The sequence below is a fragment of the Aulonocara sp. 'chitande type north' Nkhata Bay genome, linkage group LG17, assembly GCF_057382095.1.
Source record: "Aulonocara sp. 'chitande type north' Nkhata Bay isolate Kocher_YH1m ecotype deep benthic linkage group LG17, A_spYH_male_GT1.1, whole genome shotgun sequence".
NCBI classification, from domain to species: domain Eukaryota; kingdom Metazoa; phylum Chordata; class Actinopteri; order Cichliformes; family Cichlidae; genus Aulonocara; species Aulonocara sp. 'chitande type north' Nkhata Bay.
The window spans coordinates 28,982,301-29,126,479 of record NC_141360.1 but is presented as its reverse complement, the minus strand read 5'-3'; the positions used below and the strand labels follow the sequence as shown (position 1 = coordinate 29,126,479).

The 144,179-nt window shown below is 39.5% G+C and overlaps 6 protein-coding genes across 13 annotated transcripts; 4 read left to right on the top strand and 2 right to left on the bottom strand.

Annotated features, from left to right (window-relative positions):
- Window positions 1–24,361: 24,361 nt before the first annotated feature.
- lepb (leptin b) lies at window positions 24,362–27,444 on the top strand. Its single transcript, XM_086269923.1, has 2 exons — window positions 24,362–26,374; window positions 26,520–27,444. The coding sequence occupies exons 1-2, from the start codon at window positions 26,150–26,152 to the stop codon at window positions 26,829–26,831; spliced, it is 537 nt and encodes a 178-aa protein (XP_086126049.1). The 5' UTR covers window positions 24,362–26,149; the 3' UTR covers window positions 26,832–27,444.
- A 3,341-nt stretch (window positions 27,445–30,785) lies between these two features.
- LOC147310316 (transmembrane protein 53-like) lies at window positions 30,786–36,876 on the bottom strand. The gene is made up of 3 exons (XM_086269344.1): window positions 36,469–36,876; window positions 34,410–35,041; window positions 30,786–33,616 (listed from the first exon to the last, which is right to left on the bottom strand). The coding sequence occupies exons 1-3, from the start codon at window positions 36,492–36,494 to the stop codon at window positions 33,255–33,257; spliced, it is 1,020 nt and encodes a 339-aa protein (XP_086125470.1). The 5' UTR covers window positions 36,495–36,876; the 3' UTR covers window positions 30,786–33,254.
- Window positions 36,877–48,875: 11,999 nt separating this feature from the next.
- Window positions 48,876–70,987, top strand: prrt4b (proline rich transmembrane protein 4b). The gene is made up of 4 exons (XM_086270304.1): window positions 48,876–48,961; window positions 54,941–56,081; window positions 61,645–61,767; window positions 67,618–70,987. The coding sequence occupies exons 2-4, from the start codon at window positions 55,034–55,036 to the stop codon at window positions 69,648–69,650; spliced, it is 3,204 nt and encodes a 1,067-aa protein (XP_086126430.1). The 5' UTR covers window positions 48,876–48,961; window positions 54,941–55,033; the 3' UTR covers window positions 69,651–70,987.
- On the bottom strand, window positions 70,349–89,192 carry impdh1b (IMP (inosine 5'-monophosphate) dehydrogenase 1b). 7 transcript variants are annotated; one of them, XM_086270305.1, is made up of 16 exons: window positions 88,623–89,192; window positions 82,711–82,809; window positions 82,453–82,530; window positions 79,701–79,749; window positions 78,418–78,519; window positions 78,221–78,295; window positions 76,499–76,705; window positions 76,320–76,407; window positions 76,031–76,230; window positions 74,151–74,241; window positions 73,917–74,012; window positions 73,458–73,601; window positions 73,192–73,336; window positions 72,961–73,104; window positions 72,800–72,883; window positions 70,349–72,459 (listed from the first exon to the last, which is right to left on the bottom strand). In XM_086270305.1, exons 1-16 carry the CDS (start codon window positions 88,832–88,834, stop codon window positions 72,438–72,440), a joined length of 1,836 nt encoding a protein of 611 aa, XP_086126431.1. In that variant the 5' UTR covers window positions 88,835–89,192; the 3' UTR covers window positions 70,349–72,437. The 7 variants fall into 7 exon arrangements, with proteins under 7 accessions (XP_086126431.1, XP_086126434.1, XP_086126435.1 ...); XM_086270308.1 differs by lacking the exon at window positions 88,623–89,192 and adding an exon at window positions 84,767–85,029; XM_086270309.1 differs by lacking the exon at window positions 88,623–89,192 and adding an exon at window positions 84,862–85,029.
- Window positions 89,193–99,643: 10,451 nt separating this feature from the next.
- LOC147310313 (sortilin) lies at window positions 99,644–119,980 on the top strand. Its single transcript, XM_086268367.1, has 22 exons — window positions 99,644–99,899; window positions 100,800–104,793; window positions 105,091–105,153; window positions 105,700–105,776; window positions 105,850–105,946; window positions 106,362–106,529; window positions 106,685–106,758; window positions 107,004–107,050; window positions 107,843–107,979; window positions 108,068–108,151; window positions 110,353–110,413; window positions 111,375–111,527; window positions 112,234–112,331; window positions 112,413–112,512; window positions 112,610–112,784; window positions 112,879–113,072; window positions 113,619–113,811; window positions 117,019–117,135; window positions 117,218–117,359; window positions 117,453–117,559; window positions 119,324–119,441; window positions 119,663–119,980. Exons 2-22 carry the CDS (start codon window positions 104,533–104,535, stop codon window positions 119,675–119,677), a joined length of 2,481 nt encoding a protein of 826 aa, XP_086124493.1. The 5' UTR covers window positions 99,644–99,899; window positions 100,800–104,532; the 3' UTR covers window positions 119,678–119,980.
- A 1,127-nt stretch (window positions 119,981–121,107) lies between these two features.
- fam3c (FAM3 metabolism regulating signaling molecule C) lies at window positions 121,108–129,480 on the top strand. 2 transcript variants are annotated; one of them, XM_086268369.1, is made up of 11 exons: window positions 121,108–121,243; window positions 121,646–121,701; window positions 121,823–121,927; window positions 123,306–123,332; window positions 123,690–123,813; window positions 124,014–124,072; window positions 124,167–124,217; window positions 124,320–124,404; window positions 124,499–124,625; window positions 128,642–128,739; window positions 128,896–129,480. In XM_086268369.1, the coding sequence occupies exons 2-10, from the start codon at window positions 121,686–121,688 to the stop codon at window positions 128,729–128,731; spliced, it is 684 nt and encodes a 227-aa protein (XP_086124495.1). In that variant the 5' UTR covers window positions 121,108–121,243; window positions 121,646–121,685; the 3' UTR covers window positions 128,732–128,739; window positions 128,896–129,480. The 2 variants fall into 2 exon arrangements, with proteins under 2 accessions (XP_086124495.1, XP_086124494.1); XM_086268368.1 differs by having other exon boundaries at window positions 128,642–129,480.
- The last annotated feature ends 14,699 nt before the right edge of the window (window positions 129,481–144,179 follow it).

Here is a 144,179-nt window from a genome sequence, read left to right as displayed (position 1 = left end):
GCCTCTTTGATATCTGCCCACCCTCTCTCACTCAATTTTATACTCTCTCTGCATCTAATACACTCTTTTCTTGTTTGCTTGATTGTGCTGGCATAAAACCCCAACCCTACGCACCCATGATTTCACTCTCCCTCTCAACAACAAGGTTGCAGTATGCCTGCTAAGTGTCCATTTGAAAATATTGCAAAGGTTACACCAGACATCTGCTGCTCCACCCAGATAAGACTTTGTTTGATCGCCTCCCTGTGAAATTAATAAGAACAGCCATTAACAATCTGGTAGAAATGGGAAGTTGTTACACGTGCGGCTGTGAAGAGATGGGTGATGTAGCTGAACCTTGATAATGCAGCGCAGCAACGGAGCCATCAGTAGGGGGAGAACTGGGGAGGTCGTGACCTTGTGAAGTCACTTTAGAGCTACATTCAAGCGTAATGTGGATTTGTGATCAGAGTAAAACTGCACGCACATGCATATGCATGCGCAGTCTGAAGAGACTGAAGAGAGAGTGATTAGGAAAAACATTCCTGAGCACTTCTGCCCCCTGGTGGCAGTTTGCAGTAGCATCTTGCTGTACTATGTAAAGAAGGCTGTAAGAGAGTTACAGTAGAAGGGGGACTTCTGCGAAAATAGTCTAGGGGTTTCTGCTTATTGCACCACCTCTGCCTCCCGAAGGGTGGCTTTGATCTTTGCATACATTTAAATTCCAAAGAGGCAAAAAATACCGAGGCATGATAGAGCTCATTCATTCATAAATGCAGCTACTGGGATCTGGAATTACAGAAAGAGCAGACATCATTTCATAATACTCTTCAAGCGAATTGCATTTCATTTACTGGATATTTTAAACACTCATTTTAGACTTTGAATACAGCCTTCACTGCGGTGGTTTTATTTGCCACTAGCACAGATAATTAAGTACAATTCTGAACTACACAGACGCACCAGGTCTTATTAGCATCATGTTAGACAAATCTGTTTGTTTAATCCTGCAGAAACGGCTGTGCACTTTAAGTTGTGAGCACATAAATTTGATTGATGATTCTTGAGCTCCAAAAAGCAGAGTTAACAAGGAACGGATTATAATTGCACAGAAAAGCTAGACAAGCCTGCAGACAGGCGTTTGATCTGATGAATGTGACTGAACCCTGCATCTGTAGTTTATCTCTTTGGCCAGCAGATGGCATCAGCAGTTAGTGCAGTGTGCTGTGGCGCAGTAGAACCACCCCCGTTTTCTGTCCTTTTGGGCAGCGGCTGCAGTGAAGCAACTACAATTTGGCAATCTGGTTGCAGCAAATAGCTTGCTTCCTTATTTTGATCAGATACCCGGGGGTCTAGATTTGTAGAATACGCTACAATTTCTAGCACTTTTGCACTGCTGGCCTCACTCCTCTCACGTTTTCACAAAATTCTGCTCGATATTTAAGCCCCTTTGAACTGTACACCCTCCCACACGCTGGCATACACACACGAATACTTACCCCTTTCAAAGTGCCTTTGACCCAGCAGCACGGCAGATGTTTTCATGTGAAACAGACAAAGAAAGAAAGCAGTAGATCATTAATACACATGCTAAGGAGTATGGTAAAACTTGTCTGGAGAATCAATAGAAACATCAGGAGGAGGAAGAGGATGATTAGATATTGACTGAGGTAATGGGGTGAGGTGAGAAAAAAAATTGCAGTTAGCCAACTGGTGTTTTCATCTTGCAGCTCTAATATGGCCTGTCTAAATGGGTGAGAAACTTTTATCTGTTAATATCCATTTAATGTACATAGAGTGTCACTGTGGGAATTAGGAGACTAGGAAATATTACGTGTGACAGAATTACAAGTACCGTATAAAATGGGTTTATAGAGGTTTAACATTATAAGCATAAATCTGGTGGTTTAACACCTAATTCACCACGTTGGTTAAACACAATCTGTTGGGGTTTCTTCAGAGCACTAAGGACAAGCTCTCATTTCTTTGATTAATTATAGGCTTTGGGATTTACATGTAAATGTTTATATTTAATAAGCTCAATCTATGATTCTGGGTTCAGTTATGAAGGGAATTCACGAGTAACACCAGTGAATCGAAAACACTATTAAGTCACAGGAACACAATTTCTGAGCCAAAACTGTTGTTTACAGTAACAATACCAATGTGTCGTTTATTCCACAAAGAAAATCATAAAAACAACTGAACCATTTTAAAGTTGTAAAGCTCATCACATTAACTTCGAGTGCAAAATTGATGTGACCCTGCTATCAATAAACGGCCGTATAATATGCCAAACACAGTCAACTAGGTTGATATCAACCCATATCAGTGTTCTGCTGATGTAATATTGTTTCGTCCTTTCATGAAAGGAAAATTACCAGGACTTTGATATTTTTAGGTTGTTTTTTTTCTAATTTGGCTTTTAATTTACCCAGGCTTTAATTCAGTTTTGTTTAGCAAATGGCCAAAAATTAAAAATAAATAAAACAGTGTTAGTTAAAGTAACACTGAGTGTTTGTCTTAACTACATGCAAACCAATTGTGCTTACATGGGTAGTCACTCCCCAAAGGCTCATTCTGAGCTAGGAAAACACCTGCTTAACACATGTACCACCAACTGGTTATCCTGTTCACATACAGGAAACTCAAGAAATTCGAAAGACAAAACAGTTCAAGAGGAAAAAGCTATGCATTTCATAATGATTATATGAAAACTGCAAATATATTCATTGTGTTGTTTCAATATGAACATCAGAATTGAGGTTTTCAATTGCCATGTACTACAGAGGCCAGCCTAGGGTAGAAAAACATACCTGCAAACCAATTTTAGGCATGTTGAAAGTCCACATACCATAGTTCTAAAAACAAACAAAAAAAGTATAATACTAGTCATTGAGTAATGCAAAGCTTTACAATATCACAAAGGTAGCACGTATGGCTAGAGTAAATAGTACATTTCCTTTATGTTTTCCATAATGCTGACCCTTTACTGCCAAGCCTGTTAACATACCTGAAATTTACATATCCTGACTAGGAAGGAAACGTTTGCAAGGTGGCAAACATTCGTGACAATCGCTTACATAATACTGAACTGACCTCTGTTCTGCGAAAACGTACAAAACATTTCTAACTTGCAGTGAATGATTGTTCCATGACACAACATGCAGCTACAGCAAGCTTTTATTTTGGTAGGAGTGACGTTAGCTTATAGCTAGTGCATTGACATCAGCCAATGCGAGCTAAAAAAAAAAAAAAAAAAACCCTGACAAGTACGCTATTTAAAAAGCATTTAAAGTTAGGTTAAGCTATTGTAAGTTAACGTTTCATGACGACCTATTCGCGAATTAATTCGTAGCATTTTTACCATTTACTCCTTGTTTGCAATCTTTCTCAGTAGCTCACTACGTAGACTTTATGATAATGGAACTGGAGAAACAACAGGTGTAGTACATCACACAATTAAGCAATTAAATTAGAATCCAGTCAGGTTGTGGACAATGCTTATTTACATTTTCTGAAGCAAGATTATTTAATGGTTATGTATAAAACTTAAATATATTGTGAAGGCTTAAAAATCAGAGTGAAATGTATCGTCATTCTGCCTGTTTGGCAGGAGCCTGTTTTTCAGTCGCATACAACAAATTTCATTTGAAACGTACACATCCGGGTCACGTTAAAAACGTAAGCTACAAGACTACATACTCCCAGCGCACTTTTAGTTAAAAAAAAAAATGAAATTCAAACTTAATGCGAATTATCATATTAAAACATTATTTTATTATTTCTCTTTTCTCTGTACTTAAAAGGTTAGTATTTAGTTAGTTTAAATAAAGGACTGTGCCACCATCACTGTGATGACTACCTTAATTATTTTAATTGCATCCCAATAGAGTTTGTTTTAACAGCCTATGAGTCTTATAAAAATCACAATTTTAACTACAATGCAATGCCCATGGTTAAGGTGAACCATGCAGGATGGATACTCAGGGGTAAAAATAAATAAATAAAAACAAAAAGTCTCTCACTTGCCGATCCACTTATCTATTTACTAACATATTTCTCAGGTGTAGTTTCCAGTGTTGAAAGGCATGCACCACACCTGCATCACTCTTCATCAAGTCATTTGGGCACATCTTGTGTTACTCACGCTGGCGCATCCTCAGTCAGGGACAAATTCATTAAAAATGACCACACAGTAGAGAACATCATGCATCAGTCTATTAGGGTTTTTTCAACAGTCTAGCTAATCACATCTCTTTTAGAAACAGTCAAGAGAAAACTGTAGCACTGCTGAGAGGAAAGAGCTTCAGTTCATGTGAATCCCATCAAGTGTAGGATTGACACTAAGGAGGTCACCTTGAGAAAGGAAGGATTTATAGGAGGAAACCGGATCAAAGGAATACCACAACAAACTTTGAGAAACTGTTTGGCAAACTAATCAAAGAAAGAAAGAGGTACGCTACATCTGAAGCCAGTCAAAGTTAGAAGTGACTTTAAAGTGTAGACTGGTGGAATAATCACAGTCTTCTTGGTGGAATAACTAACTCATAAAATTGGTTAAATGTTTCAGAAGCCTATTGCTGTGATGTCCATCACAAAATGGTCTGAGGGAAGTACAGAGGAGGCGCTTTAACAACAGCTAAAACAGGGTGGTTGAAACATGGAGACATTGAGAAACGCAGATTAGCTTGAACACTGTCTTAGCAATGTATTTGACCAAAGCAAGAAACAAATGTGTGTCCACGTCCGTTAAGGAAAATAATCCAAGACAAAAATGGTGACTTGCTAGAGATTGGATACGGATATGCTGTTCAAAGCATCAATTTATCTGTAAGTGGTAATGAGTATTAACTTTGTAGAAATCACTTGTATTAGATAAAAAAAAAATAAAGAGGTGCCCTAGGGGAGTAGTACCTACCTTGAAAACACAAAAGTAAATGTATCTGAAAACGAACACAAGCTTTCATAAAAAACACAATACAGGAAGGGTTTGGGCTTGTTAAAGCTTTATTTATAAGCAATGAAATTCAGTCATCCATGACTAAGGAGCTTGGAAAGAAAAGCGTCTGGACTTCTTTGAGTTGCTTGAAGACGTTTCACCTCTCATCCGAGAAGCTTCTTCAGTTCTAAGGTCAAATGGTGGGGAGTCCCAGATTTAAACCAAGTGGGAGTTTCCACCCAAAGAGGGACAAAGGACCCCCTGATGATCCTCTACCTAATCACATGAGCCAAGGTGTCATCCATCCTCTTTTGCTTATCTAATTCACTGGTGCAGGGCGTTGGAGACTATCTTAGCTGCTGTAGGGGAAGTACATCCTGGACAGAGAGACAGACAACCATTCACACTCGCATTCACACCTACAGCCAATTTAGAGTCGTCAGTTAACCTAACCTCATTATCTATATGTCTTTGTACTGCAGGATGAAGCTAGAGTGCCCAGAGAAAACCCAGTAAACATGAAGAGAATGTGCAAACTCTACACAGAAAGAGTCTGGCCACATGGTAGATATAGACCCAGGACTTGAAAGGCTATATGACTAATTTGAAGGAAAAGTCAAGCTGAAATCTTATGAAAAAAAGCTGACCACCAATGTTCCCTCTAAGCTGCGCGCGTGCGCAATTGCGCACTGCTGGCACTGTCTCTGCGCACAGAAAATCTGTGTTGCGCACAAAAAAAAATCCAACCTGAATTGGGCTGCTCCCGTATGGGATTAGAACGATGCCACCTTATCCTGTAGTCCAGCCAATAATGCGATTCACATTCGTATATACGCAGCTAATCAAAGTCGTTGACAGGCTATGACAGCGTCCTTATGTGCTGACACCGGTGTTTTAGCTAGCAAAGCGGAGTGGCTGATGTGGAGTGAAGCCATGTTAATGGCAACGTGCACAACCATTGGAGATGTGAGCAGGACAGACGGAACAATTAACGGAAAAACTGTGGACTTTATACCAGTTTTTAAATTGTGTTGATAGGCCACGTAAAACCAGAGTTATGATAAAAATATATGCAATGTTTGGTTTTCTTCCTGAGTGCTATCGTTGTTTATATTTACTGCGGGAAGAAACGGTAAAAACGACGTTTTATAAGGAAAATGCTCGAATGCTCTCCACCTGTGAGCAAAACCAAAAACCCCCACCCTTTCCTATTCTTCGAAAAATGTACCATGTCGACCAATCAAAAAATGATATGGCGACATGGTATTTAGTTGTTTAGGAAGGGGGGAAGTTTTAGGAGTGATGGCAGTGTTTTGAGATGTGAGAGATTTGCGGCGTTCTTGTGTAGTTAGTGTGTAGTGTAGTCAATAATTTTGTTGTGTGTGTCAGAACAATGAGGCGACTGCTGAATGTTACAGGTGTTACAGCAGTGATACATCTCCTGTTGTCAGGCCTGTCAGGCTGTTGTTCTCCTTCATCTCATAGTGGACAGAAATTATTTTTGGAGTGGCACAAATAATTTGTGTGGCATCAAATTTGATGCGGAACAGCTGATTGTTCTGTAAATAGTTTGAAATGTTTATTTAAAAAAACACCTTGGCTTCATTTTTAGATAAACAGCTGCAAAAAACTTTGTCGCTTGCATAACTCAGTTACTTTTTTGAAGAAGTAACTATATAATTAATTGCCCAGCATTGGTCATTATATACTGTATTTTGCAGACAGAGAGTTACAGGACTCTCTCCCAGACCACAGACTGATAATACAAGTCAGAGCTTTATAAAAAAAAAGAAAAAGAAAAAGAAAAAGAAAGAAAGTTGTGTTTTCAAAATTGAAGTTCAAATTATTTTTTACTTCTAATAGTGTTAACATACTACACAGGTCATGAACAGTTAATTAAAAGTAGTCTAACATAAATGTAAATGCTGTAATTTGATTATTTTAATAAACCATGTAACCTGGATGGGTTCGATGCTGGTGTGACCACAGTGCACACGTCTGCTGTTGCTCACAGTAGACCAAGGGGTCGCTCAGGGAGTTTGTGTGTTCGCTCAGACACATGAAAAATTAGAGGGAACATTGCTGACCACATATGAGATCAGGCAGTGCTAAATAGTAAAGGTTTGATCATTAGGTCTTCTGTCTAATTTTGTGACAAGTTATGTAATCACATGACAAACACATCTCAAACAATGACAGTTTTGCATTGGGAATGACAAAACTGGACAAATGAGCTTAAATAACAGCAGCCAAATTGTTCTGAGGGAAATTTGTCATTTTAGGGTTACGATGATGACTTGCCGGGTTTGTGTACACCCCTTCAAGTGTGAATAAAGTTTAATTTGGGATCCCAGAAAGTAGATTTTGTTTGTCTGTGGGTGCAGCGTTTCCAGTGGGAAAATATATTTCATCACTCATCCAAGTGATTTCTTTATAAGGCCGGGAAAACCTGCAGTCAGCTGAGACTCAAGAAGTCACTTGGATGTGTGATGACACAGTGAAAACACTGCATCCATATGAACAAAATCAACATTTCTGGGATTGCTTTACTTGGATTATTTAGCACGCATCAAGACATTTAATTTGACATGGTAAAATAAGAAGATTAGCTAGAGCATCACAGCAGTAACTAACACAGCATTGTCTTCTTTTCCAGGGGGTGTTGCATTGAGTTTGGCAATAATGGCTGTAACTGCTTTGGATTTTGGCCAAAGTACAAACATTTAGCACTGTTTGTAGTCTTAGAGTGTATGTTTTAACAAATTTGTTTTGTGCATTCAATTATTTCTTTGTGATTTTTTTTTTCTTTCATTAAAGCTATAACATGAATGCAGCATCACCACCCATGTGCCAGTGTGCATGGGAGCAGCCAGATCTCATGAGGTTGGAGAGTGCACGTGAACACGTGCCTGTATGTGAGCGGTGGTGCACGGTGGGTCCGCATTGAAAAGGGGGGATGGGTGCACGCAGCGCTGCATGTCACTTGATCTCGAACATCAGAGCAGATAGATATAGCTAAAGCGATTAAATGAGAGGAGCGCCTTGCGTCACTGGCAAGGTGGCTGCCCTGGATATGTGAATGGATTAAGAAGGGAACTTGAGTGCATGAATGGACAATGAATGAATATCACAAAATTTTATTCCCTTTTTAATAAATCTAAATCTTCCAGTACGCACAGAGTACCCTCAAACTGATATGAAGATATTCAATGTTCTTTTTGCAGTCCCCCAGACTCCCTGACATTAAAAGTAAAATCCTGATTATAAAGTTTAAATTAAAAGCAGCAGCGCTCTGGGCTCAGAGTACAAGATGTCAAAGAAATGATCTACTGTATGGATCATTCATACAGAGGGAGTCGCCAAAATTTTGATGACTAACCAAAACCCAGATCCCTGCAGACCTCAAGGTTTACAGCCTGACTTGAGATTAGTGAGTTTGTGTCGTACTGTTAAAGCATTTCTGGTTTTGGGGCTTTAACCATTTCTTTCTTATGGTGGGAGAAGTGATGGTTAATGGGACCAGTATTTGTTCATTCACATTTCTTTCTGACTGTGTTTTTTTTATGTCTTTCTTTTTTTAAAAATAGAGGTCGTTTGGAGTCCAGTTCATGCACTGAATCAAGTCATTTTTGCTCCTCCAATATTTAAGTTGAGTTATTATGATTTTCCTAATTTTTTGTCACACCTACTGTACATCTACAGTCACCAGCTACTTTGTTAGATATGTGAGCACGTGCTCATCAGCTGCCCATTACGGTAAATATCTAAAGCCAATCACGTGGCAAAAGCTCAAAGCATTTAGGCATGTAGATGTGGTGAAGTTCAAACTGAGAATCAGAATGTGGAAGAAAGGTGATGTTGAACATGAAATCATTGTTAGTGCCATACGGGCTGGCCTGAATATTTCAGAAAGTACTGATCCACTGATTTCCCCACACAGCTGCTGGGGGTGTAATGGTGTGGAGGATATTTTCTTTGGACCCCTTATTATAAATTAAGCATCATTTAAATACCATAGCCTACCTGAGGATTGTTGCTAAATAGAGTGTCTGCTGATGAAAGCTTCCAACTGATTAATATGGCATGTCACAAAGCTCAGATGATCTCATACTAGTTTCTTGAATATAGTAATGAACTCACTGCACTCAAATGGCCTCTACAGTCACCTGATTCCAGTCTAATAGAGCACCTTTGGGATGTGGTGCAACAAGCGCTTCTTGTCATGGATGTGCAGCCGCAAATCTGCAGCAACTGTGTGATGCTATCATGTCAGTATGGACAAAGATATTTCCAGTACATTGTTGAATATATGTTATTAAGAATGAAGGCGGGTTCATTCAGCAAGCTGTACTTAATAAAGTGGCCAGTGAATGTATGGTTTGCATATACTGTACATTTAGGTCTCCCTTTTCTGGTGTTGGCTCTCACCAAAACATAAGGTTGGGGTTATGTCAGTGGGTCTTACAAGCAACCCCTGCAAACCAAAGTTCAGCTCAATTTCAGAGGAGGTTTTTTTTTCTGTCTTTTGCTCTTTATGATCCCATAAAGAGCCAAGGGATGGGAGGGGGTGTTTTTAATATAATCATTTCAGCTGACTTTGAGTACACAAGCCCCACCTGCCTTCTATTTGTGAGGCTCATTGAATTAGAACAACACTGGTTTGGAGATAAAATGAATTGTTTCATAAAGCGGATAAACTGATAAACTGTTCACAGCTACTCTAGTACAACCTAAGAATAAAAAGACAGAGCTGGAAATCAGCATAAAAAGCCCCCTTTAAGGCCACCCTCCCTTTAGGCCCTCTTTCTTCTGCCCCTTATGGGTGGGGCCGCTGTGCTCACAGCTAGAGCTATGTGTCCGAAATGGTCATTTATGGGATATTCCCTCTCAATGACATCATACAGAGCCAAGAGCAGAATAAACCATATAAAGCGAACGTTTAGAGGGATCTGACACCAGAGCTTTAGATTAAATTTTGACCATTTTTGCTGTGATATGGGCATCCACCCATGTGATGTAAATGTGACTGAAACACAAACATACAATCTTTATGTTCATAATAATTGTTATTGTCACTCAAGCAATATTTGTGGAATCTCTCATTGAAATACCAGTTGGAAAAAACAGACAAATTAAAACAAATGTAGCATATGAATATATTTAAACCGGTAGAATACAAAAACAGAAATATGAAAAATATTAATTTCAATTACACACACATATATATATATAAGGAACACGAGAAGCTGGAGAAATACCAAGGGCTCAGAGAAGAGCTCGAGAGGATGTGGAAGGTGAAGGTAACGGTGGTCCCCGTGGTAATCGGAGCACTAGGTGCGGTGACTCCCAAGCTAGGCGAGTGGCTCCAGCAGATCCCGGGAATAACATCGGAGATCTCTGTCCAAAAGAGCGCAGTCCTGAGAACAGCTAAGATACTGCGCTGGACCCTCAAGCTCCCAGGCCTCTGGTAGAGGACCCGAGCTTGAAGGATAAACCGCCCGCAGGGGCGTGCTGGGTGTTTATATATATATATATATATATATATATATATATATATAGGGAGAGAGAGAGAGAGAGAGAGAGAGAGAGAATTTAAGTAAATAAATAATCCTCAAATATATAAAACAAACACGATTTTTAACGTTATGTAGATGTAAAGACCTCTTTTATTTACTTATTGTAGCTTCTCAGGTTCACTGCAGAAGATTATACAGAAAAAACAGAGGTTGTATCAAAAAGGAAAATAACCCCAGTGTATCGCATTGTGTCCTGGAAATGCGACAAAAGCTGCAAACAGTGCGTTGCTTCCAAAAGGTGGGCATTGACCAAATACATTTAAAAAAAAAATTCTTAATTTCTTATCTTGGGACTCCACAAGAAAGCCAAGAGAAGGGTGTGTGTGTGTGTGTGTGTGTGTGTGTGTGTGTGTGTGTGTGTGTGTGTGTGTGTGTGTGTGTGTGTGTGTCCAGCGAGGGTCAGAATATGGATTATTTGAACGAAATAGTCGTCGAAAACAGCCCCTTCCAACTACCCCTTACCCCAACCTCCTCCCTCCCCCAGCTTGGGGTCTGAATTAATGTGCTTCTATTTTTGGTTCTCCCGTGTTTCCAGGGGAAACCTAATGACGCAATGACGTCAATGCAGGTCACCAGCAAGAAGCAGACTGGAGGAATTGAGTGGCTTCCATTAGAGGTTTTGCAGCATTTTCCGGAGAGGAGGGAGGAGGACCAAAATGGATTAAGATTAAGAAAAGCACAGAAATAAAAATAAATGTAGAGCGAAAATGAATGGGAGGCAATGCGACTGACGTCTGGCGAGAGAAATGACGGAGGGAGGGCGAGAGGGGGGTGGAGGGAGGAGGAGAAGGAGGAAGGATGGAGGGAGGGGGGGGGGCTACTGCTGCATATCAATGGGTGCCGTTCAAATTCCCAGGGATTATTGGAGGGAAAAAAGAAGGGGGGCGGGAGGGCGAGAGAAAAATGATGCACGCTTCCTCGGATCGGTGATGACTGGGTGAGCCCATTCTATTTTTATTATATTTTATTATATCCTCTTTGCTTATTGTTGAAGTAAGTAAAACAACAACCTGCCGTTCTGTTTTCGTGGTTATCGACTGTGTTGCTGTGTACAGAGCCATTGAGAAATTTACACCACCACCACCCCCTCCCTAGAGTTTGATGGTGAAGCGTGAGTGGCCGGTGCTTCCTCCGGAGGGGAGACGTGTTGATGTGTGATGATAGGAGCGAGAGGTGGGGGGTTGGCTTGGGGGGTGGTGGAAAAGATATTAAACTAAAAGTGTCTTCGTGTTGACTTCCACCGAGTTGATTGCAATTCTTTATCATTAACCGCAACGGTGGACGTGCTCTGTCTACAGTCCTGCTATTCCGATGCAACAGCAATTCTGCACATATTCACCGCTGACAGAGAGCGTGCACCGCGAGGAAATACATTTTACTATCTATAATTACAATTCCGACGACTGGCCGTAATCTTTCAAACACTGGAAACACCATTAAAAGGATCAATGCGATACTTGCAAGCGGTCTAATTGCAATGCCAGTCACCCAACATCTTGCATCAGTTTTGGAGAGTGAATGTAAACGATTCCGGCGAATTTCATTAAGATCGAGCTATCTATAGAAATTGAGCTGGCTGATCGTCGTTTACCAAGAGGCTACTTTTCATAGCCGCGCGCGTGTGTGTGTAGGTGGGGGGAAGGGGGGCAGTCGTGCGCGTGGAACCTAGAATAAGTAACGTTACTTCTTTTTTTGGCTCGGAATAGCAAAGATTCCCTTTCCGCCGATGCACGCGCTCGCGCACGCATACAAATATTGCCCACTTTGCCGGCTTTCAAATGCGTTATGGCAACAAGTGCCAGTTCATGCACGATCAGTTCGTCCCGCAGATTACAAATCGACATGTTGGCTCTTGTTTGCCTGCCTTTTTAAATTTCTTTTTCTTTTCTTCTTTCTTTCTTTTTTCTTTCTTTCTCTCTTTCTCTTTTTCTTTTTCTTTTTCTTTTTTTAGTTTTGATCCTTGGTGTGTGGGGGTTTTTTCAGCCTCGTTTTTAACCAACTCCACTTTCCAGTCTTTCCACAAATTGAGCTCCGGTGCAGGGCGTTCACCACGCGGGGAAGAGCTGGTTTCAGCACCATGGATAGATCACTTGTACATTTCAGGACCATGGAGAGCGCTCTTCTTTCACCCATCGTTTTTAGGCGCTGTGGGGTTTTGTTGTTGTTTCTGTGAACACTGGACTAGTCATTCTTTGCTGTAAAGGTCGGCTTGCCTCTGCAACTTTTGTTAAGAAGGCGATCCTAAAGTGGCTGAGGGCCTGCGCAACCGACACTACGAAAATGAGATGAATGGAGCCCAGTGAAGCCATCATCGTTGCATTCATTAAGTAAGTAAACGATCAGAACCCCCTATCTTCCATCGCTTTCAATCGTATATGAGATTAGTTGGGAGAAAGTAAGATATATTTAGAGAAGAGCAGAAACTGTGAAACTTCCCTCCCCCCCTCACATATGACGCATGTGGTGAGGTAAGTGTGGCAGATGCCTACGTGTGCAGATGGTCCAGTGTGCTGGTCCCTATCCGCCCTGGGCTTGATGTAACACCCATAGGCAAAGGCCCTGTCGTCCAGATGTGGTCGTGTGCCTTCTCAGTACACACCACAAAAGCCGTTTTTAAAGCACCCCCACCCCCTTTTTATGAACTTGTTCTTTACTGGAGCGTGAAATTTTATGGTCTATGGAGTTAGACTCATAGTTTAGCTTGTGTGGACTGTCTCACTAGACTTTCTCTTTGTTTTTTCTAGATTTGAGGTGGATCTTTATTTCAGATCATTTTTTCATGCTGCACATCCAAGAATATTTCCTGTACCGATCATTGCATGCACATCTTCAAAATATTTCCCATAGTCTTTGATGAATATGCATTATTATGACTATTATTATTACTACTACTATTATCATCATCATCATCATCGTCATCATCATCATTATTATTATTATTATTATTATTATTATATTATTATTATTATTATTATTATTATTATTAGTCTTATTATTGTTGCTACATTCATGAAACTGGCAATGCTGTCTGCATGATTTGAGCTGTGTGAATTGTTCGTATTGTGTTTATATTATTTCTTACTTTTTTAAACTAAAGTCTCACTGTGTTTATAGGTAATGAAATTGACTACAGCATGAAGCTTTTTTTTCAAGACTAGTGTTAAACAAAAACGGTGTGAAACAGCATTTCATTGTATTTTGTTGTTAGTAAATGTTGAAAACCAGAGGATCAAACCAAACGTTGACCACGAGACTGTATATAAAAAGTTTATGCGATTAGCCCTGTTGCACCACGTTATCTGTAGCCTTCAGCAGGAGCAGTTATGAGTTTCAGCAGGTGGTGGCTATGCAGGTAGTTGTTTAGTTTCAAAAAGGGTGTGGCATATTTAAATCAGCTACCTGTGTACCTGAATACCACTGTACAAAAAAATGCAGCTAAATTATTACTTTTACCACTGTCGCCTTCACATAGTAAGGCATACTGATATAATATGGTGGCTGCTGTATTATATTTCATATAGGTTTTTTATATCTCTGAGGTTTATTTGTCTAATTTAGCCTTTTAGAGCTTTTTGATAGTTTGTTAAGGTAGTTTGGTCTGAGAGGTTTGACACATTTGCAGCTGATTGAAGCTGAATCAGAGATTTATTAGTGATGGTCATTTTTCTGTGAGTCACATGGGATAGAAAAGAGCTATTATTGTTTCTGCGTGTGACAGAAATGTAATGTTAAACAATAAACTTTTCTCAAAACTAGACTGTAGTCGTTATGATCAGGCTACATAACAATGTTCACTTCAGACATTCTCTCAGTGGGCGGCTATATAAACGCTGACGTTCGTTTTGAGAAACCAAACTCAAAAGAAAGCGATGTTCACTGAACTTTTTGCTCTAAATATAAGGAAAACGTGAATGTTTTCATTTTCTGGAAAGGCATGTGCAGGATTATCGAAAGCTGAAGATCTTGAATGTGGAGATAGTGGGATTAGTTTGAGGAAAAAGAGATCCCATTGTTCCCTGAAGGACGGGACTATGTAAGCTCACTAGTGTCCAGCTGAGGTTAGTCAAAAGTTATGTGGCGCTGAAGGCCAACAATGAAGACTTGACTTATCAGGTGAAAGAACCAAGCAAATATGCCGACCCGTGTCCTTTTTGGCCAGAGGGCTAAAGAATTAGTGGAGTACAAGATGGTTGCACACCAGTTTCATCATCACTAAGCGGTGACAATGTTGCTCTTTGAAAATGCACCAAGAACATCAAAGACCACGCCAGGTCCACAATTACAGTTCCTGTCCCTTGCGACATCTGTGTGAATGACAACCTAATTTTCAGCCACTGGGGTGCCACGTTGGCCTGCTTGCACTGAAGTGAAGGGGTGGTGTCAAAAGCTCATTTAATTTTTCGTCTCTTGCAGTGCCATCAGGAATTCTCAACTTAAAGTTTGCATAATATTGAACCTTTCTCCATCTGTCATCTCCATCTGAGGAAAAATTACAGCTACTTCTTTTTGATCTTTTGCTGATAGAATAAGGGAGAGACTGTGTGTTAGTAGAAGAAGATCTTGTGATCAACCCTTTTGTTTCATTCCTAAAGCCATATAAAGCTTCTGGTTGTACATAAATACATACATATAGTTTTAACGTATGTGTGTGTGTGTATCTATCTATCTATCTATCTATCTATCTATCTATCTATCTATTGAGGAGGATATATATAGAACTAGGGATGCAACGATACCAATTTTTTCAAACCGATACGATACCGATACTTGGATCTGAGTACTTGCCGATACAGAGTACGAAAACCGATACTTCTACCACCCACACACACACACACACACACACGCAATGAATTGGAAGACAGGTTTTATTTTATTCTCTGCCGATAATAAATAATATCTTAATAAAAATGACCACAAAAAGATTTCAAGTGAAAAATAAGCACTTCTGTTAAATTATTGCAGTCTCCACATTGTAATTTAACAAAATATCACTGAACTATTGGCACTGTCTCGAGCTTTCGGAATAATAAATAAACACTTCTGTTTGGAATAAACTAAATACAAATTAGGTTTGAGAATAAAATAAACGTTTAAATTGTTGCAGAGTGTCCATATTGTAAACAAACAAAAAAAATAACGAAAGTATTTGGCATTGACGAACGAACTCCCCATCTGTCCGTGGATCATCAGTCCACTGTGCCGTTAAACCAAAGACTGACGCACACACTGCTTGTCTTTACCTCTTTAGAAAGTTTTGGCACCATTATCTCCCTGATGTGTGGGCGGCTGGGAATTTCATATCGCAGCTCGAGTATGCTGAGAAGAATCCTATGTTTTCCACGACTGGCATTGGCTGGTCATCCAGAGTGATAAAATGAGTCAGAGCCTCTGTTATTTTAACTGCCCGTGGATTTTCTCTTGACATTTTTCATCGCTTTTCCAAAACCTGAGTTAAAGTTGGCTGTTCCGGTCCACACTGCTGACATTTTGTTTAGCCTAGCTACAGCAGCCTCCAGTTTCTCTTTTTTTATCTGGAGCTGCCAGTCTGACTCGTCTAACCCTGTGCCTGTTTAGCGCGGGATGTCCCCCTAGTGGCCAATCTAAAAAACTACAACAAAAATGACAAGTCACCCTCTGATTAATGAAATAAGTTAGTATCGGTTCATGGTATTGGTTAACTTTTACAAGTATGAGTACACACACATTTTACAGTATTGGCCCCAATACCCGATACCAGTATCGGTATCGGTGCATCCCTATATAGAACTTGTATTTTTTTTACCAGAGCGCCTTGGCCCCCTGGTTTATGTTAAAATTAAAAAAAAGATAGCTACTTAATTTTCTTTAAATTAAACTCTATTAAACTCTAAACCTGGCAGTATAAAATTTCCACAGTGGAAATCCATAACCTTTGCATGCTTAGGATTCTGCATCTATCAAGATCTCCAGCTACCTATTTAAAAAGAAATCATACATTAAATGTCCAGTTATACACTGAATCTTACCCTCTTAAATGTAGTCATGTTAGTGTTGGTTGTACACTGTGTTGCTACCAAAGCAGAAGAGATTAGATTAAGAACTGACCAATAGGCAAATTCAGCTAGTAGTTTAACATTTGATCAAGCTGATACAGAAATGTAGAGCTAGACTAGAATGGCTTATTTCAGCTCTATCTCCCTGTATGCTTTACTAATGTGGAAGACATCGACTCTACATTTTGTCATATTCTTTGTCATTTTCCATCATTCAGGGCTTTTTACTTCAACCACCTTTAAAAACACGAACACATGTTTTATAAATTCACGACATCCAAACCATTTCTTCGTCAGTCTGCATTTTGACCAAGGCTTGTTAAACAGAGAGCGTGCGAGCAGTGGTCTTCCCGACCATGATGACTGAAACTGCTAACTGCTGTTTGCTTATCCACACCGTGGAGTGTTAAAGTCATTTCTGAAATGCAAGTCTAAAATCAACAATTCACAGTTTATTGTTAGTGGACACAAACCCACAGTTGTTCTGCTTTCTGCACAATATTCCAAGACAATTAAAAGAACAATTAGAAAGATTTTTTGGTTACTATGCAGAAACTGCACTTTTTGAGGGAGATGTGTCTTCTCTCATATTTGGGTTTTTATGTCTTTCTCTAGGTGCTGTGGACATTCTCATAGGGAACAAAGGATCAAAACTGTCCTTTGTGGGTCTTTTTGCGGTCTGGGCTTGCTGTTCCTAAGGCAGTAGCCAGGAAGCCCTTACCCCAAAAAGTATCTGCACTGGATTCTGGCATCTGAAGCAGAAATCGCCCTTTTTTCTTTCTGATAAATTATTGCATATCTTCCCTGTGAGTTTTGAAATGAGGACACTGTATATTGATTGCATTGAGTTGCTTTAAGAACCTAAGCAAGGTGTGGCTTTTGATTGGTTCGAAACAGAAGAACTTACCTTTTTAAATTGGAAGAATTTTAGAAGCTTAATGCAGGATGTGGCACAACACATGTCTGCAACCTGAGAAAAATCAGATCGGAAAGAATCTTATTACAGTAAGAAACAGCAAGAAAGAGACACCAGCTTTATTCATCAGTCTGGTAAAGCTCCACTTTCCAAAGTGAGCTTTAATATCAAATTTCTTTCTGGGAAAAATCTTATAGTGTGCCAGTTTAGACACACCAGGCAGTGTAATCCACGTAGCAACTTGTCTTACTTTGTCAGATTTGACAAAAAAACCCAAAAAATTCTCACTTAGATCTGTCATATCTCATTAATGTGGAACACTTTTGCTTTTTCTTTGTCATGCAATCCAAAAATGCATTATTTCTTTTACATATGTTGGCACTTATATATGTTACTAGAAGAATCTTACAACAGATGCTGTCTTCATACATTCCTTGTAGACTGTGTTGTACACGTTCAATGATTTTTTATCGTCTCTGCCCAGTCAGTTGTTTATGAAAGTGCATAGAGAAATACAACATGATTGGGTAAGGCATTTATGACTGTCTGATCCTTTGTACACTTTCAGTGTATTCCAAGTGCATCTATGCCTTCCTCATATTTTCATGCTACCGTACAGTGGTGTACTATTGTAGAAGGAACTAATAGGATGGCATTTTCTCATTGAGACATACATTTTAAAATGTAACCCCAGAAACTGCATTAACAGGATGTAAATAGTGACTAAATAAGCTAAGAGGAAATTGTTGTGTAGCTCCAAGGCTTTGACGTTCTATGTGTTACATAAACATGATTATTTATCCTGCCAATGCCACAAGCCTTCACAATGTACTTTTTATACATCAAAACCCGAGGCACTTTCTGTGCACTTCACTGGCCATGTGACTTCATCGCTTGGGGAGCGTTTTTATGCCTGCATATAGCACACGAGGGTGCACGAGGCATTCTTTACGGTATCATGAGCAATTACAATTAGGAGCACATGTTAAGTGATGTTATGCTGATGAGCTTGTCCCTTATGGTTATGGCAGTGATCAACTTTTTGCACCCTTCTACTCCTTTGACACTTTTCTATTTCTTTTCCTTTCAAAACCTCTAGAAGCTTCCTTGTAGTAACGTGAATGTTCCCTGTTAAATGTTGTGCCTTGTTAAATATAGCTGAAATAAAATTTTGATGGAGTATTGTGTTGTGTTTTTGTCAATCCAGTGTCCAAACTGTAAGCATTGCGTAGTTTTGATTAGTTATTTCAGCAACATATTCATATGTGCAGGATATTAAACTACACTTGTTTCTCTGTTGGTGATTGATGAATGAATGGGTTGTGATTTCTAACTCTTGTTTCACAAGGTGTATCAGTGGCGTTTAAGAATCCAGCTCCTAAAAATATCAAGAATTTAATTTTATTTCTATTTTTAAGCCTGAAAGAACAATGCCAGCAAATTCCAGATGAAGTCATCCACTCGTCCTGCCTTGTGGGTTGTTACAGTATCAAAAAGACTAATAGGAGTGATGTGCTTTTGCACAAGGGCCTCTGCAACTACTAAATGACCAAACAAGTCTCTGACTGACCTTCTGATTGGAGCTAGAGATTCACAGTTAAATTTGTGTGTCACGCATAGCCTTGGGAAATAGAGCAGTGCCTCATCCATGATAGGGATGTAGGTTGGTGGATGCACTTTGGCTCCTTTCAGTTGTAATGGAGTAAATTGAATTGGTAACCACAGGCAAGAGATGGTAGATAGGGATTTATTTATTTATTTATTTATTGTCTGGTATTACACATTTTTCTTTATATCAGTAGCTTTGGATAATCATATACAGAAGAAAATGCCTGGAAAGTAAATGTGTGGCATTATTCTTGTCTTTACAATAGTGAACCATAAAGTCATTTTACTCTTGCCTTCAATAAAGACTAAAAGTCACATGTAAAGATTTAAATTTCAATACATTAGACACTGAAATTAGTTCCTAAACTTGCACAATTACAAAAAGATGTTAACACAGATGTTTAGAAAAAGAAACGAGTGCCATAGAAAAGTTAACCTGGTGACACATGAACTCTGGTTTGGGATAAAATGTATCCTATGTAGCTGGGATTAGTTGGACCTGATAAGTATAAAAAGTGAGATTTATCTAGGAATAGTAAATTGCTAGGTTGTTACATAGTTGCTATGTTTTTTTGTTTAAAATGTATATCCTCTTGCAGAGATAATTGATTTATTTTATAGCATAACATAAGAATAGTGTGCATAAAAGGTAAAAAATCCCAATAGCAGGTTAAAGTGAAATACATTCAAACTAACTACAGTAAATACCTGGAAAACACCACACAGTTGTTTGAAATGTAGTTTATTGTAATTCACAAATAAGACCCTTTAAAAATTCAAGGACTTAAATGCTGCGATGTTATGTTTCATAGAAGATTTAAAGCTCGAAAGAAAATTCATAACAGGGGAAGAATTTTACACTGTGCCGAGAGTCAAAACAAACGGGGAAACCGCTCATCTCTGGGTGAGTATAGCCATCCAGAGGATGGATTGAGAACTGCAAGACATGGATCTCTGTTACAAAGACTAACGGAAGAATTTTAAAAAGCACAGAATAATTCTTAACAGTAAAGTTTCTTCCTGAAATGTTTTCACAAGGATTAAGGGTTGATAGAAACCTTACTCAGTATGTCCAAATGCATACTGGCAGTCTCCTCCCTATGAGGTATTCAACACAAGATTACGGTAAAAGGCTGTAAATGTGAACACTTTCATGCCTTGTTTAATTTACCAAAACATACTTTCAAAGATCATGTCTGTGTTTTTATTCTCAATCTTGCCAAGTACTATTCATTTATTGTGAGTTGGCTCAGCAGAAAAGAAATCCATGTATTTGTGCTGCTGGCAGGAGTGGAAAAATTATTGTTATTCCAACCTCTGGAAATGACGCAAAAGAAAGAATCATGCACATCTGTTAGTTGTCTTTAGCAGTTTAATCATTATCTTTCTGTAGTTTAGGATTTCTGAAATCAGAACACACAAATGTAGTTACATGAAATGTAATTAAAATGTGCATACTGTCACGGTGATGGGCGGACTCAGGCACAGACTTTATTAATCACTCCGGTGCGCTATGTACACGTGAAGGGGGGGGGGGGGGGGGACACCAGGGTCCCGGGGATCAATAGGCCGGGGAAACACACTTTTTCACACTTGCTCCGCTCCTTGTCCAAACACTCCTCACACGAGCAACCCACTCACACTCACGGGGTCCAGGAGTCGAAACGGGCGGGTCCAGATAAATCTATAAACATAGACGAGGGTAAGTCGGCGGCAAGCACGGGAACAACTGATTCACAATGAAGCCAGGCAATACTGACGAGGGTTACTCAATATTCCAGCGACGAATAGCTCAGAGCCCCAGCCATAAGAAGAGCCAGAGATCAACTGCAATTCACTCGAGATCAGCTGCAGGTGCGTGGGTCAAGGGCGGGAGCCCAATCAGAGCTCCACCCAGGCAGACAGGTAGGAGAGAGAGAAAAACAACAAACACTTGTGGCCACACTGGGCTGGCCGGGGAGGCACAGGGACCATCACACATACCACAGGTCGAGTTAGGAAGAAATGTATGCATAGAGTACACAGGTGTGATCTTATTTTCAGACAAGAAAATTACACGCCAGTGGATCACAACTTTGTAACTTTGGTATACTATCTGAAACTGAGAGCTACATATTATCAAGGTACGAAAATACGAGATATTTCTTTTGTTCTAAATGGGAGAACAAAATTAAAAAATATTTACATATACAGTTTTCTTTCAGGTCTTAAAAGTAGGTAAATACAACCTCAGATGAACAACATCACATCATGTATTACTCTGTCATAATGTAGTCAACAAAAACGTATCTAAGAATGAAGAATGCAGAAATGTGTGAAAAACTAAAGGGATTGCATGATACAATAGGAAGTAGAGGCACCCTGAACAACAATAACTTGAAGTAATGACTTCATCAGTAGCTCACATCATTGTGGAGCAATTTTGTCCCACTCTTCTTTACTATGTTGCTTCCATTCATTGAGGTTTGCAGTCATTCATTTATTCTTTCATTCAATCTGGTTAAGATTTGGACTTTGACTGGGCCATTGAGACATCTTAAATATTGTCTTTTTCACTTATTCTTTTGTATGATTTGCTGTTTTGAAATCAGTGTCCTTATGATGACCCGTGCTGTGTTCGATTTTCTGCAAATGTGGTGTGGTGTGTTCTGGCCAAATATCTCCACTTTGGTCTCATCAGTCCAAAGGACATTGCTCCATAAGTCCTGTGGTTTGGTCGAAGGCAGCTTTGCAAACTTAACCTGTGCTGCCATATTCTTTTTAAAGGAGAGGGTTCTCTTCTGGCAACGCTTCCAAACCTTCTAATGTTATTGTCATGAACTTTAACATTAACATGCTAACAGAGGCCTGTAGGGTCTATGATTTAGCTCTTGGGTTTTTTGCAGTTTTTCTGAGCATTGGACAAGCTGACCTTGAGTCAAGGCCGAATTTTCAGGGATTTCTACTCCTGGGCAGATTGCCAACTGTCTTGAATGTGTTCCACTCATGAATATTCTTTCTTACTGTAGCAACAATTGCTTCTCTAAGATCTTTACTGGTGTCTTTCCTCATTGGCATTGTGCTACCATACACCTGAATGCTACTGACCAAGCTAGCAAAACTTGTGCTTTTATAGAGCACAATCTGAGATTGTATTTCACTAATTACATGACCTTCTAAGGACTAGGTTATCTTTATTATGTCCTAACACATAAAACATTACAATTGAAAGTGGGGGTACTTTCTCATGTCTCTATACTTCAGAGAAATATTCAAATTTAAATGACAAGGCCAATTTTTCCTACTGATCTTTGATCATTTATTTTTATCTATTAATAGAGGTAAAGTTAAGTGAAGCTTTAGCTTTTTAAAACAAATTGAAGTTAATTTTAGTATGTTGCAGGAACTCATACTAAAGGAGGCTTTAGTAACCACAGCAGTTGCACTGCACTCATGTGATGATGTTTAGTATGCTAATATGCTAACATGTGATGATGTTTAGCATGCTAACATTGACTACTACATGGTGTTGGAACCAACACAAAGCATAGCTGAGGCTGATGGAACTAACATTTGCTTTCCAACTGCAAGACTTGGAAGTCGAGGCGTAAAACTCAAAAACAGCTTTACTGTAAGCCCTAACAAAACACAAAACAATAATACTTGATTAAAAACACAAAACACGGAGAGACACAAGTAAGAGGGACAACACAGCAAAGAACAAATGGAGAGTAAGACTATATGTAAACACCAGGTAATTAGGGAGATGGGAAACAGCGGGGAACATAGATGAACGGAATCTGACTAACACCACGAGGGAAGCAAAACTAAGAATTCATACAAGACAAGAGCCTATCAAAATAAAACAGGAAGTAACAAACACTGAGACAAGGACTAAGAAACCAAATAGGGACACGACTGGTTAGACAGAGAGGTAATGTTCCATAGCAGACGCAGAGGACAAGACACAGAGACAAAGCTGAGACACAAAACTAACATTATAACACAAGAAACTATGATAAAGGAATCTAGATAACAAACTCAGAGACACTTATGAAGAACTAACTAAAGAGTACAAAGTATAAACTTGAATCATCTTTTAATGCAGAAGAAATAATCACAAGATCGCAACAAAACTCAAAACATCCCAAAACTCAAAACGCTGGGTCAAAGACCCAGGACCATGATATTAAATGTATATAAAACTGTGGGGAAAGTGATTTACAAAGAGCAGGTTGAAAGTGAGCTAAGTGAGGTAAGTGATATCACATATAAATCTGTCAAAAGGAGGCCAGAACATTTCATTTTAATAGCTGATTTCTTTTTAAAGGTCAGTCCTGTGAATCCTGTCTGCGATGACTAATCTTTTGGGAGGTTTAAATCCTCTGCAATCATGCAATAATGCTTTAGTCATGTGTGTTAAACCACAACTATTTCCTTTGTAGACGAGTCACTTGGTTTCAAAAAGCCAAGTATGGGTGGTAAAGGTCAAATTCACTTGGTGCTCCGTCATGTTAACTTACTGGAAGTGACCTGAATACACTTTCCAGTTTTCTCCTCCCACTTGCCCATTTTTGCCTCAATGTATCATCTACTTTAAAAACAAAGTATTTCCATCTGCACTATGTTATTTCTGTAATACAAAGGAGTAACGTGGAGTACATATTATGATACGTACCATCTCAATATATTACCAACAACGATTAAAATTATGGGCATCAGCAACTATAGGATCGGCTTGGTATGACCTCTGAGTTTAAGGGGAGATTGATGCATGATGACAAATCCAGCCAAGCTGTGCTTGTGAAAAGAAAAGAAAAGTGAACAAAGCAAAAAAGAAGAATCTGTTTAGTGGAATATGTCATATAATTATCCACTTTTCTATCAGGAAAAGATGGGGAAAATTGCCTTTATATACCACAAGTTTGTTAGATAGTAAGACAGAAAGTTGCATAAATACAGCTTAATTATGGAGCATTGTGTTTTCTTTTTATTTTCAACTTTCATTATCTGTGACTGTCATCTTTCCAAAGAACTCAGTCTCTTTAATTTGAAGACCAGCTCAGATTAATTGTGGTTGTTATTATTATAATAAACATAATTACTATAGTATAATTATTATTATAAGCTGTCAACATGATCAGCTTAAGGACTGATTACCTTCTTCACAAACATATTCCATATAAATATACACACGTATGTATGTATATATATATATATATACACATTTAATTTGAAGATATATATATATATATATATATATATATATATATATATATATATATATATATATATATATATATATATATATATAAGAAGTCCAGTGAAAAAAGTCCCTTTTTGTTATTTTCTTTGTAATTTTCTTCAATGTAATATTTTTCTTCTTGTTGACAGAGAAAGTTTCTACCAACAAAGGATGATTTAAGGATGTTTTAAGAAGTAAGCTAAAGTGAATGTGCAGGTTTAGCAGGGTTTTATTAGGACAGGGGTGAATAAAGATATTGTTATTACCCACATTTTCCTAAACCTGCAAACCCGGGAAGTTCAACTCGCAACTTAAATATTTAGACTAAAGCAGATATCAAATGCTTTTTAAAAAAATATCTGAAACACTCTATTGCTCAGTTCTTTTTTTATACCCCCGTACACAAATTTACTGGTCAGCCAGAGAAGTTTTCAGTGCATTAGGAATAAGTCATATGTATGTTATGAAGATTGTTTACAGGTACAGAGAAAATGATTCATTGTGAATTAAATTAGTTACAGACATGCTATCCCTGCAATGACGCATCTGACTTACAAAAAGTGTGTTCTCTTGCATTTTCTTGCTTTTTCGGTTTTAAGCTTCTGTTGTGTGGTACATAAAAAGAAGTATAGGTATATTTACATGTATAGAGAACACGATTCATAGTGAATTAAATTAGTTACAGACATGCTATCCCTGCCTTACAAAAAGACGTTCTGCCATGACCTGAGAACTTAACTGAGAACCTAAACAGACAACCCAGAAAATATTTTAGTATTTTAGTATTTATTTATTTATTGTCATTGTCAAGAACAATGAAATTGCGTTTGGGGCTTCCATACAACCCAAAAAAAAAAAAAAAAAATAGCTTGTCAACATGTAAACTAGCTATCAAAAAAGAAAACAAACACGGAAGCAATCAGATAAAACGGTCTATTTACCTCGACGGTACCCTGTAAAGGTTTGAAGTCCAAGATTTTAGTGGTTTTCCAGTCATCGGCAGATTCAAAGGTTTCAGTGTTCAAGGATCTTCCACACTGTTCCACTTAACTCTCATGCCGTCACTGGTTTTATTACTGATTCCATTCCTGATCACGGCTAGTGAACTCTCAATGAAGTGAAGCTCTGACTGAAGACAAATAATGGTAAAATGAAAAGAATGAACAGAATATACTCCCTTTCACACACGCAGATGAGTCACAGTAACACCAAGACAACATTCAAAATTCAAAATCATACCGATATAACGTTATTTGTTTCCATACTGCATCAAATTTTTTTCCAGCAGACATTTTGCAACTCACAACTGTTTATCAGAAATATTAGAACAAGAGCTGATAGGATGACTCACTTATACTAAACAAGAAGAGTTCAAATAGCACTACATACACATTTTCTTTTAAACAGCTGTACTGCATGCACTCTGCACTGTGTCAGTCTGCCTACACATTTTCCAGTAACTCAAAGTTAAGATTAAAGTGTTACATTAACAACTGGCTTATACTAACATTGTTAATGATCATCTTAGGGGGGAAAAAAAATAAGAACATGTGTGTCTGAGTCAGAGTGATCTGTTTTCTTATTGATATTTAATGGGAATTTCCTTTTTAATCAGTGCATGTTAAGAAGTTGACCTACAAGGGTCAGGCTTACGTTTAAGATGTATCGTGGGGGGGATAGAGGAGGAGAACAGACCGAGGCAAGACTGAAGTGCAGGGCAGACTATTTAAATGTTGGAAACCTGCAAAGAAGCCAGTTAGAGGAGCACATTTCAAGAAATCCAGGTAAGAGATTAGATTTTTTTTTCCCCACAGTAAATGCAAAAAATATCCAGAGGAAGACGTTATTAAGGTTATACTTTTTTTTTTCTGCATGTTTTTATTATGTCTTTGTTTATATGGCTTTTTTCTTTTTGTCTATTTAATGAATTCGTTTTTCCTTTTTAGGATGCGTAACATTCTGGCCCTTCTCTGCGTCTTTCTTATGGCAGCTCATCAGAGCACTAGTCTTCTCACAAAGGGAGAATCCATCAGAAACACCATACACAACATTGTAAACATTGCTCAGATAACCCTTGTCCACATTAAGAAACTAAAGGTACCAATATATTGATTATTTTTATGTTAATGCGATTTGCTGTTTATTTTCATTGCGTATACTGTTTTCTGCCTAAATTTTCTCATTGAGGAATGTTTTTATTCAATATTAAACTAAGCTTATGTATTATTTTTTTTATTCTTAGTTGCTGGCTTCACCGATAGGTGTTCCCCCTCCTTCCATTGTAGGACTAAGTAATATAAGCCATGAGCTTGGAGTTTTGGATATTGAACTGCAGCAGCACCCTTTCCTCATCCAGATTCAGGCTGATGTCTCCAGCTTGGAAGGAAGGGTGCGCTCCCTCGCCTTCTCAATGGAGTGTCCCCTTAAGCCCAAACCAGCAGTACAGATGAATGAGAGTGTGTTCCCAGAAAGCCACCTTTACATGACAGTGACAAAGGTGCAGCACTACCTAGAGGAACTTCTTCTCAACAAGGGCAAACTCAAGCTCTGCTAACAAATTTAAGCTTGATGCATATATAGTAAGCCAGGACTTGACCCAGTGTAGGCAAAGGTTAATTTGTCTTTGTGATGCATATTTTCTATACATATAATTACTACGTGGACAACTGTCAGTCGTTAAAAGCATGCAATTAATTCCAATAATTCAGCGATTTGTAATATAATGAAAAAAACTATAAAGGGCATCTTTTATTTCATACAACAAATGTTTTATAGGGTTTTACAGATAGATTAAAATACTCATATATTTTTTAACAAAATACATTTTTTAATACTTTATGGCAAACTGTTTTACACACATTTGACATGGTGTGTGTTTTGAGGGTCAGGATGGGAAAAATGAGACACTACATAGTACTTGGAGGTTGTGTGAATAAGCATGATTGTGGTCATTTCTGCCAGTAAATAAAACTAATGCAAAGAATTGCATGGTGCTATGAAACTATTGCCAGAGAAAGCATATAAGACCTTTTGATGACTGTGCAATCTTAACTGTTTTTTAGTGGATGCTTGTCTCAGTGGTCTATTGAGCAGAACCATTAAGCGAAAGGTTATTAGGTTGTGTTTAAAAATGAAATGTGTTATTTTTTTGTAATAAAGTTTGCAATAACAAATTCTGTCATGACTGATGCTTTATTTAAAATTTAAAAGATTTAAGTCATGCATTTAAGACTTTTTTCACTTGTGTTACTTTGATAAAAAATCTTTATTAAAATATTATGTATGACATAAAATACAGCTAAACTTAATGGTACAATGATACAGTTTTATAAAATAAAACAAGCCAATAGATATAATAAATTTAAATTTCATATATAATAATCTACAATAATGGCATTAATGTATATCATATGCTGGGAGCAGCATTTTAACCAGCATAAAGAATTAAGTTTGTTTTTTATTATAAAATGTAGTTTTCAGCTATCATGGCTTTATTTTATTTTATTTTATCACATCAAGCTGACTACTCAGATGATAATAATATATTTACAAAAAAACAACAACAACAACAACAATCCTTTGCTTAAACTTTAAAGAAAAAATTATTATTCTTATATAAGAATTTCTACTAAATTGAATTTAAAAAACAAAACAGATATCATTAGGCAATAATTAGTTCACAATTACCCATATTTCAATCTAATGATTCACTTTCTTCATGAGACACATTCCAATCTAAACACCAAACGGCACAAAAACAGAAACTAACTTACTCATTACTGATTACCCGTGAACTACAAAAGAGCAAGAAGACACTTTAATAACATGCAGCTGTTCAGCAATGAGGAACTACAGAGCAGCCTCTTAGTACGACTGTCTGAAGTGTGTGAGTTGAAGTCAGCAGGACTTCTTTTAGGCTTTTGAAGATTTTTTACTTCTCATCCAAAAGCCACTTTCGAAGAAACAAACAGAAAAACAAAATCTAACCCTCTAATTTTACGGCCATTAAACAACACTAAGCAGAGTATGCTACACGTTTTGAAAATGTTAAAAACTCTGTACCTTATAAGGGAAATGTAACACAAGTCACCACAAATCGATGATGAATAATCACAGCACGAGTGTATGTGTGTGTGAAACGCTAACATAAAAAAGTAAACAGAATTGAAATTCAAGAACCTTGATAAGGTTTTACAAGGTAAATCAACAGTAAATTCTTACAGATCCACTCTTTTACATTCTAAGAATAAGAATAAGAAGACCTTTATTTATCCCGAGGGAAATTCTTTTGTCACGTACATGCTCAAAGCAGCAGGAGAGACAGAGGAACAGATGAATAAGATATACAATATATACAATAAGAATAGTAGTATACAGTAATATACAGTAGGGAGTCAGTTCTTCATACTACTCAGACATGCAATAAAAAATTACTACATACCTAAAGGGACTAAACACACAAGAGGTGGTGCTTGTAAGCACTTTATGGTAAGTCTGCTTTTTGTGTATTCCAGCTGAGTTCCATGAGATTCCAAAGAAAGTCTAACGATAACACTATAGGATTAAGTTTTTTTTTTAAATATAGACTTATTGGTGTTCCTTGCCTTTACAGTTATCTACACTTGGCCTTCCTCTGAAAGACGAATGACTGCCAGAAATATCTGTGTGATATGGAGCTGTTTGAGAGCAGTTTGAAAGCATGTTTATTCTATTAACTTATTTATTAAATTTCCATTGATTACTTAGTAAAATTCTCTTTTTTGAATCATACATTAGCCTGTGCTAACAGAGCGTTTAATTGTTATTTCCTGGCGTGAGAGAAGCTTCTGTAATTAGAGAGGAAATGCAGGGTTATTTTTGTGTTAGATAACAGTGGCAGGGAGGAAACAGTGGGTTACTACTAACAGCTGTACTGAAAAGACGTATATACTTCTGTGGACCTGTTTTTTAGTGCTTAGAATTATTAGGCATTCTTAACATTACATTGAAGTTTCTTAGTTATCTGGTCTAATGTGCCTTTGCTACACAACAATGGCAACAACTGTAAGCTGTTAAGATCATACTACAATAAGAGTGAATAACAGTATGGCTTTTTATCACAGAACATCTGGGATGATGTAGAACATAGTTTTATGAACAATGCCAGGAAATAATCAATAATCAAGCACTTCTGGTTCACTTCTTGTGAGAGTGGTCCTAATATATATGAACAACTCTGAGTAACTGCAGTACATATCATTCCTCAAATGTAACTCACACAGAAGTGGATGAAGAGACCTCAAAACACCATCATAAGCTCCTTTTCACACAGAGAGGGTTGCAGACTGAAATTTTTAAAAAGAAATTCAACTAAAAATATTAAAGTTTTCAAAATGTTTATCTTTGTGTTTTCCTAAAATAAACAGCAAGGGTTGAAAACAGACATACGGACTTCAAAGATGGTTGGAAAGAAGTTAAATGACATAGGTTTTATGGAGTTTATGTTTTACTTACCAAGAGTGATTGTGCTTTCATAACATGAGTTCATGTGAATGTTTGAATTACACTGAAAATAAAACAGAAAAGACTAGAAAACAGGTCTAATTCTAAGCAAACGTTATTGTAAGTCCAAATTGCTAAAATAGATTAAAAGATATGGTTGGAATAAACATGTGTAGATAAGCTAAACTAGCTAAGATGATATGCTTGGGGTAAGAAAAATATTTTTGCTTTAGCACATATATTTTCAGCATTTCTTTAGTATTAGATTTAACTTTGCTACCCTCCTTTAGTTAAAGACTAACAGTAAGCCTTTGGTTGCACTTATACACACATTATAAACCCATTTATATATTGTATTTTTTTCAACTTGGAATAAATTTCCCACTAACTTCCAGGTCCACCCATTCACATTCAAAGAAAACTATCCTTTTTCCACATTATGAAGTACCCGATTTCATCATTAAAAGGAAAAATTTGGAAAAGAAATATCAGATAGACTAAATATCATAATAATAATAATAAAATAAACAAATATATATGTGTATAAAAGTAATTAAAATGACTTAAATGATAAACCAGTTACAAGACTTCCAAGTAATTATTTTTTTGGCCTTTTTTAAGTTTATTAGATGGACACAGTATAGACAACAGGGAGGTGGGGGCAGAGAGAGAGGAGAAGGCATGCGGCAAAGGGCCGCGGGTGCTACTCAAACCCAGGCCGGCCGTTCTCAGCCGTATGGCGTGTGGTCGCTCGCTCAACGCACTGAGCTAAACCAGCGCCGACTTTCAAGAAGTTCTTAGTAGAAGTGAGACCATGTTGGCAATTTTTTATATGGAAAAAACTCACAAGTAAAAGTCCTGTTCCAAGCAGCGCAATTGAAATATTTTATTTCACTCAATGTGCAGCAACCACATCTCTGGTAAGAGTACCAACAGTTTATCAAAGCTTTTGAATTGTTTAAAGTGCAAAATAATCCATAACATAAGCACACAGGTAAATAACATCAGTTTTTTAAAAATAACTTAAAATACAACTTTACTTAACAGCAAGCAACAAAAATTCAAACAATGAATATGCAAAAGAGTGTTACGGCCCTGGGCCTTGGAGGAAGTGAGACTGCCCTTTTGTTTATGCAAATCTAAGTGTGCCAGGACTCGTGGATGACTGGCTGCTGGGAGTCCTGTGCCAGCCTTCTTTTATGCAGATCAAAGTGTGCCAGACTGCGTGGACGATTGGCTGCCTGGAGATCCAATGACACTCCAAGACCAACTGACTGGCTGATTGTCTGCACCTGGGAGTATAAAAACGCTGAAGATTCACACTGAGGGGAACTGCTGTGCTGACGTGAACATGCAGTGTCCTCCTCGTCTGCCTAGCATTTGAACTCCGTTTGTAAACTCTGAGATACAGCTGACCTTAGTTTTGTTAGAGTCTTGTGTTTGCTGGCTCAGCTTAGTTAACCCTTAGTTTTTATTCTTGCCTGTTCTTTTCTTTGTGTATTAATTATTTGCAGAGGTGTGGACTCGAGTCACATGACTTGGACTCGAGTCACATGACTTGGACTCGAGTCAGACTCGAGTCATTAATTTTATGACTTTAGACTTGACTTGAAAAAATGTTCTAAGACTTGTGACTTGACTTGGACTTTTACACCAATGACTTGGGACTTGAATTGGACTTGAACCGGTTTACTTGAAAAGACTTGATATTTTACCCCAAATATAAAATTTAACATGCATATTATATAGAGATTGAAAATGTGACGTCATTCACGGGTAGAACCGCAAAGGATTCTGGGAACTCGTGGCAAGTGGTACTAGCGCACGCAGGCTTTCAATTAAAATCAGTCACACAGCGATAAAAAGAAACACAAAAATGTCAAGAAGCTGTTGTATTATTAACTGCAATAGCCGGTCGCATGACAGCCACGGGAAGCCGACGGGTAAAGAGATCGGTTGTTATCGGATTACGTCGTTGAAGAGAAATTGTTCGAGCCATGTTTCCGAAGTAACAAAGACGCGACGGATGGCCTGGATTGCAGCCATTCAAAGACCAAATATAACGTCCCAGAACACTCCAGCTCACAGGTTAGTCTGCTCCAAGCATTTACACGAAGGTCAGTGTTTTTTAGTAGTTAATACGTCATTTTCATAACATAATTAGTGATATAGGTTACAAGCAAGTCTGGCGCTGAACAGAAATTGTCGCGCTATGCTCCTGTGTTTATTGTGCATAAATAGTGAATTGTCCTGACACAATACTGCGTTTCGCTTCTGTTATTATGGTACATTGACAAAAACATATACTTTTATTCACAGGATAAAACAATTGTTTTGTATCACTAATTGTCCAGTACAATTACAGCATACAGTATTATTGTCACTGCTACATTTCTGTGATGGGTACCAGAAATTATTTCCACTACTAATTAATTACCGTTGAGCTCAAAGGTCCTATTAATAAACTGTTAACGAATGTGTATTTATGACGACAATTTGTGAGACTGGTAAATTTATGATACGTACGATGGTCTTTCGTTCTACACGGTGCATTTCAAGGTCCTGCACCCATCCGTCGGTAAACTGTACCTGGGCTTGTTGCAGTGACCTGAAGTTACTAAACTTCATGAGTGTATGCACTCACTCCAAGAACCGTATGATTATAAATATGCATATAAATATGCTAAGATGAGATAGCTGACTTCATCTAACTAGCAAATGTTGTCCAGGCTACGTTGGTGATACAGTTTTTTTTTAATGTGTATGATATTTTTGTCATGCGATTTTAAAACTGGTCCTACAACCGCATCCAAGAATAACATGCAGCTTATCTCAGAACTGTCGGTGAAAATTATTCTTGGAGCTAGGTTTAATTGAGCTGCATTTTAAAGAGGTGCAATTTCACAATTTGTGTATATTTTCTAAGTTCACTATTTTGTCATGTGTTGAGAAAAACACAGATTTTAAAATTACATGGTCTAATATTTACATTTAGCATAACTGCAACATTCTTTTTTCTTTTTTTTCTTTTTTTTTAAAGACTCGAAAGGACTTGAAATTCAAAGTTTCAGACTTGTGACTTGACTCGGACTTTTACACCAGTGACTTGAGACTCGACTCTGACTTGCCTGACATTACTTGAGACTTGACTTGAGACTTGAGGATAAAGACTTGAGACTTACTTGAGACTTGCAAAACAATGACTTGGTCCCACCTCTGATTATTTGCCCGGTGGTCTGTTGAACAGCCCCGTCGGTTTTTAGTTTAATGTTTGCAATAAAACCCCTTATTTACTCTGACTTCGTGAGTGGGCTTGTGTATGTTTCTCCCCACCTGTCGCCTAGCAGAGGGGGTCGTAACAAAGAGAGAAAAAATACTTCTCATTTTAATTAATAACAAAGCTAAAGGAAAAAAAAATCAAAGTGCATTCTTTTTTAAATCATAAAACTTATTTTGTTTTTTAATATTTGGTGGTGGTGTATTTTTACCTCCCCTCTTAGATTGTTTTTTTACAGGAGGAAATGGGCAGCGAGTTCAAAAAGTGTTGCAGGGTGGAGAGGTAATCATCTGGGTGGCAGCGCAAGTGGGCCGCATGTATCGACTTCTTCCACTTTCTGCTGTGCACGTCCACTCCTCTCTGTCTCCAGACGTCAATCAGCTTTTCCATCACTGCAGTGTTGCACATTGCATCGTTTTCACTGAAGAAGAAGAGAGCGGGAGCGGTAACTGGGCTGTTGTGGAACACTTGGATGCTGGTCTCATAGAAGTCTGCCGTGTGGGTTTTGAAAAGCCAGAAGTAAAGCATGGCAGTGTTTTTGACAAAGCTCTCAAAACGTGGCACCAGAGTTCTACCAATGCCTGAATAAAAAATGTAAAAAAACACAAGAGAGTAAATAGTTTAGAGTTTTAAAGCTTTACTCTTATGTAGGCCGTGTATCAAAAATAACCTAGACCTATATAGCTAAGTCCTAAAATGGCCAGCTGTAGGGCAAAATCAAATATTATTACCTCCTTTTTAGTGCTTTTGTTGTGTTGATGATCCAATCCAATACCTGACAAGTAATGTCATGGCTTACCCTGTAGTCAAACACACCAACAAGTCTGTGCTCCAGTTCTTCTGATTGCAATTCTAGCCTTTTTCTTTGTAACCTAACGTAACTCTAATTACCAGGTGCTTTGCGTCCATGTTGTCAGAAGTTTACATGCATCATGGGCATGAATTTGATGGAAATTTTGCACTTCTAACAGACTTTTGATTTCTTCAAAATGTTCTTTTTCCTCTTTGGAATCTTTAAGGACTTCAAAAAACAAAAGAAAAGAATTGGGTGCACATGTTTGAATTTATTTTAATTTAAATAAATGAGGTTTTAGATGGTAGTACAGTAACTACACAGTGTGAATGCCAGTTAATTTTTTTTAGAAAACTAGACAGAACTAGCGGCTTAGATAGAACCTGATAAAAATCCCAAATGTTAAATGGATAAACTGCTTGCAGACACAGCCCTAAAGCCGATTAAAACAAGCAGCTAGAGAGAACTCCTGACAAACTGGAGCAGTGGGTCGATCGGCTAATAAATTATGTAAAGATCTGACACACGTATCCAACACAAAAGTGAACTGCAACCGAATATACTAGATCACTCTCACTCACCTATCGCCATGTGGTCCAGTGTGCCGACCACTAAGCTGTCATAGATGTGTCCCATCATCCTCTGTGCCAGGCCTCCATGTTTTTTTGGTTCTTGGACAATGTGGGTGAGGATTTGAGTGAAAGTGTAGCCACCGATGGAAGAAGCATGAACCAGCATCACCCTCCCTGCGAAGGGAGGGTTCTCCAGAATTTTCAGAACCTCCAATCCATACTCAAGCCCCCATCGAGGCCACAGGAAATGCATCACACTGCTCTGAACCAGGAGGACATCCATGCCACGGTCCAGATAAAGGTCCCGGTACTTAGCCATTCCCCCTGGTTGGGCTCCAAGCCAGGAGAAGAAAACCAGAAGTGGACGAGAAGTGGACGAAGAATATGATTGTTTTTGGTAGGAGACAGATGTGTTTGACGGTGAATCTGAGAGGAGTGTAGAGGAGGCTTCTGCAGATGGTGAAACAGGGAACGTGGGGCAAAGAGCTGCAGAATCTTGAAAATTTTTGGCAAGACATTCTGTTTCGCAACCTGTACCAGTGAGTGGAGTGTAATAATAGGTTATGCCATTGCAGATCGTTTTGGCTATTAAATGTCGTCTGTTAACTTTATCCGACTTGGTTGCATCAGTCCTTATGAGGCTGAAAAAGAGGCCAGAGTGAAACATGAATACTTTCCACAGTTCACCAGAGAAACATCACAGAACAACAGACTATAACATTCACTTGGCTAAGGATTTGCAAACATATCCTCAGAGGACCCAGAGAACTCAAAGACTGATTATTGTCATTATCTGTTGTGACTGTCACCACAAACAGTAATTCATGGAGAATTCTTTGAGGTTAAATTAACTTTAATTCCCATCGTAGGACTGAAATTATGGACAAACAAAATGACTATAATAAAGTCATCAGTATGGTTTTAAAGGAAGGAAGTTTATTTATTGTGCCAGATGGCCATTTGTTTAACTTCAATGTAAAATCATTTTACCTTATTTAATGCCATCATTTCCATTTTAATGACATTATTTTTACATAGCCTGTGAGTGCAGTGGTTCACATGATCAATTTTCCATGCATTAGACTCAACAGACTGTTTATTTACATGCGTTTTTAAAAGACTTAATTTATATTGGAAACATGTTTACTGTGTTAAGTTTTATTTCTAGATGATGATGTTGAAGCCATGTAATCATCATTAGTGGACTACATGCAACTGAGATGCATAGCAGGCCAAGGTTTTTGCATGTCAGTGTGCACTTCCTATTTGAGTCTGGCCCATTTTATGTGTAAAATTATGTCGTTTTAAAGGAAATAATACAAGAAATCAAATAACTAATTGGAGGTTGTTCGCTACTATGGATGACGGAAAGGAAAAGTCAGCTGTAAACCATCTTCTTGCCTCACCTGAATGAGTGTAACTTTACCAGGTTGTTAATTTGACCTACACAGAAAACACCTGATTAAAGTGACACATTCACCCCTTCATTTCATCGATGGATCCATTTCCGTGATCACAAAAACTTCACGCATGGCATTTAGCTATATATTTGGCTTTATTGTGTCACCTCCTTGTAATTGTACTTTTTTAACACCTTAGACTTTTATAAACCGTAGTTTAAGTCAATTTTGCACCATCTTTCTTGGCTCTTTACTGGTGGTGCTCTATAGCGACACGCTGGCAAAACGAATGCGTGACCTTGGTTGTTAATATTTTTTACTGCGTTCTTGACGCACACCTAAAGCTCCACGCCGATCCACTGATTACCGTATTGTTTGAACATGTGATTAACAGACTTTAGGAAAATGATCCACACATAGCATTACAGCTTGCTTTATACCTCTGCTGCTTTTACCAACGCGTGCACTGAGTGAAGTGAATCCTGGGGGATAATTTCAGAGCATTACTGGGTCACGCGAGGACACGTCACATCTTTTGTCTACCTTTGTTTCAGTGGATATTCGTGCAAAGAGCAGTAAGCAGGGCATGCACAAGTAATGCCAAAACAACATGATGTATCTGTCTACATATATATAGATAAACACATATGTATATATTTATATTTTACCCTGTGGAGAACAGCAGGTTTCCCATTCTGAGAGACTTAGGTGTGTCCGTCTCCTCCTGGTATTCTGAAAAAAATTACTTCTGAGAGTCGTTTAGATCTGCTAAGGCTTTATAACGTAGCAACGGATAACCCCGGATGTTTGACTGACAGTCAAGGGTCCGCCTCTCTTCCACCGGCTCTTGCCGCCCCTTTAACTCCCGCAGTCCTCCGTGAGCGGTTTCTTGTCCGCGTGCTGCAGTACGTCTGCTCGGTCCCATCAAACGAGCGGAAACAAAGCGCATAAAAGATCGCCTAAGACACAATGTGAAAGCAACAACTATTAGTGATGAATAATATAAGACGAGGTGTTCAATAAAAATTCTTGTTTGACCCTTTAACATCGGAACACGAAGGTATTTATAGCGTCAAGGGCTCGCATGCCCTGGTCACACTGACCCGACAGGCTTCATGTGGCTAAATAGGGAAGCACAGAAATCCAATCCATGTTCTGACATACCAACCAGTTAACTCCAAAACGTCTGATGGGCCACGAGATGGAGCCAGAGAGCCACATAGATTTCAGAGAAACAACTTTGTGCTGATGCAGTGGGTGGCACTGACACGGCAAAAAGGTTGTATTATAGTATATTAAATATTCCCGGTAGCTTCATGTTGTGCACAGTTAGTTGTATGTGTGTGTCATGGTGTTAGTTTCCTGTTCGGGATTTCCTTGTTTAATTTTGCAATTCTTAGTCCGTTTACACGCTTGCCAGTTTTGCTTCCTGTATTTGTTGTTCTTTCCCCCTTTTCTGATCGTTTGTCCTCAATACCTGTCACCTGAGTTTAGTCTCCCTCACCTGTTCCCTATCAGCTGATTGCTCACTTGGGAATAAATGTACTCCCAGTTTTAATTTGTTTACTGTGGAAAGTCCCCTCCCGTGTGTTAATTTGTGTTTGAGTGTGAACTCTGGACTATGTCAGGGACTTTAGCTTTTGCCTGCTCATCATTTTGATTGTTTGCTACATTATATGATTCCCCATGTATAACCTTTGCCTGCTTTTTGTTTTTTTAATTATAATTATTTCGACGTTAAACTTTAACTCTGTTCTCTGTGTGCCCTGCATTTCCATCCTCTTCCTCCATGTCTCTCAGAATAACCTGCTATATATGTTTATTATGTGTTGTCGTCTTTGCCTTTCTTTACGACAAATTGTTCTTACAGCAAAATCTAATTTTGTAGAGTTATTTTAGACAGTGGGGAATTCCAGAATCTAGAAAGCTATGCCAGCAACATGTTGATGTAATTCATCCTTTAAGAAGCTTCCAGATTAAAATTGTTACATCCTGCACAGTAAGACAGTATTAAATATGTTTTATCTACACAAAATATAACAGATATACCAAACTCAGGCATAAATACCTGAATTCAAAATTATGTAGAGTTCAAGAATCTGAGTCTATGTTCTTAACTTTAAGTTTACATTTGAGATCGTCTCAATGGGGATTCCAGAGAAAGTGAGCCATGGCTGTCCTCTGACAGTGCTTTATATGTAGGTAATTTTAAAATGTCACATGTATGATCAAATATTTCCAATCTGTTAGGCAGCAGAGTGAGTTTTAGGTAATTTCCTACAGTTATTACCCCATTAACACACACACACACACACACACACACACACACACACACACACACACACACACACACACACACACACACACACCGCTACAACACCTTAAAATTTTCCAGGATATCTGCTTATGTTTGAAACCCTGGTTTGGGTGTGTTTACTTGTGGATTACTCCAATATTCCGATCATTATTGTCCCTTTGAGCTAACTGGCTATGAATGGCATGTAACAAACAATGTGAGAAAATGTTGCCTTAACATAACTAACATTTTTGTTCACTTTTACAGACTGCTCTCTTGTTTTTGGCAAACAAGTAAGCAAACAGTTGTCTGCTTATACAGAAGGCAAACATGGAGCAACATTAGTTTCATTTTGCTAAATATATGCCTGTGATCAGAAGCTAGTCCCTAATTTTCCCAATAGACTCTTTATTCCTGCAGCACGTGGTTTCATTAGAGTTTGTTTGTTGAAACGAAAGCTGCCTGCTGTAACTGGAGTTGAAACCAAAACAGTGAAGCTGTAGGCCCCAAAGGTCAATGAGCTGAAATATATATTTAAATTCCAGTATATAAGAAAGAAATTACCTTCAGGAGTCGTCAGGAACAACAGATTGGACTTATAATTCTCTACTCAATTAACTGCACTGACTTCAAATGACTCGCACTCAATAGTTAATATAAAAATATTGATTAATGCAGTTTTAATTTCTGCTCTGTTTGTGAAAACTTGTGTGCAGCAGAAAAAGGCTGCATTGCTTTTCCTGCCTCAGCACGATCACTTTCAGGCTCAGTCAGGCAGAAAAATGTTTGAGTCCCACAAAAACATAACCCTCACCCCCCAGGCCATGTGTCTGTGGTATTCTCATCACTAGCTGGCCTCCATCTACCCTACACCTCTCATTCCCATCTAATGACATCCTCTTAGGACACCCCCCCCCCTCCCCAAAACTCTCCCTACACATAAAAAGAGGTTTGCAAGGACCACCCCCTATTGCAGCCATACAGATTCCTGGCCTTCCCTTTCTGAATTGTTTCACCATGGGCTCTATTGTCCGAGCAAAGACAGAAAGTTGGGAGGAAGAAAGAGAGTGAAGAGAGGGGAAAATGTGCCCTCTCTATTCTTTGGGTTGGAGGCGTCCACCCACATCAGGGTGTGGAAATTCCGTTTCAGCTTCCTGCTTTCTCTCCAAGCCCTTTCCTTTTAGTCCCCTCACTCAGTCATCGCTGTCATGGGTTGTTTTTGGCTTTGTGGAACGTCCAGATTTTAATGCAAAGCGTTATCTGAGGATAACCCAGGAGCACTTTTACTCGTAGTAGGTATGAACATGTGGCAACATCATTCAAAGCTAAACAATCATAATAGAAAAACAACGCAGAGTTAAGCAAACTGAATACTTATAGGGAAACCTGTATTTTTCACACACGCACACACACACACGCGCTGCAGGTAATGAGTCAATGAGTAATAAGGGTGAAACAAACATTAAAGTTATGGTCAACAGAACCAATGAGCTGAAAGATGCTAAAATTTTCTATCCGGTTGTTCAGTCTGACGTCACTAGCCGTGTCTGGGTCTAAACTCCGCTGCAGGTCCATATATCAAACGATCACTATGGCATTATTGAGAGTTGAAAAACTGTCTAAAGTCTTTCATCTTTAATAAAATGATCAGCGTTCTGCTCTACCAGGTGTAACAATTGAGTTTAACATCCAGGCATCCATGAAAACGGAATTTATGACATTTAACGGAGTTAGAAGTTAGCAGGGAGTTAGCTCGCTAGCTTCTATCTAAATACAATATAGCATGTCCTGACTGCAGGGTTTTGAAAACAAATTAAAACGTACATCTCTGTTATCACTTCCAGCATAAATGAAGACAGAAAACTAAACAGCAGTGACGTTTGTAGGGTTACTGAAGTTGGGCTAGCTGATATATAATGATGTGCTACGTGACCGCTAGCGACACAGCTGTGTTAGCATAATATAAACAAGCTAACTTTTTTTCCACTCGATAAAAGTTAACGTGAGTGTTCTCAGTGGTCAGAAACAAATGTAATCGCATGGCAGGATGCTGTAAAAGGACCAAACTTCAGCCAGGAGAACAACTGAGATAATCCATCCACAATACGAGGTTAGTCATTCATATACTGCTGCATGGGCTGGGCTGTAGTTACATCCTAAGGTTTTAAAAACTGAGCTTAAATAAATGATTAGCGGTAATAAAAGCCGAGGGAGGTCAGTGATCACTGACTTTTTTAGGAGCTTTTTGAGATCAAACAGAAGAAAATACATAACATTAAACATGTTAACAACACAAAAGCCTTATTAAACGCAGACTACTTTAGACCCGGAAGTAGGAGTCGTCGCGTCATCACTGAACAACCGGATAGGCCTGAGGGGACTGGTGTAATGATCATATTTGTTGCTACTTTTGTGGTGCAAGTTGTGTTACTTAATCCATGATTAATTATGCCAAGAAAGCCGTGTTAAACAATATGAACCTTTATTTCCCATTCCTTAATTTCCATCAGTCTCACTCTCCCACCCAGGCCTTTCCAGCTTTCAAGATTCTTGAAGACTGTGATTTGCATTCACGCCATGCCCAAAGGATGTTATGGTTACTGTTACGATGTAAGACACCTGTCCTTATTAACCAATTACATACCAAGAACCAAGGACATTTGATGGGATCAGTCTTCCTCACTGGTATGGAAACCATGTGAAATCTCCAACCATACAGTCACTGATTACAGATACCCAGCAAACACTGAGTACAGCAAAAAAAAAAAAAAATTATCCATTTAAAGGTTTTTGCTTGTGTGTGTGTGTGTGTGTGTGTTTTCTTTTTTAAATCTGTAGACTATATTGTTAATTTATCTGCTGAAAAACTATAAAGTCAAAACCTTAACAGGAAATCTTCCAAATACTTGATACTACCTAATACCTAGTGTGAGGCAGTTGCTAATGATAGTGAGTTACATGAAGCTAAACTTGACCCCTATCAGCAGCCGTTACCTTTGAAAAGTAATCTCTCACTTTCCCCTCCTGTCCTGTCTTTCAGCCATTGTACGTTTGCCTAGCAGGCATACTGTGAGACAAGCTGCACCGAAACAGTTTGTGTTTGCTTATACTTTATATTACTTCACCACTTTAAAAACATACTCTGTTTATCTTCAGACAAGTTGTTAAGTGTTTGCTAACATTTGCTTTGTTGCAGTGCCTTCAAGTGTCCATAAAATCAGTTGTCATTAAATGTAAATTGAATTCTGGAATGGGTGCAACTGCATATGAATTCCAAAAGATTAAAAGTTGTGAACAGATGGCGCATGGAGCTATATGGCTCCAGGAGGAAAAGTAGTCTGGTTGATAATGACACTAAAATGGGAGAATTAAAAGTTCTGGAAACAGCCTGAATACAGACTGTATATAAAGAACTATGATAACAGCGACTACTGTTTTCAAGTATACAGTAAGCATCTTTGGTTGCTTCCATCTTGCACTTTTGAAACCAGATGGTGCATGAAAGAGTAGACCTGATTAGCTAATGCTAACACAAGCTAGATAGCTTAGCTAGCTGTCGCGTTAGTAGGGATTCAAGTTTTGGCTGGTAAAAATGAAACATACCCTGCTTAATGGGAAAACTGTAACCATGCAGAGAGCAAGCAAGGCTGAATCTGACTGACAAATCAGTAACACATAGCCTGCATTATTATCTATTTTACTTGTTACAAACTAAACATTTATCAACCCTTTAAGACCTACCATAGAACCAAGTCCGCCAGAGCTTATATTATATTTTTACATGTTGTTGTGCCATTTTTGGGAGCATTTCAAGTTGATATACATCAATACAACCATTATAGTCCAAATTCTAATAATATGTATGCATTAAGTGCATAATAATTACATAAATTGCAAAAAAGTGCAATAAACTACAAAACAATTGAAAATAGTTTTTGTTTTTTTAAACATATATTTCTAGTTAGAGGAATTTAAGAGGCTTAACCCTCAAAACTGTAAATACAAAAAAGTTGCACAAAATAGTTTCCCACCACAGGAAATTTATTTTAAGTGTCTTCATAGTTTTATTTTTGAAATACACCAATTTTTATATACTGCAGGAAAAACGAAAAATAAATATTATAATGCAAATTTGCAAAGAAAACAGCATATGCATCAAAATAAACTATTTCCAGCAGTGCAATATGAGTCCTAAGCATCCCAGAAACGACACAGAAAGTCATAAAGTCAAACATAACTTAAAAACTCAAAAGGCCATCAGGGCTCAAAAGGCCCTGATGGTAAAAAACTACATTTCCGCAAATTGACGTCACTTCCGGTTTCGGGCAGGTCATGGCGGACATGCGATAGTTCGTGCTGATGGACGTAGGAAGTGTTACAAACAGCTGCTCAGATCGGTAAAGCGTGTTTCTGGAATATTATTTTTTTTGTTGCTTCAAGTGCATTTTATGCAGTTTTTGCAAAGCTATATGTGGAAAGAAACCGTGACCTAGGACAAACTGATGGCATAAGATGTAAGTACAACTCCTCCGGTTTCATATGCAAAACAAATTATTGCGCTAGCTTATGTGGTTGCAGTGCTACCGGGATTTAAAAATAGTAACGCAAAATGGAGCGTGCCCGCTGCCACCGGCTTTAATAAAAAGAAAGAAAATAATGATTTTAGCAATATATGCAATGAGCACTTGGGGTATTTTCAAACTTCTATCCAGTCAACCTGATTACACTGGTTTCACCTCCAATCCTTCGACTACATTAGTCTTTTGCAGATATCTATGTGATTGAGGTATCACACTGGCACAAATTGATTGCTAACTAGTCTGTCCCAACCAATTTGTTTACAATAATTACGTTTTTCATTTGCTTCACTTTAAGCGATCTTTAAATTGTTGATGTTCTTCTGATTGTCCCAAATGCTTTGCCAAGGGCATACATTATAACTCTGTGAGCGCTCCATTGAATGTGAAGATAACACATTATTTACCCCACAGGCTTGTAGCAAAGAGTGTTGATTTGTCCGCCAAGGTCATCTCCGATGCTCATCTAACAGCTCTAATCAGCCATATCAAATCTGGAGCAAAAACTGTGAACATCATAAGAACACACATGAGGATTGTACACACACCCACACCCACACAGAGAGCTTGATTATAGGTTGTATTGCATATTGGGCATCTTTATATTGGACTTTTCCCTCAGTCAGATTGTCTTTATGGATTATTTCAAAAGTTGTACTTCATCAAGACTCCCGCTGTTCCCCACATTGTCTCTTTTTTTTTCAGCGAATTGCAGATCACAGTAAGAAAAATGTGAAGCATTATTATCAAAGACGGGGTAAAAACAAGCTAACAAAATACACATAAAACATTCTTTTAGCAAAATAAGCACAAGTTCAAAAATCTAAATGTGACTAAAAGTTTAGGGAGCTTTAAGATCTTGATCTTGGCGTGTAAACACACCGAGGAACCTGGGCTGGGTCCGTGCAGATGGCAGAGCCTCTAAACTACTCAGAGTGTCAATTGTTTTCTTTTTTTACGAGACAAAGAAACTTTCTTTGACTCTCACAAATAGCTATTGTCCGGCACTTTCCGTCTGCTGGAGCCAGCAGACTGGTCAAGGAGAGGACCTCGGTTTGCGGTTACATGCATAACACGCTGAATTATAGGGTGTTTTTAAGACACAAGCTAGGCTTGGAAAGAGACAAACCAGTCCCTTTAACACACTAAAGGTCACTATCATTAGCACAGGAATATGTGTAAAAGTACATGATGCTGAGAGGTTATCTTAAATTGGAAAAGGAAGAGTATTTCGGTATCACAACAGGATACTGACAGACGCTTAAAGATGTAACAACAATGGACAAAGTAGGAATAAATAATCTGAGCTTACACAATTTTTATTGTTATTAATTTCTTTTAACAACAAATTTTCTGATTACAGTTAACTAGAAGCAAAATTGTAGAGTATGGTTAAGAATTCCTCTTAAAATTTCCAGGCAGCCAGAGAAACATCTTCACGTCTTATACAAAATATGGTTTACGGTCATATTAATTTTGTGTTGGACCTCCTTTTGCCTTTGCTTGCTATAATTCTTTGTCATATATACAGGGAGTGCAGAATTATTAGGCAAATGAGTATTTTGTCCACATCATCCTCTTCATGCATGTTGTCTTACTCCAAGCTGTATAGGCTCGAAAGCCTACTACCAATTAAGCATATTAGGTGATGTGCATCTCTGTAATGAGAAGGGGTGTGGTCTAATGACATCAACACCCTATATCAGGTGTGCATAATTATTAGGCAACGTCCTTTCCTTTGGCAAAATGGGTCAAAAGAAGGACTTGACAGGCTCAGAAAAGTCAAAAATAGTGAAATATCTTGCAGGGGGATGCAGCAGTCTTAAAATTGCAAAGCTTCTGAAGCGTGATCATCGAACAATCAAGCGTTTCATTCAAAATAGTCAACAGGGTCACAAGAAGCGTGTGGAAAAACCAAGGCGCAAAATAACTGCCCATGAACTGAGAAAAGTCAAGCGTGCAGCTGCCAAGATGCAACTTGCCACCAGTTTGGCCATATTTCAGAGCTGCAACATCACTGGAGTCCCCAAAAGCACAAGGTGTGCAATACTCAGAGACATGGCCAAGGTAAGAAAGGCTGAAAGACGACCACCACTGAACAAGACGCACAAGCTGAAACGTCAAGACTGGGCCAAGAAATATCTCAAGACTGATTTTTCTAAGGTTTTATGGAGTGATGAAATGAGAGTGAGTCTTGATGGGCCAGATGGATGGGCCCGTGGCTGGATTGGTAAAGGGCAGAGAGCTCCAGTCCGACTCAGACGCCAGCAAGGTGGAGGTGGAGTACTGGTTTGGGCTGGTATCATCAAAGATGAGCTTGTGGGGCCTTTTCGGGTTGAGGATGGAGTCAAGCTCAACTCCCAGTCCTACTGCCAGTTTCTGGAAGACACCTTCTTCAAGCAGTGGTACAGGAAGAAGTCTGCATCCTTCAAGAAAAACATGATTTTCATGCAGGACAATGCTCCATCACACGCGTCCAAGTACTCCACAGCGTGGCTGGCAAGAAAGGGTATAAAAGAAGAAAAACTAATGACATGGCCACCTTGTTCACCTGATTTGAACCTCATTGAGAACCTGTGGTCCATCATCAAATGTGAGATTTACAAGGAGGGAAAACAGTACACCTCTCTGAACAGTGTCTGGGAGGCTGTGGCAGACTGTGTCATTTAAATAATGCTCGGTTGTTTCTAAGGGGCCCAAAGTGAGCCAAGAAAATATTCTCCCTGCCCTTACATTACCACAACCAATTTAAACCATTGCTACACAACTTACTGTTCTTCGCTGACAGGACTGGTGCAGGTGTGGTCTTCTGCTGATGTAATTCATCTGCTTCGAGGTTTAATGTGATCCTACCTCACAAACCAATCCTACCAGTTGTTTCTGCACATGTGCTGTGTATGCGCACAACACAAAATTAGGTGGCAAACCGTCCTATCTTTGTGAGTATGAGCTCCAAGTATACTTTGAGGGGTAAAACTAAGTGGAAAACCATCCTGCCTTCATTAATATGAGCTAGAAGTATACTCTGATGGGTAAAGTTAAGTGGCAAACCGTCCTGCATACTTAAATTTATGTTGGAATTATTGTGTGACAGCAGAAATGTGCATAAACTGTTGGACAGTTTGCCAAAATAGGATGGTTTCTGCAAACCTTGATTGCAATGAGTTTCTTTTTTTTTGTTTGTTTGTTTTTTGTTATTATTGTCTTGCTTTGAGCTCAAAGCTGTTTATTTGCATGATGTAAGAGAATTTAAAGGAGATAACACAACAACACAAAAATGTGAATGAATAAAGGCTGAAAAAAGAAAAACTATGTGTTAGAATGCACATACAAGCTTTTTTAAAGTTGCCCCAGACGGAGTATAAAAATCAACTTAAAGGAGAGATCGGACTTATGCATTCAACATTTTGGCTTCTTATTCACTTCAAACGTGCTGACCTCAACTTTTAAAGGTCCAACAGAAATGTCAGACAATTTCTGTGAAGCAAAACCTTAAACTGCACACTACATAGCACTAGCATCTACAGTGTTTACAAAATGATTAGATTGTATGACATGAACCCTTCTCAAAAGTGTGTATTAGTACTCAGTATACAGTGTGCTTCTTCTTCTTCAGTCCGGTTTAGCATGGAAGATGCATTTGCTTTGTCAGTTCATTATACACACAGTACAGTAGGCTAAAAGTATATGGTCAGGAGGTCAGAACAACAGAGTACAGAAAAAGATATTTGATATAAAAATAGAACAATGCAATTCTAAGTAGAGTAAGTACTTGTAAGGAAACTGGTCTTTGATCAAACCAGGGTAAAGTGAAGGTGGTTAAAAATAGCAAGGAGAGCCAAGGTCAGATATGCTATTAAGGCTTTCTTGCCAATGCTGGTGGGTGACACTGGGGATGGGGCTTCATCTCAGGCAGGTCTACTCAGAAACCGTTCAGGAAATTATGTTTCCTAGCTCTGGGACTGGGCAGATTGTTCCTATTTTTAGGTACTTCCTGGGGATCACTGAGGCAAAGATCTGGGGAATGCTGTACCAAAGGTAATGCACAAGAGTAGCATCCTCTCTTTGGACACCATAGATGTCAATGGAGATTAAAAAAAAAGTGGAACCATTTCACAAAATGATGTGCTAAACTGGCTTAAAGGTCAAATCTAGTCAAGTCGTCAAGTCAAGTGCCTTTATTGTCATTTCAACCATATGTAGTGGTACAGTACACAATGAAGCGAGACAACATTCCTCCAAGACCATGGTGCTACATATAACATGTAACAGACAATTAGCAGAGGACTAAATAAAGTGCAAGCATGCAAAAATTGAAAAAACAAAACAAAATAAAGGGCTGCTGTCCCTTACCTTATGTAAGTGATGGTTATTGATAGAAATTATATATAAAAACTTAGATTTTAATGCAGAATTGCTGATATAATTTAGATTTAGTGATTCAGAGTTTTTGGGACCACCCTACTCTTTTCCAGCCTACCACACTCATACATAGAGCATAAATTTGCACTTATTATTTACTTTAAAGAAGTTGTAGATGGATAAAGACACACAAAACCACAAAAAGAAATTTACTGCAATGCCTGCAATTAATTAGCTGTTTTATAGGTTTCAAGTAGCCAGGTTTGCCGTGTTAGTTATTCTCAATCGATATGTTAGTTCTTGCTCAGAGTATGAATGGGAATTTTTTAAAGTTTAAAGAGCTGCTCTGTCGGTATTCTTGCCCGGCTTGTAAGGTGGTAAGCTTTAATTTTTGGACCAGGTAGGCAGAGCTTGAGACACTTTTGTAAGGATGCATGAACCAAGACTGAGCTACGAGGGAGCTACTGCACACACTTAAGCTTTTTATAAAAGCTTCATCAGTTGAATGTCAAATCACCTGAGGGTGCTGAAGCCCTACACTGATTAAAATGGACACAGCATAAAACACAGGTTAGTGCTCTCTAGGCAGGTAGCTTGCAAAGGGGCTTGTAGAGCTAGCACCAATTGTAGGTATGCTAAAGCTAACTAAAATAGCAGACCCTATCTGAGATTTTTGAAAGGATGTGTAGAATCTGACTGAGAGCTAAGCTTGACTTATATCACTAACACTACACATCTGTTTTTGGCAGTCTACAAATTGTGGGCGTTGCATCAATATGAGACAATGATGTACTTTAGGACTGATGTCCAATGACAGCATGCACTCCCAAAAAGACCTGCAACAAAATTTAATTAAAACAGTAAACATCTGTTTTACTCTTTTAGTTAACACAAACAGAATCTTTCAAAGTGCATATATTAAAAGAGTCTTTGGACCTAAACATGTGATTACAAGCCAAATCAATTGCTGAGGTATGTGGCTGGAAATGTGGCAATGCTGGGGGAGAAAAAAGGCAGGGAAACGAACAGATGTGAGAGTTCTGCTGGCATTTACAGCTCACAAATGTCGGGTAGAAAATAGTGGCAACTTCAAAAACGTTTGAGGAAAATGTGGTAAACTGTTCGACTTGTTTACAATTTGTATCCGCCTTTCTCGTGTTTCTGCACAAGTTGTATTTTGTTAAAGCAGTGTGATTGTGTAACCAGTTAGTTTATCCTGCCAAGAAATGATATAATACTAAAATATCATTAAATACACACGTTGACATTAAAGTGTCAATAGAGAGCAAAAGAGGAGGAGGAGGAGGTCAAAGTGGATGAATGGGTCAAGCTGTTACAAAGGAGACTGCTGTAATCCCGCTCACACCTTAAACCTCCTCACACCTTAGTTACAAGGACGTCAGATCACATTTGGGTTTTACTGGAGGACAGCTTGAGGACACTAAGAACTTAACATAATCTGAACACGTGCTTTGAGTCTGTGTGCTTGTGATTGTGAAAAAAACATCCTCATCAGCACCATCAGTGATATTAGTTCTGGCCTTAAAAACTGCTGCAACTGGATACCAGCAGCTTTTTGCCCGTGTGTGCGCATTCATGTTAAAGGCTGTGTCTGTCATTTTTAAGCATGTGTGTTTGTCCGTGGCTGCGGGTCATCTCCGCTGAACAATTTGCCCAGTGAGGTGTGACCACAGGCATTGTGATGGTGGCCACACAGTGGACTACAGATGCAAAGAGTGAGAGAGATAGAAAAATACAGAGAGGGAGAGAGGGAGAGAGAGGGAGCGAGAGCAAGTGGGAGGGAGGGTGGGAGACTGGAACTCTGTTCCACACAGGCAAACCTACATAGGCTCAGAAACACGATCTCGCCTGCAGCACTCACACTCGAACACCGCTGGCTGTGGATCTTATTTCATACATCTGCGGGTAAGCACCTGACATGTTTTCACCGTCCTTTTCCTCCCTCTGTCTCTCTCTGTATGTGTATTTTAATCAGGTGGTCTTGACCAATAATAAGGTGTGTGTGGATATGACTCCTATAATGCAGGCAGTTGCATGCTGGCATACACACTCTAGCTGCAGTTTTACACACTGATACACACAAACATACTGGATTTCATCAAACATATATAAGATGAAGGGTTGTGGTTGATGCTGGTGTGCAGATTTTTACTAACATCTGGATTTCAAAGCTGAGTAATGGCTAAATATATGTGTATGTGTGTTCTTGTCAGTGAGGCGTCTGGATAAATCTGACATATAAAGATGTTGGCATCTGCAATTTTCACTCTTGTGATTTCGTTTAGCAGTTGTATCTATTTTCACTCACTTTGTTTTAGAAGGGTGTGCAAATGTATGTATGTGCGCTTTGGAGTTAGCAAACCAGCAAATGCTCTTGCAAGAATCGATTGGGGTTTTTTTTTTTGAGTGTGTGTGTTTGTGTGTCAGACTGCCCATTTACATGTGAGAGCAACACGCTCCAAGAAGCCAAACAGCGTAATCCAGAAGGTGTTCAAATTCCTGGGATTAACAAGACGTCTTTGGCTTCAGCTGTCACCATGGCAAAGGCAGCCTGTGGAAAGCCTGTGTTTGAAAGCGTCCTCTATAATAAGCGGGTTCACTGCATTCATCAGCTCTAGAGCTAACACAAGCATTAACCCACTACAATGTCATTCTCAATCAAGAGATTGATGAGATCTATCTCAGGGCTGGTCAAACTGGGATTTTTTTTTAAAGAGGTGGTATTTAGAATACATTAGAAAAATACATTAGAAAAATACATTAGAAAAATACATTAGAAAAAGAATGCCAGAACCAAAAGATAATGCCCTGGAGTGGAAGCCCTGCAGGTGAAAATAGCAAGGAATTAATCTTGTTTGTAAATACAGTGACTCAGGATGTTGTTTGGTTGTCAAGCCAACGGGACTCGGTTGGGAGTCCAGCTTATGATGCTGCCTATTTGGACACATGTGGATGGGTTTAGCTATTCTTAGACATGAGAACAGCTCTCATTATGGTCAATAATGTCCAGGCACTATTGACTGGTTGCACAATTCCATTTGTGCACATGTTGCTGCGAACACATTAGTTACAGTCTAGGACAACAGATGGAGAAATTATTTTTAAAATGATGACAAATGTGCAGCACGGTGGCACGGTGGTTAGCACTGTTGCCGCACAGCAAGAAGGTCCTGAGTTCAATTCCACCATCAGGCCGGGGTCTTTCTGTGTGGAGTTTGCATGTTCTCCCCGTGTTTGCGTGGGTTCTCTCCGGGTACTCCGGCTTCCTCCCACCGTCCAAAGACATGCAGCTTGTGGGGATAGGTTAATTGGATAATCCAAATTGCCACTAGGTGTGAATGTGAGTGTGAATGGTTGTCTGTCCCTATGTGTTAGCCCTGCGACAGACTGGTGACCTGTCCAGGGTGTACCCCGCCTTTCGCCCTATGACAGCTGGGATAGGCTCCAGCGCCCCCCGCGACCCTGAAAAGGATAAGCGGAAGTGAATGGAAATGGATGATGACAAATGAAGAAAGCTTCAAATTAAACAGGGGCAACTGTAGCTCAGGAGATTTGATGGTTTGATCCCTAACTCCTGTAGTCTGTATGTCCTTGAGGAAGATACTGAAGCTCACATAAGCGCTTGCTTATAGATTTATCACTTCTCTCCCTGTGTTGTTGCAAATACTGAATGATTGTTTATAATATTAGGTTTATCACAAGGAAATTTGTCTTACTTCCCGATCTAATAGAAATAATGCAGATTTAATGCTGCTTCCCACTGTGTCTGACTTCTTTGTCTCCTCCAACAACAGTTCCTCTGGTTGCCGGAGCCTAGAGGCAACTAGTCACAACACGGGTGTTTTGTCACTATTCTATAGGCTCTGTGCAATCAGAAAATAGCAATTTAAGGCAAAAGGGTTGTGCAGTTAACGACAGTTCTTTTAAAAATTGTCTGGGAATCTTAATAAAATTCTCGCTTGTGCTCTTTTGTAAACATGACTACAGTCAGCAGGTGGTTGACCTAGGCTACTGTGAAGACAGAAACTTTGCTTTGCCTAAAAGGTTACTATTTCCTGGCCACAGTTATTAGCCAATCACTGCTAATTTGAATAAAAACACTGTATGGCATCATGGCGACGTAACCACACACAAGCTGTTGAAACGCTACTATGGAAGCAGAATTGCAAGTTGAGTTAACTGAGTGATTTCCTTTTTTTTTAGTTTGCAGTATTGTTATGGCATTTAATGCCACAGAATTCTTATTACACACCATGAGCAAAGACAATATAGTAGTTGTGAAAGATAATAAAGAATAAAGGAGGGTAAAGTATCTGAATATTTGCATATGAGGCTCTAAAGCACAATAACACAAATTTTTGATAGTCACACATTCAAATCATCTTGGTTGTTCAGTGCCTGCTTGATATGGAAAGCCTTCTAATTCCCAAGATTTAAAAAAAAGAATCCTTTCAAATTTAATACTTAAGTTTGCTCTTTAGATGGGAGATGGAGTTACATTTGAAAAACAGAGGGCCCAAAGGCACGTGGGAGGACGCACGTGCACTTGTATGCTATTGCACCTACACATAACCATGGAAATAATACTAGAGTGAAAACTAGTGCTTGTGAATATGTACACCCACACAGCAGACTCAGAAAACAACAACGATCACACACAACAGTAGCCATTTGCAGGGAGGTAAATTACTCCATTATCCTGGACTATGTCATTGATCCTCAGACCTTCCCGCGCTCATAGAGGGTTTGTTAAATAGTAATGACGCTGGCTGCAGTCAATTCATCTCTATTCGCGACTGCCCTCGCCATTTCAATCACTCTAGAAAGACCCAAGCCTCCACTTCAGTTACAAGGTTTATATTTCTTGTTTGATTAACTTAAACAAAATTTTGAGTGCACTGATAACAGAAGGGGTTGTCCTGCGATAGTTCCAATTAATTTTGAAACAGCATATGTTTCATGGAGAAACGTGCTGCACCACATTGAAAGCTGACTGCGTGTCAGGTAGCTAATGGTCCCAGAGAAAATATGAGGTATGTGCTTTCTTGTAAACACAGACACGCTGAGACTAAAATGAAAGCCAGGAGTCTGTTGACAGAGTTAATAAAAGAGGTTCTGGGCAGCAAACTAAAATGAGCATCAAGGAGACTGCCGCAGAGTTCGCTCTCTTGGACTAACAATGTCACAATCGAATGTCAACACGGTGTTGTTCTTCTCCTCGCCTGCCCTTGTCTCTTGTTCTCGGTCCATCTTTCTCTATCTCTGCTCCGTTGAGCACACTACAGTGCCAGGCTCCCCACCATCTTTGTCAGGAGCAGTGAGACAAAACGCCAGCAAAATAAGAGAAGGGACTTGCATATTCCCCACAGCCACTTTTTTATAGCTCCTTTCCACTTGCTCGACTGCCTGTCAAACAAGACAATGCCTACAGCAGGCGTGTATTTGATGTGGGGAAGAATGGTAACAGGAATGTTAAAGGCAGTGGCATTAAAGCTCAAGCTGAGTAGGATTTTGGAATAATTGGTGGTTTGTAGTAAGATTATAAGATTGTTTAAATTTGACTCTGACAATTTGTGGTTGAACATTACTTGTAGGCTGCTTTGTTTACATTTTAAAGCTTCAGTTTGGCTTCGGTTTTTATAAGGTCATGTGAGAACATGCACATGAAATGTGTCACCCGCAAAGAAATACTACATGACTGAAGTTACCCTCACTGTAAACTGCTTTATGCTGTTAATTATCACCGCTCTCATCTTTTTTTCTTTTCTTTTTTTGGCTCTGACAAACCTATTTTCTCACCACAAACCAAATTTCCGATGAATGGAGCAGCCCATCTGCCTCATTGGTCCTTTAAACTTTAAGGCACTTTAAAACTTTGTTGGAAAGAAAATGTTTATTTTGAAATATAGTTAAAAATGAGGAAACACAGTTGCTAGAAACACACATTCAAACGCATGCAACCTTTGCTGTGTATCTCCTGGACATCCTCTGATATTATGACTTGAAAGGTAATTTTAAAATTTTTCGTATGTTAGATGCAAGAATAATCCTGATGTTGACGAATATGCATGAAAAATGTCTTAGTTGTTTAATCCAAGATCTAGCAAAGTATGCTTTGAATTGCTTAACTGCTTCCGGTGAATGGCCTGAAAAAACGATATCATAGTAAATATCATGATTATTCGAGAACTGTGCAATCGCTACGCTAAGGAAAGCGATCATTTTACCCTCGACATGAGCCTACATGAGTTTCCCATTTACCACACTGCAGGATACTAAATGAAAGTGATACTGAAGTGAAATATGAGAATGTTAACCAAAATAAATTATATATACTAACCCGCTGTGTAAATAATTGATGATTTATACATCAAATCAACAAAAGGGCAACTAGGGATGAAAGATAATTTGCCCCATGCTTCAACTAGATGTTTTTCCCTTTCTCTAAGCCTTTAAAAACTGCTGTCAGAATGTCTTGAAGAATTCAGGAGAGTGCAAGCGTGGGTGTGTGGATCTACTACAGAACAGTACATGTAGGTGAACAAGTTGTACTAACATGCAGAGTCAGATCCATATTCATCTACAATCGTATCACTCATATCACTGCATGCATGAAATGCGACTGTCTGCAGGTTGGCTGGGGCAAGCTCGAACACACAGCCATCTAAAAACATTCTCACCTCCTTGGAATTGGATTTTCCTGCTGTTCAGTCAAAATGCTAAAAGTGGGGAGTGTGTGGGAAGCTTCATGTTTGCCCCCCCCCCCTTCCAGTTCTCAGTCTTCATATCTAAGCATCTGACTGTGTGCTCTGGCTGATTTCATTCCTTCAGGCAGGGAAGAGAAGGGTTGATGGCTGGACAAAGCCCTGCTTTCCTGATCAGTGGAAGTAATCCAGAGACATCGGGATAAGCAGTGGCTTATTGATCTAAATTGTATGCGTGCTAAAGAAAATGGCAACACTTGAGAGATCAAAGTTAACAGGCAATGCTTTGAAAAAAAAGAGGGATTTAAATAAACTTGTCATAGCGGAAAAGAAAAGCTGACAATGAAGAGGAAGTGTGACATGCCTGATAAAAACAACGAGAGCACGGTAGAGAAGCTTGACTGTGATAGCAGTTTTCTGTGAATATTGATGCTTTTTTTTAAACTCCCACACAAAAAGACCTTTCTCCACTGCTTTAAAGAACAAATAAATCTGAGATTGAAAGAGAGCAAGACCAAAGCTGGGAGTTATTGAGGAGGGAGTTAAGTAAGGCTATGCATACAGGTTGTTGTTCTCACAGGGGAAATTCCTTGGGTGCTCCAGTCTTTTCACTGAGGCAACAGGCTAGTGACTTTGAACTATTCAATGCTCCACAAAAGAATAAGTGGTCTTTCTATTCTTCTCAGAGTCTAACCTCCCCCCAACCCAACTCTTATACATTATTTCTCAACCACTCCTTATAGAGGAGGATGTATATGAAAGGAAGTTCCTTCTCGAATTCATCAGTCCATGTAACAGCCCAACTGCTGCGACACAGTGAGCATGCGAGCAACAGCATGACATAAATACTGACCACGGCATCTGACAGAATACCGCTAATTGTGGGGTGTCCATAATACTTAAGCTCTTGTTGTGATTTGTGGCGGCTGACGTATTTTTTAAGCCTGCTAACTTCAGCAGTCGTTTGTAATGAGTGGCATCGTTTCTATACTTTTTTTTTTCAAGAATTTGCTTTACAGTCTGGAAAAACAGATCAAAAGCAGGTCATGCTCTAAGAAAACTCAGCCTTTCAAAAAGTGAACACATGCAAATTCTATCAAGTTTTCATCAACTCAAATTTAGCCGCCAAAGAGTGGATGAAAAGTGTGTCACTGATGTCCTCTGTGTTCTTGTCTTCTAGGCCATATTTGCTGGCAAGCCAGCCGGACCCATCTCAGGGAGCAGGAGAATGGAGAACAACATGTGACGGATCTGCACACCACTTGTCGAAAGCATGCTTCGCCTCCACTGGACCTTGGCATTCTTCTTTTGGTATTTTTTGTTACTTCACAGAGAGGCTGCGGCTGACGAAGAGGCCCCCTGGGGATCGACGGCATCAAGTGAAAAGCCACCTGAAGATAAAGTCAGCTCGTATTGGTGGGCCCCGGCTCTGTCGAAGCTCCCTTCCCTTCCCAAACTGCAGTTCGGTATTCCCTTTTATGGGAGTTCAGATAGTAAAGAAGAGGTAGCTGCAGTGACCACACCTGCCAAAGGGCTGACAGAATCAAATGATCAAGCCCAAGAAGGCTCAGGATCTGGAGACGAAAGCATTTTTGAAGCATCTCAGTCACCCACCACTTTGACTCAGGGGCTCCTAACCAGCGTGACTAAGATAAGAAGCGAATCACCTCCCACAGGAACATCAGATTCTCCACACAGCAGCATAGTTCTGAGCGACAATGATACTCTTGTTTCCAACTCCTACTCTCCCACAAGCGTCTCTATCAGAAACACTCTGTTCACCAACAGTCCCACCAGCACTAACGCTCCTGAACAGAATGCAACACATACCCACCCACCATGGGACACAACATGGGTAGCTGAGCCCAGCGCGAATGCCACCGCACAACACCTTCAAGAGAAACACAGTGTTCCTCTGGCAAATGAAGATTTTTCTCCAGAGATCCCTTCAACAATAGCACCAGAAACCACAGTTCCCACTGCCTTGACATGGGCAGTAGCTCAAACCACGACAACAAACCCAGGACTCGTGGAGACCGCACTGACCATGGGACACAATCTGGGGCCGGCTGCTCACACTGCTACCCCAGAAACAATATTTAGCAGAGAACCACAAGATGCATCTGTTAGCATTACCCTCCAAGCTGGAGACTTCACTACATCAGAAGTCCACACAACTCAAAGCAGAACTGAGGCCTGGTCGTGGGCCATGGCAGAGGAGCCAGGGGTAATGTCTAGTGCCCCGGGGATCGATCATAAACCAGTCCTGGAATCCACAACAAGCACAACTCAGATCCAAAAGGTTAACTTACCAATTGGAGGTAAGCAAAGTTAAATCAATAGTAGCTGGATTGACTTGAAAGATGTGATCAATCATGTGTTGACAGGTCTTTAGTGTTCAATAAATGGCTGTCAAAAAGGCTGCAGACAGATTGGCTTGATCGATGACATGTTTGACATGGCAAGAAGTCAAAGGTCAGAAATTTGCATAAAACCCAGATCCAGATGAATCCTTGTAAACAGTCACTGAATACGAGATGGGAATCAGCATTAAAATTATTACACGATATTCAGCATTTGATAAATGGATTGCATCTAACTGCCAGCGTGATGATGGTTTTGAGACGTGAGAGTTGCTTAATAAGTAAAGCAATCAAAAACACGTTGAAACCATTGACAGAATGACACGTCTTCATTATATTTCCAAAGCATCAAGGGAGAAGAAATGATCAGAATGTGTTGAGTAAAGTGTTGTGGGTGGTTAAAATGAGATTTCAAGTGTTGTGTTGTTGTTTACTGGTTAAATCTATACCCCAAGTTAATTTCACATTGCACAATTGCTTCCAGTGAGTAATTTGGGCCACCCTACTAAAAGAAACTATCTCTTTAACCACCTATAATGTGTTTTCATCAGCAGATCAACTCCAACATTGTCTATGCTAAAACCAGAAAAGGGAGGTTATTTTGTCTAAATGTTGTGGGGGTTGCTGTGTGAGGAAGGGGGAAGAGGAGTTGCTCTCCTCGTGCGTATAAAGCGAAAGATGTTAATCTGAAATAGCTTCTGGTAGCCTTTATGTCGCAGGAGACCCTGACACGACACCGAGGCAATACTTTCTTATCCCTGGCCCATCCCCCAACCACTGGTGGCAGTCTGGGGTGTGAATACTTAACGAGCCCTCAGAGGGAGATCCTCCTCCAAGTACAGACACATTCATCATGTGGGGTCAAAGGTCGGCCCTGAAAATGATGAGTCGATTATTCTCAGCAGTTGTTTGGTGGATGGGTACACACAGCAGTGTCCTAGCTTGTGTAGGACACAACTATTTTCTGTTTCTGCAAATAGACCAGATATATGTTAATGTTGGAATTTACTTCAAATATAATTTTTAAGTTGTTTATAAAGTACAATTCGGCAAAAAACTTAATCGGGATGAAATTATGTTACTTGATGTTCTTATAGATTCACTGTCCTAATGTCATTTTTTGGATTTAGTTAATTTAAATCACTAACTGAATACATTTTAAATTTAACTTTAGATACTCACCAATTACAAATATATTTAAATGCTGCGGTGTTTATACTTACCTATTAAAAAAACATCAGACTTGCCATTTGAGTAGTTTTCCTCCAGTTTTTGTATTTTGTGTGTTTATCACAAAATTGTAAATGTCTTCATTTGTAATTTTCTGCGCACTTTGGTTCTTCAAGCTCAAAAGCTCAAGATCAGCCTTTGACCTTGAAATGCATTTGTTTTGCCTTGTGCTGTTTACAGATTTGAGAATAGATTTTTGAGCTTCATCAAGATGCTTGCAGTTTATAGTGTTGTTATGTTGAAATCTTGAGATTACAGTTCTTCCATGAATTTTTTTTTCCACAACAGCAGTGTTGGAATGCAACCATTCCCAATCCCATATCACCCAGTCTGCTTTGGCTGACAGTTATTATGTTTTGTCTGCTGTGATCAGTATTGTCTGCACTTGTTTTTCAGCTGTGCGTGGTGTGGTGGGATACAGCACAGAAGGTGGGTGGGGAGGGCTGCTGTGTTCATGTATCAGTATTCTAAGCGCACGCTCAGCGAAACCACCGCCTCTCCTGTGGGACCATCCGCTCGCCGTCGCTGTTCATGGATGCTGAACATGCTTCTTGCCATTTAGTCTCCTCCCTCCTCTCTTGTGGCCATGTATATTCTCTCTGTACAGACGCAAACCCCTGTCACCTCGTTTCATGGATAAAAATGTCGGCTGTTGCTTTAAAGGTTGAAAATGCCCTGACGAGAAGCTGAGAAGCTTCTGATCATTCACAAAGAAACGTAAACCAGTAACATAAGACTAATTGATGTGCTAGTGGACTGGAGTCATGCAGTGTTTAAATTATTACACGTTACCAAAGGACACAAGTGGAGATTAATAGGAAACTAACAGCATAGCAGCTCTGTGTTATCATACTTTATCCTGATGTGAGCATGCTATCTGTGTACTGTCATTTATTTGAAAGCTGCATGGGGTGAATTGTTTCAGGTGTTGGACACCTTCGCCACAAAAGGAAAAAAAACAGGGGGGGGAGTTACATTGATCGAGGGAGCGTTGCCCTTGAGGAGGCTGTCAGGTGTAAAAATAAAACAGCAATGAAAACAGCCATAGCAAGGTCAATTATGAGAAGAGAAAGTGGGGGAAAGAGAACTGAGGGGTGAAAGTGTTGGTTTTCTCAAACCACTGCTGCTAATTTTCATCCAAAAATCTGTCTTTTACCCTGCTGTCTTTCCCTTCATCCCTGTTTCCATTACCGCACTAACAGTCATTGGTGAGTCTAGACCCTTAGCACACTCCATTAATACCTGCAAGGATATATTGTCTCTGTGATCCAAGCACTGTACCCAACTACTAAAGCGTGGCCAGTGACAGAGTAATTGATTATGGAAATGGATACAGAGCATGTGACATGAATATCTGATGGCCTTTTATAGATTTTACATGGAAAATGGGCTTTAGTGCAAATAGAGAACACTGCTGGGGCTTACATATTATGCTAATCTTCTCAGGCTTTACCAGCCTGGTTTGTTTTTAGGATTTGACTCGCAACTCTTAGGCTGAATAAACTCCATGAAAAGAACTGGCTGAGGAACACATATTAAGCAATGGGGGTGATTTATTACTCTAGCCCAGACTGATTTTAAAGTAAGAGATGCTCTGGGTTCCTGTGTAGCTGCCTTAAAGATGAACCAAATTAGCAACAACGTGATGCAATTTTGTGCAAGTAAGTCACATTAGAAGCAAAATTCAAGATGAGAAACTTTATTGCGCCACTGTTATGAAACTAATTATTAGTACATTTCTTACAAACCATTGCATTCATTCGTTTCATCAAGTCACACAAGGCTTTTATAGCTAAGGAGAGAGTAATGGAGTGCAACATCATCTCCTGTTTATCATTTCTGGTAGCTAAAGATAAAGGGAAGCTCCATCATCACTATACACTGTGTTATTGTGGTACACTTAGACTCGCCACGGCCGCTAATTATGTTTATTTTTATTTTGGGTGGCCATAAATGAATTGAATTATATGAAGCTATAGCCTGTGGTGAGGAAGGCACTGAGACATTCCTTTTCTGCTGTGACTGAAAAGCAACTGAATGAGACTTTAAGGTCACGGAGACCAAAGAAAATTATGGATGTACTAATTAGGTAGAGGCATACATGATAAGTCAGCAGAGGTGTGGAAAGTTGAGCTGTTCAATAAGAAAAGTGGAAAGTTAGCACATCCATAGTTAGCTCATACATCCCTGTCAACTGTCTACTGTTTTATTTTGCAATTTCAGCAGTCGCTTTAAAAAGCTGGTCATCAGTTTGTGATGAGCTACAGATATGAGTGAACTCTCTCGTCACTCTCTCTTCCTCGTTTTTAGCAGATCTTGTTTGACATTGTTATTTACTCGCTGCCTGCACTGCAGATCTGTAGTGATTTAGATGTGGCGTACACACACATAGTATTAGCTCCCTAAAAAAATCAAAATTATGAGTTGAACTTAACTGTGAATATTTTTACAACAATCAGAATAATAACAAAATTGCAGTGAGAATATATTGCTTACATTTCTGGCAACACAAAGTAATTGCCCGCTAAACCTAATAACTGGTTGCATCACCTTTGGCAGAAAAAAACTGCAATCAAGCATTTGTGACAACTGGCAATGACTCTTTCACATCGCTGTGGAGGAATTTTGGCCCACTCGTCTCTGCAGAATTTTTTAATTCAGCCACATTGGAAGGTTGTTGAACCTCATGCCAAATCACCTCAGTCGGATATCAGCCTGGACTTTGAGTAAGCCACTCCAAAACCTTTATTTTGTTTATATGAGGCATTCAGAGGTGGACTTGTTAGTGTGTAGGAAAATGAGGAAAAGTGAGGCCTGCAGTTCTTTAGATGTTTGTGACCTCCTAGATGAGTCACTGATGCAGTCCCTGAGCCTGGTTGTGCCTGGTTTCTTCCTGTTAAAAGACAGTTTTTCCTTTCCACTGTTGCCAAAGTACTTGCTCATAGGGGTTCATCTAATTGATGGAGTTTTCTCTGTTTTCTCTGGATCACTGCAGTGTCTTCACCTTAAAATCTAAAGCATCTTGAGGAAACTGTTGCAATGATTTTGCACCATATAAATAAAACTTAACTGAATTGATTTGCTGTCCCTTGCCTGGCTTCCACAAACAGAGCTAGACCAGAGAAAAAGCCCAGGACATACACAGAGTTTTATACTATTATTTTAAAACCTCATAATGTTAAACATTAACAAGCATAGCAAGCGTATGTAATGAAATAAAAAGGTAATGTGTAACATGTCCTCATCAAATACAATATTTTTTCCTACTAATCATTTGTTCAGATAGACCGCAATATAATAACATAAGCAAAGAAGACACTTAAAACTTAAAATACAAACTTGTAGTGTGAGATACTGCTGGGCGTACATGAGCTATATTGTCTCTCTTTTTTTTTCTTACTCTTTTTGGCTGAACTGTAGCTCTCGCTGTGTGAAACCGATCTATTGTAGGACTTTTTAAACTAACAGATGACTCGGGTACTATCTGCTTGACCTAGATTAGTCTCTAAGATAGAAGGCATTGCCTTGTAGCTGTTCTGATTTTTTTCACAACTCATTATCTTCCACTTTATTTGGTATTTATTTTTTCATTAATATTAATTCTGAACTTATAGCCTAAAACTGTACCTGGTATCCCTGGCTTCATTACATAGTCAGCTCATCCGGTTTTCCCAACAGGTTTATTCAGCGCTCTAAATCTTTTCTTCTGTCTTTGTGACTGTTGTAACACACAATTCCTGCGTGGGTGGCTAACTATGAAAATATTTTGTGATTCAACCATACTGAGCTAAAGGGTTGAATAATGCCATGTGTAGTAATAACTACACATGGCATTTTGTGTAGTTATTAACATTAGCACTCTCTCGCCGTCTTTCTTGCATCATTTTTCCTCTTTGTCTCCTTTATGGAACGCAGCAGCTCTAGACACAGTCTGGATTTGCAGTGGACCAGGATGTACACACCCATGCACATACACATAAGGATGTCAATGTAATTAGACCACACAGGCCTATTCCACTGTGCTATGCTATGGATGACTGAATACAACTAAGTGGGTGATAGGCCGATCCCTGACAGAACTGGGTTAAGAAATATAGTTCTTCCATTTGCTACAGTGTTAAACCTCAGATGTGCTTTGAGCAGAGAACAGAGAGGGTTAAGTTTTCTTTTGGGTATGCTAATCTCTTTAACTCAGACTACTTTAAAGATGCCAGTGCTATTTAAAATGCTATTTTAATTAAATTGATCACTTTGAGATCTCGCCTAGGTTAAACTGCACGTGTCTCCCCAGATCTGCCAGGCAAAGAGGATAAGGAGGATGAGAAAGGTGTGGTTCAGTCGACTGCAGACAATGATGGTGACATAAGTTTGGCAGGCATTTCCACGCCGTCCAATGAGCTGCAACAACAGACAGGTGAGCAAACACATCCCTCGAGATGTAAACAAACACTGTCTTCCTTCAAAAATCGAATCCATTTTAGAAGCATGTGTTTGCACTGTCATACTGTTAGGAGGACAAGCAAAAGTCTGCATGCTGTTACTTTCAGAAGCCATCCTCTAAATGTTTGCGTATGTGTAAATCTGTCAGAAGACTGGGAGAAACAATTACCTGCATCCATTGCCTGAGGCTACTAATTGCTTCCAATGGGAGGGGGGGAAAGTGCTCATCCAACAGATAGGGAGCAATGCCCAACCACTGAACAGACTTCTAGGTACTACTTCTAAAATACACAATTATTGATCCAATGATAACAGTTTCTATTACAAAAATAAAACACACAGTAGTGCAAATCTTGCTGGCCAATGATTATCATCATTAGTCATCTTTTTGCATTATAACAAAGCAATATCCACTTTTGAATTAAATAAAGAGAATGAAAAAAATAGAAATAAATGCATTAATTCTACTTGGTCGATGTGGATTTTTTTTTTTATGCTACAGTTGTCTGGAACCATGCTGTCAACAGTTTTTTAAAAAAGTAATTTAGAAGCATTTGCATCTACTTCAAACATTTCCACATGTCACTGGTTTTTATTAATAGCACGAATCTTTACAGCTCAAACAGGCAAAGTGTGATGGAAGCATTTTGGCAAGCGAGTACACATAGAATAGTACTCACTAGGAAATCCAACATTGTAGGTCACTGTGGTGCTAATAAATAATAATAATAGCAGCAATAACAATAAGAATGCCTAGGCTATACAAAGAACACGCTACAACTGGATCAAACCTCTTTTCATCGCCTCACTTCACATTAAAAAGAAAAAAATCAGATCAATTGTAAGAATGTGTTACAGTATAAATGTGAAATTCACATATTAGTCTAATTATTTGTGAATCATATACAGCTGATTTCTGATCAGATATCTGTTGAAGAGATTCACTTTCAGCCCACTTCACAGAAGCAGCTGTAACCCACATTACCTCACCCAGAATAGCCAATACTGTCAAGTGGTTTTCAAAAATAGACTTCAAATGTGCCACCTGCTGAATATGGCTCGCAAGTAAGTAAATGAAACAATAATATTACTAGTGTGCGTATCTGTTATTTAATAGTGTTCTCCCTAAAGCAAAACAAAAAAAAACAAGGAAGAAAAATAAAATAAAATAAATGTGCTGATGAGAATGTCTGCTCCGCATAAAGTTATCGTAAAATCAGGCCCGCTGCATTGTGTAGAACTGTTTAAGTGAGAGATAAAACCTCAGTCGTACAGGTCCCAGCACAACTGGCCCCTCCTTAGTATGCATCGGATTTCTCCATGAGCTCCCACGAAATTACTTTTTCTGAAGTGAGCCAAATTGAAGATGAAGGCGATCAGAAGAAAACTACATGGTTCCCTTAGTTTAGTGATACAGAATCAACATGCTGTGAGTTAAAGATGGGCGTGGGGTAGCTGGAGTCCACGTATCATCAGAAGAACCCTTCTACTTCATTATCTTAGCTGGTAGACATGTGAGGCACCTCAGGTGAGACCTTTGAAAAAATATTGCCGTAAACAGTTTATTTTGGGACACCACGAAACAAACGATAGCGTAAAATGAAACAATAGACGTTTTTATATCGTCATCTGATATATATCGTTATATCGAACAGCCCTAGCTACGGGAATGCCAGTTGGTGGATTGGTCGACTCCTGAATGAAATGCTACTAGTCTAAAAGGTAGAAATCTTCTAAACATTTGTGACTTTCCCCTACTTTTTTCCCAAGCCCCACCTAGAAGTTCACATCTGTGGATTTGGAACTCGACTGGATGATTTAAATCCTGAGTGTAAACCTCCCTCACTAGAGTTCTGGTTAGAGAATGGCAAATAAATCGGAAATCTCTTCTCCCTTGCGGCACTGTCTTGTGACAACCATAAGTAACCTGCACTGTTGCCAATTAACTATAACGACAAGCAGCTTGCTGCTGTCACATTTTCGAAATCTGTTGTTGCTACTGCAATGAAGGCAAATAATTATTGTTACATAAGCTGTCACATAAACGGGAGAAGATGCGAAAATTATCCATTCATTCAGATTCGATGCCTTGTCTTTGTGCGGAGGTTTTGTCTGAGCTCCAGAGGTGACACAGCTTTATTACTGAACGTTGCCATGCTAACACAAAAATGCTGAACATTGTGAAGTATGGGAGCACTGCCACTGTAAGCATTTTACAGTAGTGTGCTACCATTAACGGCGAGCTCAAAGCACCATCGTATGTCTCACAGAGCTGCTCATTTTACATCTGTGATCCCAACAAGCAGAACAATTCTCAAGTAATTAAAAGATTATACTTTGTTTTTTAATAGTTCTAACCCCTCAGAGTCCACAAAAGACCTCTTGAAGTCTTTCTGTGTAAAAGGTTCCCAGCATAAGAGGCGAGAGTGTGTCAGAGGCAAGAGTGAGCAGCCGCCGGCACATACCAAACCCTCCTGAGGCCGCTCAGTCGGCCAGCAGCTCAGATGGGACTCTTATTGACATGAGGAAACAAAACAGGGCGATCATTCAATACCCATCACGTTTTCCACTCGGCCTGCCTCAGTGGAATCCAAGTCATTGCCCTGGAAAGCAGACAAGTGGGCACACAGGTCATTGACATAATGCATATACTAAAACACACCTACTTTATCAGTGGCTGCCACATTCAGAATGTCTGCAGCCATGGGTTTGTTTAATACTCGAACCACATTTCCCACACAGCGACTGTGTTCTGTGATAAGATGACATAGTTGGAGTCAGTGCGAGTACATAGACTGTTTCTATGCTGCTAGTGCGATAACTTTTACAAGATTAAACATAATTTTATCTTATTTTTATTTGATAATAATGAGTGTGTAAGATTTGTTTGCTTGTTTTTTGCATTTTGCACTGATGCAACATGGAATTTGAATTAACCAGTTAACCAATTATCATTTCACTACACTGGAGAAAGGGTTACTGCTGACCTTGATTAATCTTTAGATATTTATTTATGCTTGCTGCATTGCACCAGTGCTTGTCAGCCCACCACATTTGTCCGGACTTGAATATCGTGTTACAGACATTACACATTCCCAGACAATGACTTCTAATGACACTAGTGAGCGCTGACTTTTCCTATAATGGCATCATGAGGTTGACTTTTGCAGCACTGAGTGCTGCACAACTAATATTGCATGTCTTTAGCATTCCCGTTTTGTCAGACTAGCAGTCCAAAAGTCAAGGGTACTGTAAATATAATGAGACAAAACAGGGACTGTTATGAAAGTAATAAATGTTTGACCACTTCGTGTTATATGTCAAAAAGGTGGTTTTATTTCTGTCCTTTTTCTAGGCAGATAATCAAGATTTCCTTGGAGCGCTTTCAAATTTAAAGCATGTCGCTGTTCCACACCCATCGGGGCTTGTGTTTATAATTCAGCCATTCTGAATTATGGCAAATTAAATGTCAGCATGGAACAGGATGTTTAGTTCTATTTTGCTTAGCAGACTTAATGGTTGCACAGCTTGTACTTAGCAGAGCAGAATGTGGTGTGAAAGTGCTGACTGCAGACTTGCACATCTAAATCTCTTTCCTGCTCTTAATAATCCAGCATCATCATGAGAGAGAGAGAGGGAGAGAGAGAGAGAGAGATGTGTAACAGAGCCACGTTGAATGCATCTTGCTATTAAAGCTTCATTAAGACTTAAGTGAAAAAAACAAAACAAAACAAAGCCACTCACAAAAATCGATCCTTGCGTTTCCGCCCGCTGCTCTGGATCAGCTCAGGGTGTGAAATAAAACTGCTGCATCACATTTAGAGATGCAGAAGTGAGCCTGCGGTGGGCTCGTATTTCCTCAGGCTCAATGTTTTCATCAGTACCTGGGGCTGTGACTCAGCACTGAGGTCAGGAGATAAATGTGAATAATGACAAAACAAACACAGGCAAACAGCAGAGAGGTGCTTTTGCTAAAGCGCTTGTGAAAGTCCTTTTCTGCTCATAGGGATCTGATGATGGCTTTGTTCACAAGTAGCTTACAAATCCATGTAAATGCAAGGATTCACACCCCAAAATGAACGCATATACAGACACAGGTTTTATGGAAAGCACAAAATAAAGGAGTTTTCACGTTGGAGCAAAAAAAAAAAACCCAAAAACTGCTATTTCCATCTGGAGCTGCTGACATATTAAACGTAATAGAAACTGCAGCTGCCATACATTGAATCTATATACTTGGAAAAACACCAGGAAAAGCACAAAAATAAAGCATGGGAAGAGACTTGTAAAACTCAGGGCTGTCAAAGAGAAAAGTGGATTTGGTAAAGAAAACTGTCCCTGTTCAGAAATAACAAGCCCACCTATGGGAGTTTCCCTGTTTGCAGGCGGGAGTCGAAGGAAAATCAAAAACAAAAGAATGAATTAGGTGACCAGGACAGGGTGGGATGGGAAACGCAAGAATATAACCCATAAAAGACATGTGAGAAAGAGTTCAGAAAACCACATGAATTCCGCTTTTATTTTTACTCAGGAAACAAATTAGACATCTTCGGCCTATAGGCAAAGATTTGGGGGGGTTGCGGTTCTGAAGTCTACACATTCATGTTCTTAAACAGGCATTTAACATTACCACCGGATATAATGGATTCTCCAGTTAACGCTAGATGGGTTTCAATTACTGTTGCAGACAAAAGTAGTGGGAGTGCCTTTTATCTGCACTTGGGCAATATTTGAATCAATAAAAACATCACTTTCTGACACGTAAATGATTCCAAAATATATCTATGAGTGTGCACTACATTAAATCTGCCTGCTGTGTGATTTAATAGGCTGTCAGTTTATCCTGCCCATTTGTCCCTGTCTCTGTGGTCTCTTTTAGCACCTGAATTTTTATGGTGGAGTTATTGTCTCTGATAAGCCTGCAGCAGAATGACTAATGATCCTGTGTGTGTGTGTGCAAATCCCTGATATGCAGTTAGAAGCTGTTTCTCTTCAGCTGCATTTGAATACATATTCTTTATAAGCTTCCATTGTTAGCATGGGTCCTTCTTTTTTGTTGTTGTTTTGCTTTTTTTCATGGTGAACGCAGTATCGGTTGTGCTTTATGAAAAAGAACAAGCACCAGTTTGTGGAGCTCAGTGATGCAGAGACTAGAAGGCCGAAAAAATGTTTGTCTGATTGCCCATCTGTGAGGCATTATGCTGTGTGAAGTGCCTTATGTACATCCTTTTCGAGTAATTGAAGTGCATAAACATGTACAGGGTAGATGAGCTTTGCAGACGTCTCTGCAAATTTTGTACAAACACACATATGCATGGCTACTCCTTAATTTACAAAGCCAAGCCACTTCCTTTGCAGTGCTAAAACATGTCTAACAAAATCACAATTAACTATAGCTGCATGGAAACTCCAGATGGCTTACGTAACGCAAGAACTAGCTCTTGTGGTTCGGAGTGGGCTGATCTCACTCACACACACTCACATCACACACCCACACTCAGCCACACATGCATACCTCTGCTTTTGGGCCTCGCTCGGTTTGAACAGCTTACAAGATTTTACACAGGATTAGCACATTAGGAGAACGTTCCCCATCCTGGGCCCGAGCCCATTTGTGTTCTGACTCTGATAGTTTTACTATTAAATGCTTCTGTGTATTCTCATTAGAACTCCATTAGTGCATTTTCAAGTGATATAAAAGTGTCCGTACATGTTTACAGCTACTGTCAATTCAAAGTTTATGCATTTTCTTTTTCTCTGTTTTTATGAAAACTCATTCAGTTATTAATGTTCCAGAATCATCTCTACTTTTTTCTTTTTATAGACCTTCCCCCTGAAACTCCCCATATACTTCTGTATACTGAAGACTGGATGTCCACCTCAACCAACGTCGCTAAAGAAGGCTGTAATCGCTCCACCACCACGTGGGATTCCACAACCTACATGGACATTAAGCCCACAGAAAACGCCACTGTCATCAACCAGTCAAGTAGCCCCTTTCTGATCCCAGCTCCACCGATGTTGGTGCCCTTGTACACGGACTGGAACAGCGCTATGGCCACGTGGGGCCTGGCCTGGGAGGCCCACATTTACGGCGCTGGTTGCGTCTTTGCGATGCTGACGATTGCCTCAGCACTGAATCTGCTCTGCTTACCACTGCGATGCCCAACTGGTTGTGGCTACTTTGCTCTGGTTAGCCTGTTCCTATTAGCTGCTGGTTGTACCAGGTCCTTCTCACTCCTGTATGATGCCTATGGCCACGAGGACCGCCTACCCTCCACAGAGGCCTCACTGATGCTCTACGAAGCACCGTTTCCCTGCCTCACTGCAGCTTTTGGTCTGGTTTTCCTTCTCCTGTCCATGCGCTCACGGATGCAGCTTTCCTACTCGGCCTTTCAGAGACCCTGTTTCCTGGCCTGCCTGGTTGTCCTGCATTTTGCAGCTGCGTTCGGTCCAGTTACATTTCTGAAGTTCTACCAGCAAAAGCCTCCTCTGTGCCTCTTTCTGTCACTCATCTCCCGGGGAACCTTTGTGGCACTGGCAACTTTTCTATCAGCTGCCTATTTTGTGTTCTATATCTACGTGCGGGCAGACTCGAAGCACATCTATCACCTGAATAACACATCTCCAACGCCTGCTGAGCGCTACAACCGCTGCCCTTTTGCTGAAAGCAGGGAGTGGGATCGTGCTGCTGCAACGGTGTGTCTTTCAGCATTGTTTTCATTGGCGTGTGCAGGACTTCAGTTATACGCAATGCTCAATGCAATGGGTGTTGTGGGTGGAGCGGAGGTCTTCCATCCTTGGCCGTGGTGGGCGTTCCAGTTTAGCTGCAGACTCTGTGAGCTCGGGGTTTGTCTCACCTTAGCCTTAGTGGTTGCACAGCCAGTTTATTGTTCTGACCACCTTCCAGCTGCTGGAAGTTGTTGGACCGAACTGTTGGCATCCAAGTCACCCATCCTGCCTGGGAGCTACCAATGGACCCTGAGTCAGCAAGAGAAGCTAGCTATTGTTGACACTATTGGACTTGGAGAGACTGAGAGTCTCCCGCTTTACACTCTGGTGGATGAAAGACTTGGCAGCAGTCTGAATGGCCTGGACCTCCTCTACCACAGTAACCGGGCTTTGGCTTACCGAGACCTGGACATGGATTTACAGAGTTCAGAAAAACCTGAAGATACAGGTGGCAGAGAGCCTTCAGGTGCATCTTCATTCACCAGTGACTCCACCGCAGACCTACGTCCACCTTCACCCATCAACCTACGTCGCAGCATAGATGAGGCGCTCTTCAGTGAAGCCTTGTTTCCCATGAGCCTCTTCAGCCCTGCTAGGCCTTTTCAGTGCAGTGACCAATCAGTAAACAAGCACTGGACACTTCCCAGCAACGGACTCTGTGATCCCGTCTCTGCCGACGCTGGCCTTTATCGGACCTCCTCCTGCATGGAGATAGCCTCTCAACCCCAGCCACCCGAATCTGAGGGTAATGGTGTTGAAGGTGCTCCACCATCTCCCTCCCTGAGCTCTTCTTCCAGCTGTTCATCACCTGAACGATGGAGGGGAAGCTCTTCCTCCTCTTCCCTCTACCGAGCCTCTCTTGGAAGCTCGCTGGTCCTCTGCGCAAGCCCAGAGAGACATGCACGACAGCTTCTCCAACAAGGCCGCACGGGTAACGTGGCATCCTCTGGCCACCAGGGCCATGCAGACCTGCAGAGGCACTATCACACATTGGGAGCAGCCTCACAAGAGAGCCTGGATCTAGACACGTCGACAGAGGCAGACCGATCTGTCCAGGAGGAATTCATCAGTGTTTGCAGACAAATCGATGCTTTGAGCATCTGCAGTGAGACTATTGATTTATGAAGTAGTCTGGTCAAATGAGGGTTATACTGAGGACTTTAGGGTGACTACTATGTGCAGCAAGCTGACTGTCCAGGAATTTTACAAATTGATAGTGCATGGTTAGCGGTGTATACACTATGGAAGAGCTACAGCTGCCAAAATATAGTTTTTGAAAGGCGTTGTTATGTGGTAAAAAGATAAAAGGGTCTAAGTGCCAAGAATGTCAAAAGCCAAATGGCAATTTGTAACTTTTACATGTTTGATAAAAGCAAGTGACATTTGATACAGTCGTTTAGTGAGTGGTGATCTAACAAGAACTGATTTGTACAAATAATTTTATCGCATTCCAACATTCCAATAGATAGTACTGTGAGTGAAGTAAGCGCTTATTAAATACTACTGAAGTCAGACTCCTTCCAGTTCTACAAAATCATCAGTCAAGTATTTCAAGCTTAAAAAACAAAAACATACCACTAAGCTACGCATTTGCAGTTATGATGCAGCAGTGCCCTCTACCGGTATTAAGCACAAGCTATTTGTCACATGCTTCTATATAAACAATCCAGACAGCATATTAATGACCAGCTTACTAACTTATTTATGTTTATCTATAACTTTGTCAACATATTGTTTAATAAAGATTTGTTTTTATAGTAAGTTTGCTTCTTTTATATCTTGAAACAAATAACTTGGTTCATACAAAAAGACAACAGCCCATACATGGTTTTATTCATTTATTCTTTTTACTTTGATGAACAGCAAAAGCAACGTTCCTCTGTCGAGTGTTTTACTGTAAACATGTTCTGACACAACAGTCCTCAAATTCCCCTAAACGATTTACTACATACAAAGTCTTTTTAGTCCATCTAAAAAAATTAAAATTAAAAAAAATTAAAAATTAAATTGCAGTTATCTTGTCATTTAGATTGCAAGTTGCATAAGCAACCGCTGTGTTTTGGCAACGCTTGTGAGGCTGATAAGGCAAAAAAAAAAAAAAAATACTTCAAATAACTGTATTTGTGCCTTTTTAGATGGACCAACAGGACTCTGTACTTGACAACTTAAGACGTTTTAAAAACCTGAATTACAACTTTAGGTGGGGAAACTGAAAACAAGCAGCAGTCATTTCCAACTACAGGTATACAAGTCTCCATATATTTTAATGTACTTTTTGCAATTCAGCCCAGCTGCAAGATCATGTTAGTCAAGTGAACCCTGCGCAGGGTGTAATACATTAGCCAGTTAGGAAAACAATTCTTGCTTACACTCTGGGCCACAAAAAACAAAAACATAACTTTGTATGAAAATGTTAGAAAATAAACCTACTCCTACATAAGCTTAACGATAAAAACAAACAATGAGACTGTTTCAAAGCAAGAAATGGAGTCAAGAAGGTCTGTAACATTATGCATTTCAATGCATTTTCACATAGCCGTCTTACAGCTGTTACCCACCCCCGTTTCAAGGCATGTCTCCAGTGAAAAGACACTTTAAGACTCCGAGAAACTATGCCACGACGTGAAAAGAGCAGGAACAAACAAGTGAGAAGCAACTTGTTGCACCAATTTTGGTTTTTAACTTATAAAAGAAGTGTCAAACGAAGTGTAAATACACTTGGCAGTATGTATGCAATTAACGCAGAATATAAATACAGCCACGGTTGGCTTAGTGAAAAAAAACATGCATATCAAAAACCCTTCATGCTCATTTCAAAGCCCCCCTCCCCGAGACTATACAGGTTTAATATAAAGCTTTTGTTGTTTTTAATATATCTAAAAGTATTCAAAGTACGGGCAAAAAAACTCAACTATTTTTGATTGACACATTTTTATTGTTTTTTTCTCCTTTAAATATACCTGATCTTCGGATTTTGGTCCTCTCCTTGCTCAACACATGAACACTACACATCGAGATGGGACACTGGTTATTCGGCTCAGTATGTCTAAGGGGTAAATGAATATTCACGAAGATAAAAAGGTTGCAGGTCTGACCTCCATCTACTGTTGACACTGGAGGAGACAAACTTGACCAGATGACTACCATGGCCGTGTATTTCTGACTGCACGATACACCGAGTGAATGAATGCTCAACTATAAGCGGCTACTCTTCGTGCAGCGCATACCTGTAATGATGTTTGCCGTGATCGACTGCCACGCTGCACAAATAGAGCAGAAGTGTTTCTCTTGTTGTTTGCATGTGTGTATTATTCTGGTTCCAAAATGGGATGTTTGAGGCAACTCGCAGGTAAACATCAGGGGGAAATTAAGAAATAAAGACAAAAAAAAGGATGCTGATGGGACCTGCGCACAATGACTGTTGTCAGCTCACTAACAGAAACAGGACAAATAAACATAGCGCACCTTCACTTTGTCTGTCCCCACACACACACATACACAAAACTATATCACACATTCAAGCACACTATTCTTAATTCAACCACTTTGTTCTCTCACTGCCATCGACACGCACATATAACTGGGATCGGGCTGTATAGCTGTGATACAGGTGTGTGTGTTTTTCCAAAGACCCTGATGCTCTGCTTCTTAAGTGCAAAATCCAAGGTGTTCAGAGAGTTAGGTGTCAGTTTGAAAATTCACACTTCGCTGCGATGCCCCTCCTCCCCCTTCTTTTCCCCCCTCCCTCTAGACCAGCCGGGTAAGATCAGAAAGAGCAACAGTGAATATGATGCTGCAGAGGGGGTGTAGTTGGCGGCATTTGTGTTCTAGCAGAAGTAGCGATATAACATTTGGTCACTGTAAGATTGGGAAGGTCCTGTGCACTGGGTGATCCACATGTCACACCCCTGTTCAGTAAAGCCTCTTCTCAAATCTGTGGAGGCAAAGAAACACCAAATCAGCTAGTTCATGAAAGGATGCATGGGCACTGTCTGTGCTACCGCGTATCATGCTTTACCCTCCATTTCTCTCAGTGGGCTCACATATTACAAAATGAAACTCATCTTTTCTGAGGTAACATCAGGCAGGCAGCAGCAGCAGTTTCTTATCGACTTCTACTCTGATTTTTTTCTGTTTGCTGCTCTTTAGAAACCAGAAAGATTAAGAAACGGCTGCCCATCTTTTATATACAGTCTACACTCTACACTGTTTATATCAAGTAGCTAAAATATGACTAAAAGAAAAGACATTCTTTTGTGGGTTTTTGCACTTACGAGTGGAGACCATGAACACCACCCTCCACCTGTGCAGATAAGGTGCGCTTCTCAAACTTCAACTCTCCAGAGTACATCATGGAACTGTATAAAACATACAAGCACCATCATACATACTGCTTATAAAAGCATCTCATAACCTTAAAAAACACACAACTCACCGAAGGACGGAAAGACTCTTTGCCCCAATATCTTGGCACCCATGTTGGATTCCTGCTATCAGGTATGGTACAAACTTGTGAATGGAACCCTTGTCCTGGACTGAGCCCGACACACCCTGGGCTACTTTCACTTTGTCACCCTCACTGTGGACAACATATCACCAAATTCATATACATCCCAGTGGTTCACAATATTACAATAGCTGTAGCTTTTAATAACCTCACACATACCTAAAATAGCGTTTCTGACTGCTTGTGCTTTTCTCCATTGCATCCAGGGAGCCCATACCACGATACTTTTTCAGTCGCACACCGTCTGCAAAGAAGTACTCTCCAGGAGCCTCAGTTGTGGCTGCTAGCAAGGAGCCCATCATAACTGGAGTGAGAGCAAATTTCTTGTGAAAGACCGCTCCACTGTATAGAAATCAGACATTTCTAAAGACCTATATGAAATATTAGCTTGAACAAACTGCACGTCGCCATCTCTTAAACCTCACCAGTTGATGCACCGAGAGCTAAAGCCTTCACCACATGGCCCACAGTTTGAATGCCACCGTCAGCGATGACTGGCACACCGAAACGCCTAGCATACTCTGCCACCTTGTACACAGAGGTCCCCTGGGGTCGTCCACATGCCATGACTAGAAAGTAGAAAACACATCAAACGTGACTGCCATGTTGTTTTAAAAACACTGTTTTTGTTCGTTTGTTTGTTTTAGTATAAACATGACCTAGTCTGAACATGAGACCGGTCCCCATGGCAACACAGAACAGAGGCCTCGGCAAATCACCATGACAACTAGGAGTGGTCTCAGGGTATTAGTTTCCACTAGCAACTGATGGCCTTTTCATCTTAGCAAAGCTCATTGCCGGAAAAAGGATCGGCATAATTTTTTATAAATACTTATCACTACACTTAAGTTCTATCATCATATCACGGTTTCCACACTGAATACCTTCTTGTGTGATGCAGATGGAGCCGCAGCCCATGCCGACTCTCAGAGCATCCACGCCGGCATCAATCAGATTTTTGGCCTGGGCTGCTGTGACCACTGTAGGAAAGGTGGAAAAGTGAAAACTGTCAAGAAATGTGTGCAAAAAAAATATATCTGTTTATTTTGTTGTCATTTATGTTACTGTTCATAAAGGGACAGCCACATAATACTCACTCCCCACACCAACAGACTCACCATTTCCTCCCACCACTTGTAATTCTTGATACTTCTGCTTAATATAGTTTATCATGTTGATCTGATACACCGAGTTGCCTTGCGACGAGTCCTAAAAAAAACAAAAAAGAAAGAAAAAAAAAAAGAAAATATATATAAAAAAATATTTATGGTTTAAACATAATAAGTTTAGACCATAAAATACAGTAACACCTAATAAGTCAAAACAGACATTTGAATGGCGTCGCCGTGTGATTATTTTACATGTGGTTGTTTTTTTTCCTGTTTAATAATATTCAACATTGCTATCAATACATTTTTAAAAAAAAAAAGGGTTTAAAAATATAAACAACTGTGGGATACTGTTTGTCCGTGATTTAGACAGGGGGAACAAATTGTGGCAGGATCAGCCTGATGTTATTTGTATCCCGCTGTAACTTTACTGAATAAAGAGCTAACATCTCCAAAATGTCAGGAGTAGTTAGTCATTACAACAAGTGTTTGTGAACTAAAAATCAAGAATGTGGGATACTGTGTGATTTGAAGAGCCCAACGCCTGCTCCCGACGAAGGGAAAACCAACTATGCAAGGGAGACCTACCTTGGCACTTGTGCAGGTGAAGCCAAAGGGAAGATATGCTTCACCATATTTTCTAGTCTTTGGCTTAGAATGAAGTTGGTTTGGAAACATATTCAGCTATGCTTCATCTCCTGCTTTGCGTTTGTGTAGGTGCCCCGTGCTAGCAGTGTCCAAGTGTTGTTGTTTCCCCCCCTTTTCATACCGCCCCCCCATTACAATGGCTCTGCACCCCTAGGGGGCAGACCCCACGGATCCATGGATTTATTTGTGGACTTAGTCACATATCTCCTTGAGAATTTTACTCTGTAATAATTAACATTTAAGCTACAATTTTAAAACAAAACACAGCAACAGGAAGTATGATTTGGGCTATAACATCAGTTTGTAATTTACCTGCAATACTGAATCGCACCACAAGGTGGTACCCATTCCATTTAGTTGTGTTTAGTTACAGTAGAGTGTTCTACACGGAGTCTGACAGTTTCTCATCATGCATGAATAGTGCCTGTACTCTTTTTCGAGATCTATTCAATCAAATTTTATTTATATTGTGCCAAATCACAACAAAAGTCGCCTCAAGGCGCTTCAGACCTGCCATTATATGGCCAATATTAACAACAGCCACACTGCTAGGCTCTTCAGTGAAACCAAAACATGACACAGGTTTCACATCCTGTCGCCATTTAACACTAGAATCACCGACAGACCCCTTAGCATTTTAAAAATGATGTCAATGTTAAAATAAAACCCCATAATCTCATATTGCATCTCAATTTCTGTGTAGCACTCTGTAGTGTCAGTTTTAAAATGCAGTCAATGACCAGTTCAATCCCTTTCAATGTAAGTGCCCTGTTTTAATACTTTCTTAACGTTAGTACCTCCAATTAAAAATCAGTTTTTTTAAGTTTACTACAGTAGTTTTTTTTTCTTTTCAAGGCTAATTATTTAGATGTCTTATTGCGCTGTTTATAGTACTGTTTTTTTATGAATTCTAAAATATGTTTTAGCTATACAATAATGTAAGAAAAACAAAAACAAACAAGCCTTAAAATAATTTCCAAAACTATTAAAATATAATCTGAAATATTTCTTAATGAGAAAATTATAGAAATTAGCCATGTGACTGACAGTGGCTGCCATTTAGCTACAAGCTGCTCTGAAATTTGAAATGAATCTTCTAAGTAGTGCCGATGGGGGACAGTTTTTATGACTGTGTAATGACAATAAAGATTTATCTTCTCTACAATACATCCAAGTATCTGTGATGTGACCGATCATTATTAAAGCACCGACCACAATCTAACTTTTTAAAAAGCACCAACCAGTACAACGACATCAACTCCAGCTTGCACCAGCAGGTCCAGTCTGTATTTGTCGTCCTCCCTGGTTCCGATAGCAGCACCACAGAGAAGCTGTTTGCGTGAGTCTTTGGAGGCGAGGGGGTACTCCCGGTTCTTCTTTAGATCCGTTCTGGCAATAATGGCCACCAGTTCATCGTTATCATTTACAATGGGAAGCTTGCCTGGTTACACAGAAAGTCGGGCTATTAAAATACAATAACCAAAAAGAAGTCCAACATCTATTACACAAATACTTTTTCTTTAAATTCACCTTTTTTGCTGCGCTGCAGAATATCATTGGCTTCTTTTAGTGTAACACCAGCAGGAGCCACTACCAACTCCTCCCTCTTAGTCATAGCCTGAGAGAAGACGGGGTCAGTGTAAAAATAATCGGGTAAAGCCAAGTTTTTATAAATGACAGAGTTTCTTAAAAGCAACAAGAACACACACCTCCTCCAAAGGCTTGCCACGGTCTTTCTCAGAGAGGAAGTCGATATCTCTGGAGGTGACAATACCCACCAGTTTGCTGCCCATTTTTCCTGTCTCTGTGACAGGAATACCAGAGAAACCATGTCTAACTTTGGCCTCAAACACATCCCCGACTGTGTGGCGTGGACTCATAACAACTGGGTCTGTAATAAAACCCTGTTCGAACCTCTGGAAGCCAACAGAAACCAAAACAATTATTTTCCACTGTACATCGGTAATGTGGCAAAAAAAAAAAAAAAAACAGCAAAAGCCAAAACACACTACACAAAAAAAAAAAAAAAAAAGAAAAAATCGTGAGCAGAAGCAGCAGAAAAACAGTAAGTAACACACACACACACACAAATATAACACACATGTGACGCCATTACCATAGCCTATATAGGGACAAGATGGGACACCATAACAAGAAAAGTCAAGAGCATGAATCACACAACAGCTGAATTATGTTGGTTGAGGTAAAGGTTAGCACTAGGGCTGGGCCATATTATACCGTTCACAGTAATACCAGTACAATGTTAGGCAACGATAAGAAATTAAAATATCGCGATATATTATGGGTAACGCGCGCATGCGCAGTGCCTTTGTTTTCATACGCACATGGCCGAAAAAGCATGGCGGTAACGGAGAATGAGAAAGGAGAAAGCGGATTGTTGAGTGAAACGGATGAACCAGAATTAGTTTGTAAAAGTGGTGCCACTTCAGTGATGTGGAACTGGTTTGGCGTTTGTCTGTCAGATACACAACAAAGCACATTTTGTTGTAGAACATGCAAGCAGCCGTCTTTATTATTTGTCGGACTAAGGCGCTCGTAAATCTGGGAGTAATCTGGGTCCTAAACTCCGTCCGATTCAGGTCCCAAAGTCAAACGAACACTGCAGCATCACTGAGAGTTAAAAACGGTCTAAATTCTTTCATCTTTAATAAAACTATCAGCATTGCTGCTTTACCAGGTGTATGAATGTCTATTAAGTTTAACATCCAGGCATCCATGAGAACAGAATTTATTACACTTAACGGAGTTAGAAGTTAGCAGGACGTTAGCGGAAGTTAGCTCACTAGTTTTGCTAGTTACCTAAGCATGATATAGCATGTTCTGACAGAGATTTCTGAAAACATTCAAACGTACAGCTCTGCTATCACTTGTAAAATAAATGAAGACAGGAAACTAATAGTCATTAATATACTGCAACAACACAGTAATAGAGCAGCTGTGATAGAATACAGCATTAATGAATCAATGGTACAGAAGTGGAGGAAGCAAGAAGTATGAGTTGAATAAAGTTTGATTTATCCGACTGCTTTGTTTCGCTTAATGTGCCTTATAATCCCGTGCACCTTATGGTCCGAAAAATACGTATTTGACTTTATATTTGGCACACTGCAGTTTAATGTTGCAAAGCACCTCTTTTTAACTTCAGCGGATAATTTTTATATAGCTTTAATGCACATAAAAAAAAAAACAAAAAAAAAAAAAAACCAGCTGCTTGTTTAAGTGAAAATAAATGGATCGAGTTTTTTTTGCGCTAGTGAAGTTGTGGAGTTGTATTTTGTCTCGCGTCAGTTATATCGTTATCGCAAATTTTCAAATATATATATATCGTGATAAATATTTTTGGCCATATTGCCCTGCTCTAGTTAGCACCCTTTAATGTGTATAAATATTTGTATGCAGTCACAGTTTACCTTGACCTTGCGGACCTCGTTGGCTTGGAATTCTGGTGTGCAGTTGTGGTGAATAATGCCAATGCCTCCCATTAGCTACCAAATTTTTTAAAAGAAAAAAGAAAGAAAGAAAGAATGAGATGTGTGCTTTTTGATTAAACAGTTACAGAAAAAATAAAAAAATAAAAAACTGTGTCCTTAAGATGCTAGTTTCTTACCGCCATAGCTATTGCCATGGCCGACTCTGTCACAGTGTCCATGGGGGAGGAAATGAGAGGGGTTTTCAATGTAATCTTCCTAGTCAGTGCTGATGTCAGGTCCTGAAAGACAAAAAAATAGGGGATTGAATATTTTGCATGTGGTCCACCAGGGGGCAGAATGAACTAGATAGCCATGAAGGACTTCACTGTAAATATCCTTCAGATCAGACACCAGAAGGACACAACAAGGTTAATACAAGCAAACTTTTATAAAAACGGGAAAACAATGGAGCCAATTTTAAGCTTAAAAAAAATATTTTAAGCTTTAGATTTAGTTCATATTAGATATGAAATGCCTCCAAATTAAAAGACACTGACGTAACATACTGCAACTGTTGTTCCTACCAGGGAAAGAAACATGACACTGTCTGGAAAAAAAATAGGGATGAGCCACACTACAGTGTCCAACGACCAGGTTTACTTTTACTTATCGCCAATTCCCAAAACAACCAGCACATTTCGTTTCAATCCACTGGCAGAGTGAAAATAATAACATTCCACTAACATGGGAAACCAGGGAAGTGGCTCAACAGTATCTGATGTAGACATAAACTATAGTGGGTGCTTGCAGCGTTTTCTTTAGAGGTTTATGGTGAAGGCCAGAGAAAATGCCTAACGCCACTTTGCCAGAGCACACAACTGCACCAACCTGCTAAATTCTACTGTGAGGTATTAAAGAATGTGAGGAAGACCATGACTGCAAACAATGTCCCAAAACACCACCACCCTCAACACACAGCACTACTTCATGCTTCTATGCCTCAAAGTATTTAGACTTATTCACTATTCAAGGTTGTGCAAGCATTTGTGTTATTTAAGCATGAATAGGTTCACTATCCTGAGAAAAACTAGGGCAGACCAAGACTGTGGAGAAAACAACTAGAACATAATATGGCAGCCAGGCAAATATGTCCCATAGTAAAGAAAGCACTCTAACTCGTAAGGAAACAGAAAGAGATTAAAACTAAATTAAACCTTCAGATAGACGAAGCAGAGGAGAGGGATTTCCCGTAAAGCCCTGAGATTAACCCCCCTTTTGCCTGCTGCAAGATGAGTAACTAACCGGACACAAATGTGACCACAAGGGTGAGGGAGCAGCCAGTGGGTGACCACAATGGGGGGGGGAAAAAAAAAAAAAAAAAAAAAAAATAGCAAAGCAGAAAGAGACCAAAAGATGCAGACTGTTTTAAAAGGGCAAAAATATGACTCAGATTCCTTGTTCACATGTGTACGCTACTCACCACTTCGTCAGAGGTAAAGTCGATGAAGCCAGGTAAAATCAGGAAATCGCTGAAAGACATAAGCAAAGTGCAAAGTAAGGGGCTAATAGCAGCAGTTTAGCAGTATTGTGAGGTCTAAAACTCCAACAACACCTCAGAAATATTCCAGGAGATGGTGTTCTATATGTTTCAGTGAAAGCTTGTAATGGCATGCCTAAGAAAACCAGATGAATTAAAGGATTTCACAACTTTGAGGAGTATCTCAAAGCAAATGGGGTGTACTGAACAAACTAATAAAAGTACTACAGTTTTTGATCTGTAGTGATAACAGAACTATTTAGATTATCAAAGAATGTGAATAGACTTCTGATTGTAATCAAGGCCTTGTAATAATTTTTTTAAGTCACTTTCCTACAGAGTCACTCCTCTCCTTCTGTGTAATATTTTAACCAAGGACAACAACCCATTTTTGGACACTCTTGCACCACATCGTGGTTCCCAGAAAATTACAAAATGGCATTGCGGCTGAGTACAGACACTAAGTGCAGCTGGGTGCGCCCTCTACTTGGTAAAAAGCTACAGTTGACCTCTTTTCAGCTCCTGGCCTGTATAAACACAATAAGAGGCAGAAAGATGAGTGAAGCAGCGAGCGCCAGACGTGGGAATGATGTGTTTATTTTTCAGCTCGAGTCTGTATGTATTTTGTGGGTTTTTTGAGATGTTTATGTAAGAGAGAGAGGGGGGGGGGGGGGGAAGCAGGGGACAAATGGAAATAAGGAGGAATAAGTGAAGCTTTATACATCTAGTGAATGTTGGAGGGAACATCTGCTGTCATTTAGCAGAAGCCACAAACCGCAGCTGCAGCACACAGACTATACTGTCTGCTTACTGCTGACCCCAAGTCAGCAGTAACCTGATTGCCGTGTTGGCTTTGACTTCTAAAGAAAACACTGGCTCGGCCATATCGCACAGGTTGCATTTGAATGTTAAATGTAGACAAATCTACCATGCTAATGGTTTCAAAGTAAAACCAAAGGCCACAACAGGCCTTCACCTGTCAGCTTTTTCCCTGGCACTGAAGTTGTATAGTTGTGTGTATTATCACAAGTTTTAGCCGCACTGTATTATTATTATTATTAATATTATTTTGGTTTTAGTTAGATTTCAGAGCTTGGTTGAGGGTAAAACTGACACTGATTTTGAAAGACAAAGCACAGAAACGAAGCTCTGAAGGTATCAAGGTTTGTACAGCACTATGTGCCCACACCCTACAATCCTATTATTAAAGTTAATTGGTACAGGTTAGATCTCTGTATCAGAGTCACCTCCCTTTATTAAAACTGACTACCAAAGAAACATTTCATTACTACCTAAAGATCATAATGTCATGCTTAAAATATTCCATCCTTAGCCTGAGGTAACTTTGGCTAAGTGTGACCCCACTCCATTATCAGGTTCTAGGAGAATGCTGCCATGCAAGTTCTCCTTACCAGCTTTAACATTTAAAATGATTTTGAAAGTGTACACTCGGCTCCAAGTCTCAAAAGTTCACACATTTATTTATATAGCTTGAATTAAACTGGTTAATTAAAGCCTGTAGCTTTGTGTGGATGGCAGTGACCTCATATGCAACCACAGTAAATACCCTGTTTGTGTCAGAAAGCTGCATTAGAACAGAGACATGTACAGGAAGGAACCTGTAGATGTACTGAACAGTGTCGGCATCTAAAACTCATTTGTGTGCTCTTAACACTTCCTTGAACAGACAGTCGGTATACAGGCAGTCGTGCACTGATACTTTGAGGGCCATTACAGGAAGAAAAGGTGTGAAAGTAGACTTGATTGGAGCAAAATGTTGACACGTCGCATTCAGAACAAGGTTGCTGCATCTGGTATAGCAGGAAGCTGCCACTCACAGAAATCTGATTCTATCTTCCTGCAACTGTGTATCAGTTTCCCTGTTTGACTATTTCCTCCAAGAAAAAAAAAAAGTTTGTAATCAAATATTTTTTTCATTCATATAATAAAAAATAATTTTTAGGTGGACTATATATGCTGAGTCAGCTATCTGCATTGCGTTAATTAGGAGGTCGAGAAACTGATCTGAATTTCATTCTTATCAATTACCCCTGAAATTCACATGATATCAATTCAGGCAGTCACGTTTGCAACCTTTCCCTCCACACGTGACGCACTATAGGGAACTTATGAATGCAGGCAAGATTAAATTGGTTGTTTAGTGCCAAACAACCACTACAACTTAGCTTGCTTTGTTCATTTATGGTTATGAAAATAAAAGGCTATTTACAAGAGTTAATGAAGGAAAATAAGTCTACACAAAATCCAGCATGTGCGTGTCTATACAGCATGTCATCAGAATGTCAAGCAGAGGAGTGCAAGAATTGCAAGAGGTCAGAAATGAGTGCTTTTATCAAAAGTATTCATGCTAAAGAGCACAAGCTGCTCCATCATGCTTTCTGCATTTACAGGAGAGGTCACATACTTTGATGATTAGTTGAAGTTAATAAAACAGCGATGTCCCGTGAAAGCAATTTTCATTCCCATGACCCAAATCAAGTTAAGAATTTCACAAAGCCTTATATCTACCATCTGCCTTCATGCGCCGCGGTTCATGGGATTTTTGATATAGTTTGTTGCAGTCAAAGTAAAGTTGCTGTAGAAGAACAATTATTTGCTTCTCCTCTATGAATTCACTATTTAGATAGATCAAGGATTTTCAGTTTGAAGGTGACTGTTTTTTTCTTTTACTCACTTGTAAGTCAACCCATCTCCTTTAGAGCATAGCTCTTCAGCCGTTTGACCATCGGAGACAACACACTGTTGGTCAGATCTGCCGGTTCAAAACGTGTTGGCCATTACAAAGCACTGGTGCTTACACTCCACCCACAACTTCGCAAAAAGGTTGGTTTTTTTTCCTTTTTTTAAATGAGGAAACCTTACTTTGAAATTAATGAAAACATTTTCAAGTAAAACAAACTAAACAAAAACTTTGCAATGAAGGGAAACTTACTTGTATGTTAGACCACCTCCAGTGGAGAAGAGCTGCTGTGCCGAGAGCCCATCATCGGGAATGTAGCCTGTGCCACCACTTATTAGGTAATCTGCCATGCTGTCAAATGACCAAAACAAAGCCACTTCAATCAGCTGTTTTAACGCCAACACTCAACATTAGGATGTTCATCTACAGACAGTGTAATGACGCTCTGCAGGAAGACTGCACAGCCACTGTGCAGGCAGAGCTTTGGTGGGTGACCTTCTCACAGGAAGGTATAACCATGGCAACATCAACATCCCCAGCCAGCCTGGGGTCAGTGCACCTGCATGACAGGTGCTTCCCCCATAAATAATCCTGTACTAAACTTGCAACCTTGCTGGTGGTACTTAAGATGAGATCACCTTTTAAACCCAAAACAGGGGACACTCGGAAACCCACAACACTTCTACGGGTAAATACCACAGCTTAGCCCCAACTCACTAAACTAAAATAAAAATCGAGTCTCTGCTGAAGGGAGATGTGTAATAAAAACATTAAACACGTTATTATTTAATAACTAATCTAATGCCAAACAAACCGCACACGAGGCAGATAACGGTGCACTACTCTCCACACCATCGCGTGTGAAGGAAACCATGGCCGGGTGACCCACTAACATATAACTGCACCATTCCATATTAGCCAATCATGCATGCTTTCGATTTTCAAGGAATGAAATGCAAAACAGTAGAGTTAAAAGATTTGGATTAAATGTCAGAAGAACACGGTAACCTCAAAACGCCGTGTCATCTACACTTGCACGATAACGTTTACTCCCCTAGTAGTGACCCACATTGCATTATCAGCTAGCAAACATTAGCTGCTTGCGCTGCACGCCGGGAGTTAGCAAAAACATGGCAGTCAGACCTGCCTTTGTTTATACAGAGATGCGACTATGCATCATCCGTGTAACCTTATCCATGCTATCGAGGACCCTCCACATCGCTCATTTTCCAGAAGCTATAACGGATTATTACATTTTAGCAACACTTAGCTCACATGCTTATGAATTACCTTGGGTTTCAAATCACTACTCATTTAGGCTTAGCAAACGTTAGCTAACAGGTGAACCTTGCTCCCAAGGTTGGCGTTTGAGTATTTAAACCACGTCGGGAAAAAACGCATTCTAATACTTGGTAAATATTTTGGTCCATTTCTATATTGAATAAACCCTCTGGTATATCAGGCGATCGGTGATATTTCAGAAGACTTTTTGAGCGAGTTTGGTGCTGCGTTCAGTGGCATATGTTGCATTTTCCTAAAGCATGTGGTTGCATAAAGGTTGCAAGACCTTATCTAGCATTTCCAGAAACGTAAAGTTTAGTTTGTTTACTTCTACTTGAACCAAGTTCATTGCGTCTAATAATATTAAAATTATGTGAGTAACACCGTTATAATTTAGCTGTTCAAAAATACATAATCACTCAATGAAGTCAGTCTGTCGAGTCAAGCTATTAACCTAAAGTAATAGTAAACCATTACCAGTATACGTAGGACTGAAAGCCTTATCACCACGAGTGTTTTAACAACCACCTTGTACTTGTACTAAACACTAAGCAGTAATTATAAGTAATAAATTAACTGATACGCTGGCCAAGTCAATCAGTCGTTAATGTTTAACACAAATAATGTTTTCCCCAATAGCGTCAGATTCAGTTTTAGATACTCTCGTGGATATTCATATTGCCCCCTTAAGAGTAATGCCTGCACGAATAAAATAAACATCCTGCTCACAATAAAACAGTTATTTTATAAAAACAAAAACGAAAACACACATCCCAAAGTTTTCACGCACTGCATCCTGGTTATATGCTGAACTATACGTGCAGACATGTGGGAGAAACCATTAGCATTTAGCATTAGCTATTCTCTTATTTTAGCTTCGCTTGTGGGAGAAAAAAAACAAGGCTCCCGACACTCTAAAACAAGCTTCTTATATCTTTAAAACCGGTAAGCGAAAGCAATTTAAACTACGCATCTTTTCTGCTATGGTAAACTCAACATCTTTTGCAGATTACGGTTAGCTAGCTACCTCATTGAGCGGATGCCCACGCTGGCCAAAAAGGAGGTAACTTTCCAGCTGTAGACTGAGAGCAATTAAAACAGAAAGCAGTTTGTTCCCGTTACCTCGAAAGACAAACTGGATTTTTTTAGCCAAAAAAATAAAAGAAAAACAGCAGTCTTTTGTGGCTCCAAGATGTAAACGTCAGCGATGAAGCCAGTCAAGAAGTGATTGCCTATCGCTGTCTTCAGACAGTGCGTGTTGGTGTTATATATTAGCAGCAGCGTCACATCCCCTCTCCCCTTCAGGCAAGTTTAACCCTGTGCTTCCTGTGACCCTGAAATCAGGAACAATATCTGGAATCAAAGTAGCAACACGGGCTCAGGTGAAACGTTTACTACACGGATGTGCAGCCAGACTAGTTTTATCACTAACATTTTGTCAGCCTGCCCACAGCATAGTGACAAATCACAGTAATAACCAGGCAATCTTTATATTCAGCTTTAAACACTGGCAGTTTTTCTTTCGCTTAAAAATAGCCCCTTTTTTGTATTGTTGGTAAAATCTCTAATTGTGTGTAATTAGCAAACTATAGTCTATGTGTAAGTCATCCTCATGTGTTACTACTAAATATAGGATATTGGTGTAAATACAAGCTTGGTAGAATAAGGCAGAAGCCTGAATGGTGATTGATCCTACATAGTGCCTGAGCATGAACTTTAACAAAGTGAAAGTGGAAATCAGGTGACCATAGACAGTTCTTTCATCATATCAGGTTGAAATACAGATGAGACTTTTAAGGCTTAATATCCTTAACCTAGTGAAACATTGCCTTGAATTTAAATTTTGGTCACATGCAAAGGTTCTTAACAGGATTAAGTGCAATGAAAGGCCAGCACTAACCACATTTCATTCACATGATAACATTTGAACATTTGAATACTTTAACACACTGTAACTCAGGCTGGCTATGCTGACTTAAGGAAAGGACCTTTATTGAACAAATGTTGTGATCTTTTGTTATTTACTTACAATTTTTTTTTATTAAGAATGCAAAATTCTACCACTGAAAAAAATACCTTACTCTATGTGACATAGTCATTAAAAGTAAACATAGAAAACAGCTTACTAGTAGAAAACATATCTATAGGTGTTTTGATTTCTAACAAATCAAGCAAGTTCAACTACAACGGAAGTAGGGATGTCTATTTTAAGGATGCCAAATAGTTCCTAAAACTGTTCAGTACACACCCACTTATACTGAACTGAAATTATAAGGAACATCAAACTACTCCATACAGTCAGTGTATGCATCCATACACTTCTTGACAATTTGACAGTGTATTGCCAGGAGCATAAATGTTTTGCATGGCATTACTTTCATCCAATTATATATATGATGGTGGGTGTCTTGTATTCTCTGGAAGGAAAGAATTAGGCTCTTTAACAATAACCCAAACCAGGTCTGGCACAGTCAAAAAAGGTTTTTCACATGGATGACTTCACCAACGTCAAGTATGTTCCAGTTTATTATTAGATATATTCCAGACTTTCAGGAAACAGGCTGAGTTGTTCATTCATGCACCTCACAGCCAAACATAACAGCATGTTTGCTAACAGCATTTCTTACATATTTTGTGAAGCTTGTTAAAAGGTCTTTATTGCTTTGCAAATATGACCTAAACCTTCATCAAACTAGATGAAAAAAGCCTAATGAGCGCTAAAAGAAAATTTCTTACACGTGACTTGCTTGTGAAACAATAGCTACAACCAAATGTTTGCAACTAACTGTTGATTAGTCTGCACGTGAATTAAATGAATTTCTCCCCATAGCTCTGTACAGAATAGCTTCAGCTCCCAGATGTTTGGTGTTGCCTTAACCAGCTCGCTTTAGGTACCACCCTAAGCATTTCTGTTGACTCGAGATAGGGATTTTGGCGTGCCTGTTCCAAAAAATGACCTTCTTTCTTATCTGAGTGGGGGACTTTTTAGAACACCGGGTTGGAGATTCAGTCCAGATGCCTCTACATTCTTTGTTCCTTCTATGACAACATGCAGAGCTCATCCATTCACACAGCATTACTCTGATAGCTATCTGGCTTGTCCATTTTATCTTTAGCAAACTGCGGTGTTTGTTTTAGGGGGCAGTTACTTTCTCTTTGAAGCCCTCTCATGCACACTATTGTTGTTCAGTGCTGTCCTGATGGTGGACTCTTCCCATTCTGATCCATCACACCATATTATCATATTGACTGAGAACACTTTACTCTAGATTTGCATTATTGATTTCACACTATAACACAAAGTTAGTTGAGATTCTGGAGATCAGCATAAACCACTGTGAATTTCATCTGCTTTGGTGCAAGTGAATGTTGCAGGTACACTGGAGAGGCAACAACAAGACAACCCTCCAAAACAGAGTGGTTTTGCAGGTGATTTCCACACACCATTGCTCTCTGCTTATCCCTCCTGAGTTTTGTTTTTTTTTTAGTTTTGCTTTTTACCCGTATCTCTGTCAGCACTAATAGCATGAAGTGGTAAGTGGAGCCTCTACATATTGTCACAAGAATGTTTTCCTTGCAAGGAGTTGAGCCATCACACAAACTCTATCTGCTGCTTTGTTTGAAGAGGAACTAAGCAAGAACCTCCAGAAAGCTACTCATACATTTTTCTGACCAAACTGTCAGAAACAGACATATATAAGCATGCCATAAGGTCCTGATGTCCTTTAGTGGCACCTGTGCTCACAGCCCAGCACTGTGCAGCTCTGATAGTGCTCTTTCTGTTCTTGATCACACAAAGAACCAGATGGCCCTTTCCAGCCCTTCTTGTGAAACAGCCCATCTCCCAGTATCTCTTTCACGCTCTTGAGAGTGTGCTGAGAGACAAATCAAACCTTCTTGTAACAGAACGCATAGATGTGCCATCCTGAAGGACCTGTGTTGCCTAAAGGGGTGTCTAGTACTACTACCAGCAGTGACAATGACACTAACAAAAATAAGTTATTGAGAAATATCAACCATGAAGGATGGGCACAGTCTTTGGCCACTTTCTGCAAAACCATTCCCTTTGTGATGAGTGTACTTTTGCAGAATTAGAGAAAAGGGTTGACAAAATTTAAAGCACCACTGTATAGATGTTGTTTCTGATCCACAAAATATTTGAGACTGATATTATCACCAGACAATATTCAGAATCACATTTTATGCCCTTAAATCGACAGTCCTTCTTTGTTCTGTGTTAATCCAAGGCGAGAGTTGCTAGATATGTTTGCAAAGGTGACTCAGGGGGGATCCTTTTCCTTCTCTGTGTTGTGTGTCAAATTAAATGTGGGTCATTGCAGATATGGGTCAGTGGTTCCTTTATGCACTGTAGCTATTCTAAGCGCTTGCTTTAGCCTTGTTTATCCTCCCTGCAGCATGCTGCTCACTCCTGCCTTGATGGTGCATCAAAGAGTTGTGAGTGTGTGGGTGGGTACAAGGGGCAGAAGGACCAGGTTAAAAATAGCACATGACAACATATGACAAGCCATTTTTATTGTATTAGCGCCTGCCCATAAACTCAGTGTTGTTGTCTGCATGGCCTCCAAACTACTAAGAATGCAGCACATTGAAAGCATGATTTAACCTCAAGCACATTTGCAAAGTGTGTGTGTGGACATGTAAATTGTTCCAGGTACACAAAGATTATTTACATGAAGCAACCTTGCAAAGCTGCAGCTGGTAAGAGTGAGCTGAACGTACATCACCAAGAGTGGTAACTAACAGCAAGACATAAATTTTCTCTTGCAGCTGAGAAATTGCAGCTGTATTTGAATCAAAATACTGTCTAGTTTGATACCTGAAGGTGTTTTTTTTTTTTTTCATATTCTATCCCAGTCACCTACCTCTCTGGGCCTAAACCAGCCTGGATCCGTGTGGCATTGTATCGCTGAGCTGCAGTTTCATGACCGTGTGAGCTTTGCCGGACGTAACGTTTTAATTCCCGGGATGAAACATTGTTACATGAGCGCTGAGTGTCCCCTACAAATCTTCGATAGTCCGCTTGCTGGCTCTCATTCTCTCCTTCTCGAAAGTGCTCATGCCCAAACCCCTCCATTGTTTGTCCAAGATCAGACTTGGAATAACAGATCCTTGCATTGAAATTCAACTTAATAATATCAGAGAAGATATCCAAGAGCTGAAAGCAACATGCAGGCCAAAACAGAGAAGATTGCTTTCTTTAAACCCCTCGATTTATATAAATGTCTTCACCCAAGTTCCGTAAAAGTTAGTGACTTCCAAATGCAAATTCTTCATTTGTTTCTTGATAATCTAATCTGAATTCCATTTTGTCTGCTCTGTTTACCCTGATGCTGCTCTCCAGTCAGGTTATGAAGCTACACATAGGTATTCCCACAGAGATAACAGAAAAACCCTTCTCAGTCTACACCATCTGTCTGTGAACAGGATGCACCTGCTTACAAAAAAGGCTCCAGCCACCTCTAGGCGTGTCAATAGAGGGCGTCACCTTGGAGATTCTCCCAGTGAGAGGGTGTTGCTGTGGAAATGCCAGGAACTGCACTTTGTTTTGGTGAGGCTGTTGTGCTCATGTCTTCGAAATCTTAGTGGAGGTTTTCAGTCATGACAGAGGAGGGCAGTGGAAAAATGATGGAAGAGCACGGTAACAGCCCCATATTGTACTTATGTCTGGGATAAAGCAGTCATTGCCCTGAGCGTTGAATACAGGTTGAGTGAGTGAGTGGCACTGTCCTGCTGAGTGCTTCCTGGAGCTCTCTTTATGTCTTGCCCGCTCTCTATGCACGGGTTAATCCTGCTTTCTATCAGCACGTCATGTTCACAAAGAGGATTTCAGAATTAGTCGGACCAGCTAGAGTGAACGTGCTCTGCAAAGAGAGCAACATATTCAAATCAAATTCAAATTTTATTTGCCACATACACAGTCATACACAGTACGATATGCAGTGAAATGCTTACACAACTGCTCGTGGCCTAAAGAAAAAAAAGGCTATGAATAAGATAGGAAATAAATCGATCGTGGCTCAAGAGTTGGGAGTTCGCCTTGTAATCGGAAGGTTGCCGGTTCGAGCCCCGGCTTGGACAGTCTCGGTCGTTGTGTCCTTGGGCAAGACACTTCACCCATTGCCTACTGGTGGTGGTCAGAGGGCCCGGTGGCGCCAGTGTCCGGCAGCCTCGCCTCTGTCAGTGCGCCCCAGGGTGGCTGTGGCTACAATGTAGCTTGCCATCACCAGTGTGTGAATGTGTGTGTGAATGGGTGGATGACAGGTTGTGTAAAGCGCTTTGGGGTCCTTAGGGACTAGAAAAGCGCTATACAAATACAGGCCATTTACCATTTACCATTTACCATAAATATGAAAATTAAAAAGGGTAAATTTAACTGGGAAAGAATAAGATAAAATATATAAATTAAAGCTGAAAATAAAATAACTGTACAACAAAATACACAATACACAAATACACAGTATAGAAATATATAAGAATGTATGAAGAAATATAAATAAATATATATACAATAACAGCAGCTGTACAAGTATTAAATGGAAATGAAGAAATATAATGTCAAGTGTTGTGCAATCCACATTTCTGCAAAAACCACAAACACAAAGCAACATTTATGGAAATATTTGGCAAAGGCAGCTTAAACTTGCATTTCTTCGTGCTGGAAGGGTATGATTTTACAGCTTCTCCAGCTTTGTGACGACCTCACAGAAGGTAGTAGTTTGCATTCCAGAGATATCAGTCTGTATAAAAACAACTCGGGTGTAATCATTCTCCTTACTACTCAAAGGCCGAGGTCAGACCAGCAATTTGAAACAACTTGTATTTCTACTTTAACACTGCAGAGCATTGATTGCAAAAGTTTAAGTGTTACATAATTGCTCTGAATTTCACTTTCAAGTCATAATCCTACATGGGTGCAAGTCCATTATGTTTGTCTTGTCATGTCAAATTGGTTGTTTATTGCAAAGCAAAGGGCAAATCTCAAATACATTTAGCATCATAACAGTCAGTCCAATCTAAATGTTGTTGTGCATTCAGTGAGACTTTTATAAAGCTTTTTTATTATTGACTTCAAGGAAAAAATACCAATAACATTAAAATAGCCACTTCTTTCCTAGGCATAACCTTATCCTGACATGACCACTTTAAACTGTGTGGTTTTTATCTTAGGTGGTCTTCTAATGCTAAACTCAAACCCCCTAAAATAGGTGGATAAATGTGTCACAGATGGCGATAAAAAGCATTTTCACAGGATTCTATTTAGCCCATGTTGCTTCAGTTGATTGGGGTTTGTTGGCATTCATATACACACAGCTTTTTGAGGTCCTGCCACAGCATTTCAGTCAGGTTGAGATCTGGACATTGATTGCAACATGATGATTCTTCTATTTTTTAGTTATTCTGTTGTAGGCTGTCTACGGTGCTTAGATCATTGTTCTGCTGCATGCTACCCCCAAAATGACATGTACCAGTTCAACAAATGGCCTTTTATAATATAAGTTAAATATAAACTGGTTTCTAATCTGAATGAATTTGTGCATTGATCCCGCTTCCCTCTCTGAGAGCTCATTGCTTCTGTAGTGCCTGAAAGTTATCTAATCTGGTATTAAACGGTTAGTGTCACATGCAGGAGAACTAGAAGGATCACACTCTTAATTTCACATGTGCATGCCCTTAATTTGTCCCTCATAATTTGATTACATTTATTGTAATGGACATCATGTGAATAGTATGGGTAGTCATTGACTAGCTGTGATAAATCAGAGTCATAAGATTTAACACGTGAGTAACAAAAGAGCGCTCCTTGTAAGGCTAAGTTTGTATGTTTGAGTCTCTGCGGATGACATATTCCTTCAGATGATCTGAATTCATTTCAGTTAGAAGAAACTAAAATTAATGTTCTGAAAAGATAAATATAATGTCCATCAAAATGTTATTTTAACTTATCTTATTTTATCCAGGTGTTAGGAATCAAGCAATAAGACATAAAAGCGGACTTTTATTTTGTCCAGTAGGAAAAAGAACAAAGCAGTTACAATAACTGACTAAAAGAAGAAAATAAAAATACTAAAATGTACAAAACAGAAGTGATAATAAAGACAAATGGAAAGGTAAATGGGGGAAGATACTGTGCTTTCACCAGACACCAGGGGTTGGCAAATACATTTAAATACAAAAACTCTGAAAAAAATGTATCAAGTCATCTTTAAAAAGAAGAAAAAAGCTGAAATGTAAAATCAATAATCAAAAATATGAGTACATGTAAGTAAAAGCAAACCTAAGGGAGGGTTAATATGCAAACTTCAGCAAACTCAAACAAATGCAGAACCTCGACTTGACTAAATGAAATGTGGTGCCAATGTTAATAACTGCATACCTTCACCTTTTCCTGTACTGACATGCTGATATCTCTATTATGTTACAATATAATAAATTATATTAAAAAATAGACATACTAAAGTGTGGTAGCCCTATTACAGTATCATAACAGTAAAAGCACAAATTTAAACAATAAAATGAATAATAGCTGAATTATATTTAGCTGCTTCAGTAAGATGCCTTGGTACTATAAATACGCACTAACTGCAATAACATACTGTTTTACATCTGGATAGAATGGATATATTGTTAATGTTATTAGTAACAACCCTGTTTTTCCCTCTATGGGAAGTTTACTGTAAAGATCCTTATTATTATGTAATACAACACTGTTGATACAGTGTTGTATTACATTTCTCACTGATATTCAGTGCCTAAGTCTTCAGGCCGTTCAATATTGCTTTGTTAACTGTAAAGTGCTGCCATCTAGTGAATCCAATGTGCAATTATTTCAGATGCCATCATTTCCTTAGCAAGGTTTGTCTTCCTGTGTTTCATGTGTTTTCTTACAGGTCTGTTTCTGTTGATTCAATGATATTCTTGCAGTGGGGAAATCAAAATCTTCTTCCAGTCCATAAATCCTAAAGATGATGGTTATAAAGTGAGTCAGCTGTAAGATGTTGTTAACCAACATAGTTACTTCCTCAATTTTTATGATGACCCAAATAAAATTGGATGAATTCTGCGTAAAACAACGAATAGCTTCTGATTCACAGTCTCGTCTGGTTCTTTTCCTCCCATTGTTTCATTGCTTTTACCAGATAGCCTTTCAGCATTTAGAGTAAACTCACCAGTGAGTCACAGAGCCACAATTTATTTAGCATTGTGCAAAAAAAGAAAAGAGAGAAAAAAACTACTTATGTAGTTAAGCTATGAAGGAAACAACCAATCAGTTATGGACTTTGTTGCCCTTTGTTTTAACTTTTTAATGATTGATTAAGGTTATGTGAAGTGAGGTATAAACTTTTTATGGCTTCTCAAATGAAGCATGACAGAAAAAGTTTGAGAAGCATTAGCAAGAAAACCGTACTGACCTCTAAAGAAATAAAACTGTATTAAACTGAGAGACAAAAGTCTAGGCTTTAAAAAGGAAGCCAGAATTATTTATTAACTGCATGTATGAGCAGCCTGAACCTTTCTACTTTTGCCAAGAAGTAAGAGAGAATACTAAACATGTGAAAAATATATGGAGTACATGTAGTGCCACACACTAAAAATCTGAGAGTCTAAACCGGTCATTATCTATTGTCATTCTTTTTAAACTAACAATCGGTTTCTATTAATATAGTTCCAAGTCAGTGCTCTCTTTACCAACTGTTACAACATAGAAGATCCCTTTTTACCTCAGTTCTTTGCATGCCCAAGCATCTACAAGCTGCTTAGACAACTCCAAACCTTTTTTTCAACTTTAGGAAATCATACGACTGGATTCAATGAACAGATATCATAATGAGATCAGCTCACAGGGAAAACTATTTTCAATGTTATTTGTGAAAGTACATATTTGTTTTAGTTACTGTGATATGTTGCTGGTTAACATACTCGAATGAATAGAAAAAGAGTACAACTGAAAGCTTAGACCATACAAAGTTCTGAGCTAAGATAGTGAAAAGTATGAAGTGACCTCGATATATGTTGCTCTACATATTTTTCTGGTATCTCATCTCAGTTTTAACATGAGCAAAGTGAAAAACCTCCTGATAAACTGGTCTAAACTCGTCCATCAAAGTAGTTGTGTAATAACCATTTTTAAAGTGGTTATTACTCAAGTCCTTTATAATTTCTCAGCTTGTGACTCAGTGAGCATGTAGTAAATAGATTGAGCAATGATTTCCCTTACATTTCCACATTGATCTAAGACATAAAGCCTCACCGTCTATAGGAGCCCTAAATGAAGAAATGAAAACATATGTTTGCTGTTTACGAAGAAGTTTAGTATCCTAATAAATGAATAAATAAATAAATACATAACTAATTAAACACATAACAATAAGAAAGTTGAGTGTTGAGTATACCGTAGGCTACATCAAGAAAATGTTATAATTAATACACTAAGAAAATGTCAGTATGAAAGGCCTAGATTTATTTTCTTTATAAAAGAGCACAAAATGGACATTTTAGGTTTTGTCACATTCCTGAATTTTTTGAGACACAGCTTTCACTTTTGTAAAACAGAGCCAGTCAAAATGGATGTCTGAATGTGCTGGACAAGAGTACAAGGAACTTGTGTGCAGTCCATACACAATCACTTTAAGGGTCAGCTAATTGCCAAATGTCAGCATGCTAACACAGCATTCTTTAACCATCCTACAAGATGTTGGAAAGTACACATTAGGCTTTCCAAACATCAGCATTAGCCAGATAACTTTAGCATTTAAGTTACAGTAGTTAGCACTACTGTTAACAGCCACACAAGTTCTGTCCTTACACCGACATGATGACTTGGCTTTGGGAGGTTAACAAACTCATTTTTATTGTAACCCTAATTGTAGTATCTTGTTATACTTGGAAAGAGACTAGAAAATGTCACAAGTATAAATGGCTATGTTTATTAAGCAAATATACGCTCACTGGCCACTTTATTAGGTCCATCTTGCTAATACTGGGTTGAACCGCCTTTTGCCTTAATTCTTCATATTCAACAGTATATTCAGCTGGAAAGATTTTGTCCATATTAATATGATAGTGTCACAGTTGTTGGCTGTACTTCCATATGATTACAGTGTACTCATAGTCATGTTAAGAAAATTGACATATTAGAAGTTGGGTACACTGTAGTCATAAAGGAAGTCCTTGTCAAAACAATGCCGCTGGACACTTTTTGGGCACTTATTTTGCGTTATATAAATACCCATTTATTCAGTGCTCCTTCTTGATATAAAATTTGCATGTATAAAGTCACCAATCAAATCTTTTTTTCTTTTATTTTTTTAAGATACAAGCTTATTTAAAAATGCTTTAATTTATCGATCCGATACCAAAATAAAAGCTGTGAACTGGTAAATACGGTCCAGTATTGCTGATACTGATACCGATACTTTTCAATAAATAAGGGGGATGCGTAATTGAATCGCTAAATCTCAATTAATTTTCATGACCTTAAGTGTTTTTTGTGATGTTTCCTTTTTTATTATTAAATAGTTAAAACCCAGGACATAATTAGGACAAAGTTTGTAATTAAAGAGAAAGTGCTTTATTATCTTTTTTTTCCAGAAAAATCGTAAATAAAAAGTGCACGCAAACCAGTAAACACATTAAAACAAACAAGAAATGTTGAGAAACTATAATACAAAAATTACAATTAAATTTCTCAAGAACAAAAACAACAACTGGTGAAAATATAAATAATATGTAAACAACTTAACAACCCCCAAAGCGTCTAAGTCACATCACGTGACGGCGCAACATCTAAACACGAGAGAGGGAGCAAAGTGTGCCCGCTCTGCGCTGACACAGGAGCGGCTACTCCGGCGACCTGGCTGTTTCGTCTTTGGCGAAACCAAAGCATTGGAAACAAGAGCGGAACTTAAAGTAAAGAATCGATCTCACCGGGCTAGTATCGATCTGATACCGTTACCGACTTGGTACAGATACAATCGATGTTTGGATCGATCCGCCCAGCAAGACAATAACTTAAAGCACACAGGGTAAATCAACAATAGTGCTGTGGCACTGTGTGCTCGTTGATCAAGGCATCCTAGAGATACTGAATCGGGAGGAATGGTTTCATGTCATAAAAAAATGTACACATGGTAAAATCTGAGCAATTTATAAAGTATCAAAATATTGTAACTGAACATGTGTAATAATGACATTTTTTTTTTAAATGTACAGTGCTCTATTGTTACTCTAAAAGTAAGTATTTAAAGGTTCGGTCAAACAAAGATCAAATTAACCTCTTTTTGTTTTTATTGTAAAATAATGCTTGTTTTGGCATGTGATAAGCCAGGGTTGGATCTAACTCAAAAGCCAAGCACACCACACATTTACTGGCGAATGACTTGGTTGACAAGTCATTACCCACCTTGGTCAGTCCTCCTTTCTGCCTTTAATAATGATGCTGAATTACAAAATTACCTCGCTTTACGGACATGTGTTATCCACTATGACCTAAAACTAACTGAGCCAATAGAGTCACATGAAGGCCTTTACTAATTTGACACAGAAACTGAGCTAGTGGCTGATTCCTCCATTCATTATTTCATTACTGCAATAACTTGACATAGCGTCCTGCCGTGCCACAGCAAGAAGGAGTTCACAGCAAATTTGCTTCCATTGCATTCAACCTTTTGCCATTTCACACACTTCGTCAACTGATGTGTGAACATGTTTCAGCTGTTGGTGCTGGTGCAGGGCATACGAAGCATTTGTAAGATTTTAGAGCAGCAAAACTGAAAGCTAAAATCTGATATTGCCACTTCTTAGCCATGAAGACAGGCAGGATCTGGCATGTTGGGTTTCAAGCAGAAAATTCTTGGCATAGCAACCAGCCTCAATTTTGTAGACCTGCCACATAACCTTAGTTCATTTTGATGAATTGTGGTTGGAGTGGCTGGTTTGGTGGAACAGCACTGATGGATGCAGGTGTTCTTAAGGCGGCTGACCAGACTGACACCCAGGATTTGGCACAGGCACCTTATCTGTGAGATTCGAGCTTGTCCATGCCCTCATTTAGAAGGAGCCAGTACTTAGAGCCATACAGAAGTGTAGTAATAATGAGAGGTTTTCCAGTTGTGTGGCTTCTAAACACATGATGTGAACTTGTAAGCAATTTTGAATGATCATAGTGGAACTGTAGGGTCAAGTGAATTTGGTCCCTGTCACACAGGCCTAGACACTGGTCCACAACGATTGGTTTTTGGGGGAAAATGTATATTTCCTAACATTGGCAAGTTGGCACGCACTTTACCAACCTTTACTACTGCTTGTCAGGTAGTCCACTAAAAGAGAAAGTAAAAAAAGAGAGTTGCTACAAAGAGAGCAGCAACCAAAGCAATCATGAGGTTTTTGGTGCTGCACACTCTTTGCAACCGACCAGCAACAGCCAGCAACCTCCAAGAACCACTGCCAACAAATCTGGGAATGCATGTTTTTCCCCAGCAGCTGGTGGCTTCCCCAGCAAGCTAAAACCTTTTTAAGGTTTCTCACTTGACATTATGCACACATTGCTCAACTGATGTTCAAATATTAGATATGATACAACCAAAAACATTTTATTGATTGCATGGCTGCCTGTAGTTTTTCATGTTTGAAACTTACTATCTTTATCAAACTAAGTGTGATGCAGAGCAGAAACTACACCTTGGAGAACAGCTAGACAGATGTTGTAGACAAGTTTAATTTGGTCAACAATATGCTAAAGACCAACGCAATTACATTTGGATGCCAGTTTCTCTAGCGACAGGGTGTCACTGACAGTAGGGCTGCGTGACTCTTTATCAATCACTCTCCCAGCAACTACTGGAAATTAGTTGGGGAATCTTCATTTTCCCTCACAACCGGTTTGCCTGGTCTCTAAGCCCGAGTGTCACGATTCCAAAATGGCACATTTTTGCAAAACCTGAATGTAGTCAAGAATAATTAACAATTGCTGGTCATTAAAAAAAAAGAATTTAGCTTTAAGGAAATTAACCACAGTCCACACACTTAACTGTCATTTTTTTTTCACTAGAAATCGCAGAGGTGGGACCAAGTCATTGTTTTGCAAGTCTCAAGTAAGTCTCAAGTCTTTATCCTCAAGTCTCAAGTCAAGTCTCAAGTAATGTCAGGCAAGTCAGAGTCGAGTCTCAAGTCACTGGTGTAAAAGTCCGAGTCAAGTCACAAGTCTGAAATTTTGAATTTCAAGTCCTTTCGAGTCTTTAAAAAAAAAGAAAAAAAAGAAAAAAGAATGTTGCAGTTATGCTAAATGTAAATATTAGACCATGTAATTTTAAAATCTGTGTTTTTCTCAACACATGACAAAATAGTGAACTTAGAAAATATACACAAATTGTGAAATTGCACCTCTTTAAAATGCAGCTCAATTAAACCTAGCTCCAAGAATAATTTTCACCGACAGTTCTGAGATACGCTGCATGTTATTCTTGGATGCGGTTGTAGGACCAGTTTTAAAATCGCATGACAAAAATATCATACACATTAAAAAAAAAACTGTATCACCAACGTAGCCTGGACAACATTTGCTAGTTAGATGAAGTCAGCTATCTCATCTTAGCATATTTATATGCATATTTATAATCATACGGTTCTTGGAGTGAGTGCATACACTCATGAAGTTCAGTAACTTCAGGTCACTGCAACAAGCCCAGGTACAGTTTACCGACGGATGGGTACAGGACCTTGAAATGCACCGTGTAGAACGAAAGACCATCGTACGTATCATAAGTTTACCAGTCTCACAAATCGTCGTCATAAATACACATTCGTTAACAGTTTATTAATAGGACCTTTGAGCTCAAGGGTAATTAATTAGTAGTGGAAATAATTTCTGGTACCCATCACAGAAATGTAGCAGTGACAATAATACTGTATGCTGTAATCGTACTGGGCAATTAGTGATACAAAACAATTGTTTTATCCTGTGAATAAAAGTATATGTTTTTGTCAATGTACCATAATAACAGAAGCGAAACGCAATATTGTGTCAGGACAATTCACTATTTATGCACAATAAACAAAGGAGCATAGCGCGACAATTTCTGTTCAGCGCCAGACTTGCTTGTAACCTATATCACTAATTATGTTATGAAAATGACGTATTAACTACTAAAAAACACTGACCTTCGTGTAAATGCTTGGAGCAGACTAACCTGTGAGCTGGAGTGTTCTGGGACGTTATATTTGGTCTTTGAATGGCTGCAATCCAGTCGCGTCTTTGTTACTTCGGAAACATGGCTCGAACAATTTCTCTTCAACGACGTAATCCGATAACAACCGATCTCTTTACCCGTCGGCTTCCCGTGGCTGTCATGCGACCGGCTATTGCAGTTAATAATACAACGGCTTCTTGACATTTTTGTGTTTCTTTTTATCGCTGTGTGACTGATTTTAATTGAAAGCCTGCGTGCGCTAGTACCACTTGCCACGAGTTCCCAGAATCCTTTGCGGTTCTACCCGTGAATGACGTCACATTTTCAATCTCTATATAATATGCATGTTAAATTTTATATTTGGGGTAAAATATCAAGTCTTTTCAAGTAAACCGGTTCAAGTCCAATTCAAGTCCCAAGTCATTGGTGTAAAAGTCCAAGTCAAGTCACAAGTCTTAGAACATTTTTTCAAGTCAAGTCTAAAGTCATAAAATTAATGACTCGAGTCTGACTCGAGTCCAAGTCATGTGACTCGAGTCCACACCTCTGAGAAATCGTTTACAAATTTCCCATATCCTTATCAGATAATGTGTCAGTCGTGAACTGACTATCGACACAACAATTAGGCCGAAAGTGATTTGAGTGCTGTTAAAACAGGAAATTAATCAACAGCCTGGAAAACCCAGAACTCTCCTCTTCGTGACGTCGTCTATCATACCACTGCAGAGAGTGAGAGGGGGAGTCAGACCGTGCGGGCACAGCAGCGGGTTGGACGAAGAGTTCCTCACCTCGCACGAAGAAACACTGTGTGAACTAACAGACGGACAAAATAACCAAACAACTTAACTGGTTTCTTTGATGATCTGTGCCGTGCCGTGTCCGCTGGAGAAACAGAGCCTGCACAGCTTCGAGAAACGAGAGAGAACAACGGTTTACAGATCGGTGGATATTCCGGTATGTTATCGTGCCATTAGAAACCATGTCCCAGTCTTTAAGAGCCTTTCGGTTAAAGTACCGACAAGCAGCATTTAATGTCTGTGTTTTATCGCATTGAAAGCCATGCGTCTTTCGCTTTCTGACTGTTGCCTTGAGTCGTCCCTTACTCTTTTATTTTTCACTTCTTTTAAGTAAATTTGAGCACAGTGAATAAGTGAAACTATTACATCCGCATTGAAAGTAACAGCTGCATCGTCGAAAATGTGTAGAGACGTAAGGACTTTAGATTATTCCTCAGGGTAAAGTTGATTCTTCCAGACGTTTGCAAACGCAGCACGAATTATCTTCCTGTTGATGTATGCCGGTGATTCAAGCTTCCTTCCTAGATCATTTCTTTCTAAAACAGAAGGCTTTTACTCGTTTACTGTGTCTTGTGGTGAATTTTGTACTGCGGTCATCGAGATATAAACAGTGATCAAAATGCACATGAACTGTTTCAAAATTCAGCTACCTGCTTGGCTTCAAAAATCTGTAGGCTGGTGTCAAACATGCATAGATCAATGCATGTTTTTGTTTAGGTTTTTTTGCCTCAGCTTTTCTTACAAATCTTTTACCTGATTTTTTTCCCCTTTTTTTTTTAAATCTGCTGTAGAATAGGATTACCAACTGTCCTTTTTTGCACTTATAGACTTATAAAAGCCTATATGACATTTTTTTTTTATTTCACCATTCATTAACCGCACAGAGAAGGCTTCGTTTAAATATGTTAAAGTTTTCTTTAAGCAAACAGTATTAAAGTTCTTCATGACTGGTCCAAGTGTCCTCTTTTTTTTTTTGGAAATCTAAATATGGCCCCCCTGCTGTAGAATTAATGTTTGTCTGTCATCAAAATCTGAATATTTACTTCTCCTTTTGCAGGCAGCTCTTCCTCACAGAAACCATGGTGGCAGCCATCCTGAAAATGTATTTCTTTGGAACAGCACTTTCCGTCCTTGCAGTCCTTTATGAAATTGCGGACTCCGTTGGTGGTCTCATGCACGTGCAGGACCATCACTACTTACAGGAGCTGAACCAACAGACAGAGAGGGACATTTCTTCAAACAACTGGAGAGGGCGGCCCGTGACTAAAAACATTGGCTCATGAGAAGATCGTCATGTTGTAGTTTTTGGACATGTTCTGCAACTGTCTGGAAGGACATGGGATGTTCACTCATGTGGATTTATGGTCCAAATGGTTCTTTCTGTTTGGGCACTTTTTTGTAGCCCATTGTCTGCTGTCATGTCTTGTAGCAGCTATTGTGTAAAACCACTACTGAACACAGAACACATTCCTTGTGTTAAAAGTACACATTTTGTATATAATTTTCTAAGCAAAGTGAATGAAAACATTGGGGGATTTTTGATGAATGTCTTTGATGTGTGTAAGTTTATTGCAGCATATAGAAGTCAGAGTACAAGGTGTGCGTTTCAGTTTGGTAGTGATCCAGCAACTGAACTTGGAGTCAAAAAGAGAAAAGCAGGCTGCCATAAAACTAACAGGTCTTAACAAAACATGACTTCTCTAGAAAATGAAAAAAAGAAAAAAACTTTCAGACTTCCAGCAAAAATTGCGCAACAAGCTCTCCACTGTGTAAAGATCTGTCTGCCTTTTTGTTGTGAGTAAGGTTTTGTGAATCAAATATGTGTTGCGCGACAAAGCTGGGAAATGATCTGTAAAAGCTGAAAAGCACGACTCTGTGCAGGATTTCAACGTGAATAAAGGTAAAATGTTGTAAATAACATTTGTTCTTCTTATCAAGCGCAGATACCATCTCAGGCTTTTCAGGAGACAAAATCAGAAAATAGAAAGTGAACAGTGAATCACTGTTGGGAGCTAAATCAGAAAACCTCTGGTCACAGAAAAAAAAAAAAATCTAAAAAGGAAATCATATTAATCAAAGAAACAGCATTTTGGGGGAATTTTAACGTGAATTATATAAGAGTTTTGTGGTTTACCACTTTATGATCTCTAGTTCTTTCAAGTGGACAAAATAACCATTGAAGCTTGAATGGTTTCACTGCACAAAAGACTTGGCTCTCAGTCTTTGATTATCCCAAGGGCTTTTAAAGTGTTTTTGGGAAGCAAACCCAAGCACAAATAAAACCAAGTCAGAGACAAGTCATTACAAAGAAGTTTTTTGTGTTTCTACACACCCTTAAGTTCACTTCTGTGGTTTCTGCTTCTGTACCCTAATAGGATATGGGATAATACATTTAAGACACTTTACCTTTAAACCTAATTGGAACCATGTATTATTCTACCTATTATAGAATTCAGTTCATTCATCCAACCATTTTCTTCCACTTTTCATGGGACAGGCCACGAGAGCAGCAGCCTAAGCAGCAAAGCCCACACCTCTCTCAGAGGAAAACTGAGGCCTTCCCAGGCCAGCAGAGAGATATAATCTCTCCAGCATGCCATGCGTCTGCCCCGGGACCTCCTTCAGGTGGAACATGCCACTCAGTTCAATTCAATTTTATTTACATAGCGCTAATTCATAACAACTTTTTCCTAAAGGCACATTATATTGTAAGGTACATTAAGCTACAATATTAGAAAGAAACTCCAGCAATCACAAAACTCCATTTCAGCAAGCATTTGGCGACAGTAGGAATGAAAATGTTTTATCCCTATTATCAGGAAGAAATCTTCAGGAAAAGCAGGCTCAGGGAGAGGAATCCACCTTCCGTAAAGACAAGAGAGGGAGGACAAAAGACACACTACAGGAAAGAGAGGCAGTGTGAAATAATTGCTAATGATTAAATATTGTGTTGTATAAACATGCATAGAAAGAAGAGATAAGACTGAAGTGCAAACACTTAGTGCATCATTGGGAAGCCCTCAGCAATCCAAACCTACTATAGCAATAATTAAGGCAGCATTCAGGAACATCTGATCAAGCCTTAACTATAGGCTTTAACATTAAAAAAAATATTAAGCCTTATTGTAAAGTAGAGAGTTTCTATCGCCTGAATCTGAACTGGGAGCTTTTAGAGCGAGCTGATAACAACGAATTACAATAGTCCCCCTGCAGAGATAAGTTCCTTGCCAAGTGTCTTAAGAAGCTCATTCATCATATCAGCAGTGGGATGGTTCTCTAATGTTATTGGGGTGGCACACCAAAAACTGAATTTCCAGTTTTATTATGCTGATATCAAATATACGTTACTTGAAAATGGCAAAAATGAGAGAAAGAAAAAAAATCATAAGCTTAGTTAATTCCCCGCTATTAAAGTTGATATCACTGAAAATAGGCACATATGAAAAGCGAAGAAGATTTTGAAATCCATAATAATCAGTTTTAATTGATTGATTGACTGGAAGTCCAGCCATCGCTTTAGATTTTCGGCAGAGCTAGGCTGAAGCAGATTAAGATTCACTCTCCCACAAAGCAAATTTTGGGTGGGTGGCCAGAGCCCCCCACTGACCACCCATTGGTGGCGCCCATACTTATTGCTGTCAGTTTTCCAATATCTCGAGTGCTTTTTCATTATAAGGGTTGTAGTTGTACCTAAAACCAAGTCATTAGAGGTGACTCATCATAAGATTATGTTTTGTGTTTTTAACTAATGTGCCACACTTCAGTTCTCACAAATTATTAGATATCTTGTTTTACCACTTCAGTGGTTTCGGTTTCCTACCCTTAAATGCATACAGCACCATTATAATTAATTTTCTTTACCTTTAATCCTAATTGAAACTATGTATTAATTCACTTTCTATATCTGTTAAGATGAAAGTTCCTGTAATAGTTCACATGGTGTCTTGGAAATAAAAAGGTATTCCAAAGGGAAAGCCTGTTACAGCTGCTTTCACCCCGCGGTGAAAGCACCTGTGTAATTCTGTGGCACCGCCCCCCGGCCAAAAAAACCCAGCCCTCTGATTCCTTAGATCTGACTTGTTCAGGACATGACTATGAGGTCGTAACAACTTAACTAGATGAATCATAGCCATAATTCCCTGAGGTATTTTGCCAGCATAGCCTATCATGTTCATACATGTAAATATGTAAGAAAGAATTGTGTATGTTTCTGTTATGTGTCCTGTGTACTGTTTGTTTGTATATGTGTCTTTCTGGCTGCTGTTTCAACCAAATTTCCCCTTGTGGGACAATTAAAGGATTATTCTATTCTATTCTACACATCTGAAAGCAACACAAGTGAATACATGTCGACCTCTTGCGTTAACCTGCCCATACTACTGCGATTTTATGTCACATTAACGTCTCTTATTTCTTTCAAAGCTTGCCAGAACTTTTCTTTTGAAGCTGTCCTTAAAATGTCCTTAACTTCTGTAAATGTGAATTCCAGTTGTTTTTTGTTGTTGCTAATTCATTTGTTAATATATTGACGATAAGTGAACGAATCACGAATTAATCTGTTGTTTTAAGACAAACTTTTTTCTCCCTGCAGTTAGGTCACCAGGATGCGGGCAGAAGCACCTGCTGGTGGTGGAAGTGCCACTTAGCGCAGCACTTTTTATGTTAATGACCCGTCCAAGCACTTCCCACACCCACTTACCTTTAGAGTACAACAAAAGTGAGTCATTATTGCCAGGGATATCGGTCAGTGGGACTCTTTTTTTTTCCATTGCAGTCACATCACTGTCGACATGATCTGGAGACATTTGATGCTTTTGGGGGTGTCCGTCGTTCTTCTTATGAGAGTTGAATGCAGAATCAAGGAGGGAAAGACGCTGACTTTCCGCCGGACTCAGCATAGTGAGAGCCAGGACCAAATGCGCCGTCGCCCCAGGAGGGATGCCAGCAGCTCCCCAGGCCTTTCCAAGCCTTCACATGGTCCTCCCTTCACCTCTTGTCGGCTCCTTCTCACCCCCGCCGAACACGAGGTTCTGGATGATAACACACACGAGGTGAGCTGCAGCTTGGTCAATATAGGCAGGTGCAATGTCCGTCGTGCCTTTTATTTAATGTAAAGGAGGAGATTCCAGGACTTTGAAGTTGGTACCCGTTTTTATTTGTGTTTTGCAATGCTTAACAGGGTTTCTCAACCAAGTGAAAGTAATATAAACACGTATAGTAATGTAAGCCCGTATACTCATTTGGCAAAGAGTATTATTGGGAAAATTACAGGAAATTGTGAGAAGAGATCTAATTTAGCTTGTTAGGCCTGTTTTTGTGATGTGTGAGTTTTTCTCCTCTCTCTTTAGACAGGTTTTAATGGTGATGATGGTTCCTACGTAATTCTCACATGGGTTGGTGATGATACAGGGGTGAGTAGCTTCTTATACAGAAGGTTTATTGCATATAGCCTCTTACATGTCACAGGGGCACAATAGAATTCAATGTAGAGTTTGTAAAGGAAAAAAAGTGCCACAACACACAAATATGCATCAATATACGATAATGAATTAAATATAATTGAGGCTGATTTTAAACACAGCAAATTCTCCTCATTCTTTAATATCCGTGGGTATGTCATTTCACAATACCCCTGGTTTTATCCTTATCTTACTAGTTCTGTCAGTGACAACTGGAATATAGTAATGAAGTGTTAAGGAAAAAATAAGAAAAACCTACATTTCATTAGCTCTGACAGTGGTCACAATCTCTGAGCTTTCCATCTTGTACTTTAAGGATTTGTTTGTAGAATGAAAGCACAGATTTGACCAGGTTTTTGCGCTTTAAGAGACATGTTAGACAACATGCTGGTTTAAAATAAAAGCCAAATTAAGGTGTGCTAGAGTGGATCATCTTAATCTATCTGTGACTTTTTAACCCAGTGTTTAAAGTTGTAACTATATTTCTTCATTTGATAGGTGGTCTTGGTGCTGTCAACAATCAGTGGTCCAGTTCATCCTTTAAATGAAGGAGGCTCCTCACGACTTTACAGAAGGTGAGTTAGAATCTGATCAGCAGCTACCGTGGGCACCTCAATCAAAACGTAACCATCTTTCCTCTCTCATCAGCACGGATTATGGCAAATCTTTTCATGACATTTCTCAGAGCATCAACCACACCTTTATTAAGGAGGAATTTGGAGTCAGTGTTGGACCTGGGATCTCTGTAAGTAGCACTATTTTACACTCTTACTAACACTTTTCTGTGGGTGTGCAATGAAAGAGTAGTTAGTGATGGTAAACTGCATTGCATGTTTGGCTGTGGACCTTGTGATGTTTTGACATGAAGTTGTGAAAATATCATGTATGCTGACATCTAATCAGCTTGAGTCTTACCCACTAGTGTTCTTACAGTTTTGTTCACAGACTGATTATATTGCACGGAGCTATGCAAGCAGAATCTTTAGCTGAGAAAGTGGATGGTTTTCTTCTTTCTTTCTTGAAATCACTAGTACAGAGCTTGCATGCACTGAATTTTAAGCAGACAATTCTGCACGAAACTACAAAAAGTTATTGACGAAGCTAAAATTCTTTCTCAAATTTCCATCTCTGAGCAGTTTTCCATTGATTTTTACTGACAGGTGATTTTAACAGCCGACACACCGGTGCTTAACAATCCAGGTGGGATTATCTTCACCTCCACGGATGCTGGTGCAACCTTCAAGTTCATCCAACTGCCCTTTCACCTGGCGCAGCCAATCGTGTACCACTTCCTCAACCCTGACTATCTTGTGGCCCTCAGCATTGATGTGAGTCTGTTGAACTTTTAAAGTCCCTTAGTGGTTTCCGTTGCTTTGTTTAATATTCCTGGCTATCACACAGACACACATGTTTATCATCCACACAAACACACATCAGGAACACTCCTTAATGTGTAAACATTGCTCTGTTTCCTGACTTTCAGGGCGGTCTTTGGCTTTCTCTGGACTTTGGGGCCTGGTGGACAAAAGTTCACGATGGAGTGCATTCTTTCTCATGGTGAGAATAAAGAAGGAAAAAGAGTTATTCAATATATCAAACAGTGATAGCTCTGTGGCACAAATATAGTAACAGCACTGGAAAATGCATAATGACATGCGTAACATGTGGGACTTTGAATAAACTGAGATGATACGAGCAAGGTTTTTATGAAGCAATAAATGCTTGTTTAAAAAGAAACATGACCTATTAAAATTGTGACATTTTGAGGTGTTTGTAATTTTTTTCCTTCCACTTTCCATCAGGGGAGCTGGCATAAATTTGTTCTTCAGCTGCAGTCAAGTAGATGCAGGTAAGAACCTGTAAAGCTGTTAAAGGGTTTTGTAAAACTGGTGCAATTTAAAGATCAGACACTTTGTAATACAGGCTTGTCTGTATTCTAGTGTGTATATATGTTTTTATTTTGTGTGTAACAGGGTTTGCATAGTCATAAGAATTCTGCTTTTAATGTTTAATCTAATCTGCATCTTTATGGCTTTTGCAGCCAAGTTAAAATCTTTATTATCTCACAGGAAAAATCCTTTGATTACGGGGCGGCATAAAAGCTATTAAAGTACAATAAAACAATAAAGCAGCAGAAGAAGCTCAAAACTGACATGCTATAAGCACATTGCAAAACAACTAAATAAATTACCAAGTTGTGTGAGGAACTGAGGGGTAGAGTATAGTGTATTGAGATTAAGTTTGATTTATAATTGCTAAGATGACTAAATCCATTAGTAGAGCAGCGCTTATTCTTAGACAGCTACATGAGAAAACACTATTGCCTTACCCTCCACAGCTTTTGATTTGGTGGATTTTTACACTGAAAGTCCTTCTTGACACAACCCCAAAAGGATCTACATCTCCTTCCAGGATCAAACCAGACAACTTTCACTTATCCGTCAGATCACTACTCTTGTGTACATCAGAGCCTAATTTCACAAGCTCAAAATAAATATAAGTACTTTTTTTCACTCAAAACATTTATTGCTTGTGAGGGTGCATGCTTTATGCGGATGAGCAATGAGCTTAAATGTGTTTAAGGCAAGTGCACATTTCTTATTGAACTTATTCGTGTTATTATTGTCATTTGCCGATACAGTTGAGGCAGAGGAGAGGGGAGATTTAATCCTGAAAAGAACAAAGGACCTGGGGAAGACCTTCACCATAATCCATGAGGACATCTACAGTTTTGGTTACATAGGAGCGTTTCTCTTCTTCTCTGTTATGGAAGACCCGGTAAGATGGCTGGATCATTTTTTATACACTTCGGTCTATCGAGTAGTATATATTCCATCTATATAGTCATGCATTATTTTTCTCCTAGAGATCTCCTCGTGTGATGTATTTCTCATCAGACCAAGGAGATACTTTCAGTCAAGCACTCCTGCCTTCTGCATCCACTGAGCAGGTGAGAGAAAATATCAACCATCATTTCTGTTGAGTGTGTTAGCAACAACATCTAATATTCTACAGGTAGGTCTGGGAATTGAACCAATTATGTTTGGTAGTATTCAAAATGTAACTGTAGCACGAGGCAGTCAAATGTATGATCTTGATTACTTCTTAAGCGCTTAAAATAAAGTAAACTTGACTTCTTCTGACAGCCTAGCTTCACTCCTTACCTCACGTGACCCTCATACCCTCATGCAGCCAGTCAGTAACTCTTGGGACAACCTCCAAGGCGATGATCTAACTCATCAGTTTTTAGAATTAAAGAAGTCTCTTGGATGAGCGGCAAAACGTTTTCACAAACAAGAAGAAGTCAAGTTTACTTTATTTTAAGTGCTTAAGATTACCATGACCGAGACGACCAGGGATGTACACAGATAGATTGTGCTTACTTATCATTCAAACTAAAAGAGGATCTGTTCTGCAAGAATTCAGCTCCATTTTTAATCTTGGGCTCTACTAGAGCAGCTTTGTTTGATTCAAAGTCAAAAGTATTTAATATTTATCTTTGTGCAGATTCCCAGTGGTCTCTCTCTTTAGGCCAGCATAGCATGAAGTAAAATCCAAGAGCCTGTGCAGATTTCCTTGGCTTTAGTGTTGTTAACATTTCTATACTCCACCCTCTGTATATAATTTCATGTCTATATTAAATACAATACAGATGCACCTCTGTAGTGTAGAGGTTAACACATTCACCTTACACGGTAAAATTAACTTGTTCAGTTCTGGGAGAAGAAACAAGCTCAGCCTCACAAGTAGTGTATTCCTAGATCTGATCCAGACTCTGGATAAAAGTGGAATCTGTGCCAAACCACACATGTGGATCCATTTGCTGTATGTGGGAATCACGTGGGCGGCTGAGAGTACTTAAAAAAAGCAACTGTGGGACAGAACTCATAAATTGTTTTGATAACAGCAGCATTATGTACAATGTAGCCAAAAAACCTCTTGGGAGGCTACAAACAGTATGAGACCTCATTAGAATCACAGTGAACACTGTGGAAGTGGTAGTAGAGCTTATTAGTGTCTTCAAGTACTAAAGAGTTACTTTAAACTAATCAAACTGGGAGATTTTGAGGTAATGCAAAGCATATTATAGCACTCTCTTAATGAAAACAGTCTAATATGTTAATAATGTTTTGGTGTTGGTACCAAAAAATATTACCAAAATTAGGGCAGTTTCTCAAGGGTCGCCCAACACGGTAGTGCAGTAACAGGCCAAAAATGAAATCAAAAGTATGGCTGATGATTTTTGGAGTCACTCGACTTCACACACCATCAGCTTTTGCCCTCAGGCAAATCTGATGAATGTACAGCAACGTTTTCGCTTTCTGATGAATCTCCAGTAGATTCATCACATTTGTCTGAGGGCAAAAGCTGATGATGTGTTCCCTCAGGCAAGTCTGGTGAATTTGCTGTAGGTAGATTCAGGAATTTTTTCAGATCTAATTGTACTGTAGGTACTGTACAATTAGATCTACTGTAGGTAAATTCATCAGGATTGCCTGAGGGCAAAAGCTGATTATGTGTGAACTCCACACATCATCAGTTTTTGCCCTCATTATTAATCCCCTCCTGCACTAAGTATATAAAAACAGATTGTCTAGTCAACACCGAAATTTAACCTTCCACTACAGTGCACAGCCATTTGTCTGCTTTTTTTATCAGCACATATCACTGACCCTTCAAAGATATAGTATTTTTACTGCTCTTAGTTCTTAGTAAGTTATTAATAAGCAAGATGTGGTTCTACCCTTTCCCTCCCAGCACAACACAGTAGCTTTAAATTGAATTGAATCGGCACTTATAACTAATTTTCTTTAAATGATAATTGAGATGTTTATCACACCGCTCCGTTTGTCTTTGTGTCAGGTTTATGGGTGGGGAACATTAAAGATAAATGCAGATACTTCATTCATACTAAGGAAGTTGGTTGATATGCAGAAAAAACATCGGTGGCAACATTTTCCCTTTCAACACCAGCTGAACACACACCTGCTCTGATGAAACACCCACACATCTTGTTGACAGCACAAACACACATTCTGTCTCAAGAAGATTAGACAAGATTTATAGCAAAAAATTGAACGAGTCATCTCTTTTGTGTGTGCGTGTTTTTTCACGTCTGCTCTCGATTTTCATATGTGTCTCTGTTTGCAGTTTTATTCCATCCTGGATGGAGATGAGGATATGCTCTTCCTGCACGTGGACAACCCGGGAGGTATCAGACATACATAAACCCGCAAATGGGACCTTTTAATATCTTTGAAAATGTTTTCCATTCAAAAAGCCACATCTATAAAAATTAACCCTATGACTGACACATATTTGCGAACGTGTCCTCACAGCATATCAGTTTTTTTTTCTGTTGAAATGGAAAACTTCAACTGAAAAGACAAGACTGGTTTAACAAGTTCTTGGACTTGCTGACAAATCAGTCCATAATACTGAGTGTGTGTTTGTCCATGCAAGTCTAGATCTCATGGCTTTGTTCCTTTCCATCTCTGTTTTTATCTCCCTCTCCAACTCGTGCCCTTTCTTTTCCTTCCTCATTCAATTGGAAGGAATTTTATTCTCTTTTTAGTATAATACAATTTTTGGCTCACACCTGCTTGAGACAGTGGTGCATGGGTGGTGTGGGGTGACTTTGTCTTTTGCTGGCTGAAACGAGGAAGACTTAGGTTTCACTGCAAAAGCTGATAAGCATATCTTGGCATCGGGGTGTAACACAAATACACATGCACACACGAGGACACACATTCAAAAGCTTAACATGTCCCCATCACCTCCCTCAGGTGATGGAGAAATGTTTTATTATTATTATAATTTATTTTGTTAAGTCACTTAACACTGGCCTATGAATCATTCAGGCACAAGAATAGCACCTAACTCAAGGTATTAATCAATGCTTTTAACACTATCAGCCTTGGTTTAACCTCCTTAGAGTCCAGACAACAACATTATTGCAGTATTGGCTTTCAAATGTGCTAGAACTTGTTTTTTGGGGTTTTTTTTTGCACATGTTTCAATAAGTAACTGCACTGACGTACTATTTTTCTAGCAAAATATAAAGACATGAGTAGTGGCTTGAGACTTCTGCAAAAATTCAACTCTTTACATAGGAGAGGTTAAAATGTGTTGTAATTTTGCGAGATACATTCGTGCTTTCCGTTTTATTTCAGACACCTTCTTTGGGACCATGTACACCTCAGACGACCGTGGGATCTTGTTCTCCAAATCTCTAGAGCGCCACCTGTTTGATGGACATCGAAAGAGTGACTTCACCAACATTACTTCACTGAGAGGAGTGTACCTCACTAATAAGCTAGACGTTGGTAAGATTCTCCATACAGGTATTGTATGCATCTTCTGTCTCGTAGCTTTTCGTACATGACTCCTGTAAAAAATGGCTTTAAGCCAAAAGCTTTTGATTCCAACCCCCAAAATGTAGCCCCCAGTTGTCTGTTTTGTGACACTTTATGAGTTATAAGTGTTTGAATTGAGGAGATTGGACAGGCTGTCATGCCGCTTTCAATTTAGTGCTCAACCAATAACATCATTGTCTGACAGAAGAGAACACGACTGTCATCAGCAATACTGCAGTGCGGTGCTAAGAGAACAAAATATTACCCAACATTAACGAAACTAAGGAGCTGATTGCTGACGTGAAGAAAAAACAAAGACAAAGATCCCGGTTTGTAACACCCGGAGCAGGTGGACTCCACCCTGCTCATAAAAGCTACAAAAGAAAGAAAGAAAGAAATTAGTAGGAAAACTTATTAAACTTTACAGAGAGGTTGTCATGGCACATGCATGGCCTCAGCATTGTTGAGCAGAGCACAAAAGCCAGGCTGTGAGACTTCTAAAATCATCCCATAGGAACAGAAGCTCAGTCTTTTCTTTTGTTTTTTTTTTAGAGTAGCCTAAAAGCAAATCATTTGATTTTTCAATAAACAGCCATGAGTTGCATAATGAGAGTTATATCTAAAATCCTGATTGAACTTACTGAATATTGACCGGAATACTTCGTTTTTCTTTCAGATGGCCGTATAAAATCTGTCATTTCATTCAACAGAGGAGGGACGTGGAGACCGCTTAAAAAACCCGAGAACATAAATTGTGGAGACAAGATCAAGAGTGTATGTTACATAGAAAAAAAATTAATTTATCTGTCTGTATGTATGTGTTTTCATTTTGATCTTTTTTTTTTCTTTTGCCAGTGCAATCTCCATATACATGGGGAACACAGTCGTAATAACCATATAGTTCCCATGGTGACCCTGTCTGAGCCGGCTGCCGTTGGTCTGGTTATTGCGCATGGTAATTAATTTGTAATTACTTTCAGTGCTTCAGTCCAAACCATTGTCCAAATACTGTGTAAAATGCACACTTATAGATGATTTCCTGTTTTTAACAGGCAGCGTGGGTGATTCTCTGTCATCATCGCAGAACCCCGACGTGTTTGTTTCCTCAGATGGAGGTTATAACTGGAGGGGGACGCTGAGGGGTCCTCATCACTACACTATATTGGACTCTGGGGGTCTAATTGTGGCTGTGGAGGCCCATCGTGAAGGACAAGTCAAGACTATCAAGTACTTTATTCTCATTTAAAGACCACAGGGAAGTGACAGGAAGTGTTTTCTTATATTTAAAGTTTTCTCTTTTTCTACTGTTTTTCACCACCAGATTCTCCACGGATGAGGGTCAGTGCTGGAAGCTGTATAACTTTACGGATCAGCCCTTCTTCTTTGCAGGCTTGGCATCTGAGCCGGGGACCAACGCCATGACCGTCAGTGTGTGGGGCTTCCGGCCCGAGGAAGACGGCCAGCCCATGTGGGTAGCAGTCACCATTGATTTCCAGAGTCTCATTACCAGAGAATGTAAGTCTAATAACATCTACGATTACTGTGCACTCTTTGCTCTTCACTGGTTTCTATGGCATGTTGCCACCTGGTGGTAGGTTCATGTGAGTTGTATTAGCTGTTTTCCGACTGCAGAAGCAGGGATTTTCCACAACCTCTAAAAACCTGTAAAAACACATCCCGCTTGTTTTACCTCTGTTTATGACGCAGATTTGAAGAAGAAAACAGACCTGTTTGCATTTTTTTTTTTGTTTTCTCCTCTACAATTTGTGTGAGATGCTGTAATTAAACCACACCCTTTTATCTGGTGGTGAAAAGATAGATACTTTCCCGGGACTTTCGATATTTCCCCTGTGGCATTTTGCCTAGTTGTATTGCAGATGCTGTTTTGCACTTGCATTAGTAATCTTATGTAAGTGACGTAAGTGTTGGGACAGACTTATGCGTCACTAGTTTGACTAACATTGCCTAAAACTGCTTTATTCTAGGTTTGGTTTTGTTAAACCTGCATTTTTTAAAAGGATTGTTAGTGACAGTTAAATAGGTCATCACTGCCTTCATCAGGTAATGACAACGACTATGAAGAGTGGTTGGCTCATTCAACAGAAGGAGGGGACTCGGAAAGAAATGGATGTGTCCTGGGTGTTAAGGAGACCTACAGGAGGTTAAAGAAGCAATCTCTATGCCGAAATGGGCGAAGCTTTGTGGTGATGAAAAAGCAAAGCCCTTGTCTGTGCACAAGAGAAGATTTCTTGTGGTATGTTGGATTGTTTTGTTTTTAAATGGTCCTGTAACGTACTGCATATTATTGTAAAAACCTTTCATTTCATTACATTTTGCTTCCAGTGAGCCAGACTCTTTTCTTTTTTCCCTCTTTGTTTTTAATGACCTTGAGCAATAGTTCTCAAGGCTTTCTGAAGGTCTTCTAAAGTTTGTCTTTGCACACTGGCCACTTTTCCACTCATTTCCCATCACTATTTGACCATTTTTTAAGTCACTTAATGATGTGATGAAAGTGGGCAGGTTTCAAAAGAAGTCATGGAAAAACTTAAAAAAAAATACTATCTACAGTATAGATGGACAGTATATGAACATCATGTTCTTAAGAAGTATCTCTCAGGTACATTATATTGGACTCTGGGACTGAGTATTTAAAAACAGACTCACTGTTTGGCGTGGCCAGAAATGGGCTCAGTGGAAGTGTGGCTGAAGTACGCTAAGTTACACAAGAACTGAACTGAAAATCAGTGGTACCAGGTCTTATGGAGTGATGAGTCTTAATTTGAAATTATTGGTTCAAGATGTCATCAGTATGTATGGATGAGATCAGGAAAGGTACAACAGTGATTGTCTAAAGCCATCTGTAAAGCACAGTGGATGCTCTGTCATGGTTTAGGGTGAGGAAAGTATTTGATTGCCAGTGGCTTAAATATTCACCATGTCAGTGATCCAAAGCACACAGTGAATGCAGTAAAAGCATACCAGGATGGAAGAACACACAATGGAACACTATCAGTCATGGATTGGTCTTCCCAGAGCCCAGACCTCAGTATTATTGGAGCAGTGTAGGATAATCTTAAAGGAGAATGGAACAAAAGGCAGAAACATCCAAAGAGCTTTGAATGTCTTTCAAGGAGCCTGGAGATTTATTCCTGAAAACAACTTAAAGGAATTAGAAGAAGGCTTGCTGAAGAGAGTACAGGCTCTGTTGAAGACTATAGATGGTTTTACTCAGTGTTGGGCAAGTTACTTTGAAAAAGTAATTAATTATAGTTACTTGTTACTTCTTCAAAAAAGTAACAGAGTTAGTAACTGAGTTGCAAGATATTAAAAGTAATTAATTACTTGAAAAGTAACTATTGCGTTACTTAAAAAAAAAATGTTTAACCCTCTGGGGTCCAGGGTATAATTGGCCATTGTTAACTACTTTTGATTTTCCCTCTACATTTCACCTTTAAAAACTATTTACTTTGCCTTGTTTGGTATCATCCTTTTCAGCACAACCTTACGTGTCTGAATTTACAGTTATGTTTTCATTTTGACATACTGTATTAACACAACTGATCTAAAATCAGACAAAAAAACATAAAATCCGAGTAGAAAAAGTTATATTTTTTTTACTGTAACAACCACAGACATGTTTATTGAATCATATTTCATAACTTTAAATGCAAATATAAATTGTCAATTTTACCTTTTACCTTTAAAAAAAACATTTTAAACTATTTACATAACAATCAGCTTTTCTGCATTCAATAAGATGCCACGCAAATTATTTGTGCCACTCCAAAACAATTATTCCTGTCCACTATAAAGGAGAACATCACAGCCTGATACCTGCAGGTCTGACAGCAGCAGGTGTATCACTGCTCCTGTTTTTTACCTGGAGACAGCAGTCATCTCATTGTTCTGACACACAACACAAAACTACCCACAACACTACACACTAACTACACAAGACAACACATTAACTACACACTCCAAACATGCTAAACGTCTCACATCTCAAAACTCGCGCTCTCTCTTTTTCTACTGTCTTTCTCTCTCTCTCTTTCTCTCTCTCTCACTCCTAAAACTATCCCGTCTTCCTAAACAACCACATGTCATGTTGTCCATATCATTTTTTGATTGGTCGACATGGTGCATTTTTCCACCAACATGAACGGGCTGGTTTTTGCTGTTGTTTTTTGTTTTGTTTTTTTATTTTGTGGCCATAAGCAGAGAGTGCTTGCTAGCGCTGTCCTTAGACAGTAAACGTGACAAAAGTATTCAGGAAAAAACACCGAGTATATGTTGTTTATCATGACTCTGGTTTTACGTGGTCTATAAACACAATTTGAAAACTGGTATATATCACCTTGTTGCTTTGTCATCTTAAATTGGTCATGTGATTGGCTCACCACGACTACTTTATTCCTCCTCAGTCAAACAGCAGCACTCATGCGATTGTTTTGCCCCCTTAGCTCCAGGTGTTGTGCCAAAAAGTGATTGTCTGCCAGAAAGTGATTGCCGAGTGCAGCTGCTGAAAGCTGTAGCGCATAGTCAGCTTCTTCAATGCAACTGATATAAGGTGGAGTAAGCTGAACACAGCCTCAGCCGCGACCGCATCACATTTTCTTGTTAGTAACAGTAACAGCGTTGTAACGATAGAAATAGTAATTAGCTAGATTACTCGTTACTGAAAAAAGTAACGCCATTAGTCCCATCACTGGTCTTACTAAATACTGACTTTCAACCTCGCCAGAGTGTACAAACTCTATTTCCCATTTTTCTAAAAAAAATAAAAATAAACAAGAGCTTAGTCAAGACTTTTGCACAATAAATAATAATATATTACTTTATCTTAGCTGTACAATGATTCGAAATTCTGAGGCCTTTGCTTACATCTCAGAAGTTCAAGATCAGCTTTTTGTTTTGCATTTACTTTTTCTGTTTGTTTGCTTGTTTTCCTTTTTAATGAAGAAAGGCAGCATTGTTCTGCTTTTGGCCTCTAGTTAATGGCTGTGGCTTTTAAATGAGAGTGTAGCAATGGCAAGTGTGACCTGAGTGCTTTCCTTGCCAAGGATGAGAAAGCAGACGATCATGAACTTCTTTTTGCAGCAAGCGACCAAGAGAGACCAGTGTTCTTACGGTGTGTAAAGCATAATGCTGCTCTGTCTGGGAAACGTGTGAATCACTCAAGCACAAAAAAGGCAGCTAACTCAAGGGATGCTGTGTCTGCACATAACAGACAACAAAATTAAAACAAAATTAAAACATTTTAATTGCATTCTTAGCCAAAGACATAGCTTCAGCCCAAAACCCAGCATTACTGTGTTTTTTTTCCCTTATGTACTGCATTTTCATGTGACTTTGCACATTTTTTAAAAATTTGCTGCACCCATTTTCTTGCAAAATATAGAGTTTAAGAAGAGAAAAGCATTTTGTGGTTGCACTAAAACTCTTTTTTTCTCCTTTACTACAGCGACTTTGGTTACTATCGACACATTAACACCTCAGAGTGTGTGAGACAGCCAAACGCTGCAAATAAAACCTATGAGCTCTGTTTGAATGGAGAGGAGGATGAGCTTCTGACAGAAGGGTAATTGCCTTCATAAAGCAAAGAGAAACACCACCTTTATGCACACATGCAAATCTCACTCTATTCCCTTTTGTCTTTGTAGGTACCGCAAGGTCCCGAGTGATAGGTGTGAGGGTGGGTTCAGTCCTCAGCTCATAAAGCAGACAGTCAAAGCCTGTGGTATTAAACCTAGTCCTGCTCCTCCTGCAATGTCCACATCTTCAGTCACACACTTTGACACACCGGTCAGTAGGTTGATTGTGCTCTTTCAGTCTTTGCTTCATTTTATAAAATTGTCTTTGTTTGGATAAATATCAACCTTTTCGTGTATTTTCCAGCGAGAAAAGCTGGTGTTGATCCTGGTGTGTGCAGGAGCAGTCATCATCGTCCTCATAGCTATTGTTTCTGCTGTGATTGTTGTCAAGAGAGTGATTTATAGAAACAGGTGAGTCACGCATACGGTATCTGCTGCATGTTCAAATTTAAGCACACTGAAAGCTCTGACCGTGGTGGTCTCCTGCTGTCTGCTACAGTTCAATTCAATTCAATTCAATTTTATTTATATAGCGCCAAATCACAACAAAAGTCGCCTCAAGACGCTTCATAGATACAGAGAAAAACCCAACAATCATATGACCCCCTATGAGCAAGCACTTTGGCGACAGTGGGAAGGAAAAACTCCCTTTTAACAGGAAGGAACCTCCGGCAGAACCAGGCTCAGGGAGGGGCGGCCATCTGCTGCGACCGGTTGGGGTGCGAGAAGGAAGACAGGATAAAGACATGCTGTGGAAGAGAGACAGAGGTTAATAACAGATATGATTCAATGCAGAGAGGTCTATTAATACATAGTGAGTGAGAAAGGTGACTGGAAAGGAAAAACTCAATGCATCATGGGAATCCCCCGGCAGCCTACGTCTATTGCAGCATAACTAAGGGAGGATTCAGGGTCACCTGGTCCAGCCCTAACTATATGCTTTAGCAAAAAGGAAAGTTTTAAGCCTAATCTTGAAAGTAGAGATAGTGTCTGTCTCCCGAAGCCAAACTGGAAGCTGGTTCCACAGAAGAGGGGCCTGAAAACTGAAGGCTCTCCCTCCCATTCTACTTTTAAATACTCTAGGAACAACAAGTAGGCCTGCAGGGCAAGAGCGAAGTGCTCTAATAGGGTGATATGGTACTACAAGGTCATTAAGATAAGATGGGGCCTGATTATTTAAGACCTTGTATGTGAGGAGCAGGATTTTGAATTCAATTCTGGACTTAACAGGAAGCCAATGAAAGGAAGCCAAAACAGGAGAAATATGTTCTCTCTTTCTAGTCCCTGTCAGGACTCTTGCTGCAGCATTTTGGATTAGCTGAAGGCTTTTCAGTGAGTTTTTTGGACATCCTGATAATAATGAATTACAGTAGTCCAGCCTGGAAGTAATAAATGCATGAACTAGTTTTTCAGCATCACTCTGAGACAGGATATTTCTAATTTTAGAGATGTTGCGCAAATGGAAGAAAGCAGTCTTACATATTTGTTTAATATGTGCGTTGAAGGACATATCCTGGTCAAAAATGACTCCAAAGTTCCTCACAGCGTTACTGGAGGCCAAGGTAATGCCATCCAGAGTAAGAATCTGGTTAGATACCATATTTCTAAGATTTTCAGGGCCGAGTACAATAACCTCAGTTTTATCTGAATTAAGAAGCAGAAAGTTAGCGGCCATCCAGGTCTTTATGTCTGTAAGACATTCCTGCAGTTTAACTAATTGGTGTGTGTTATCTGGCTTCATGGACAGATAGAGCTGGGTGTCATCAGCATAGCAGTGAAAATGTATGCTATGTCTTCTAATGATGCTGCCTAAGGGAAGCATGTATAATGTAAACAGAATTGGTCCTAGCACTGAACCCTGTGGAACTCCATAATTAACCTCAGTGTGTGAAGAGGACTCTCCATTTACATGCACAAATTGGAGTCTATTAGATAGATATGATACAAACCACTGCAGTGCAGTACCTGTAATACCTACAGCATGTTCTAATCGTTCTAATAGGATATTATGGTCAACAGTATCGAATGCTGCACTAAGGTGTAGCAGGACAAGCACAGAGATGAGTCCACTGTCAGAGGCCGTAAGAAGATCATTTGTAACCTTCACTAAAGCTGTTTCTGTGCTGTGATGAGCTCTGAAACCTGACTGAAACTCTTCAAATAAACCAAATACAGGACACCGATATATCGTTTCTCCAACCTTCGACTCCAGGACGACGAAAACTCCACTGCAGCTGATCATGAAAGCGGCACGAGCAGCAATAGCACAGCCTGCCAACAGGACTCAGATGATGTAAGTGTTATTTAGCACTCCCAAAGGGTTGATTGATCTCTTCGTCTCTTCTTCAGACTCCTACTGAAAACGCTGCATTCGGATGAACAGAATCAACTTTTTGGGATTTCCTTACCAGCATGATTGAGCATGCATCGAGATGTTATTTAGCACTGTTTTATAATGTTTTCCAGATGGTGTAATTTTTCTCACACATACATTTTGTGTTCTCTTTTTTCTAGGATCTCATTGAATGACACAGCAGACATGATTGACACCAGCTGCACTGAAATGGACTGCATGTTGCCTTGATTTTCTCTTTTTTATTGAAGCTCCCCAAATGTTTGAATGTCTTAATTTATTGAGCTGACTTTGCTTTTTTCACTCTTTGTACATATGTATGTTTTCTTGATTTACATGTTTAACACATTGTACTTCTGTACAACATAAAAATAAAACCAAAAACAGAATGTGCATTTAACATGAAACAAATTCTGCATATTATGGAGTCTTCATCAAAATGTTACAGGTTAAATTATACTCCAATAAATTTCTGCTTAAAACCTGTCCATTTGATGGCGGTGTTGACGCTTTTATCGCTCCCATGTACTTTTAAAATGACTGAAGAAGAAGATGCAACAGGAAGTTGGTGTGACATGGTGAAGATTTTGTTTTTGACAGATGACTCACTACTAAAAAAAACTACAAAGAGACATGGGACGGTAAACCGTTTCTAACAAACTTAAAAGTCAGTAGTTAGTGTGACCACTTTTATTCTTCAGAACATAAACTCTCTTGGCCAATCACTGACAGCATGTTTTTGCTGGCGGACTAATCTCTGATGGTACAAGCTCTCCAGGACTACTGGTTGAAATGCAACCCCAAACAGAGCCTCTGTATTACAGATGTCTGAAGATTCATTCTGTTGACTACCTCTGTACATATTGCGGACAATTTGAGTAAGAAATTTCAAAACTAGATTCATGACTCCATAAGAACTTTTGCCACTGATTTTCAGTCCAGTTCTTGTGTAATTTGGCACACCTCAGCACTTTCCCACGTTTCCCTTCCTTAATATCGGCTTCTTCAGAACCCCCCTTTCACTGAGACTTTTTCACTGAGGCTTTAATGAAGCATGTTTTGCACATTTCGTCAACAGTTGCTATAGGAAATGATGCAATTGGAAATGATCTGATTGGCTAACACACTGTCAGTGCACTAAACGCATACCATGATAGACAAACAGTACTTTTGCACATTTCTGATGATTCCTCTCTTAGACCATGTGTCAGGTCTTTCCTGGATTTCTTCCTATTTTTTAAGGACATGACTTTCCCATGCTGTGCATCTCCTGTAGATATTTTTGAGGTACATGTATATTTTTGCTTGTTATATTGTTGTTTGAAATAGCCCATGTTCAGTTATTTCCCTACTCTTTCCAAATCCAGTAGGTTATATTCCCATTTCAATCATTAAAAAAAAGTTAAAAAGTAAAAAGTAAAAAAAATAAATAAATAAATTAAAAAAAATTTTTTTTTAATTTTTTTAAATTTTTTTTTAAATAAATTAAAAAATATATATATATCGTAATTATTATATATAATTACCTTATTAATTACGGAAGCTGCTCCTTTTTGTACTGTCCAGGCCCTTTATTTCCGGTTCGTCTTTCCTTTTTCCGGCGGAGTGGCGCCTCTTTTTCACGGTTTGCTCCTCCACAGTCCAGCTGTCATGACGCGTATCAGCGCCATCATCATAAGTTAGTCAGCCTGTCCTAAAAGAATCACACCGGAGAGTCCACTGGTATTTTGCTACGTAAACAGGTGAGAAAGTCGTGAACATTTATCTCAAAGCTCAACTACGTATTTGTCTTTTGTAGAGGCTGAGATGCAGTCATTCCAGTGTCAGTGAGTAAAACCTGTCAAAGACGAAGAAGTTATCCACGGGGTTAAAAGCTAGTTAGCTTTTCAAAATATAGCTTTAAAAATGCATTACGTGCTTACATACGTTACATTGTTCGTTAATTCGGTCGCAATAACTAGTTATTAGAAAAAGAGCAAGGTCACTGTGTTTCGGCGTTAGACACTCCTATAAATAACGCACAGCACAAGCTAACTTCCCCCTTTAGACCACCCTATAAAGGCACGCAGATATACACCATTGACTGTAGAAAACAGTCACCGATGTGCACATACAGACACCTACACTTTTATTTGATATTACAGGTTGTCGGCTGTTTGTAAAATATTCTGGAGAGTCGCAAAGATGATTAGGGCTACTGGTAAGTCAGATATATTTACTATAAATATTTAAACAAACATGTTTGCTATCTAAAACCATTTCGCATCAGTGATTCGGATGGCTGATTAACCGCACCTCTCCGTTTTTCCCTCTCTTCGCAGGAATTATCAAGTTGACAGTGTTGGTTATTGCATTCCTACTGGCTGTCTTCCTGGCTTTTCAGCTATTCGAGATTAATACGGATTTTAAACTGGCTAATGTGATTTGTGAGTAACCTTTCCTGTAAAACTGGATTGAACAGCAGTGTAGGTGGGAGATAATCATCGGTAAAGGAAACAAGACAGTCATTTACTTTGTTTACTTTCTGTCTGCAGGGACATTTTAAGTCAGGCATGTCCTGCATCTTGGTTAATTTATTTCTTTATTTATTGCGTCATCACTTTATGGCTTTTAAATAATCTTTATTTATATACAGGAAAAAGACAAAAAATGTCAGTCACAGGTTTCAGTTCATGATATAATGGGTTGTAATGCAATATATATGTATTGTTTGCTACATATATTATTAATAAATTATTCATTTTAATCGATTAAAGTCAGTTGTGAGCCGCCAGCCAGTATTTTATCTCATAGGGCCTTCTCTTCTTTCCTGCCTCCAGGAGGGTTATCTGCCTGTCTGGCACAGTTTTAGAAGAAGATGAAACATTCATTTCTTTTGTGAACTTAGAGTTCATTATCATGTTTTGAAAGTGTAGAAATTTTTAAAGAATGCAGCTTTTTACCCTCTCGAGGTTACTTAAGGGTGTGCGTTGGAGTTTGCCCAACAAGTCTACATATGTTTTGTTGACTTGGAGAAGGGATTCGACCATGTTTCTTGGAGTATCCTGTGAGAGATGCTTTGGGAGCATGGGTTGTCTGGCCCATTGCTACGGGCCATTTGATCCGTATACAACCGCTGCAAGAGCTTGGTCCACTAAGCCAGCAAAAAGTTGGACTTGTTCCCGGTGGCTGCCAGGGCTGCCCTAAGTCACAGATTCTGTTCATGATTTTTATGGACAGAATTTCTAGGTGGAAAATCTGAGGCCATGGTCCTGAGCTGGAAAAGGGTGGAGTGCCCTTGTTTACAAGTGAGAGGAGAGCGGGAGATCAATAGACAGACTGGTGCTGTACCAGTCTGTTGCGGTGAAGAGAGAGCTGAGCGTATATGCGAAGCTCTCGATTTAATAGCCGATCTACGTCCTTACCTCACTTAAGTTCATGAGCTTTGGGTAGTAACCAAATGAACAAGCTTGTGATTTCAAGCCGCAGAAATGAGCTTTCTCCGACGGGTGGCTGGCCTCTCCCTTAGAGATGGGGTGACGAGTTTGGCCATCCAGGAGGAGCTCAGAGTAGAGCTGCTATTCCTCCACATTGAAAGTATCCTCTGCACTCCTATAACTGATGGTTGTAATTTTTTTTTTTTATGCCTCTAGTTTATCTTGACATAAAGAAATGTTGCACACTTATTACTTATCTGTATTAATTGTTGCTACTTGGATAAACTTTTATAAAAATATAATAAAAATCTTATTTATATTCCTAATAATAAATATATTAGATATTATAAAGTCTACTTACATCTACATCTCCTTTTTTGCTTTTCAGCAAGATCTGTGCCAGCAGGTGTCCTTTGTAAGTGTTCTCAATTGTTTACTTTTTTCTTTTTATTCTCTATTACTCATGTGTTTTGATATGCCTCTGTCTTTTTTTATCTATCTCTGTAACAGACAGAACAAAAATGGTAATAAGGAGCTTGTCTCAGATTGTAATGTAGCTAAATCCTTTTGAAAACATCTAGATATTGAGTTTAACTGTGTGTTTTAAGCTTAGCTATTGCATTAGTGTGCAAATAGACCCCTTTAGATGAGTTCAAGCTGTACCATTCCTTGATCACCCGTATTTGTGCCTGTTTGTGAAAAGCCTTAAACAATGTAATTGGACTGCCTGTGACCTGATACTGTGCTGTTTGGGCAAATTTTGTGTTCTCAGCAACGAAGCCTGTCAGGTATAAATGTGGGCTGTCCAAGGCATGTTCAGCTGGACATTTTGCCTTCAAGATGGCAAGTGGTGCAGCCAGTGTGGTCGGGCCCAGAATCTGCCTGGAAGACAAAGTGTAAGTAGGATGTGAGACAGTGTGTTATAAGAAAGAAAGTGTTGTCTGATTATTCTGGGCTGTCTGGAAATCTACATTATAGTATGTTAAACATGTTATGAAGTGCCATCCTTCTATAAATCACCCATTTCCTTAAGTTTATATGCTTTTATATTTAAATGTATCCATATGTTCTCCCCCTTTCATATTATTGGTTGTAGAGTAATGAGCGGCGTGAAGAACAACGTGGGAAGAGGAATCAACATCGCCCTGGTTAATGGTGACATTATCCACTCGAGTACCCCACTTTTAATTCCAAGAGTTACAAACCTAATTCTGAAAAACTGTATTTTTGTTTGTTTGTTTTTCCATAGGGAGGACAGGGGAAGTTGTCAAAACAGAATATTTTGATATGTGGGCTGGAGGTGAGTATACTTGAGAACCTTTTTTTTTTTTTTTTTTTTTTTTTTGTAGACATTTACAAATCCAGTTCATACAGTTTGTTAACCGTGTGTCACTTTGCATAGACGTGGCTCCCTTGATTAAATTCCTGAATGAAATTGAAGATGGGACCGTTGTGATGATGGCTTCATTTGATGATTCCGCAACAAAGTAAGAGCATTTCAGCTCGCATGATCAATAAATATGTTTGCTGTTTCTAGTTGCGGGGATGGTCATGAAATAATATGTCTTCTTTGTTATATAGACTCAATGATGAAGCCAGGAAGTTAATTGCTGATCTTGGCAGCTCAGCTATTAATAATCTGGGCTTTCGAGATAACTGGATCTTTGTGGGAGGGAAAGGCATCAAGACCAAGAGTCCATTTGAGCAGGTAAGATGATGCACAAAATCCCATAGTTAACAAAAGCTGGAAACTAGATTATTAGTGACCTTATTACCATCTACACCATCTTAATGTGTGTTTTCTTCAAACATTCAGATCAAACCACAAGGCAAACCACAAAGAATGCTGAAATAATTTCCCCCAGTGATCAATAAAGTATTCTGATTCTGATTCTGATTCTGATACACTTGCTTTTCTCCATAAAGGCTTTAAAGGCTTACACCCACTCCTTCACTAGCACACTTAAGCATACAGACACACAAAAACACATTCATTCAGGAGCTCCAACATCAGAACCCTTTTTCCCCTCACACTAGTGTCAGAAAGCACAACAAGAAGTAACAATTTTGTTTTATGCCTTAGTTTAGATTGTATGTAGGAATGGAAATCGAGATCCAGATATCTAAAATTGTCCGCTAATTTCCGTTTGTGAGTCAGAGAGGGAACATAGTGACGCAGTCTACAGCGTGGATATAAGTATTACTTTTATTTAAAAAGGGTGAGAGCACAATGGTGAAGTGCAAACTACATCCAGGACAAAAAAAACAACTGGATTATGCTGTGAGCACTTCAACTCTTTGTGCACACCTGTACAGATAGCATACTAACGCTAAGCTAGCCACAAGAGTGATGTTTAAACTGAATGAATGCTGACCCAAGCCCTCATTAGGAAATGGATTTGTGTTTGTGTGAGCAGTTTATTTTAAAACATCTGTTTTTCTCTTTTGAATATTTAGAATTGCTCATTATTAAGACAAAAGTACTTCTTATCCTACTACTCAACTAATCAATGGAATAATCAGTAGAATTCCTGATTAATAAAAGATCAATTATTGTAGCCCTACTCTTTATACTCTTTAAATGTAAACTGCCAGCAAAGCTACAGCACATTAGACAAAGAACAAAATGAGAAGGTACTTTCAGCAGCTCCTTTGTTTGCTAGTGTATCACCACCAGTGTTGCGTAAGTTACTTTAAAAAAGTAATTAATTACTAATTACTTAGTCAATATTGTATTTAAAATACTCATCTAATTACTGTGTCAGAAAAGTAACTTAATTACTAAATAAGTAATTTAACTAAATACTTCTTACAATCCCTATAAACCTTGAGTGGGCAAACAATAGAGATTAAACTCTTTAAATAATAAATTTTTTTTTTTTAAAGACGGCGACTCAGTACGCAGCGGTCGCATCTCTTCCACAATGTAGCCTGCAATCATTTTTTTAAGCTCACCTTCAGACGCTTTCTGTGGTGCTGAAGTAAAATCAAGTTTTGCCTGCTGAGCAGGAGTTGCCGCGGTGTTATCCATGGATGATGAACAATGACTCGTCTATGCCAGGGGTCGGCAACCTGCGGCTCCGGAGCCACATGCGTCTCTTTAGTCCGTATAGTGCGGCTCCGCGTGGTTTGGGAAAATAAATTAGAAGTATTTAGCTGAAGTGTATTTTATTTATGTTAGTTCTTTTTTACCTTGTAGTTCTAAATTGGAAGATTATTGTGATCTTGAAATATAAAAATAAAATTATATTCTATTATTTTTTTCATCAATCAAAATAAGCGTCACACTCGCGGAAGCCGGTGTACCCGCCGAAACGCCATGCATTTATCGAGACTTTCAACCCCAGGTAGGCCAATTATGGATCCACATTATGTCAGCAGCTGTTCTCCACCGTGAACTATGTTAAAAACAAACACCGCTCACGCCTCACAGATGACAGCTTACAGTCCTGCGTAAAGATGAAAGTGACTTCGTACAGCCCCGATTTGCAGACGCTGTGCACAGAGGTTCGGGAGCAGAAGTCCCATTGTAAACATACCACGGCAGACCCGCTGCTTTTTAGCATCTCTTTATTGACCACTTTTTACACACGGTTGCTGCAGGCATACAGCCAGCTGTAGCTTTTCAGCTCACAGCCCGCCCGACGCATACCAACAACAGCATAGATAGCACAGACGTTAAGGCCGCGAGGCGTGATTGCGGGTGCTGCTCAGGTGCGTCCGGCCCCCCCTGCAGCGGCGCTGCAGACCACGCCCCGCCGCACGCATTAACCAGGTAAAATACATATTTAGGCAGAATTTTGCAAATATCTATTTTTTCTTTTTTTAGCAGCATAGTGCTTTTTTTTTTTTTTAAAAGTCAGGTCAAGGCTCCAAAAGCCCAAAGGCGATATAACAGTTTTTGTTTGCTACATGGATCTTTTTAGTTCAGCTTTCCTTTTGTTCTATTTCTTAAAGAGTTCAAAATGTGTTAATTACATAAATAAAATGTAATTTTCTCTGTAGCACTTCATGGATTTCATAAGCAACACACTTTAGTTGTTCAAACAAAGCATAAAGGTAAAAAAACAATAGTGTTATTCTCATTTTGATGTCAAAAAGTATTTGCGGCTCCCAGTGTTTTCTTTTGCGTGGAAACCAGGTCCAAATGGCTCTTTGGGTGTTAAAGGTTGCTGACCCCTGGGCTATGGTCTCGTGTCTGGCGCTTCAGTAGATTACTCGTGCTATTAACAGCAGCCGATAGTTGTTTCTCTCCAGGACATAGCTTACATATTACTGTAATATTCATGTCTGCTTGTTTCAGAAAAGTGAAGAGACGGGAATATGTCCATTTCATAAAACAGCCACAGGCTTCAGCCGAGTCCGACATCTTCTGCTTTAGAATACGACTATGCAGCAAACTGGCACGAAATGACGTGCAGCTGCACTACAGCGATGTTAAACCGGCAGAGTTTACTTCTACGTTTAGAAGATAAATTATTGAAATTAAATAATGATATTCAGCGAGTTTAATTATTTAACACAAGTACATTGTAAGTAACTGTAATTAAAATACCTAAAAATGTAATTAGTTATTAGTAATTAGTTACTCTTTCAGTGGAAAAGTAATTTAATTACAGTAACACGTTACTTAGTAACAACAAACCTTATCTGTCTATGACAAAGACACTTTTGGAAACAAACTCTGTTTATCCAGTCTTGGAACGGGAACTCGGGGCTTGTGACACATGGGGCTTAGATCGTGTCCCCTCTCAGCCTTGAACCAGGGATCATTCGCACATCAGATGAAAAATCCATACACCACAGAGCCATAGAGCAAAATATGAGGATGAAACAGCTTGACACTTTGTCTTAGTAGCCTAATAGAAATAATCTTGAGAAAATGATTCTGCTGAAATGTCAAAATCTCTTGGGAGATTACATCCTGTGGTTGTTTTCTTTGATCTTGGTGGACATTTGTGCGTGCGCACTGGATCTACAGGTCAACTTACATTGTTAAGTAGACCTGTAGAGTCGGGAACAGCTTTGTGAAACACGTGAACTGCAGACTAGAACTTATCTGCCTAAGGGTTCACTCAAGCCCACTGGAGGGCTCTGCAAAGTCTAAAACGCGTGTGGATGGTGGCACAAGAGTAGTTGCCCTATTTTATGTATACATCAACATTTAGTACAAGTAAGATGGTAAATCTTTAAATCCCCAGAGGTTCTTTTCCTGGTTCAGTTAACATAGTTCTGCAGCATGTTTTGTTCAGAATCTTCATTTAAAATCACTTATGGTATGCTCCGTGAAGTTGAGTTTCCACTTGAGGAATCTGTTGTATACAACCTTCTGAAATGTTCCTTGCTGACACAACCAAATGAAACCCCGCTGTAACGTTACAGCAGTGCAAACTGTGTGAGTCACACTAATATGTTTTTATGCTCGGTCGTAATTTGCAGCTAAGTTAATTTTACTTGTGGAATCACTGCTAAAAGAACATCAGTAGGCTTTTTATTACTAAGAATGCCTAGTGCACACAATCAGTCATTCAGGGATTCATATTTTGTAGTCAGATATTCACTCTACAGCCTGTTTGTCATCTTTAACCACAAACCAGTTTTGTTGGTTGCTGGTCCTTGTCTGTTCTTATCATAACATTTTACTATTTTTATGTCATTAGCTGTTAACAAGAGAGACTTTTATGACTTTAACCTTTAACATGTGTCTTATTTTTGTTTTCTCAGCATATAAAGAACAGCGCAGAAACAAACAAATTTGAAGGCTGGCCTGAAGTGTTGGAGATGGAAGGCTGCATACCGCAGAGGCAGGACTGACCTTTAAGGTGCTGCCCACCTTTGCGTTCACTCTTGTCTACCCATGTGTTCTCACCTGTGCTGATGTTCCTATCTTGATGAGACTTTACAGTTGTTGCACTTTTTGTGCTCAGAAAGGCCATTGTACACCTCTTACCCAGAAGCCTTTTATCTGTCCACCACAGCAACAATCTCACTAAAGAAGACATTAGCAGGAAGAAGGAGCTGCTGTGATGATGCTTCAATCAGAGCAGGAAGCAATGTGGGAAAGGAAACTTGGTCCCTATTGCACTTCTCCTTCTGTTTGGATGCTATTAAATAGATGCTAAAGCTGGTTTACGAGTAGACTGCACTGATCAAAAGGCTTTAATGATTTGCTCTCAATCACACTTTCTATCTTTAGATTCTCTTGGGACTTGGTTGTGATAGTGTTGCATAATGGCAATGGTGACCAAAAAGGACGTAGTAGATCAGATTTTTGGGGGAGGGGCGGCTAATTTTTTGATAACCTGTACCCTGCCTTAAATAACCATTTTTAGATCTGCTTGTTTGTTTGTTCCATGTTTGTTGTTAAAAATGTGAATTATTATTATTATTATTATTATTTTTTTTTTAATTAGATTTGAAGATTTTATAACCAAATGTACCAAATTCACTGTGATGTTTTGTATATATTTGTTTAGAGACAGAAGCAGTTTTGAAAGGGATTAATTTAATGAGTATTTGAATACTAATATAATTTCTTAAAATAAATGATCTTGTTGACAATGTTTGTGGTTGATTAAGTGTTTTGTAGCCTCTTGAAGTGCAGACGTAGCTTTTTCAGTGTGTCCACAGCAGTTGCACTGCTATGTGGTTTTTCTTGTTCCCTTGAAACAGACCTTGTTATTTAAACATTATTTAAACATTAGGTGTAGATGGATTGGATTTCTGTTTGCTCACCATATCACTTTCAAACAAGATAATAGAGCGTTTGCTGTTTCACACTGGCTAGGTGTGACATTCTGTCTTCTCTTCAGCTTAGCTTCTATTTGGGGTAAGGTTTAAAAATCGTTGGTGGCTTTAGTATAACACTGAACTAGTTCATGAATATTTCCACTTGTTTTTGAATAAAAAGGGGAACTTTTTAGAGTAGCTACCAAAAAAAGGAGTCATTTTGCACTATTGTTGTACAGCTATGTTAGAGGTGCTGTAGAAGAATACAGTCACTGAGTTGTTGAACGTTTTTTCCAAACTCTTTAAGGCTGTAAAAAAAACAAAAAAAACACAACAACAAAATAAGCCTTTTTTAACATAAGGAAACACCGGCTCTCAGAACGAATCCTTAGCCCATGCGATCATAGTTTTTACAACGTATTCACGCACTACATTTCTATTTGCGTTCACCTTTTAAACAACTTCAGATCACACTGTGCGGTTTCCTTTCCTCCCACATACAAGATCGTTTCGAAAACGTTTGCGCAACACTGTTTAAAAGTTGCACATTTTTCTTTCTTTTTTCTGTTGAAGTAACAAAATAAAGAACTGATCAACTTCACTTTTCACTTGACATAACTTATCTCCAAGTGCAAAACAACTTCTAACTCTTAAGTCTCTAATGCTGTCATAAGATTGTATTTTTTTTTTTTTTTTTTTTTAAACCTTTTGTTTTGAAAGCAGTCAGTGAAGGGACTTTACACTCACTGGCCACTCCTAACAGTCCATGTTGACATTATGGCATCACACAGGTACTGCAGTTTGACATGATTTGAGCTTTATGGCACATTAACACAAGCTAGGTTCATCAGTTAAGCTGCTGTGTTTCTACAATGTTTAGTTACGATCGAAAGCGGGCCAAAAAGAAAAATATCCCCCACAAGCCTTAACCGTTGATACAAGGCAGGATGGATCCATGTTTTCACATTGCTTACACCATATTCTGACCCTACCATCAGAATGTGCCAACAGCAATCGAGACTCATCAGACCAGGCAACGTTCTTCCAGTCTTCTATTGTCCAAATTTCATTGCAAATTTTAGCCTCGGTTACCCGTTCTTAGCTGTGTGGTCTTCGTGCTGCTGTAGCCCACCTGCTGCAAAGGTTTATCAGCTCAAAGATGTTTGGTCATTCTGCTCTGATGTCTGGTATCAACAAGGTGTTTCTGCTGCTCTCTGGATGTTTTTCCTTTTGCACACTATTCCCTGTGCACCCGAGATGAGATGGCTATGTGGGAAAATCCCTGTAGATGAGCAGTTTCAATGATACTCAGACCAGCCTGTCTGGCACCAACAGTCAAAGTCAATTAAATCACGTTTCTTCCCCATTCTGATGCTCAGTTTGGACTTCAGCAGGCCATTTTAACCATGTCTAGATGCTTAAATACATTGAGTTGCTGTCATATGATTGGCTGATGAGATATTTGTGCTAATAAGTAGCTGAACTAAATAAAGTGGTCAGTGAGTATATAAACAAATTATCTATAAACTTTTAACTGTTTTGATTGGCAAGATTTAGCTGCATTGAGATTTATTTTGCTCACGGGACATTCCTTGTCATTGTGTTGAGTTAAAGTATAGCGGTGTAATTACTAGATCATTGTGTTTAGAGTCATATTTACAGTAAATCAGCACACCTGTACCATATTGCCCTTTCAGTCTTTAAAAATGTAACAACTGGTTAAAGAAACACTCTTTGTAGTGACCTGTAGGGAGCGCTATTGCCTTATTTTTTTTCAGGCGGCAGGCCATATGTTTTGTAGTGACTTCCATCTTTGCATGTTGTTTTGCTTCAGCTGTACGGTAGGGTACGGTAAGTGTCCGTGAGTGGCTTTGCTCCTTCCAATGAAAGATCCGAGGCCTTTCTCGTACAATCACGTCTGTGTAGCAGATTCCATCAGCACTGCTGTAAATATCCCATTAATGATGAAGTTTGGCCTACTTTCAACTAAATATGCAATTTCTTCCTCTTGAATAATTAACCTAATACATGAAAAAGTGATAGAAAATGCTGTACCTGCTTGCATGTCTATTGAGGGTGTGAAAATTGAGTTGCCTAACCTCTCCTGGGGCTTTCTCTTCGTGTCAGCGTCACATTATAGTGGAAAATCTTTCGGTCTCCCTCCTCAAAGCATATTTACTATCTGCATGCTCTGCACCATGGCAGCAAGCCAACAGTTCTTTAATTAGTCACTTTTTTTGTTTTACACCTTCTGCCACTGAAGTGACCTCCTCATCTCCTCTCAACATAAAAGCTCTCCCAGTAGTGGAAGAATCACAGTGGGGTATTTTCTTTGATGTCATCTGCGCAGCACACATACATCCCACATCCCCGTTGTAATTTATATGCACGTGTGTTTTTTAAAGGGCAACATTTGTTTACCAACTGTTCCATATGTAGTAATTTGTGCGTGACATTGTTGCCTGCTATGTTAGGACGTAGTATGTTACCGTTTTTCTTGAAGCAGTTAAAGATGTATCTGCATGATGCCTTCAGAAGGGTAGGCTAGCCAGTGCTCTCGTGGGCCGAACCTCTCCAGGGCGTCATGTTTCGTCATGTTCGTGTTACATATGAACACAGAAACGTCTAGTGCGAGCATGAGTGCTAAACTATATGAACACAAGAGGACTATTACTGTTTTTTAGCGCGTAGAACAAAACCCTGTTTGAGATTCCCTTCTTGTGTGTGTGTTTTTAAAACAAATCTGTCCACCACACAAAGGTGGTTGCCTCTGAAAGAACCTCAGAAGCACTAAATTTTCAGATTGTGACCCCTGACCTCTGCCCTTTAGCCTTTTGACCGAAACACCCCGAGCTTCTCATTGCATCAAAACAAGCTTCGAAACAACCGTCTTCTATTTAACATGAACCTTGTGATTAACACGCATCTCTTCCTGACCTAGTTATGAGACTCTAACATGCTTGCATTGGTATTTTCTGTAGATGCACATGCTCATACACTCATTTCAGTCCAGTACTGTACCTTCCCTTGACCTCTGTTCTGTGAGTCTGCTGACCAAACATCCCTCAGTGACCTGAACATCGCAGCTTTGGCCTCTTGAAAACCCATTTAGTCTCTGCAAGATTCAAATAAAACAGACGACAAGTAGAAATCACCACTTGGGGTAAAATATGCATTAAAGCATCTATTACGGTCTATGTTTCCTATCATATTTTGCTAATATTGCATCTTGTCAGCTCCCATCATACTACCAAAGCACTTAAATTTCACCTTTCAATGCCTTTTGTGGCTATGAGCTGAACTTTGTAAATTCCACTTAACATTTTTGCCCTGTACGTGACTTTTTGAGTATCTTTTTGGTATTCGAATGCTACACGATCTGCTAAGATTTATGGACGACCTGATTTGTCGCTAAATTTGTGACCTCCCTCCGCTGTTGTCCCAGTCAGGTTGGAAACTATTTTTTTATGGAAACATTGAACGATATTGATGTTGTGAAATTAAATGGTTTACGAAAAGGTGTAAGATTGTTAAGCTCTATCATATTAATTTAAAGGACTTCAGGGAAACTTGAAGGAAAAAATATGAACCAACCCACTGGTCTACAATGGCACGGATTCCAAGAAATAGCCTAGGCCTCATATGTCATAGTCTGAGATGGACATTAGATCACTTATTCAGCTTTTATGCGCTGCTATCAGTTAATTGTTCCATGAGCAATTTAGAGTTAAGGGCCTTGCTTAGGCTTCAGCCATAAAGACCTAAAGGTGATCATTTGGCAACTGCTGATTGCAAGGGGAAAACCGTCTTTGAGATTGCTTTGTTTACTAGCGCACTGCTATAGTTGTTCAGTTTGAGTGGAAGACGCTAATTTATCTGCAAATACTTGCCAACAATTTGCCAAGTGGTAGTGAAACTTGAAAGACTGCGAAGCAAGATAGAAATGGAGAACGTCTGCTTTTAAAGGCACAGCTTGCTTTAACCCTATGTGCTGCACATTTTCCAGCTTCACTGCTGTTCTGCTAGTAGTTTGCAAGTGTTTGCAGACAAGTCAGTTTCTTCCACACCAAGTATGACTGACGTGACAACAGCAATTTGATAGCAACCAAAGCAATCACAAGGAGGTTTTTAGTTTTGGTTTTTGGGATCTTCTTTTTTTTGCACATTTTTGCCTAGCGACTGGAGGTGGGCAGGCGGTTGCCAACCAGTCTCTCAGCTTATATAACTGAGGCCCTTGTAAAGACCCTTTCTAGGCTCTTTTCTGTTTTGAAGTCTCGGGTTTGACATTTTGGTAGTTTGATAGTCTGCTTGAATGGCAGTCATGCCCTAAAGCATCCTCTGTTTTATTGTCTATTTTGTCCTAAATGGGAACATCATTTCTAAAATGAACACTCTGTTTAATTATAAAAGACCTGAAACCACGTGAAACTAATTGAAACAATAAACTCACGGTGAAAGTGTTTACTGAGGTTGCAGAGAAAGAGAGAAGTAGACATGCTGGGTTTTAAAAGGAATGCAGGTTTAAAGCACTTCTGATAAGACCTTGAGGGTACATCATTTATATATAGTCTATGTTTAACATGTAAACAGGAGCTAATATTGAACCATTAACCCCTGTTATTAATGGACTACCTCTGTTACAAAGTTCTAAGCTCTCCTGGGTGACTAAGTAAGTCATTAGACTACTATAAAACTGCATACTCAACTGCTACTAATACTAGTTGTTAGTGTTGTGGTTGGCCTGAAAGTTGCAAAGTGCCTTGAGCTTAAAAGTTTGATATGTTAGGATGGAAGGACTCGTGTTCCGAGCAGTGTCCTGACACTAACTAAAAGTTGGAATATTTTAGTTGCCACATTGACCTTGTTTGGTCTTAATCAGTTCTTTGTCCTTCAGTTTACTGAATCACTTATTTGAAGCCCCTTTCTAAGTCGTGTTGTTTTTGTTGCTTTATTCCCACCTGACTTTGCTTTTCATTCCCCCCTTAGAAGATATTTTGTTTACCAGAGTGTTATCAGAATATTTGGCATCCTTCTAAAAGTTTCCCAGACTACACCATCCAGCTAGAAGGACCTGAATCGGGGCAACTGCTCTCCTAACATAAACACAGTTATTTGTGTGCTTTTATGTTGTCTGGAGGCTGTAACCACTCCCTTATAATCTCTTATCTGATACTGGAATAGCTCAGCCCTTATGTTTACTACCAGCTCTTTAAAGCACCAAGTTTTTTCCACAACTTTTCTTTCTTTCGCTCTCTTTTTTTTAACTTATCTTGACACCCCCTTTAAACTCATTCCCTTTCCCCCCTCAGTCTTCTCAGTGACCCCTTTGCCCTTCTTTCTACCCCTCCTCCAATCCTGTAATTGCTTCTTCAACACACACATACACACACTCAACCAGACAGCTGTGTTTACACTCAGTGGGCCTGTGGGAACTTCCTGCTGACCTCAGCACAGACAGACAAGCCTCATGCAGACACCCAACCAGATCGATAGCTGATCATATGGATCTTTTCACAGCATCTAGAGATTACTAAGCGGACCCTGGTCAAATGCACACAGACACTCAAACACATGGGACTGATTGCCAGCGCAATCCAGAAGAACCAGATGGAAAACTAAAACTGTTTTTCCGTGTACTTTAAATTATACTTCTCTATTGCTGTGTAAGTGGGTGTGTTGTTTTTCTCATGGATTTATATAATCCCAGCACAATTTAAGGGCAGCCCCAAAGCTAAATCAAGTCTTTGCACTAATAACACGCTAAGAACTGAAATAGCAGTGACCTTTTCACCCTCACTAATGACTAACACAGCTCATACTCAGCTACGCACATGGTCTCTTTGGTCTTCCCTGTAAAACAAAGGTCTCATTCATAGTTGTCATTTCGCTTCCTGAGCTACTTCTGGGTCAGAGTCAGGAAGTCAAAGTGGATCAGATCACTGCTGGTAAAAAATTCATGCTACCCCTGACGTACTCCAAACTCTAAGCTCTTCCTTGGTATTGTAACAGCAGCAGCTTTGCTGTATTGTGCAGAGGCCATTGCCAAATAGGTGAATACTATCTTTCTCAGCAGCTGGATTAGATGCATGTGCTTTTAGGTAATTTGGCTGCACGAGTTTATGACTACAACGTGAAGACCTTCACATACTTAGATTTTCATTAAATGTTTTAGCTGTGCTTCAGAAATGCTGTGGGTGGGTTTTCACAAACAAATTGAAACATGAAGAGTTTGACCCAGAGTTGTTAAAGAGCCGTTTTTGTCTTTGTTTTCAACCGATGTCTGATCATTTCCAGCCCAGGGGGATTTTTTTGTTTCAAACGCTTCTCCAAAACATGCCTCAAATTAAAAGCATAGAAATAAACACAGTATATACAGCAACCAAACAAGCATGAATACCAGGGCAATGATATGTTGAAATCATGATATTCTTGTCAAGTACCATAAGTCAAACAACCAGATGATGACAAAGCAGTCATGGTAAAAAGAAAGTACATCGTCTGTCAAGTCTAAAGCTTTATATATCAGGACTCACAAACACACACAAATCATGTGGTCTTTTCCAGGGCCCTACACTACGAAGCAAGTTTAATATACCCAAGTGTTTTTCCATTTTTCTGGATTCACTAACACTTGTAATCTGGATAAGTGGTCACATGAAGCTGCTTGTCAACTCACTAAGTTAATCCAGGGTTTCACCTGCGTGTTTGCATGAAAGGCCTAGTGTTAGAAGCATCTAACCCTTCTAAAAGGGATGCTTCATGAGTCATATGACTCTCCTTCCCAAGAAAATGATCCCTACGAGTGCCACCTACTCCAGCCAGAGACATTATCAGAAGACGACAAAATGGTGACCAACGAAAAGGGCATGCGATTAATGCTGCAGAAAATCGTTAATCTGGTGATTTAATGCACAGAGTAGTAAAATAAACATTTTAATTCCAGTTAATTATTTCACGGCTGAGTGTGCCGTCAGTGCTGCTGTTTATTTCTAAGGTGACCGCTGCACAACGTTATACTGGTTCCATTTAAACATTGAAGGTTACTTGATAAAGGAGATGGTGGAAATCACTTGAGTTTCTCTACAGAGGAAAATTGAAGTGATTTGATTGATTGGACAGGTATTTATGGTGTGTGTGTTCTTGTAGCTGCACTTGCAACAGTCTAAAGTAGCCTTTGCAGCAGATTAGCATCAAGTGTAACAGCAATTTATGCATTTTCTGCATCACTAAATTAATACGTGCAGCACTCCTGTGACAATACTACACGCCGTTTGTGCTTTACTCTGTGGTTTTAGTAAGGTACGACTTAACAACTTGCACATGTAAAGTGTATTTCACGTAAAACATGCTGTGCATATAAGAATAACTAAAAATGTAATGCTTAGAGCTGATGTTTAACCAAAACTCTGCAATATAACCTGCTCCTGATAGTTCTGGTTTTTATCCTCTCAGCTGCAGACTCGGTGTGTGCAAGGGTTTGAGAGTAAAGATTAAATATAAACAAAGAAATCAAACACAGGCTTAGTTTGTGTACAAAATTGATACAAGGTTTACATGTACAATGTTGAGATAGCGTTTTAGGATCAGATATTCATGGTTAATGAACAACGAAATTGTTGTAAAAATGTGTTGAGCCAACAGGAAAAACATCAAGGAATAAAGCGGGGTCTAAGAATCCATATTTCTTACTGATACTCATCAGGGAAACATTAAGTCATTAGATGCTACTGACAAACTTCACACCCTCCTACTCTCTGCGTAGAGGTCTGTGGGATCTTCCAGGAATAGCGATGCTATTTTCTGGAGAACTGACAGGTCAGTAGGCAGTAATTTCATACCTGCTGATGTCTAATCTGGTTTGGTAAATTAGGTAAATGCAATCTGAGATAAACAGTAATGAAGGACATATTCCACTGTTTCATTATTTATTTGGAAAAAAGTACACCCCGTGACTCAGTAGGTTGTAGCAACGATAACTTTGTGCATTGTTTTCAATGTGTGACTTTATCAGGAGAGTTCATAGTCAACCCAGTGACTGCAAAACGCCCACGTCCTGTATCTGCAAAACAAACCCCTCCACCACCATACTTGACCGCTGGTATGAGGTATTTGTGCTGATAAGCTTGTGTTTCACCAGATGTGACACTGTAGATTATTGTGAAACATCTCCACACATCTTATCTGTCCAAGGGACATTGTTCCAGAAGTCTTGTGGTTTGTTCTGATGCAACTTTGCAAACCGAAGTTATGCTGCTGTTTTTTCTTTAGAAAGAAGATGCTTTGTCTTGGCAACTCTACTAAACAATCTATACTTGCTCAAGCTTTTTTCAGTTGTACTGTCATGAACATAGCATTGAACATGCTAACAGAGGCTTGTAGAGTTTGTCATGTAGCACTTGATTTTTTTTTTTTGTAGTTTCTCTGAGCATTGCATAATCTGTCCTTGGGATGAAATAGCTGGGACGTCCACTCCTGGGAAGACTGGCAGCTGTCTTTTTTTTTTTTTTTTTTTTTTTTTCTTAAATGACATCAGAAACAGCAGTATGCGACATTACGTGATGGCAGAGCTTCAGTTCATCCTTTGTCATTTTTTTTTTTTTTTTTTTTTTTTTTTAATAAATAGGACAGGGGGAATGAATGAGAGAAAGAGGGGGAGAGAAAGAAAGAAAACCAAAGGGGAGAAGAGACGGTGAGAAGGGGGGGGAAGAGAGAGAGAGAGAAAAAAAAAAAAGAACTCCTGGGTCACCTGTATGGAGAAAAAAAAAAAAACAAACAAAAAAAACAAACAGAGGAGACAGCAAACAACAAAGAGCAACATAATAATAGAGAAAACAAAGCACCATCACAATAAACTAGCTAGCCATAGATATCAATATTTACTAAATAATAAACGATATTGTGCAGCACGCAAGATAGACAGCGCACAGTGTGCTTTGAGGTAGCAGCCAAGAAAGCTTTAGTCCGCGTCTGTGAATACCCATGTGTGCATACCTGTGTGGATCAGCATGCTTGCATTCCAAAGGTTTCTCCATGTAATGATCTGCTAGGGAGTGTGGGGGGGCCACAGCCCCGTCCTCCAGGGTGTGAAGCGGGTATGGAGGAGATCAAAACTCCAGATATCCAGAGGCCCCCAGAACACAAGAGACCATGGAAGACCAACAGAGGGGCAGCCGCGCCACTATTCCAGTAAGAGCTGAGGAGAGTCCCAGATGAGGGCTCGCCCAGCAGCCGCGGAGCAGAAGTCAGGGGGAGTTGCAGTGACGCGCCCGTGAGCTCCGCCGGCCCCCAGCTGCGCCTGAGTGACCGAGCCCCAGGCCGAGAGGCCGGGGGCACCCCACCTCCAAAGGGGGCCCGAGCGAGCCCCAGGCCCCAGGCCCCGACAAGCGGCCGCCAAGGAGTGAGCCGGTGTGTACCCGGACGCCCACCCCCAGACACAAAGAACCACCAACACACCGACACCTGAGGGAGTCCGCCACCGGCAGGGGAAGTGGTGGTGGGTGGAGATAGGCCTCCAAACCTTGGAGGGCCTGAGGTGTCCCCAGAGAGGTGGCGTCTGATACCCAACCTGACATATAGACACAGACATACAGGCACACACAGACACAAACATCCATTCCCACCCTCATGCTCTCATATGCACTCACTCCACACTCAACCAACGTGGAGACAGACATAAAGAGACGCTGTACACACAATCACACTCCCCAAGCGTACTCTACAAACCGGGTCTAGGTACCCTTGCCCCTGGAGGGGGGAATTGCACCCAGACCCAGGTGGTGTTACCCTTTTCCCTGCGGTGGGGAGAGGCAGACCACCCCGACTCCGCAGCAGCAGGGAGGCCCCACACCCCAGACCGCAGTCGGACGGCCAACTCCTCCTACTAGCCCTCCCGCTCCAGCAGGCCGCAGAGAATGGGGGTGGGAGAAGACTCCAAACCTCCCTCCACCCGCTCATTGTAGTGTTGATGCATATGTGTTCTAAGGTGCAATTAAAACCCAGGAGGGCATGGAGCTACCTGCCATGGAGCAGCAGGTAAGCGCATAGTCCCTCCTGCTAGCCCTCAATGACTAAGTGTATTTAAAATTGAGAGGTGGGCAACGACGTCAGGGGTGAGGTATACACCCTGATGGTAAATTGGACTCCGTGATTGTGCCCACCCCCAAGATCCTATATGTATGTGTAATGAGAGTGTGAATAATGTGAATGTCTAAGTTGTGGGATAAAATTGAGGCAGAGGCAGCCAGAAGGGGACAGGGGGGGGGGTAGCCTCCTCTGCACCCTGGTGACATACCCCCACTCCAAGGCCCTGCATGTGTGGGTGGTTGTGGAGGAGCGGGAAGAGGGAGGCAGCTGGAGATGGGGAGGGAAGGAAGGGAGGGGCAGGTAACCCCTCCCTGGGGCCAGCTCCCCCGCTGACCCCAGTAGGCACTCCCACCCTCCGCGACCCGCCAGGGAAGGGGGGCCCAGGCCCATCAGACCGGGGCCCAGTGCAGTAGCGCCCTCCGGCTCCACAGAGCCCTGGACAGTCCACCCAACCCCACCACAGAGAAAACTGCACCCACCCCACCATCCACACATCTTCCAGACTACATAAGACGGTAAACGCCCAGGCTGAGATCTTCCTCCACCTCTCCTGTATCTCCCCCTCCCGCAGAGAGTTCCTGAAGAGAAGAAAGCTCCTGCAAGATGTGACCATCCCCCCCACCAGATGAAGAGCCCCCCAGGCGGCTCGACGCACCGGCGGCACCCTGCTCCAGGGCCGGGCCCCCATGCACCCACCCGCCCACAACCCCGGCAACACACCAACCAGGACCCAAGCCCCCGAGGCCCGGCCCGGGCCCCAGCCCAGAGACGGAGCGCCCCCAGAACCTCACGCCCATCCCGGACCCACCCAGGGGCAGCCAGGTTGCCAGGTCAGTAACCCACGTCCGTCAGCACAGACCCTCCCCTAGCCCCGCTGCACGCAGCCGCGAGGAAACAGTCACCTGAGAGCCAACAGAGCCCCCAACCGGACGTGACCGCTACCCCGGGTTGAGCCCCCCAAGGAAGATGCCTCCGGGGAACCCCCCGACGCCCTAAGCCTGTCCCTACCCCCTCACCAATCACAACAGTGAAGGCGGGACCAAACTATGACCCCCCACCCCTACTAGGGGATGGAGCTGATAAAAGGGGCCCAGAGCAATTGATCTAATGTGGTGGCAGAGGCTGTGTCAAGACTAATGTAATCTAATAGATAATTTCTATATTGGTTAGAATTAAGATTATTTTTATTTTTCCAGTTCATGAGGACTGTTTTCTTGGCTATGCATAGGGCAGTGAAAACCATATGGGCGATATTCTTTTCTGAAGTGACATTATCTAAGCTGCCCAGTAGACACACTAAGGGGGAAGTTGGAATGTTACATTTCAGACACTTTGATAAGTCTTCACATATCTCGCGCCAAAACTTTTGCACTGGTGGACAGAACCAAAGAGCGTGGATGTAATTGTCTGGTGTATTGCCTTGACAGTGTGAGCAGTTGTTGGAAGATGTAAAGCCCATCTTGAACATCCGATGACCTGTATAGTGCACTCTATGAAGTATTTTGTATTGTATTAATTGCAGACTGGGATTTTTAATTAATTTGAAAGTTTTTAAGCAAATCTGAGACCAGAAGTTTTGGTCTAGGTTGACTGATAAATCTGCTTCCCACTTTGCAGTAGGAAGGGATATTGATTCATCTAATTTAGAAAGTGTTCTGTATATTTTAGATAATAATTTGGGGGATTTAAGAGTAAAAAAATGTGCCGCACTTAGTGGTGTTTGTAATTCAACTTGACTGAGGTTAAATTTCTTTTTTACTATGGATTTAATTTGTTGATATTCTAAAAACCTTGTCTTGTTGATCCCATATTGTTCAACTAGTCTGTCAAATGGAATAAATTCTGTTCCCTCTAATATATGTTCTAAGTATTTAATTCCTTTACAACTCCATTCTGGGAAATTAATCATATTATTGTTTTGTAATATGTCAGGGTTATTCCAGATAGGTGTACGTTTGCATGGGATTAATGAAGACTCTGTTATTTTTAGAAACTCCCACCATGCTGTTAGAGAAAAGCTGATGTTGATACTTTTAAAGCATTCATGTCTTTTGATGTTTGAGCTGATAAATGCTAGGTCTGAAATCTCTAGATCCTTGCATAGTGCCTGTTCAACATCTAGCCAGGGCTCAACTAAGAAGGTATGTTTTAACCATTCTGAGATGAACTGAAGCCTGTTGGCTAAGAAGTATTGGTGAAAATTAGGCAGATCTAATCCTCCTCTATCCTTGGTTCTTTGTAGCGTTTTTAAGCTAATACGCGGGGGTTTATCTTTCCAAAGGAATTTGGAAATATATGAATCCAGAGATCTGAACCAATCTTGTGATGGTTTGTTAGGGATCATCAAAAATAAGTAATTTATTTTTGGCAAGATCATCATTTTTATAGTGGCGACCCTTCCCATGAGTGATATGGGTAAAGATTTCCATCTAGTCAGATCGCCTTCTACTTTCTTTAGAAGTGGGATGTGGTTTAGTTTAGTTAAGTCTGAAAGCTTAGGAGAGACATTAATACCTAAATATTTAATATTTCCGGATTGCACTGGGGCAGAGGAAGAATTATGGAAGGAGCAGTTAATGGGGAGAACTGTAGATTTTGGCCAGTTAATTGAATAATCTGAAACTCTTGAAAACCAGTTTATTAAAGTAATTACCTCAGAGAGGTTGGTTTGTGTGTTTTGCAGAAAAAGCAACACATCATCCGCATAGAGACTGATTTTATGTTCTATGTTCTTACATGTTATGCCCTTAATTGTTGTAGCCTGTCTAAATGCTGCTGCTAGAGGTTCGATAAAAATTGCAAAAAGTGAAGGGGAGAGTGGGCATCCCTGTCTGGTGCCCCTCAGGAGACAGAAGCTGGAGGATGTCTGGTCATTTGTTCTGATACGAGCCGTTGGGGAATTGTATAATATTCTTATCCAGTTTATGAAAGAGTTTCCAAAACCAAATTTGTGTAAAGTTGCGAATAAAAATTTCCAATTAACTCTGTCAAATGCTTTTTTCTGCATCTAGAGATAATATTATGGTTTCGATGTTTTTATCGTATGAGTAGTCTATTAAATTAAGTAATCTACGAGTGTTTGTTGAGGAGTGCCGACCTTTTATGAAACCAGTTTGGTCAGGATGAATTAAGAGGGGGGTCATTTTCTCTAATCTCTTTGAGAGAGCTTTGCAGATTATTTTAAGGTCTACATTTAAAAGAGAAATTGGACGATAGCTTGAGGGAAATAAAGGGTCTTTGCCTGGTTTTAGCAGGAGACTAATGTTGGCAGAATTCATATTTGGTGGTAGTCTGCCCTTTTCCTCGATTTCCTGCAACATGCCGTGGAATACTGGTGCCAAAATTGTCCAGAATTCTTTGTAGAATTCTGCAGGGAAGCCGTCTGGACCTGGAGCCTTATTATTGGGCATATTTATCAGGGCTTCCTGGAGTTCACTTGGCGTCAGTGGCGAATCCAGTTCCATTGCTTGACTGTCTAGTAATTTTGGAAGAGTTGCGTTGTCAAGAAACAGATCAATTTCATTTTTAGATGGGTTTATTTGTGGTGAGTATAAAGTTTCATAGAAATCCCTAAAAATGTTGTTTATTCTTCCAGGATCATATATTGTGTTCCCCGATAAATCTTTAGCAGCACATATAGTTATTTTTTCTTTATTTATTTTTAGCTGGTTAGCTAGAAATCGACCTGATTTGTTACTGTGTTCAAAATTCTGCAAGCGAAGTCTTTGTATAAGGAATTGTGTTTTTTTATTAATAGTTTCATTTAATTCTAGTTTTGTTTTGCATATTTTGTTCAATGTTTCCTGATCTTGGTGGGACGCGTAGGCTTCTTCTAGTGTTTTGATGTTTTTTTCTAATTCCTGAATATTTTTGTTTTCTTCTTTCTTTTTGTGTGATGAGAAAGAAATTATTTTACCTCTCATCACAGCTTTCCCTGCTTCCCATAGAACAGAAGCAGATATTCCGGGAGTGTCATTAAAGTCTAAATATGAAGTCCATTCCTTTTTAAAGTATTTAATAAAGTCTTCATCTTTAAGTAGTGATATATTAAATCTCCAGTTTTTACTTGGCGTAGTATTATTCTTGTGCATTAGTGTTAAAGATACAGGAGCATGATCGCTGACAGCTATAGGATGAATCTCAGTGTCTGAAATGTCACACAGCAGTGAGCTGCTGACCAAAAAATAATCCAGACGAGAGTAAGAGTGATGAACATGCGAGAAAAAAGTATATTCCTTACTGGTGGGGTGAAGAGAGCGCCATGCATCGCAAAGACCAAAGTCGTTCATATACTGTTTGATTATATTTGTGGACTGCCAATTACGCTGAGTTCCTGTTGTGTTGAGCCTATCCATTTCTTCATTTAGTCCAAGGTTGAGGTCACCGCCAAGAATGAGTGTGCAATCAAGGTGTTCAGAGAGTGCACTAAAAAAACCGTGGAAGAATGAGG

What these genes read in the sequence shown, in the direction of transcription:
- lepb (XM_086269923.1), top strand. Translation starts at nt 26,150, where the DNA reads ATGTTTTTATTATGTCTTTGTTTATATGGCTTTTTTCTTTTTGTCTAT. An exon ending in TCCACATTAAGAAACTAAAG is followed by an intron (nt 26,375 to 26,519) that starts GTACCAATATAT and finishes TTTTATTCTTAG; the next exon opens with TTGCTGGCTTCACCGATAGG.
- LOC147310316 (XM_086269344.1), bottom strand. Translation starts at nt 36,494, where the DNA reads ATGGGAAACCTGCTGTTCTCCACAGG. An exon ending in AACCTGCTGTTCTCCACAGG is followed by an intron (nt 35,042 to 36,468) that starts GTAAAATATAAA and finishes CCTCTTTTTCAG; the next exon opens with CCTCATAAGGACTGATGCAA. An exon ending in ACTGGACCACATGGCGATAG is followed by an intron (nt 33,617 to 34,409) that starts GTGAGTGAGAGT and finishes TTTTTTATTCAG; the next exon opens with GCATTGGTAGAACTCTGGTG.
- prrt4b (XM_086270304.1), top strand. Translation starts at nt 55,034, where the DNA reads ATGCTTCGCCTCCACTGGACCTTGGCATTCTTCTTTTGGTATTTTTTG. An exon ending in GGTTAACTTACCAATTGGAG is followed by an intron (nt 56,082 to 61,644) that starts GTAAGCAAAGTT and finishes GTGTCTCCCCAG; the next exon opens with ATCTGCCAGGCAAAGAGGAT. An exon ending in TGAGCTGCAACAACAGACAG is followed by an intron (nt 61,768 to 67,617) that starts GTGAGCAAACAC and finishes TTCTTTTTATAG; the next exon opens with ACCTTCCCCCTGAAACTCCC.
- impdh1b (XM_086270305.1), bottom strand. Translation starts at nt 88,834, where the DNA reads ATGGAGGGGTTTGGGCATGAGCACTTTCGAGAAGGAGAGAATGAGAGC. An exon ending in GCTGGTTTAGGCCCAGAGAG is followed by an intron (nt 82,810 to 88,622) that starts GTAGGTGACTGG and finishes GTCATTTGACAG; the next exon opens with CATGGCAGATTACCTAATAA. An exon ending in GTGGCAAGCCTTTGGAGGAG is followed by an intron (nt 76,408 to 76,498) that starts GTGTGTGTTCTT and finishes GTCTTCTCTCAG; the next exon opens with GCTATGACTAAGAGGGAGGA.
- LOC147310313 (XM_086268367.1), top strand. Translation starts at nt 104,533, where the DNA reads ATGATCTGGAGACATTTGATGCTTTTGGGGGTGTCCGTCGTTCTTCTT. An exon ending in GGAGTGCATTCTTTCTCATG is followed by an intron (nt 106,759 to 107,003) that starts GTGAGAATAAAG and finishes ACTTTCCATCAG; the next exon opens with GGGAGCTGGCATAAATTTGT. An exon ending in GTGGAGACAAGATCAAGAGT is followed by an intron (nt 112,332 to 112,412) that starts GTATGTTACATA and finishes TTCTTTTGCCAG; the next exon opens with TGCAATCTCCATATACATGG.
- fam3c (XM_086268369.1), top strand. An exon ending in CAACATCGCCCTGGTTAATG is followed by an intron (nt 124,073 to 124,166) that starts GTGACATTATCC and finishes GTTTTTCCATAG; the next exon opens with GGAGGACAGGGGAAGTTGTC. An exon ending in TTTGATGATTCCGCAACAAA is followed by an intron (nt 124,405 to 124,498) that starts GTAAGAGCATTT and finishes TTTGTTATATAG; the next exon opens with ACTCAATGATGAAGCCAGGA.